Raw genomic sequence first — 144179 nt, 5'->3', positions numbered from 1 at the left:
TGACCCTGGACTCTGACCTCATAGGAAGCAATAAATATCCTAGTAAGAGCACCAGTGGAAGGGGAAGCCCTGGGTCCTGCTAAGACTGAACCCCCAGTGAACTAGATTGTTGGGGGGAGGGTGGCAATGGGGGGAGGATGGAGAGGGGAACACCCATAAAGAAGGGGAGGGGGAGGGATTAGGGGGATGTTTGCCCAGAAACCAGGAAAGGGAATAACACTCGAAATGTAAATAAGGAATACTCAAGTTAATAAAAAAAAATAAATGATACTCTTGCTGTCTGGAGAAAAACGGTATCTTCTGTAGTAGTATTATACATTTTGAACAAACAAAACAAAAACTCCTTTGACATTATGGTCCTGCAAGAGATGGAGAACTCAATATTTGAGCCACAACATGATCAAGAGGTCAGAAATTCTGAACATAAGCCAAGTTCCATTTGAACTAAACTCTTCAAGCCACATGGATCTAGCAACATCCAGAAAAACAAAAACAAAAACAAAAAACAAAGAACAAACAAACAAAAAACCCAAACTGGGAGTGGTAAATCTGGGACTAAATATAAATGCAGTTGAAATGAACATAAAGTCTAAGCAGGCAGTTGTGTTATTTTCTATGTTCCCCTTTTTTTGTTTGTGGGGGACTTAGTTCATACATGCAACTATAGAGAAGAGGAATAAGTTCACTAATGGATAACTGATTTTAAAAAGTCTAAATATAGTCTGTAGATAGGTTGGCTTGTTTTGTGGGTGTAAATTAAAAAAAATATTATGACACTTACACCTCAGAGATACTTGAGTCACTTCTGAAGAACAATAGTGAGGGAAAACCCTGGAAATCGAGACTCCTGCTCTTCTGATTATACAGGAACTCATTGGATAAATGGTTTAATCTATTGTTGCCTGGTTACTTAAATTTTTATGAGGAAGTGGAAAGCTGCATGTGTTCTACAACATTCATGTGGAGATCAGAGAAAATGTTCATGAGTTAGCTCTCCCACCATGTAGCTTCTTGGGATCAAGCTCAGGTTGTTGGGCTTGGTGTCAAGCTCTTTTACACAGTGACTAGCCCATCTCTCTTATTCCAACAATTGCTTAGCAGACTGGAGATGGGAAAGGGCGAAGGTTGGAGGCATGGGGGTGCAAAATATATGGGCAGACCGACAGTAGCAAGCACAGTGGTGAAGAAACTTGTGTTGCATGCCAACTTCTATCAGACTACAGAATGTCTGTGACTAAAGAAACATTAAGAGCAATGTAGCCCGAATAGCTCATCTGTTTAACCCTAAGTGACATTGGTTATTGGTTCTAGTAGCAGTGCCCAAAGAGTCTAAGAAATGAATAACAATGGTGGCACAAAGAAGAGGGGAGAGGAAGGAGGGAAAGGGTGTATGTACTCAACTGCATACGCAGTCACTAATCTCAGTGCAACTTGATCTACAATGACAACCAAATGCTGAAATGCTTGACCTTCAGAGGAGCCCAAAGCCACGTTTTTGAACTTATTTTGTCTTAATGAGCACTGACTTGTTTTTGATGGCCATCTGTCATGTATTTGAGCTATTGGGCTGATTGCCTTTCTTCCTCTCAAGTCTCCAGTCATACTGACAAGTGTTTGATCCAGTGGTGATATTCCATATAACAATACTTCCAGGGGCTTATTTTGTAACAAAGTAGGAGCAGCCATGAACACAGGACTAAAAGATCAGATCTGCTCACATACAATATTACCCAGAGTCAGACGTAGGAATAGAAGAGGGAACAGGGAAAAGCTGTTCATTAGGTTGGTGCTACCATGACCAATAACCCAGGTTTTTCATGCTTCTTTGATCATACATGATGTTGGCATGGGCAACAAGCTCAGAAAACATTACTTAATAAAAAGGTAAATTATTATCCTATAGGATCCAGGATATGTGCCAATCAAAGATACCTTTCTGGAGCTATATTTTAAGTAGTTCAGAATACTTGGGTCTTGGAACTTAGGGGTATAATTAGGCACTTGCCTGCCAATCATAGTTTGTACTTTCTCTATAACTTTGTTCTTCCCACATAGAGCTACTGACTCTCAGAAAGGGAAAAATGCAGTAATGTTTATCTGAAATGCTCAGTGGGACTCAAAGGAAGAAAGATTCTATTAAACAAGAATCTTGCCCTTTTACCTTGCTTTTTTCTGGGCAGTGGTTGTGGTGGTGGTGGTGGTTAGGTGTTGCTCTCCTTGCCAAGGCACCAGTAGATGAGAAATATTCAGCTTTATAGTAAAGATCATTGACCTAGATTATGAGGAGAAAGTTAGGGGTCATTACACAATGGAACAAGGAAACATTTATTTGGTACCTTGACGTGCACCTGGGTGCTTTTTTATACTCTAGTACCTGATGATTCTCATGGTAAATGGACAGCTATAACGTGAGAAAAGATTCACAGCCAGTGGCAGAGAGATCCTGAGAGGAGAACGCACACCATCAGATAAGGAACTGCATTTATTAGTGGCTCCAACTAAAGGTAGGCAGAAGGTAGAGTGGGCAGCAGGGTGGGGCATGACGAGTGTCACTCCCGAGACCAGTTGTGGGTCAGCTATCACTCAGCACCCAAATCTTCCCCTTTGACAGTTTTTCCTAAGACACAGAGATTACCAGAACTCCAGAGGGCTGCACTGGACAGGACCGCCAGTGCCCATACACAACTAAAGCATCTACTTCTCCAACAGTAGCAAAGATACCTGCCCAGAGGTCCTCCCATTCACATACGAGCTGTGAACTCAGGCAGCAAATATTAACAGGAGGAATTCTACTTTTAGAAACTAGACAACTGCTTAGATTCAACGTTTCAGCCAAGTCCTATGACAGAGCTTCATTAGTGACCGGTGAAATGCTGACCTTCTCTTGCTCTTCTTTTTTCTCTTTATTTTTGTGATGTGGTTCTCCTTCCACCCTTCCAGTTGCTGATCCAGCAACCTATTCTACCCCACAGCTCAAGCCTGTCTCCCAATTTATGTAAGTGTACTTTCTATTTTATGTGTGTGTTTTTCTTTTGAATTTCGAGATAGCTATATTTGAAAAAAGATACACAGGATAGATAATAAAAGAACTATTACCTCCAGTACAGATTACATGAACTCACTGTAAATGATGAAACAGGCAGAGAAAAGCAGGAGGATTAATTGCTTATTATTCTCATTAAAATTCATAAAATTCACAGAAGAGTGCATTTTTATCACTTTTGCACCTTACTCTAATGCCAGAAAATTATATTTTTATAGTATTAAAATGCTAAGTAAACACATTCTCTTTATGGTTCTTGTTTAAGGGCCAGTTTCAGGATCAGAAGCAAGGGTCTATTATTTTCAAAGCACATGAATATATAAGACTTTGTTCTCTACTTAAACCTTGTCTGAAGGCATCACTTACAAAACAGTCTGACGTCCTTTTAAGCATCCTTGAAGCAAGCTGATGCTAATGTCTTCATTTCAGTACTAATACCATATCGGGATAAGGTGAAGGGAGCTAGGTCATGTTTTAAGTTAAAACAAAACCTCACCTAGCAGAGTAAGATGTATAAGCATATGAGTGGGGGTGCCAAGGGAAAGTTCAGAACATTGGCGATGACTGTTGAAGAAATAGGAAACAGTGTATAGGGGAATAGAATGGGGATAGAGAGACTGACTCTCTATTTGTGCTATTGGGTATTTTTAAATATTTGTTTGTGTTTGATCTAAAAACTGAATTCATGGGTCATTATTGATGGTACAGTAGTTAAGACTACTTGTTACTCAGGCAGAAGACCCAGGTTCAGTTCCCAGCACTCACATTTTCTCATACTGTCTGTAACTCTAGTTCTAGGGGATCCAATTCATTGACCTCCATGGGCACCTGTACACATGTGGTGCTCATGCATACACTCAGGTAGATGTACACATATAAAATAAAAATCCAAATGTAAAAAGACAATTGATTTAATTCAAAGCTCATAACATAGCTTGATATCTATAGATCAGAAGGTAGTCAGAATAATTTGTAACTCTGAAAAAAAGCATAAATAATGTCTATGTTTGTGTTTTTGCATTTCTTCTGTTGGTAGCAAGTTTCACTGTTTTATACATTATTGATCTCCTTAACTCAGGTTCAGGACAATTTTCTCCCTAGCATCTTACTTTTAGATTCCAGTTCAATTTCTGTGCATTACAGAACCTTTCTGGTTCTCCATGGTTTATTTTGCCTTGTATTAAAGGCCGTCATATGGAAGATGAAGACTAAAATTTACAACTCCGAAATAAAATCTGCCTTTAAATTGTAGAATTCACACCCAGAAGGACTAATTTATTCCTCTGAGATGTTGGCGCTAAATCACTGTACTTGCTCTAGACATTTGTGGGGGCGAAGAGGGAGTAAAGAGGAAGCTTAATCAGAACCCGGATATGTGAAAAAGTCATATGGAGTCTTACTATTTTGTAAGCAAACTAAAAAATAAAGTATAATTAGAAAACAGATATTGAGGGCTGTACTGCTCTTGCATGGACACAAGTTCAATTCTCTGTGTCCTTCTTGGGCTACAATTATCTATAAACTCCAGCTCCAGGAAAGTCTGATAACCTGTTCTGGTCTCCATGAGTATTGCACTCAACATGACATGCATTCATGCAAGCACACATATATCTACAATTAAACACAACCTTTCAAAATACAAAAGAGTCTGAAGGGAAGTACCTGGAGTAGGTAGATAATGCTCCCTACCAACGTCATTGATAATTAACAGAAATCTCAGTGCCCGTGTGGGATACTTCCTTATGTAGCTGGTCAGGGAGGCACAAGACACACCTGGAAACAATACAGATTCTTCGCACCCCTCATGCTTTCCCATCAGAACTCAATAGCAATACTCTTTTGCTAAAGACATTGCATATTTTGGTTGAAGGACTTACATAAATCAAGCTGGGGCCGGACTGAAGCTTCCTCCTTAGCTGGTTAGTTTTATCGTCCCTGAAAGCTCTAGTCAGCAGACTGATGAAGAAAGCCATCATCAGTCTTGTCTGACCTGTCATGCCTGAGGGTGTGAGAGCAGTGTGGCAGCCCTGGGTACAGCGTTCTGGTGGTATTTCAGTCCACTTTAGCTCAGGATTCCAGAGGAGGAATACTGTAAACCTGATCAAAAGCCAGTGAATGGAGACGTGATGGATTCTAGGTAGGAATCGATCCTAAAACTTTAGGACACAGTTTTCATGTTCCCCTCCTCCTATTTGACCTCACTGATCTCTAGCAATTTCATTTGTTTATACAAATCACTTTTATTTCCTTGAAATTCCTCATTTGCCTTTAGCAGCATATAATTTGCAGTATAACCTTCTACATTTCTTGAAATTTCCATCCTTCTCAGTTCCCATTTAACTAATCCCAAGCCCATATTATTTGTTGTGAACTAAATTTTCATATTTTACAACACTTTTATAGCAGCCAAACCTCACCACAGTATAAATAACATGTTCTTAAATCTTGTGATATATTTAAAAAATATTCTTAGTCAAGAAAATGTAACTATTTGCTTTATAAAATGACTTAAGGATTTTATATTAATAATCTGTCAATGTTATTAGCCAATCGTTGGCAGAGTAGGTGAAAAGTATTTATTGTCGTAATGAGTCTTTATGCTTAATATCTAATAAATATGTAGATTTAACATTAAATAATGTTTAAAATTCATAAATGCATCATGACTAGCTAAACAAAATATTTTAAAGAAAATGTAAATAATTTAGTTTACTGCGGTACGAGGCGTGCTTTGCTGTTTTAGGTTTTTATTGCAGTGCTGATGATTGAACCTAGGGTCTCATATATGCAAAGTGAGATCTCTAAATTCTCTGACACAGAGTTATAGTGCCCGTGACAGCAGTACGTGCATGAATTTAAAAAAAAAAAACCTCATTAGAGGTGGAGAATAGAGAACTGGAGGTCCAACATTTTATTATGTTTCGGTGTTTAATTCAAGGCATGTGCTTCATCACATGAGGCACTTGGTTAACAGGCTCCACCATGCCTTATTTACGTTAAAAGCCAGTTGTAGTGGGTCATTGCATGGTTGTAGCGTCACAGAGCCATGCACGCAACGCTGCAATTCTGTCTTGCTTTTGTGCTTTCATAGTTTCTTTCAGTGAACTGCTCTTCTGTGGATGGACATAGCTACCAAGAGCAGGAGTGACTTGGCTGAGAGTTGGGTACAGCAGCACGGCCCTGCACGACAGACAGACTCCTCACCTTCTGGATCCACTTCAACGCTGTCCTTTCCTGTGATGAGATGCTTGCTCCCAGGATTTAGGCAAAGCCGCTTCTCTCGCCCTTTTCACCCTGAACACAGAATCAGGATGATGATTGTGTTAGTCCCATTCTTTTTAGAAAGCAGTGAAATCTAGTGATAGATTTTCCAGAAGTTATGAATTTGTCAAGCTCAATGTGCACGTCAATCACAATGTCCACTTCCTTCTGCACTTTTCTTTTTCTTTTTTTAAAATTGGATATTTTTTTTATTTACATTTCAAATGTTATCCCCTTTCCCGGTTTCCTGTTCACAACCCCCCTATCCCCTTCCCCTCCCCCTTCTTGTATAAAGGTGTTCCCCAACTCAACCATCCACCCCTTCCCACCTTCCCGCCCCAACATCCTCTACACTGGAGGGTCCAGCTTTGGCAGGACCAAGGGCTTCTCCTCCCATTGGTGGCCAACAAGGCCATCCTCTGCTACAAATGCAGCTGGAGCCATGGGGCTGTCCATGTGTACTCTTTGGATGGTGGTTTAGTCCCTGGGAGCTCTGGTTGGTTGGTATTGTTCTCTTTTCTTTCTTTCTTTCTTTCTTTCCTTCTTTCTTTCTTTCTTTCTTTCTTTCTTTCTTTCTTCCTTCCTTCCTTTCTTTCTTTCTTTCTTCCTTTTTCTATTAGATATATTTCTTTACTTACATTTCAAATGTTATTCCTTTTCCTAGTTTCCTGTCCATAAGCCCCCCATCCCCTCCCCCTCCCCCACATGCATATTCCTGCCATTCATCCATTGGCAGGACCAAGGGCTTCCTCTTCCACTGGTGCCCCAACAAGGCTATTCTCTGCTACATATGTAGTTGGAGCCCTGGGTCAGTCCATGCATATTGTTGTTCTTAAGGGATTACAAACCCCTTCTCTAAATCCTCCAATGGGGACCCAGTTCTCAGTTCAATGTTTTGCTGTGAGCATCCACCTCTGTGGAAGGCTCTGAATAGCCATTCCTTCAGTCTCTGCTCCAAAGTTTGTCTCCATATCTCTTCCTATGAATATTTTTCTTCCCCTTTTTAAGAAGGACTGAAGCATCTGCACTTTGGTTGTCCTTTTTCTTAAGCTTCATGTGGTCTGTGGAATGTATCTTGGGTAATTCAAGCTTTTGGGCTAATATCCACTTATCAGTGAATGCATACCATGCATGTTTTTGTGATTGGGTTACCTCACGTAGGATGATATTTTCTGCTTCCATCAATTTGCCTATGAATTTCATGAAGTCACTGTTTTTAATAGCTAAGTAGTACTCCATTGTGTAAATGTACCACATATTCTGTATCCATCCGTCAAAGAACTCAAGGAGTTAGACTCCAGGGAATCAAATAACCCTATTAAAAATGAGGTACAGAGCTAAACAAAGAAGTCTCAACTGAGGAATATAGAATGGCAGAGAAGTACCTAAAGAAATGTTCTACATCCGGGAAATACATCAGGGAAATACAAATCAAAACAACCCTGAGATTCCATCTCACATCAGTCAGAAAGACTAAGATCAAAAACTCAGGTAACAGCAGATGCTGGCGAGGATGTGGAGAAAGAGGAACACTCCTCCATTGTTGGTGGGATTGCAGACTGGTACAACCATTCTGGAAATCAGTCTGGAGGTTCCTCAGAAAATTGGACATTGAACTGCCTGAGGACCCAGCTATACCTCTCTTGGGCATATACCCAGATGATGCTCCAACATATAACCGGGACACGTGCTCCATTATGTTCATCGCAGCCTTATTTATAATAGCCAGAAGCTGGAAAGAATCCAGATACCATTCTGTGCTTTTCTTAATCCCTGAATCTTAATTCTCTAGGGCCTCATGTTTTCATGTAAATTACACAATATGGGCACTTGAAAATTTTCTAGTGACACTTTTAGGGAAAAGTCCTTCTGGTCAGTCCTTAAGCTGCATAGAATCCACTTCCGTGATAATCTTAGTTAACTGAAGTGGCCTTTGAAAGCTTATTCAGTAACACAATGCGGTTTCAGTTCCATTTACATGCAAAATGGCAAGTATGGAGAAGAGTGCTTTAATTTGAAGAGAAAAAAAAGAAACTCAAAATGCCTTTGCTTAGTCTAAACTGTGGAACGTCCCCAGTGTGCTATTGTTCAAGGTTAAAATGGCCAAATGACTGTGTATGAGATTTTATTCCAAATAAATTGTTCTTTCTTAGAATCAAACTAATCCTTGCTGTAGAAGCAGAAGGAAAAAAAAGAAAAATATATAGAGCATGATATACGACAGCTGGAAGAGCAAAACTCAAACAGGGCCAATGTAGTGAATTATTTACACATCTGCAAGTATTTTAGGTTAGCTCTGCGGGTGGAATCCAAACACCCCACACTGCTTTGCGTCACAGCAGAAGTGAAAGTAACGGTCTTCTAGGTGCTTGGATGTGGCAAGATAGGAATTGAACAGAAATAGAGTGTGCGAATATGGATGACATCATCAAAAATCTTCCAGACACAGAGGTAAATACTACCAGTCACCATCTCTTGCTATTCCCTTACCGCTCTGACAGAGGGTCTCACTCTACAGCCCTGGCTGGTCTGGAACTCATAGAGAACTGCTCGTTGCTATCTCCTAAGTTCTGGGAGTAAAGAGTAAGTCATCATGTTTAATCCACTTTTAATTCTCTAAAAGATATCTGAAGACACCCAGACAAGTAAAGGAAGAATTCATGTCTTATTTTGCTCTTTCTTCATTTGCTTGTATGTTGTTCAGTTATTATTTATGTGATTTGCCCCCTCTATTTCATTTTTACGACTTGTGCTTGGCTGAAGTGAGCAGCAATGAATGTGTTAGTTGATAAGTGAATGATTAAGTAAAATAGTCTACACTATAGAAAACTCTAAATAAAGCTAAATAAATCTGATTTTCTTGTTTCCCACAAAACCCTATGAGAGTTTTACTTAGCAATGGGGTGTTGGGAAACTAGGTTATTGCCTTCAGGGCATTTAATCATTAAATGACGTCTTGTCAGAACACCCTAAACACAAATCATAACATGCTGTTTTCAGATACCTTTGAGAAGAGTATCTTATCAGATCTCCCTCCCTGAAATGAAAAGTAAGGAAAGAAAGCCAACATCCCAGAACCTTTTGTAGTAGTCAATGCTGGAAGGCAAGTTTAGAAGTAGCATCTTATACATGGCTAGGTTAGAACCAAGGCTAGCATCCCCTAAGCATTCCTAATCTAAGGGAGGCCATGGAGTTCTGTTTTGTTTTCAGCAGGATGTGCTAAGCCTCAGGTTTGGGAATCAAAAGCAAAAGTGACTAGAGTCAGAGAAACAAATGTAGGGACAGTTCCAGAAAAGATCCCATGAGGGAATGCCTCTTTATTGTCTTTGCCTTCTGGAATTTTCCTGGAGGAACCAGCTACTGGAATTGGCCTTCTGGTCTTAGCATCGATTTGGATTAGAAAAATTAAAATGGTAAGAAGTAGAAGTTTCAGCCCCACCTCATACTCCTACATCAAAGGCTCCTAGGAATAGCCACGTGTGTGTGTGTGTGTGTGTGTGTGTGTGTGTGTGTGTGTGTGACAACTCCTGCATGTAAGACCGATTCTTCTCAGCTTTATTCAAGAAGTGACCTCAGTGATTGAAGTTTTGTCCATTATATTCTAAGACCATTCCTTTGATTTCATGCTTGCTCAAAGCCAAACATAACAGAAATCAACACTTTACTATTGAGCAAATTTGCATAAACATTCTCAGAAGGTCCATAGCCCTGAATCTTGTTAACATATAAAACAAAACAGATCAGTAGGTTTGACCTTCACAGGGTATATACACCGATGCAGAAGAGGAATGCAATGTTCTATATGTCTCAGAGATGAATTTGTCTTTTGTGCTCCCATTCTACCCAAAGGCAGCTTCCAGAGAAAAAGCATTGTTTCAGATTTAAAGATGTCAAATTCACAATGTGTCCCTCAGGCTTTCTTTTGGAGACTGAGAAGAAGGGGTTTAAAATGTCACCCTTGAGTACAGAAACTGGCCCTTTGTCATTGACGGTCTATTCTCCTGAGAGGGAAAATATCGTCAGGCCGAGCCATACTCCACACTGTTAACTTTGAAGACCCTCCTGTCCTCTGTGTATGGTTGTGTGTCCTACACTATTGCCACTGCCATAGCTCCTTGCTAAAATCCTGAGAGACTATATTGCTCCTTTTTCTACTTAGGTTTTTACTGTTTGGATGTTCTTCAAAAAGTCAGAAAGATTTATGTTTCTGCTACATCTGGCTTCTCACTCCTAGTATTCCAAATGTAAGAGTGGTTATATCTCATCTGATTTAGGAAACCCATGAACCAAAGGGCAGCATCCATTTTTCCATTGAAACTTAACAATTCAAGATGGAGTGGCAGGCCAGAGAATATATCAAGGGATCCTTCTTAGCAATTCACATTGCACTTTCTCTCTGGATCGTTTCTTCTTTGTCCACACCTCACGAGTTTACACACACACACACACACACACACACACACACACACACACATATTTTCAACATTCAGGAAAACCTGTGATTTATCATTTTTCCCAAATACGTGTTAAGAAAATATCTAAATTCTTTTGTACATAGTTTGTTTCTATCAATCTAAGAACTCATAGGGGCTAAACCACCAACCAAAGAGTACACATGGAGGGACCCAGGGCTCTAACCACATATGTAGCAGAGGATGGCATTGTTTGGCATCAATAGGAGAGGCCCTTGGTCCTGTGAAGGCTTGATTCCCCAGTGTAGGGGAATGCCAGGGCATTGAGGTGGGAGTGGGTGGGTGGGAAGGGGAGCATCCTCACAGAAGTAAGGGTAGGGGGAATGGGAGAGGGGGAAACTGGAAAAGGAGATAGCATTTGAAATGTAAATACATAAAATATCCAAGAAAAAAAAAGATAGGAACTCATGTTAGTAGCCTACTACAGTTAGCGTCAAATGTAATCCTCTGCCTCAGCTTCTCCAGTACTGAGATTGTAAGTATACACCACCTTCTGTGACCAGGTCTAAACTCTTTGTATGAACAGTTCTAGTATTTGTAAAAATGCATGAATAGCTGTCCCTTGCGAGGCTCTGCCAGAGCCTGACCAATACAGATGCAGATGATCACAGCCAACCATCAGTGAGCATGAGGACTCTAATGGAGGAGTTAGAGCAAGGACTGAAGGAGCTGAAGGAGTTTGCAATCCCATAGGAAGAACAACAATATCAACCAACCAGACCCTCCAGAGCTCTTAGGGACTAAACCACCAACCAAAAAGTATACATAGATGGACCCATGGCTCCAGCCACATATGTAGCAAAGGATGGGCTTTTTCAGGCATTGATGGGAGGAGAGGCCCTTGGTTCTGTGAAGGCTGGATGCCTCAGCATAGGGGGGTGCTAGGACACTGAGTTGGGAGTAGGTGGGTGGGTGATGGAGCACCCTCATAGAGGCAGGGGGAAGGAGGGATAGAATAGGGGGTTTGCAGAGGGGAACCCTGGAAGGGGGATGGCATTTAAAATGTAAACAAATAAAATAACCAATAAAAAAGAAAAAAGAAAATTTTCCCCAAAAAATGCATAAATACTGTATCTTGTAATATCATGTTTTATCATTTAATATTGTTTACAAATACCTTACTTGCTTTCTTGATATGTGATAATGTTTACATAAGATAAAGTCTATTGACAATAAAATAAAAATCAACATTTTATGAAAATTATAAGCTAAATAAAAATAAAGATAAAATGAAACTCTAATATTAAATAATACCCTCAATTGAAGTTTTCAAAGTACAAGCAACAGTCTACAATAGTCTAGCTGTAATTAGCTTATAGGCTGAACGCATGAAGTAAATTTCACATTCTATTGTGTAGCAGAAAACTCCTTCAGGTAGACTCAGGTCTCCTCACAGAGGTGAGAAGACAAATATTTGCTTTAGAGCAGTACATTTTATGTGGCTTCTTACATATCAATAATGATGAGACAGTAGAAATTTGTTAAATCATAATTACTCATCTGAATTAGAGTGTCATAAGAACTGGATAGAATTAATGCTATTGCAAGTGAGGAGTCTGCATGGGGAAGGAAGCAGTGGGCTCTTCGGAACATCGTAGGGTGATAAAACCAAATGGAATGTTTAGTAAGTTCAGAAAACCTTAATATGTGCATGGAACATTAACAAAATAATCCAGTATTGTTTTCTATTATGCTTTTGATACAGATTTCCAGCTCACCTCACATTGTTTTAAAGTAGTGATTCCTACAATTTTAACAGTATATTTTTCTTTTGTGTGTATGTGTTTATAAATGTGGAGTATATGTCAACATTTGCGTGTGAGTACACATACAGAACACAGTAGATCTTGTATAACCTGCTAATCATTCTCTGTGCTGTTCCTCTGAGATAGGGTCTGTTACTTAATCTGGAATTGGGTTGGTTGGCAGAAAGCCCCAATGTTCCAATGTTCTTTCTGTATATGCTATCATAACATTTAAGTTACAGGCACAAATGCAGCCACTCTTGCCTTTCTATGTTAGTGCTGGGGACCCAGACCTAGATTTTCATGGTCACACAGAAAGAGCTCTTACCAGTGAGCTACTTCTTCAAACACACACACACACACACACACACACACACACACACACACACACAGGTGTGTGCATCCATGTGTGGGTATAAAACATGCATATATAATTATAGTAATTATATTAAAACAATCCAACTACCAGAAACAAACTTCAAGGTGATGATCCCAACTTGGGTCAGCCACACATTTACATAATCTACTCAATTCGGTGTGGGTTGGATCTTCAAGACTTATTTCTAACCGAAAAATATAGCAAAAGTGGTTTGCTATTGTGGAGAAGAATTGTAGCTACAAGAGGGAGAAGGAGAGAGAATGAGCAAGAGGCAGGTGTAGGGAAAGAGAGTGGGGAAGAGACTGGTAGTCCTCAGTAAGTACCTGACACCAAGGACCATTCTCATTTATGTATTGCCTTTCCTTCTGTATTTCTAGCACTATTCTTTTTTTCTGAAGGAAGCAAACATAGGCTCTACAGTTGATCTCCAGATGAGAACAAAGCCAGAGAGACTCCCAATTGCAGCTTCATGGCAATGTTTACACCCTAAGCTGTATGTACATGTCTGACCCCCAGAATCTGAGGAAGTAAGTGGGTGTTGAAATAAGCCACTGGGTTTGTTTTGTGGAAGTTGTCATAGATGCTATAGATGGCTAACATGCAAATACTAAGATTTTTCAGCACAGACTCTGTCTTGGTCTGGCTGGGTTGCTTAGCAACAATGTCATAATCTAAGTACCTTGCAAACAAGACAAAGATTTTTCTAAGAGTGTGGGAGTCAGGAAAGTTTAAGATTGAACTGCTGATACATTTGGTTTCTGTTATTCAAAGATGGTAGCTTTTTGAATGCTTATGTAGTTAGTGGAAGGGAGAAGATAACTTCTTGGGACCTCATTGAGTCATATTCCTGAGAGTGCTGCTTCTAATAGAATTCTACTAGGAGTTGGGTGATAGTTATATTTTTGTTAGAACTTACAGTCATCTTCTGAAGCTTCATTTCTTCATCCTATTGAGGATTTGGGAGATGTTTAGTTATTTTTGTGAGTTAGAAACTTCTTACATATTCATTTAATTAATCAATATCTACTATATTGGAAAGATGGCTCAGCAGTTATGAGCACTTGCGTCCCTTCCAGAGGACCTAAGTTTGCTTCCAAGTACGAACATCTGGTGGTGTACAGCAGCCTATAATTATAGTTAAAGGGATTTGATGTCCTCTTCTGACCTACCTAGGTATTTTACAGTTTCTATTTTTATCCAAACCACCACATTCCACTCACTGGCCCTCATAGGCTTGTAGCTATACAATAATGCTATTCAGTCCATCAGTCCATCTCCAAAAGTCCCCACAGTCTGTAACATTCTCACCCTTGTTTAAAAGTCTAAAGTCTCTTCTGAGACTCATGCACTCTCTTGAGGTAATCCCATGTAAAACCAAACGGAAAGGCAGATCACAAGCTTCCGACATCCAATGGCACAGGATATACATTACCATTCCAAAAAGGTAGAAAGAGAGCACAGCGAGAAAGTACTGAACCAAAGCAAGACTGAAAACCAGTTGGGCAAACTCTAAACTCTTCATCTCTATGCCTGATGTCAAAGTGCTTTTGAGGTCTCCAACTCTTTTTAGGTTTGTTGACTGTAACATACTTCTTTCTCTTGGGCTGGTTTTACTCTCTGTAAACAGCTTTCCTCATGGGGTATTTAACAGCTCTGGGGTTCAAAGGCGATTCAAGCTTTACTTTCATAGCTTCACACAATGGCCTCTCTGGGCCTCCATACAGGGACACCTCTGCCACATACCAGGCTTTCCCACTAGCTTTCCTTAGTTACAGGGAGATTCTATAACCCCTGTCTTCTAACCTTGACTCTAAAGTCAAAACCATGTTCTGTTTGCTGAGGTTGGAACATGCCCTACCTCCTCACCCCCATTCAATGACATTCTTCACCAGCCTTCTGTTTTCAGTGGTTTCCTTCACTGCCTAAGCTTGGCTGTCCTGAAACTGGATCTACAGACCAGTTGGCTTTAAACTCAGAGATCTGCCTGTCTCTGCCTCTGGAGTGCTTGCATTAGCCATGTGCTCCATTGCACTGGGACCTAAATGTTTCTTTAATTTTTTTTTCACACGTTGGAAGCTTGGGTGGCGGGAATCTTGCCCCGAGGTCAGCACTCCATTTGTTCCATTAAGCATCAGGTTTTTCTTGAATCTGTTTATCTCTCTGAACACAGGAGTTAGTTCCATTCCACTTCCTGGTGCCCCTTTTCTCCTCAAATTGTACATTTTATATTTGTCTTTGCCTAGCTTCTTCCTTTTCATTATAAGTCTACATAGGAGAGGCCAATAATAGCCACATAACATAGTCAATACTAAGTTGTATGAAAATGTTCTCTGCCAAAACATAATCTATAACTCTTCAATTTAGCCTCAGGAAGATTTAGACAAGGGCAGAAAGTAGCCATATTCTTTACCGAAATATCAAAAATTTGGTCTCTAGGCCACATTCTAATACTCTCTTTTGAAACCTTTTAGCTAAAACCCCACAGTTCAAGTGACCCTCAGTATCAGTGTCTTCTATGCTTCTGCTAGTATTTTCCTTTAAGTCTCCCTTAAAAGATTCAGTTGCTTTTCTAGTACAAAGTCTCAAAGTCAGAAGCCTGCCGCTATTATGCACAACCATGTGATAGAAAGACAGACAAGAAAGAGAAGCAGAATGGTTTGAGTACCATGCAGTGGGGCAGAATTGGGTATTTGAGGGTGGTAAGGAACAGTCAGATGTGAGTAGCTTTTGATGCCATCTGAGGCCACAGTGAAGACCTCGCCTACGCTGCTGCTAAGGGTCATGTCTAGGTCTGTGGTCCTGTAACAGCAGGGGTCTATGTCACGATAACCCTGGCCCATGTTACCACCAAAGGCTACCCAGACATCCCTGGTCTGGGCTGAAGCTTGGGAGCATTTTGATATTCAAGGGCTGTACAGAGCTATCCATTCCCCTCACTGCCAGCAGCACTCAGGGGAACAGGCCCTACATCTTACCTGGGCAGCACAATAGAGCTGTCCCTCGTAGCAGGGGAGTGGGTGAGCATGCTGAAGATGTGAGAGGGGGAGAGCTAGACCTGTTCCTAGCTGGCAGCATCATTGGGCTAGCTATCTGGGACTGCACTAGAGAGCTGGTCCTGGGTGGTGTGGGTACAGGAGAGCTGATGGCTGACAAATTCAGCCACCACCCATGACTTTGAGTTGGTCCATCCCAACATCTATCCCATCTGTGAACTGCTGGAGCATGTGAAGGAGTCAGTCCTCGAAGATCCAAAGCTGTAGGATCCCCATGACACAAGGCAACAGAGGCTGTTAAAAGGGAGTCCCAGGTAATGATAGTGTAGTAGAAGCCAGAGGCCTCACACCAGATCAATGACTCATTGTAATGAATATTTGCAAGTAAAGATGCATGGACAAATGGGTATACTGTGGGATACACCATGACACACTGCAATTTTGTTTATTTTTCATTTTCTTTTGTGGGGTTGGAAGAGGTTGCAAGGCCAAGAGAGCAGATACAAAGAGATAGGGTGTGGGGAGATGGGTAGGATTGGGGTACATGATGTGAAATTGACAAAGAATCAATAAAAAGTTAGAAATAAAAGTCTCAAAGTCTACATTTTCCCAAACAAAATCATGGTCAGGTCTATTACAGCAACTTTTGTCTTAGTTAGAGTTTCTGTTGCTGAAGAGACACAATGACCATGGAAACTCTTTTGAAGGAAAACATTTAATTGGGACTGGCTTCCAGCGTCATAGGTTTAGTTCATCATTGTTACGGTAGGAAGTATGGCGGCACACAGGCCAGCATTATGCTGGAGAGATAGCAAGAGTTTTACATATGGATCTGCAGGTAGCAGAAAGAGTAGAGCTGTAGTTCCTCCAACATGGCCACACCTCTTAATACGCCACTTCTTATAGGCCTGTGGAGGCCATTTTTATTCAAAATACCATACCAGGTACTGCACTCATGAGGTGCACATACATACACTAAGATATCAAACAAAAGAAATCTTTTCAAAATCCACATTTAAAAATACCTCCAAAATTAAATTAGAATTGATAGAAAAACACTTTAAAATGTTTTTTTTTATAAATGAAACACTTTGTAGTAAAAGTTTTATACTTTTTAAAAAAACATAATTTAATTTTTTTGAACTTACTTTTGGCTTAAATTTTTACTTCCTTTTTTCCACTTATAATGTAAACACTGCCAAAGAAACAACTTTCCAGCTTGATTCACCAATGTTTTTGAGATGCATTTGCAGCTAGGAAAGCCACTCAAACCAAATACGTAAACTAAGCTCAAAATGCTTCAAACCCCTACATTATACCATATTAAATAAATATTAAGTAAGAAAAGAAGGAAGGATATTCAACAAATGTGCTATCATTAAACATACTGACAACCGAGTGGATATTCATGAAACTCGTGCTAATCATTAAAGGTTTTAAATACTAATCACCCCTTTTTGTTGAAGACATCTATATTATACATTTTATCTGAGGCTCATATTGTACACCATATTTGGATCTTAGAAAGTATCATTCATCTGTAAATAAATGCCATGATTATAAGATATGGCTTTTATTTAAGCCAGGAAGTATAAATTACAGCTATCAATGTAGGAAAAGGCAAAATAGGAGCAGTAGGGAGGGTATTTTTTCCCCCTTTGGCTTTTTACATGCACAAGCAAAATCTTTCGGACCCTCGTCATCCTTTAATCTTATGGCTGATTTAGGAACCCTGGCCACTCAGCTGTACTGTGATTTGTGCTTAATCTGGGTGAATCTAACGGATTAAGTGCTGTGGTTTTTCCAAAGCCATGCACTTCTGCTGTCACTGCTGAGTGCCAAGCTTCACTTAGCACTGCATGAGTCAGCACAACAGAGGTCTGCATTCCAAGGCTTCTTAGTGCTCCTTAGACACACAGCACCTCCACCAATCGTCTTTACTCTAAATGGCAAAAAAGATAGTCCCAAATGTGTCTAAATAACATAACACTCTCTGTGGGCATTTGTGGAAGAGAATGGACAAGAATTCTAATAATTCCTGGTGACTTTTGGTGTCTGCCTTTAAAAATTACTCAGCTATACAAATAATACAAATCACCTTGAGGAATCATTCCATAGATTACTTAAGTAAAAAATAAATACATATTTTTAGAAGTCAAATAATGGTGTTGGAACTAAGGTTTTGGGACCTGGAGTTCATTTTCTGTTCCTAGAGATTCTTATGACTCATTTCATTTGCCTTTATCCCCTTTTGCATTCTCAAGGTTTTCTTCATTGTCACCCACAACTCTCATGAGTAAGGACCCAAGTTGGAGTAGTGGGGCCACACATCACTTCTGCCCCTTGTGTCTGGGAGCTGTGTGTAGTGAGGATTTTTGATTTCTTTTAAAACCCAATTATGTTCTGTGAGTATGTTTTTGTTTTCATCCCAGGTGTGGGATATGGGGCTGCTTCAGATTGTCCGCAGCCACTATCTGTGATTTGTCTCATGCTCTAAGAGAGGCATGATTTTTGCCAGCTATAGATAGCTTATATTGGGAACTCTGGGACTTTTTTGAGAAGGTATAAAGGTGAGAGCTTCAGAGGGCCTGTGGTGATTGTTGCTCCCCCTGCTGCTGCCCTATGACTGCTGGTCGACTGCTGCTGATTGCTGCTGTTGTTTTTGCTATTGCTGTGACTGCTGGATTGATTGCTGGGGTGCTGGACTGCTGGGGTGATGGTTGCTGGTTGCAGATAATTTAAAGCTGAAGACAGGACTTGCTCCCGAGGAACTCAATACCCCTAATCAATAGAAAGTAGTCTAAAAAGGTCTATGCCACCTTTAACCTTCTTTCTCACCTACCTAGTGTTGGAGGTTTAGAAGGAACTGGGGTGGGGAAGAGTGGTAGAAATAAGAACCCAATAAAGTAGCACCGAAAATATACCTACAGCGGTGTGCTAAGACTTCCATTTTACTTTCCTTGATTTCTTTTGTTCTCATGCCATAGGCAGTCCATTAAACAGTATTCTTATCTATGGGATGGGAGATGCTGAAGGGAAAACTGGCCCATTCCAACTTGTTGAGTTAGCAATCAATTTGTGCTAGAAAGTATAACATCTAAGAGTTTTGATTTTATAGAAAAAAAAGGCTTAGAGTCTGGTGAGATGGGTTGGTGGGTAAAAGTGTTTTCTCTAGAAGAATGGGCTCCACATTCAAATCTCTGAATCCGGACAAGCCAGGTATGTGTGCCCATGGCTCCAGCACTGGGTATAGGACCAAGCTTATTTCCAGAGTCACTGGCCAGCTAATCCAGCAAGATGGCAAAGTCCCATTTAGCGAGAGATCCTAACTCAAGGTAATGAGGTGGAGGATGCTAGAGGAAGACACCTGGCTTCCTCCTCTGGCCTCTGCATGTGTGTACTCTTACAGACCCCATGTTTTAAAACTGTCAAGTAGTTGTGTGTGTGTGTGTGTGTGTGTGTGTGTGTGTGTGTGTGTACCTGCACATGCATGGAGACAGTTCAATGCTGCTCTTAAATCTATTGTCATGATTAAAGACAGATAGTCCAATGCCTTATTTATTGTAGGTTTTTGAGAGTAAAATTTGCTCTCAAAATTTCTATTTGAAAAAAATCTCACCCAAACCAAAAATCATTTAAATATTTTACAAAATAAAAAATTGTTAGCAAAGTAGAGTATTCACCGATGCTTTGGTTTAGAGCTTAGGACATTTACGGCAGTTTGCTTCTACAGCCAAAGGTCCACCACATCTAGTTTCTCCAACTACCTGACACAAGATTGCCTCTGTTTTTCTTCTGGAGTCTCTGCTCACAGTACTCCCACCCTTTGGCTTGCACTCAAAGGAGCAGCTGCTGAGTATGTGGAAGTTTCCAGGGCTCTGTTCATCTTTGAAAAGCTCAGTCCTTTGAATTCTATTCTTTGATTTCTGTACCCATTGCTGTACAGAGGCTTCACAGAAAACCGTGGCCTTTTATTTTGTCCTTCTTTCTCTCATTGTTGTCTTTATACAGGCTAACTGAAGCAGAAGGATTTCTTTCATATGTGGAAAAGCAATTTTATCACAAGAGTGTTGTGTGTTTACTTTTAGTCTATTTCCTGTTGATGGGAAGGAAATAGCAAATCAGAATGCATTAAAGAAGCAAGGTATCTCAATAGGACCCAGAGCTCATCAATGCAGGGCTCCAGCTTGCTCCAGCAGTCACAGCTGGTGCTGTGCCCTCCAAGCATTTACGTGGGTTCCGGGGATCCAGCATTTAGTCCTCAAGCTACAGTACCAAGTACTTGATTCACTGTCTCCCTGGGTAAATCTTTTGCTTTTGATGTAGATGCTTCGAGGATGTGATCAGTCTAAGTAAAATGTAAGGTTTTTTTTTTTTCTTTGAATTTTCTTTAAGAACACTTATTGTCTCCTGGCTATTGACACCATACAAACATTAACCAGTTTTTATAATCAAACTTTCGTTCACATTTTGAGGAAAACTCTTGGGTGTGCTGGCCTGACCTGATGAGTGAACCTAGCTAACATCCCAACAATCTAAAATGAAATCCAATCAGAAGCAATGTGGTGGGGAGGGAGCCTCATTCAAGCTCTCACTATAGGCTTCAGCCTAAACCTTAATTAACCCCAGTTCTTTGTCAGGTATCTCAGTCCATTTAATTTGTTTAAACAAAACAATAAGGTGATTTATACACAACAGAGATTTTCCTCTCTGGTGATTCCAAGGCTGGCAAATTTAAGCCCAAATTGCTGGCAAATTCTGAGTCTTATTTTCTTCTATATTCATTGGGACAAGCAAAAAAAAAAAAAAAACCTGTGGTAGTCAATGAAGGTGTCAATCCTTTGCCAGGGGGCTGGCTCCACTCTCATAACCTAATCATTTCCTGCACTCAACATGAATTGTATTCTAATCTACATCTTAATACCATCACCCTGGGGTCAGACTTTAACACAGGAAGCTTGCAAAGGTCACAAGCATTCTGCGTGTAGTCGCCATTTTTATCGATGAGATGAAGTGTTCAATTTATAGTAAATGCCTCAAGTTATTTACAGCTACTTTTATACACTGGGAATAAGAATTTAGAGGGTTGGGCTGTTGAGATGGCTCCGTGGATTAAGGCACTTGTCACCAAGCCTGACAACCTGAAGAGACCCAACTCTTATAAGTTGTCCTTTGATCTCTATGAGCTCACACACATGCACACAATCATGGATGTGCACACACAAACACTGGTCTTAAGGTATTTTTTAATCACTTGGTTCCATCTATAAAGTTAGCTGAATTTTATTACAAAAAATATTGTAAGTGGTGTGCTTGTATTTATTGCTGCTGGGAAGGTCAATGCTAATTTCAAGTATCAATGCAGAAGAATGTTTGTACACCGTTCTTTTCTCTACGTAGATGGAAACAGTAATGAATGAGAAGCAGTGAGTGGCTTGAGTATTATGGTTGTCATGGCAAAAATTGCATAGGACAAATAGGATAAAAGGAAAAGTAGGTATTTCTAAATGATACAGAAGCAGCGATGAACAGCCCCATCGAGAAGCTACAGAGGAACTGAGCTGTAAGGATGATTAACCATTCAAGAGTGGCCAGCGCTGAGGGCTGGCTATGGTAACAATGCAACAAATAGAGTTCAGCATGTTCTTTTCTCGGAACCAGGAGTAATGCAGTATGACCAGGGGAGGCTGTGAGCACTTAAAAGTGCTCCATCCTTCGTGCTGAGAACACCGACTCTATTTTCTATTGTTATAAAGTTATTAGAACTTTTGAAGCCGAATGACATGATCAAATTTTATGCCTTAGAAAAACTGTGCTCATCGCAGTGGCCACTCCTGCTGCCAAAGAGTTCAGCTAGAAGGCTGGTGCAGATACTTTTCGTTATTTAAATTCCAGTTTTCCCTTCCTCTTGAGCACACATTAGACGGTATCCTTACCTCTGAAGGGGAAGGTCAGGTCATAGGATTGAGTTTTAGTGGGAGGAAAGTGAACATCTGTTGCATGCTGCTTCCGGGTGTGCCACATGAAGACTGTCAAAATCCTGTGCCCTCATCGTCCTCGGGGAATAATACAACAGAGCATTAGAGAAGAACCTGCGTCATTGATTGGAATTTGAAGATGAACCACCCATGAAATTAGAATATCTATTTGGTCATTTCGTGAGGGAAAATAATTCTGTCAGTCCTTGAGATTTGGGGATCAGTTCGGTTATTTGTTAGTATATCTGCAATTTATTGCCATGCTTGAATATTGTATTGTCTTTTCTCTCATCTCAACTTGAAGTATAAAGGAAAAGCTTCCTAAGGGTTAGAGAGACTAGAGGCCTCAGGGAGTTTAGAGGTCTGGAGGAGTGGGTGGGGCGGGGAGATCCTAGTGGAGACCCTGGGGTGGGGGGTGTGGCGAGGAGGTATGGGATGTGAAACAGTAGGAGGGTGGACCAGGAGGTGAATAAAATCTTGAGTGTAAAAATAAAAAAAAATTAATGAAATTAAAAAAAAAAAGGAAAAGCTTCCACTTCCCCAGTCAGTATGGCGTTATCCGTAGGATGTCACACAGCATCGTCCCCAGTCAGGATAATGTTAGTTGTCGGAGGTGATGTCTAATGTGGTGAGGTACATTCCTTCTATGCTTCATTTCACAAGGCTTATTTGTATTATTTTTCTTTCATGAGCAGATCTCAAATCTTATCAAATGCTGGCACTTGCTGTACCTGCTGCAATGATCTCATGCTATTTTTCACTTGATTCTGCCGAAGGGGTGGATCCCATTTGCTGATTTGCATAGGTTGAACCATTCTTTAAGCCGAGGAGAAGCCTATGTGATGCCGACTGATCTTTTAAATTAACTAAATTCAGCTTGCTAGTATTTTGCAGAGTACAGTTTATATACGTCTTCATAGAGGATAATAGAATTTCATTTCCCCTTTGGGCTACATCTTTGTCTAGATTTTGGTATTAAAGTAATTCTTCCCTTACAGAATAAGCTTGGAAAAATTCCATCATCTCAATGAAAAATAAGCTATGTAAAGAATAAGTATCATATTTTCATTAAATATTTGATAGAATTTGACAGAAAGTCACAGGGCACTGTGTTGTCTGAAAGACTGCTTTAATCTCATTGCTCTTCGCTGCCCTCTTCGGACTTCCTATTTCTTTTATTTTTAATCTAATATTGATGACCAGTATGTTTCCATTAATGTGTTTACTGAACCTAAATTTTAGATGGAAGATTATTAAATTTGTTTATTTATTTCTTTGTTCTTTCTGCCATTTGATGTGCCTTAATGTGGCTAAAGTGTACTTTCTTGTCTTATTGATTTTCTGGTCAGAACTGTGATTTTCTGGGCTAATGAAAAGACAGCAGAGTTGGTACATGAGTCCCACACAGAGACCTTAAGGAAACTCACTCTCCATGATGCATCTATCTTAAACCAGGAAGCACTGAGACACAGAATTCACTTCTCCAATTGCAAAAAACATTGAAGCAATGTCAGGTCGGGCATATTGCATATGTAAGTGCAATGGTGCGAGATGCTCATCTAAAAAGCATTAGTTGAGGATACAGACTGCGTTCAGCCCACTGACACGTGATTACAATGTCTTCTAATTTCTGCATTCTACCAACTTTTCCTCCTGAAAAACCCTTGCCCTATTCAGTACTCTGGTTACAGAATCACAGATGCAGTTACATATACCTGAGGACCTGAACCCAGCACTTGTGTTTGCATAGCCATTTTCACAGATCCTTGGATAAATATTTTTATCTTTTATTGAAAATTGATTTTTTTTCGTATATTATATTTTGATTACATTTTTCCCTCTCTCTACTCCTCCAAGTTCTTTCTTACTTCCTTTCCTGTCTGTATCCATACCCTTTCTGTCTCTCTGTAGGGAGAAAATAGGCATTTAAGCCATAATAATAAAATAAAATAATAAAACAAACCAAGCAAATCAGAATATGGCAAAACAATGAAACAAGAAAAAGAACCAACAAATAAATGAATGAATAAATAAATAAATAAATAAATAAATAAATAAAGTCACAAGAAACATATAGAGAGGCAGAGACATACATTCCCACACACAGGATGCCCATGAAAAACCAACTAAACAAAAAGAATTCATAATACATCTGCAAGGGAGCTGTAAGAAAAAAAGTAATGCTCTGACTTAACATTGTGAGACAAAGAACCTCCAAAGTTGCGGCCGAGTTTGAATTGTGTTGGTCATCTATTGCTAGGCATCAGGCCCACCCTTTAGAATGGTCTGTTTCCCCAGAGGGATGCCTTGGGAGAAAACCAATTTTTACTTCACAAGTGGCTATCAATAGGAGATAGCTTCTGGACTATGACATGAGTTCAGTTTTCCTTTCAGCTCTATGATCCCTCTGGTGCAGACTCATGCAAGTCTTTTGCATGCCATCATAGTCTCTTACGTTCATAGGTGTTGGGTCTAGAAGGCCTTGATTCCTTGGTCTCCTACATTCCCTCAGTCTCTTATACTCTTTCTGCCTACTCTTCCATTCAGCTCCCTGAGCCCTGAAAGGAGGGATTTGAAGGAGACAACCTGTTTATGGTTGAGTATTCCAAGATCTCTCATTCTCTAAAGAACGCCTGGCTGTGAGTCTCTGTATTTGTCCCCATCTGTGGAGGAGGACGCTTCTCTGATGATGGCTGAGCAAAACACAAATGGCATTTATCATTATATATTATACAATTATTATATAATTATATAGCATAATTATTATAATTATATAATAATTGTTATATATTATTAATATATTATTAAATATTATTATATTTTTATACTACTTTTCTAATGGTTCTTAATTTTAACTCTTTTTCCCCATATTCCCTCCATTGTCTCCACCTCCTCTCCTCTTCTCCACTTGATGCTGCCATCCCAGTGCCCCACACCCATCCAACCATAATTATCTACTCTATTTCCCTTTCCTGGGGAATCTATCTGTCCTTCCGTACTCTCTTACTCTATATGCTTTTCTGTTGTTTTACAGTTTGCAGCTTAGTTGTTATTTAATTAACAGCTAAAATGCACATATAAGTGAATAGATACCGTATTTGTCATTCCGGGTCCGGGATACCTTGTAACAGGCCTCCAGACCTTAGCATGACTCCATGATGGAGGTGCCGCTCAGGCCATAAAACTTAGCACAGAGAAAGTACCATGTGCCCCCCCCAAAAAAAGGAAAAAAAGAAAAAGCAACAATAACCTTATATATCACAGTCCACAGCCGTGAGGAAGTCTCTAAATGTGCTAACCTTGCTTGCTGGCTTCTGTAGCTCTGCCTCTGACTGACTGTTAGTTGAAGTGTATTAACAGGGGTATGGTTTTTGTGCTTACACTCACCTTGAGAAAGACTTAGGGCTACGCTGGGATGCCTAATACAGGATATAGTCAATGCCTGTTTAAAAAAGATTTTCTGAGGCTTTAACCCATATCTAAGTAGTCTTTTCTGATGGACGACCCACAATATAACTCACTCAGGATGATTTTTTTTTTGCTAGTTTTTTTCATTTTCCTGCAAAACTCATGATTTCTTTCTTTTTTATTTTCTGAGTAATAATCTATAAAATATAAAATATGCCACATTGGTTTTATCTATTCTAATGTTGAAGAATATTAGTAGTTTCCAATTTCTGGCTATTATGAATAGAGCAGCAATGAATATGGTTAAGCAAGTGTCTCTGTGGTAGGTTAAAGTGTATATAGGGTATATATAGGGTATATATAGGGTTATGCCCAAAAGTGGTATACCTGGATCTTGAGATAGATCAATTCTCATCTTCCTGAGGGACTATGACATTGATTTCCATAGTGACTGTACACATTTCCATTCCCACCACCAATGGATGAATATTCCATTTGCTTCATGTCCTTCCCAGCCCGAGCTGTCATTTGTTGTATTGATATTAGACATTCTGACTCATATAAGATAAATCTCAAAGTAGTTTGATTTGTGTTTCTCTGACAACTAAGGATGTTGAACATTTCTTTTAGTGTTTCTCAGCCAACTGAGTTTTCTCTTTTGAAAATTCTCTGTTTATATCAGTACTACAATATTTAATTGGGTTGTTTGTTTTCTTGCTATCTAGGTTTTTAAAGTTCATTACACATTTTTGATATTAGATCTCTATTGAATGTGTGGTTGATAAAAAAATATTTTCCCACTCTGTAGGCTGCTGTTTTGTCTGAAGGATTGAGTTCTTTGCTTTGCAGAAGCTATAGTTTCATGAGGTCCCATTAATTAATTGTTGAACTCGGTGCCTGAGATAACCGTGTCCTGTTCCAATGGGTTTAGGGCTATTTCTCACTTTCTCTTCTGTCAAGTGCAGTGTATCTGGTTTCACATTAAGATTTAATCAAGTTTGAAAAGCACAATTTGTTAAAGATGCTGTCTTCTTTAAAAATAAAAACTCAAGTGTTCACAGTTGTGTAGTTGTATGGATTTATGTCTGTCTTCAGTTTGACTCCATTAACCATTGCGTCTGTTTTTGCAGTACTATATCCATCCATCCGTCCATCTGTCCATCTGTCTGTCCGTCTATCTATCTATCTATCTATCTATCTATCTATCTATCTATCTATCTATCTATCTATCTATCATCTATAATAGCTCTGTACTACAATTTAAATTCAGAGAGAGTGATACCTCCAGTTGTCCTTTTATTATTCATAATTATTTTAGCTATTTTTTTTGTCTGTGTCTCCATATAAAACTGATTTTTTTCCTTTCAGCATCTGGGAAGAAATGTTATGAAATTTTATTCGGGATTGCATTGAATCTGTAGATTGCTTTTGGTAGGATAGCAATATCAACTCTAAATAAAGGTTGTTTGACTTCTTCCTTTCCAATATATATATCCCTTTGATCTCCTTCAGGTGTCTTAATGATCTAGACTTCAAGTATTATATTGAATAGGTATCAAGATAGTAAACAACTGTCTTGTTCCTGATGGCATTATGCAGAATCTCAGAGTAGTTTTGATTTGCATTTCCTTTATGGCTGAGGCTGTTGTACTTTTCTTTAAGTGCTTCTCAGCCATGTGAGTTTCCTCTTTTGAGGATTCTCATGGATAAATATTTTTAAGACCATTCAATATGGCAATATGCCTGTTTGACAGAATTGTGAATTAAATTTATGTACTCTTCTTATTCAGTAGCGATTAAAATAAATAAACAAAGTGCTCTTCCAGAGCATAAATGAAATTGAGCTACTGTGTATGCAGTGCTCTTGATTTTTGCATTTTAGGAAGTACAGATTTGTCACATTTATGAACCACTTTCTTTAAGTATTTGCTGGATGAGATATTTTGTCTAACAATTTATGACCGTAAAGCACCTGCGATGTAGAATTCTTGTCATGTTGAACAGCTTTCAGAAAGCCAAGCAGAAAAGATTATTGGTATTTAATTTAGTGAACTGGAAAATGCAAGAAAGGCTTTTACAGTCCAGAGAGATAGTGTGAACATATCAATATAAATATTCCATATGTATATTCCTACTATGATACTACTCAAACACTGTATATGTCACTAAATATAGGCACAACAGAATAATCTCTAATGGACTCAGTGTGAATACAGTAATTATGAAATGAGCAGTATTTTTTAAGGGTAAACATAGGAGATAACCCAAGAAGCTTCATTATCATAGTTCTTACATGATATTCTAGGCTGAAGGTTTCTACCTAACTAATGAGCTGCTTCCCTTTAGGGATGACGACTTTGTTTTTTAAGTTTGACTAAAACTCATTCATTCCAGGATGGCTGAAGTAGTTCTGGGTGAATTTTGACTGAAGGCAGCCATTTCCTTAGTGAAGTAATTGCTTTGTGATGCCTTTCATTGGACACGAGTTGAGGAGCTTCAGTCAGGTTAATTGATGTTTCCTTTCCCCTTGGCATAATAGGGACTGGTAGTTCCATGATACTGATTTCCTGGTGCACAATTGATTAACTTGCACTTCTATTCCTACCGGGCTTATCTAAAGTCAATTGTATCAGCAATTAAACCTGCTTATGCTCTGGTTATTATAAGATTTCAACACAAACTTGCACATAATAGAAAATATTAAATATTGGGATAATAAATACTGAATACAATATTAAATAAATAAATGTTAGGAAAGTAAATGTGGGGTAAAATATTGAAAGGATGTGTAGAGATCGTAAAAATTAGAATTAATGTTTTGTTAAACAATGCATTTGTTGAAACACATAGGTGTCAGCTCTAAAATGATGGAAGAAAAGTTATGAAAAATCCAAACTCCAAAGACATTTCTTCAGTTAGGTCAGGTTTAGGAAGCTTCACGTTCTTGTTCCATTTTTAGGAGAACTCATAGATGATATGTTATAGGTGTGGTTTGTGTAAAATGATCTGAACAGTTTGCTCATGAATGCTCACCTAAAGAAAGCCATTTTCTCAGCAGTCTAAGGGCTGCACATGAATATACAGACAGTTGCTGGATGAAGACTGTATAAATATATACATATGTATGTATATATACACACACATGTGTATATGTGTGTGTGTGTTAAGAGGCATATACTTTTCTTCATGAACATGTGTGTTAAATAACCTCATTAAATAATCCATGTCATCATTCTGTCTCATTAGATACCAAGGCTTATTGGTATTGCTCCCACTTCAGGGAGTCTCATCTGTATGCTTTAGTACAGTATCTTTTCTAGTGATATTCTGTTTATGTGACCATACCTAGGTGGGTCTTTATCTGTTGCCAAGAATAATGAAGATCTATGTTCTAATGAGCATTTGTCTTATAAGATGAAGAGGCAGGGCTAGAGGAACATATGTGGCTATAACTGCCTAGGTCCTGGTTTGTAACAGTGTACATGTTAGTTAAAATAAATGTCCCAGCTAGCTACTTTATTGATAATAATTATCTCTTTAGAAGTATGTTTGTTTCTTTAATTTTCTTTCATGTCTTACATTATAGTACAATACAATTTTTTCTTCCTGAGGAGAGAGGTTTATACAGTAAGAGGAAGCAGAACTAGAGACAAATACCAGGGAAGCTGTTTTATCAAACTGCAAGGGATCATGTTATTTTCTATTTACCTGCAATTACACACAAACCTTATAAATATATATGTGTACATGCATACATACATACCTATATATACAAATGCACACATAATACTCATATGCATTCATACATATTAAATACATATGATGCATATAATTACATAATATAATATACATGCATATTATATATTGATTAATATGCATATATATTTATCTTATATTACATATTGTCTGTTATATATTATATGAAACTTAAGTCCTGTGGACCGCATTGCTCCTCATAAGAACAGACTAACAAAACCCCCAATACTAGGCATAAGAAACCTCCATTTGAAATGCATGCTTAGGGTAGTTCAAGAGACTCTCCAAACTATGGATTATCACTACAGCCTTCAGGGATTGAGATGGAGTTCTGTTGGACACCATAAACTTAGGAAACAGAACACCGATGATTGCAGATGTATCTGACCTGGAAACCTCTTTCCTTTAGTCTAGAGCCCAAAATTCAAGAAAGAATTACCCAAGCTGCTGAGAGAGAGAACCAATTAAATAGTCAGCTTCAACTCCTATGAGCCATGGCAATTCCAAGTATGGTAGGATAGCCATAAAGTTGCCAAAAATGCCACTCACCAGTTGTTGCCAATGAACAGCTGTGTAATTGGACCCACGTCCCACTCAAGAGTAAAGAAATCACTCCTGGTACTGGAAATTTAGCCAGAGTCCAAGAGCCAGTGAGGTTTAGCAAAGAATCTTCGACCACCACTTGCTAGACCAGAATAATTCCTTACCACATTGTAAATCTTGACATTCTACCCACAGTTAAGTGTGTCTACTACTCCTCATTAAAAAAACAAAATAAAACAAAACAAAACAACTCTCTTTACAGCAAATGGACCATCATAGAAAATCATGACTGAGCTCAATGTAGAAATCAACAGACTGTAGGAGTCTAGCTTGAATGTGTACATTTACGTTTAGCTCTATGGCCCAGAGAACATCACAGAAGAGGGGGTAGAGAGGTTGTAAAAGCCAGAACACTAGGAAGTCTGCTGTGCAACAGCCCTTCCTGGAAATGGCTGATAAAAGAAGACAGGAACAGCAGCAATATAAATGGATATGTTTTTTTTTTTTTTTTTTGGTTCTTTTTTTCGGAGCTGGGGACCGAACCCAGGGCCTTGCGCTTCCTAGGCAAGCGCTCTACCACTGAGCTAAATCCCCAACCCCATAAATGGATATGTTAATGTGGAAGGGGAAACTTTCGTGAGGTCCTACCCCTAGACAGAAGCCAACTACACACATCTAGTTGGAACTACAGGGATTTCTCCCAGAGATGAGCCTATTTATTGGTTGTCCAAAGCAGAAAGGCCAGTTTTGAAGCTATATATACACACACACGATCGACAAAAACCACACTCAGCATGTTGTTTATACACATGTATATGTATGTAACTATAATAGTAACAGTCATAAAGACTCTCAGCTTGAGAGTCAGGGGTTCATGGGAGTGGTTTGAGGGAAGATAGTGGGAGAGATTAGAGGAATGGGAAAAGTTATGGAATTCTATCTAAATTAAAAACATATTTTAATGTTTTCTTTGTTGTTAAGAATTAAACAAACATTGGCAAACTCTAGGCATTATTATCTATACATACAAATTACCTGAATGATCTATGCATGTCTTTGCAAGTAGTTATTATTGATTTTAAGATTCTAATTATAAACAAGTAAATGAAGACTCTTTTCAATAAGAGACTTAACATGAGAAGAGGCTTATGTCTCAAGCACAGAATCCTTCAGTAGTGTGACTTGAATGAATGGATTGTGTTTTATAAGACATGACCTCTCACTGGTCTGGAGCTCACTGAGTAAGATAGATTGTATGGCCAGCAAACCCCTTAGATCTTCCTGTCTCCACCTCCCTAGCATATGGAATACAAGCACATGATGTCACATCCGTGTTTTCACATGGATTCTACAGATGGAACTCATGCTTGCATGACAAACACTTTGGAAGCTTCCCAGTCCGAGGTGGCTATTTTGATTAAAAGCTAACTTTATTGAAACCTGGTACTGATAGTTTTTAAGGAATTTTAATATGCTTCTGTAGAACATGCCTATCTTTGCATTCTAGTTAAAGCATAACTTGAAGGAGAATCGTGTTCTTTTTCAACTGTAGATCCACACACATCAGTTCTTCCATGTCATCCACTTAGTCCCCTGTAAGAATGTTTTTGTTTATTTGTTTGTTTGTTTGTTTTTAACCAATTCAGCTCCCAAATTGGACTAAAATATTGGATAAAGGTCATGAGATTGGTTTCTATCCGTAACTAATATACCATTCCTTGGCACACAGTAATTAACCTATTTTTATTTCAATTTCATCAGCTGTTAAATTGACACAAAAATAGAATTAGGATGTTGGTAAAACAATTTTGCATGGACAAATGTGATTTCTTTTTAAAATTAAATAACATGAAATAGAAAAATGAGATAAATGAGGTAAGTGATACCACACGTAAATGGTGATTTCATAAATATTGTGTAGAGGCAGACATACCTGTAATAGATAGAATCAATATACGTTTTAAATATTCCCTATTCTTTATGGGAAACAGATGGGATAGTTATTTGGATAACTTTTACGATATTTTAAACAACATAAAGGCAAAGATTAAAGACATTCTTGTTTTTCATCCTACAAAACAAACCAAGAGTTGCAAAGATGCTGCTCCTTTGGGGAAAAGAATGAGCTCACATGTTTGATGAGCTACTCTTCCTGCAGAGCCAGGCTGATGTATCTAGTCCTTTCCCAGTACAATCTGCCCAAGTGGAAATCAGGGCCACTTTTCTCTCTGGAGTTCTTTCAAACTTTTGAAAAATTGACATTACTTCACCATTTTTCTTTCTGTTGGTTTTGTCCTTTCTCATCCCCGGAATAAAAGCAACCTTCAAAGAGAAACTCCTAGAAAATGGAAACCAGGTAAAGAATCTATTCTAGTTTCAATCTCTGTTGCTGTCATAAAATACCAGGACACAAAGCACCTTAGGGGAGAAAGGTTTATTTTAGCTTATGATTCTGGGTCCATTATTGCAAGACAGTCTAGGCAGCAGGAACCCAAACCAGCTAGTCACATCGCTCCCACAGTTAAGAGCAGAGGGAAAAGAGCACATGCATGCTCACTCACTTTATACTTAGCTTGATTTTCCACTCATACAATTCAGAACCCTCTCCTATGGGATGGTGCTACCCACAGGGGACTAGGTCTTCCCACTTAATTAAGACAATCTTCCATAGACATTCCCAGAAGTCAACCAACATAATGGTTGACATCCTTCCCTGGAATTCTTTCTAGATGATTACAGTTTGTGTCAAGTTGTCATTTAGAGCCAACTACTATAAGCATGTCTGGGAGGCAAGATTTTATAAGTCAGATGGCTTACAATTCTGTTAAAACTGGTATATTATGTGGGACTGTGAAAGGCACCCTGGTTCCTGGTTGAGGAGGTTGGAGATCCCGGTGACCCTGAAAGGATGGTAGGTATTTTGCCTGACTCCCAGGAAACCAGGCCAGTCACTAGCTCTCAGCTCCATAGATTTGTGGCCATCAGTCATGTTATGAGGGCAATGCCCCAAACCCCTCCACAGGTAGAGTTTGTGACTACAGGTCACATAGGCTCAAGACAGATCTCCATTATAATGAGGTACCCAAAGGCCTGGAGGCTTAGCCAATGACCTTTTCTTCCCAGACATTCCTCCCTGCAAAAGGTATTTAATCTCAGGTTCAATCTGAGACGTGGGAACAGTTTTAATCATACACTTTCCGCCGTGACAATAAATGTCTTAAAACCATGGACTGTCTCTTTTCATCAGGATCTGCCGTGGGGTGCCAAGAGAAGGCCTTCACCTGTAGAACCGCCGTCTAATCTCCTGAAGAAAGACTACCTGTGCTACCAGTGGTGACTGCCAAGCTCAAGCCCATGGGTGCAGTCCAGTCAAGGACTATTCCTTTGCGACCAGCAGGAGCACCCCTTCTTTCCCTTTGGCCCTGGGATAGATACAGCCCTGTGGGCCCCCACTCCATTCTCAACTCTTCTGTGGCATCCAGCGGTGCTTGAATGCCCCAGAGCCTGAGAAGCAGACGGCCCTGGCATCCTTGCAAGGCCAGAGACCCCTGAGCCAGCTCTGGCTGTGTTCCCCTCTCAGATGCAACTTCCCACAGCCTGAGGGTTGGGGGGCACAATCACTCTACAACTAGTGCCAATCATAAACCTACTATATTATAGGTACATTTTTTTTTTAACTGCTAACCAACATTGCAAAAGAGACACTAGGGGCTGTAGTGGATAGGAGACTGTAAAGAGGGTTTGGGTAGGAGTCCCTATGAAAGAAGATATCCCACAAATGGCTATGAGTTCAGCTCTGAGTGGACAGAGAAACAAGGATCACAGGTTGGCTGACCTCTAGTCTAGCTTTGGAAACCGAAGACCTGGGTTCAGGGAGAGACTTTGCTACAAAGGAAAAGGCAGAGAGTGATAGAGGGGAACAGCTGACACTCCCTTCTATTGCCCTTATAGGCACAGAGGCATGCCTTTCCCCAATATGTCCATATACTCACATAGACACATACATACATACATACATGCATACATACATACATACATACATACATACATACATACATACATACATACACAAATAAAGAAGCAAACAGATGGTAGAATAAATAGACAGATAAATACATTAAAAAAACTAATAAAAAAATAAAAAAGGAGGATACATTATTTGCAGCTCCTCTGGCTAAAATATCTGGATTAGGCCTAAATAATTTATAGTACATTTCGTTTCTATTTTAAATTGCTCCAAAAATATTACTCCTGTCAGACATCAGCCTATTTTTGTGATCTTGTGAGCACTTCCAGAGTATGTTTGTAGACAGAACAGTGTTTTGGCATTGCCTTTCTTTGCTCAGCCATTTTTAGTTCCCAAACTTTCAGAACCGATGTGGGTAAGTTGTATGTCATAGTTGAAAATGTCCAAATTAGTTCTGCGTCTCCAGAAGTCACTAAAACATTTTATTATTAGCACTATCTATTATCAGGCAATCATCTGAAGCTTGGCACTTTACCTTTAAAAAATTTGATAAGAATAATTCCTTTTGGGGCTGGGGATTTAGCTCAGTGGTAGAGCGCTTACCTAGGAAGCGCAAGGCCCTGGGTTCGGTCCCCAGCTCCAGAAAAAAAAAAAAAAAGAGTAATTCCTTTTGTGGGAATATAATTTTAAAAATTGACAAAAGAAATTCCATTTATTTGAAAAATTGAAATGTTAGCACCAATTCCATATATACCAAAAGGAGGAGAGACATTTTTCTGGAAGTGCAGAGTGGCAAAAGTTTTGTTCAAATGAAATATGTTAGGAGCGTAAATAAAATTAGAGGATGTTTCTCGTAACCCTTCCTCAATCTCCTTTTCCTGCTCTGTCATACACTCTTATGAGAAACAACATGGCTGATCCCTTGATTGGATCACTGGTGTTTCGATTCATTTGGTCTCAAATTCCACAATGTGCTGGACTGCAGAGGCATATATACCAATACACATGCACATACACACACACACACACACACACACACACACACAGAGAGAGAGAGAGAGAGAGAGAGAGAGAGAGAGAGAGAGAGAGAAGCACTCAATCCCAGTCAAAGTGGCAATGAGTGATATCTTAATGTTACCTAAAGCTATTTTTTCTTAATTTTGCTTATTTATTTACACATTGAAAGACCTCCGGAGAGGACCTTTCCCTCAGGAGGAGAACCAAGCACCCAATGACCGAGCCGAGTCTACTTGGATGCAATCAGCAAGAGGGTTTATTGGAAAACACAGGTACCTGCGGGCACACAGTCTCTTCGGAGGACTTGCGCACCCAGCAGCTCCAGCGTGGGGCTTTTATAGGGTTTGGGGAAGCAGAAGCGGGCATACAGAAGCAGATGCATAGTTACGGGGATTCAAATGAGGCACATAGACATGTTCACATATGATTGGCTATTTCACATGATGAGGTAATAAGGTATAGCTACACACATTGGCAGGTTTGGGGCGTCCTGAATGTCGGGGGCTGGGGGCTTATCTCTTCCTGCCAGGTGGCCTGTGAGTCAGATCCGGTACTCCTGGTCTGTTCTGCATTCCTTTCCTTTTATGGTCTGTTAGTTCTAGAGGCAGGGTGGGGCTGCCTGGACTTGCTTTTCACAGTGTTTAGCCCTGAGGTTGTGAATATTGAAACTTACTCTTTTAACTTCATATCTTTAAACCTTAAATCTGTATAATTTTCCTTTCATTCCCCTCTTCTTCTACTAAGTAATTCTAATCTTAGAATTTTGATATCAAGTCTCGTATTTGGTCTCACCAGTTGTCCTAACTGACTGGTACTGTTGTCTCAGAACCACCAACCGCACAGCACCCACTCGATTTTTAACAAAAGCAATTAACCTGTTTGTCACGCAGGGTCCAAAAACTAAAACCAAGAAAATTATTAGTAATGGCCCAGCCATATAGCAGAGAGTAGAGTAGTTATCCAGGGAGAACGAGTGAACCAAGACTCAAACCAACCTTGTTGAGCGTCTCTATCTTTTTGTAGGAGTCAAACCTATTAACTAGTTTCTCTAACACACATGGACCTATAATCAGAAGCAGAAGCAAAACTAAGAAGGGTCCCATAAGGGAAGATATCAGAGTAGTCATCCAAGGAGATCTACTAAACCAGCTCTCGAACCATCCCTGATGCGCTTCTCTGTCTGTCTTTTGTCTAACCTTTCTCTAAGTTTATTCATGGAGTCTTTAAATACTCCTGAATGGTCTGCAAAGAAGCAACATTCTTCTTTCAGTGTAGCACACAGACTCCTTCTTTAAGGAATATCAGGTCTAATCTTTTCCTATTTTGAAGGACTACCTCTGAGAGGGAGGTTAGGTATTCTTGGAGGTCAGCTAAAAAGTCTTTCACTCTTTTTATATCTGAGTCAATGGCAGTTCTGAATTCTCTATAAGCCTTGCATTGCAACAGCAGATGTCCTTGTGCTGCCCTTGCAGCACCTAGATAGCCTTAGCCCTAAGTAATTACCAACTCCTTTTTTGTGTCTTACTAAGTCTTTAGCATCAGGATTCCAATCTGGACACTATCTGAACCTATACACCAAGGTCATGACTGTCATTTAGAACTTCTAAACTTATACAGGTTGTGATCCCTGAGGCACAGTCCCAAGAAGTGTTAGGAGTACTAACATACGCAATGTTACATCATTTGCAATAGAAATCAAGCCTATTCCCACACCTATCCCGATGGAACCCAGGGCAAACATGAAATTCTTGTTTCTAAAGCACACTTCTCAAGTGAGCATTATAACAACCTCCCAGTCAGTCTCTGATGTATCCACTTATCTGATGTGCAAGTCTAGGGAGCTTTTTGAAGATCTGAGTGTCCCTCTAGGTCCCAGCTCTCAGCCCCAACAGCTAGTACGCGGCTGGTGAGGGCTGAGAGTTGATGGCTGTCAGGGTGGTCAGCAGCACCAGGTACGGTCCTTTCCATCGAGGCCCGAGTGTCTGGGCTCCATGTCATTGTATGTAGCTGCAGTCTCTGACCTGGAACTGATGAGATGTCTCAGGGGTCCCCGGGGCATAGGCTGCTGCCAGCTGTGAGCAAATTTCTTTCTGTATCACCTGTAGGTCTTTTAGCCTGGCATACAAATCATTATTACTATGACATGTTGGTTCAGTAACATCATCTAATACAGTCAGAGGAGCTGAGGCCCCATATAAGATCTCAAAGGGGGTAAGGCTGAATCTGGAAGGGGTATTTCTTGCTCTGAGGAGAGCAAGAGGGAAGGAGTGTCACCTAGTCTGCGCCAGTCTCCATGGTCAATTTAATTTGGTCAGGGTCTCTTTTAGAGTTTTATTTATTTACTCTACCTGTCCTGAACTTTGAGGTCTGTAGATACAATGTAATTTCCAATCGACCTCTAAATACTTGGCCACACCCTGGCTTACCTTGGCAACAAAAGTAGGGCCGTTGTCTGACCAGATTACCTTGGGCACTCCAGACTGGGAGAAGATTTCTTCCAGTATCTTCTTGATGACTATCAAGGCCGTCTCTTGCAGTTGTTGGCTTCACCAGGGCATCCAAGAGATGGTAAAGGCATCTGCAGTGCTGATGTGCTGGGGGGGGGTAGAAGTTCAGCGATCCCAGATGACATCGTGTTGTCCACCATGGCAGCACCAACTTATCTCTGACCTTCATTCATGAAGAGAACTGTTCCTGTCTATGGACAAGGTCCTCGGCTTTCAGCAGGGGTCAATCAGCCAGTCGCAGAGGTCTTTCCTCCACCCATGGGCTTCTGCCAGTACTTGACACTCCTGCTGTGGTGGCTCCAGGTCCGGACTGGGCAGCAAGGTGACCAGATTGCCCCCAACATGTGGAGAATCTAGTCCATGGCACCTGACCAGTGGTCCCATCTTTTGGGACACTCTATTCAAAGGCAAGACATCAGCCACTCTATCACAGTTTAAGTCCTGGATTGGGTGAAAATTGTGAATGCCCGCTGGCAGGAGTGATGTGTTCCAGACAGAAAAGCACTAAGCCACACATCTCCCAGCATCAGGTACTGGTGCACTGAGACAGGTCTTAAGCTCCACATACACAGTCTGCAGATATGCATACACATGGCCTCACCCAGCCATTTCAGCCCACGAAAGCCATTTTGGAGAGCAATTTTTTCATGAGCAAGGGATAGGGGCAGTCAGGGATGACCATGAACTAGTGGGTGGGTTACCCGGCCCATGCCAAGGTCCACTGTTCTTCGGGCAGTCATAAGTATTGTTCATTGCCAGTAACCCCTTGTACTCAAGGTCTTTGGATATTGGCCCACTGGGGGGCATAGAGCACAGAGCACTCTTCCCTTCTATCTCTGTACATAGCCAGCACTCTAGGACCAAGAAGCTCTCCAGTGGCCCCTCTTGTTCTTCTTGGGCAGTCCCTGACCCAGTGTCCTTTTTCTTCGTATTAGGCACACTGATCTTTAGCCAGGAATTCTCTTCTGTTGCCAGGTACTATCTTCCTAGGTTCCCTAACTACTGTGGCCAGTATATGTTCCTCTCTTGTCTTTTATCTCTCTTTAGCTCTCTAACTTCCTCTTCTTTTTGTCTCTTTTCTTCCCTAGCTTCCTGCTCTTTTTACCTCTTTCTTTTTCAACCTTACTTTCTCTGTAACTTATACTAACTCTCAGCAACTTAACTTAACCCTTTAAATTTCTGTAACTTTCTCTTCATATCCTTTCCTTATCTTAGCCAGATTGGTGGGGCATTTTCCAGCCCCTCAGAGACCCACCCCTGGAGCCTGGCTGCAGACCTGGCACTCCCTACCTTTAGGCGTATTGAATCCAACAGGCAGAAGTGAGGGCCTTCCATCCATGTCTGGAACATTCTTTCTGGCCTCCAGTAAGATTCTGTCTTTCCTCGGTGGTAAAGAAGACCTGTAACAGTTACTAACAAGCCTCTCCAATGGGATGGTGAGAAAACAAGAGAATCTTGAGAATAGAGGTCTACTGAAGAGGGCAAACAGCATTTAGTCACACAGCTAAACCAGGAGGCTCTCTTGGGACAAAAAGGCCATTGTACAAATAAGCACAAGCTTTGTCTATGAAACAGAAAGGCGAGCAGAGAGGCAGCAGATCTGTTATCGACTATCTCTCTAGAGTTAGATTTTCCCTCAAGGAGTATCTCTCTTCAGTGTCAGCTCCGTGGCTTTGCCTCTCAAGAGAACCAGCCTCCAAATGACACTAGGCTTCTAGTAACAACTAATAACAAAAGGATGGAGAGATGGTTAGAACCTGGGTGCTAGGTGCCAGGTGGCTGACAAAAGAATCGTAACCAGTTCACCTGGGGCTATCAGGACCTCAGTAGTAGCCCTTTACCAAACTGTCTCACTGGGTTTAAAGGCCCATGGGAAAGAAAATATTAATCCTGACCTTGGCCACCGCCAAAGCCTGAATTCTAAATCTTGACTGGCAAAGCAAAACAAAGTTCTTTACAGTTTGTTGTAGATTCTTTGAAACTATTTTAGGGGCTCTTTTTGTACCCCAACCTGGGGCATTTTGACCACAGGGGCAGGAACTGGCTGCTGTGGGAATAGGATCAAAGGCACTCTCCATGTTAATGATGAACAAGGAGAAAAGTAATTTAATGCTGGAGACTGACTCCTCCCTTGGAATAAGGCCAGCAGATAAGGCAGGCTTCCTTAAAGAACTTCTCTTAATGAGTGCTCTCCTTCTGTGAGCAAATGTCAGAAATTCCTTTCTTGTTCTTGTTTTCCTTAGAGTCCTCTCCCACCTCGCTCTCAGCCTTTTCAGATAGTTCCTCCTGTAGCATTTCTAATGTAGCCTGTCCCTTTAAGGTTCTTTGCTCCTAAGCAAAATTTAAATATTTCCCAGCTCATCACAGCTGGCTGCGAGCACAAGCACAGATAAAACACTATGTTTTAAAAATTAACTTTGGCTATCAACCAACACACCGCCACTAGAGTGGGGTCCACAAAATTAAGCTTCTTACTCACTAAGCGTTAAGGGGACCAAGTAAAACTCTTCGACGAACAAAGCAAATAGTTTCATGATTTTAAACACAGTCGTCAATCCAAGATTTTGAACACAGTCGTCAGTCCAAATTCAAAACGAAACAAAAGTCAAAAAGACACTCGACAATACCGCAGAAAACAAACCAGACAAGCAAGACTAAAAACAAAGCACGCTTGCCCAAACTGCAGCTTAACCTTAGCTGCTTCTGGGATACCAAACACAGAAACAGAACACAAACAACAGACACCAACAGGTCCAGAAAACTAGAGTCAGGTAACAAAAAGACAAACAATTCCAACAGTCAAACAAGTAACAGACAGACGCACCTCGCGGCTTCGGTACCAAACTGAAACCAAAAATTCAGACGGAGTCAGCGAGGGTCTTGGATCCTCTACTCCAATAAAATTCAGATGGAGTCATCAAGGGTGCAGATCCCTCCGAAAACGGACGGAGGTGCCACAGATCCAGATCTCCCTCTCCTCCAACCACCCTTGGAACGTCTTCCAGGGCTGCGGGGGAGAAGTCCGAGCTCGTCAGCTCCTTCTCTGGCCTGCCCAGATAGTCCCCAGATCTGAGCCTATTGATCGATCGTTCACAGGACAAGACACAACAGACAAGACAAATGCCCGCCGGCTTACCTCCCGGTGGGTGGTCGGTGATCTCTGGGTGGAGGATCTCCGAACCCTGAGCAAGCCCCCATAATGAAAGACCTCCGGAGAGGACCTTTCCCTCAGGAGGAGAACCAAGCACCCAATGACCGAGCCGAGTCCACTTGGATGCAATCAGCAAGAGGGTTTATTGGAAAACACAGGTACCTGCGGGCACACAGTCTCTTCGGAGGACTTGCGCACCCAGCAGCTCCAGCATGGGGCTTTTATAGGGTTTGGGGAAGCAGAAGCGGGCATACAGAAGCAGATGCATAGTTACGGGGATTGGTGGATTCAAACGAGGCACATAGACATGTTCACATATGATTGGCTATTTCACATGATGAGGTAATAAGGTATAGCTACACACATTGCAGGTTTGGGGTGTCCTGAATGTTGGGGGCTGGGGGCTTATCTCTTCCTGCCAGGTGGCCTGTGAGTCAGATCCGGTACTCCTGGTCTGTTCTGCATTCCTTTCCTTTTATGGTCTGTTAGTTCTAGAGGCAGGGTGGGGCTGCCTGGACTTGCTTTTCACAGTGTTTAGCCCTGAGGTTGTGAATTTTGAAACTTACTCTTTTAACTTCATATTTTTAAACCTTAAATCTGTATAATTTTCCTTTCAACATGTATGGATATTTTCCCTGCATGTATGACTGTGTACCATGTGTACAGTGTCTGAGGAGACCAGAAAAGTGTATCAGATACCCTGAGTGGAGTTACAGATGGTTGTGAGCTGTCATGTGGGTATGGGAATTGAGTCTGGGTTCTCTGAAAGAGCACCTGGTACTCTTAACCTCTGAGCTATGTTTTTCCACTCTCACACAGTGTTACTTTGTGAAGTAGAACTATATTGTTTTAAAACATTTCTTACTTATGTCCTTTCTCAGAGTCCCTCGTTTTTCATGTGATCTTTATAGATTAAATCTATTAATTATTTTGTCCAAGAAAGAAGGAGAGCATCCTCTTGGTTTGCAGTTGAACACCCCCTCCCCTGACATAATTCCCTAACTATTGTGTTAAACTCTGAATTAGAGGTTTGGAGAGGTCTGAAATCAAAGAGATGTCAATTGAATTTAGATGAAAATTTAAAAACAATGAAGAAAGCATACACTAGTAATGACAAAATTATAATAACTCATCTCACAAGCGCACCAATTGTTGTAAGACCCCGAAGTGGCCTTACCTCAGGAGCGCAACCCACAGATCACAAATTGACAAAGCGACTGCTGCAATACCAAGAGGTTTAATGATTCACATATGTAGGGTTGCTCATCCAGGCAGGGAGAGGCAACCCCGAACCCAAAAAACACACAACTCTTATTCCTTACAGAGGGCAGACTTCAGCAACAGGGTTAGCTGGTCTATTCTCATTGGTGGGTCACAGGACAAAAGATCTGGTCAGGTATTGGCTGGCCTGCTCAAGGGGCCGTTCTTGGCTCAGTTAGTCATTTTCCTTATCCAGCCCTATACCTGGCCTTGGAGAATCACTGGAAAAGGGCTAAGTTGGCAAGTCCATTAGAGTCAGGGAGGAACTGGGTGGTCGGGAAGGGTCAGGATGTTATCTTGTGGTTGTTCTCAGGATTTACCAAAGGGAGTGGTAGGGGGTCTTTCCAAGAACAGTTGTTTTTGTTTTGTCTTAACTTTAGTTCGGTCAGAATAGCCTGGTCTTCTGACTCAATATCTTGATCACCAAAACTTTGTCATAACATTAGGCAACCTGACATCAGATGTATTTCTCTAAACCTTATTTTTACAACTTTGTTTCTCATATCTATGAAACTATGAAACTTTATTTCTTCACAATAACTATATGAGTTTAATTCAAATAAAATATGTAGACTAGCTCTTTGCTCTTCTCTGCTCTCTTGCCCTCTTCACTTTATTCCTTCTCTCCCCATTCCCCTCTCCCCTTCCCTCCACGTGCTCATAGCCGGCCTTTGTTCCTCTGCTGTTCTACTCTTCTTCTCTCATTAAACCTCTCCATGTGGAAAACAAAACATGTAGACTAAATGAATATTATAAGGACAAAGATAAAAACTGAGATGCTATTTTAAAAAAAAAGGTGGACCTCCACTGAAGATGTTGTAGATTCTTCTGTCTTCATGATTGGGGGAACCAGAATGCAAAGCAAAAGTGAGCTGAGGCTATCTCCAGTCCCTCGATAAAGATTCATCAGCCATCTCTGTGTCTGACTTAACATGACTTCTAGACTTACTCTCTGTCTCTGTCTCTTTCCCCCTCCTCCTCCTCTTCCTCTTCTTCCTCCTCCTCCTCCTCCTCCTTCTCTCTCTCTCTCTCTCTCTCTCTCTCTCTCTCTCTCTCTCTCTGTGTGTCTTGAGTATGTGTTTAATTTCATTTAGTCATGACATTGTTATTGTCTATTATGGATCAGAGGCTGCTGTTCTTACCTACAAAATGCTTCTTCTTGTAATCCTAGCAAAGAAATTGTCAGAACAATGTAGTTGTAACTATCCCTTTGATAGTAAAGGAGGCTATTAGCATTCCCTTGTGTGAGAAGTGGGGAGGGGCTTTAATTGAATTTCTACCATTCCTACTGGAAAAAGCTTTAGGATGTGAAAATTAACTGAAAATGGGAGTCCATTAATTCGGCTTTCCTGAAGTCTTGGCAAGTGGGATTTTTCTGTTATGCAGTTTCTGACTCACCTAAACTCCTGTAAGTAATCCCTCATTCATGTTCCCGGAAATAAGCCCAATTAACTCATTGTCTCACAGGACTTGTGTACAGTTGTCTCTTTGCTCACCATTAGTTCAGTACCTGGTGTGAATGAACATTTGTTCATATCCACCCAAGGAAAGGAATGTAGCAGGAGTAATGTGTTTTCTAGAATGGAGGCAGTGGTGTGGTGGAAGGGAATGCATGAGTGGGCCTGTGTTGAAGCCTTCCCTCTGAGATACCAGCCCTAAGAGAGAGAGAGTTTATTGGGATCTGGGGGAGGGCATGGAGGCAGAGAAGGAAGGAGACAGGATGAAGGGAGGGGACAGAGAAGGACGGGGTGGGGGGAGGGTGGGGAGAGAAAGAAAGTGGAAATAGAGGCTGGCATGGGGATAAAAGAGAGAAGGAGATGAAGAGAGGGAGAGAGGAGGAGAGGAGAGGTGAGAGAGAGAGAGAGAGAGAGAGAGAGAGAGAGAGAGAGAGAGAGGATCCAGGCTATACCTGGCTGTTGCTAGGTAACTATTGGGCAGAGTCTAGAGGAAATACTAATAAGAAATAGGAGACAGGATTGAAATGGCAGGAAGAGACCAGAATACAGGACACCTTGATTTGTAGCTTGAGGTTTTTACATTTGAAGCACCATGGAAAGATTTCCACAGCAAGGGAAGAGATTAAAGCTTGTTTCACTAGAATCATGGGAGCCCATAGACAGCTATGGCTTGAAAGACATCCAAAGCAAGGGGATATGACGACCAGGATAAGAGGCCCAAATGATGGGCATGTCAGCAAAAATGGAAGTACAAAGAAGTAGGAGAAAATAATTATAAAGGACTGAGAGGAGTTGAAGATAATATCATGTCAGATCAGTGAATCAATTATTAACAAGAGCTAGGGGAGGAACCAGATAAAAGTTCAAGAATCTAATTTTGAGTCAGTTGCATTTGAGACAAAATGGTACCATACTTTGTGTTAAAACAGGGTTGCTGAAATGTGGCAGGCTTAATAGGGGTTCTAGTTTCATTAATATTGTCAAAGGAATGCTAAATCCTTGGGAATGCAAATGCCAGTTGAATACATAGGGTATTCAAAACTATCAAATTTGCTTACTGGGGGATTGCGACATCTATTTCTGATAATGAGACTCCATACATTATTAGAAGATACGATTAGAGTTTGATGGCATGTCAATTTGAAAGGTATTGTAACAAATATCCCAGCAAAATTCTGTTCAAAGTGGATAGAACTGGGAAGTAATCAGTTTGATAGTGTGGTATAGCTTTGTTAATTATCATAGCCATAGTTAAGGAGTCAGCTCTCCATTTGTGATACCTGTGACTCTGATATTCATGGCATGCACTTTTGATCCTCCCTAGATATACTTACTGAATGAGAACTTCTAAAAGGGGGCCCAGAATTCTATATGAGTCATTCTAACACCCATCGATGATTGTGAATCTTCAGTTCTTAATCTTGAAACTGGAGTGTGAAGGAAAAGGAATCAGATGCTGTGCCATGGTACTGGCAACACTTACATTTTGTGACAGTAATCTGTAGCAGGTTCTGTCCTTTCCTATCACATAGTACCTGCCTCAAGTGGAATGGGGATTTAATTGGCCCCTCAGTGACACTAATCCAGTATCGGCATTTGCCATAGACACTCAAATTCAAAAATGGTGATAAAAATAAAAACAGCCTTCATATTCTCTAGGGGCAGGCTGCCATTCTTCCTCCGTGTTGGTTTTGAATTATTTCACTTCCCAATATCGTTGAACTCTTAACATAAAAGTGTGTACATAAAAATGTGACATTCGGAAATAAAAGTTTTTATAAATGGAAACTACCATCATTAGAATATGTCTTAAAGCAACATGCCCTGTGTTTTTATAAAAATTTAAATAATTGTATGTAGGAATAGAATCATACACCTGGACATCTGGGGGATGGCACACAACATGAAGGTAGTCACTTGTTGTGATGCATTTGTAAGCCAAGAGTTGCTGACAACTTATCAGAAACTACAGGATGCTCAGAAAACTACTGTTCTAGAACCTTCAGGGAAGGGATAACTTGGTTTCAGAGTTCTAATTTCCAGAACAGATTCTACTTGCTGGAAGCTACACTTGGTTGGTACTTTGGTCGTAGGAAGCAAACTATTTCTCTGAGTGCGTCAGTGTGTGCAGGAGTTCCCCTGGTCACATCAGACACTATGTGTTATCTGATACAAGAATGAGAGGTCACCTACAAAGCCTGCATTCTAACACTGATGACACTGTGATAGGAGGGATATTCTTCAAGAGGTGATAGCTTCAGAGAGATCAGCCCAAACAGAAGCTTGGACAAGTGCATTAGCTTGATCAAGTGTGCATATAACAGACTTGCCGTCTTAGTTCCTCTTTCTGTTGTGGTGATACAATACCTTAACAAAAACAACTGGAGGAAAAAAAAGGTTTATTTTGGGCCCCAAGTTCTAGGACACAATCCATCATAGTGGGGAAATCCTTGCAGCAGAATCTTGATACAGTGGACCGACCACATTGCATTCACAGTCAAGAATCAGATAATGAGAAATGTTTGCTTGTGCTCAGTTTCTTTTCTTTTCTTTTGTACAGTTTAGGATTTCAACCTTAGGAAATGGTGTTAACCGAAATTAATTTAAAATGAAGTTAATTAAAAAAAATTCTCTCACAGTCATGCTCAGAGGCTAACCCAGATAATCCTTCACAGGTATGCTAGGAGGCTGGTCTAGAAGATTCTAGATCCTGTCGAACTGACAAAACTAATCATCACATATGCCTATTTTGAACACAGGCATTACTAAGTTATGCTTTGTATTACTTGAAAAAATATCCTAGCCATTTTAGAATAATATATCCCAAGATCACCTGTGTGCTTCTGGAGTGCACTATATCATACACCTCACAGCCACGAATGCAGAAGAAGATGCAGTGATAAGTGACCTACCAGTAGAGCTAGGCTGTTAGGAAGGCAAGCTAGTATTGTCATATTAGCCTTGGTTTTCTAATGCAGAAGAGTAGGAGAAAAGCAATCACAGGAAAACTGGGTTGAGTTGTTCCCATGTCTATTCCCTTGAGTTCGAGTTATAATAGAACATTTCACTACGAGCTATAAATTCAGTCTTCTCTCACCCACTCTAATGACATAAACGCTCATTAATTAAAAGGATAGGGCTTAAGAGCTACCAATAAAAGCATTAAATCCATAAATTATCTAAGACACACTCAAGTGGCAGTTTCTAGGCTAATTGAGAAAGACTGGTTTCTGCTAGGGACGATGAGCAGCGGCTGCAACCTTAAACCAGTTCTCAAGAGGACCGTTCCTATAAGCAGGAAGCAAAGCACTCTTCTAAAGGGATTAACTGTGGAACTCGGTGTGCCATTCAAATGGATAGTTTCTTCTTAGTTTAATGCAAGATGAAGAAATATTATGCATGAAGAAGTGAAAATTTCAGATATGCAGGGGAGAAAAGTGGTTTTCCTTTTCTTTTAATTAATTAATTTACTTTAGTAAAAAATCTATTAATGGTGTGTAGATTTTGCTAGGGCACAGTAGACCGTGGTGTGATGGTTAGTTTCAATTGTCAAGTTGACACAATTGAGAATCACATGGGAATGGGGTCTCAATGAGGGATTGTCTGGATTAAGCTGCATGTAGGTATGTTTTAGATGGATTATTTTGATTATTGGGAAGATCTATCTATTGGATGGTGCCATTTCTAGGACAGGGTGACTTGACTTGGTGGAGAGGGTGAGGTATACAGTCAATCCATTGCTCTTTGCTGAAGGTGGAATGTGTCTAGCTCTTTTGAGTTCTTGCTGCCTGGTGATGAACTATAACCTTGACTTGGGAGCCAAGTAAAGCCTTTCTTTTCTTAAGTTGCCTATGTTGAGATCTTTACTAGTACCAGAAATGGTGGTTATTGCTGTGACAAAGCTGATTATTAGGCTTTCTGCACGTAAGGCTTTCAGAATGTTTTGTGGGAGGAATGTGAAAGAGTTTGGAACATTGGGCCAGACATGTAGACTTAGATTTTTTTTACAACCTATTTTAATAAGAATTCTCAAACACTTTGATGCCCCCTACCGTTCTAGCCCACTATCCAAAGGTAGGGGAGAAAAGATGATAAAAGGGACAAGGGGATGTGGACCTGTTTAGAAGTGGTTCTTTGGGGGAATTCCAATCTCCGTTTGTCAGGATACCCGCAATCCAGTTGGCTGCCTGATGCAGCCGAAACTTTCAGGAATCAGTGGAGTAACAAGGAACAGCTCGAATGCCAGGAGTTCTCTCAATGGACTAAAGACCAGTGAAGATGTGAAATCAATGAAGAGTTGCACAGCTACGTATGCAAGTGTCCCATCACTGTCCGCTGAGTCCTATTTATACTGTCTCCAAATAGCATGTGTCCTCTCTCGCGTCTTGCCTCAGTAAAATAGCAGGAGTCTGCATCATATGACATAAACAGAAACTTCCATTTCATAGAAAAGCTACTGAATGTTGTAAGCACGACTTAATGGACTGGCTGTCCTAGTGGGCATTTAGAAGAAAGGATTTAGAGAGGGACATGAATAATCAAGTTCTGCTTATGAGGTTACAGAAAACCAAGAACTCTGTCAGTAACTGGGCTAAGGGCCGTTCACATGAGATTTGGTCCACAAATTGTTCATTTTTACCATGTCCCAGGAACTTGAGTGAATTCGCATTGAATAATAATGGACTGATTTGTAAGGAGAAGGGATGATGTGTGAAGAAGATGATCAAGTTTTGGACAAGGAAGGTATAAACAACAAAGAGCTGTGACAAAGAGATTACTGTCAATAAGAGAAGCTTGTTGCTTTTTACTGGGGCAATGGGAAAGCATTCCTGCGGGGCAGCTCACAGAAGTCATTGCAATGTGATCCCTGGTGCCAGGCTATATCTTCCACTGGTAAAAGGACTTCTTAACAGCATCTGCGGGACATTGGTTTTGAAGACATAGTAGATGAAGACAGGGGAGGAGGGTTATAGAGAAAAACTAAAGCAAGGTACTGTGTATTAGTACCGGAAGAGTTACAGGTAGCTCTGTTTGAGCCATTGTGTGAAGTTGTGAAGGTAAAGCTTAAGCCATAGGGGAAACCCCTGGATATTGGAGATGCCAAGCTCATTTGACATCTGCCTAGAAGACCTGCACATAAGGAGAGGATCCAATTCGAGAGAGAAGTTGCGTGTGTTAGAGGCAGCATAGCTAGGACAGTGGGGTTGCCCAAGCTTTCTCAATGCCAGTTCATAATACTAAAGGCCTTGAAGACTGGAAATGGAATGGTGGGATTTAATGTTCACACTCTTTGGTTTTGCTTTACTTTGCTGTGGTTGTTTCTAGCTATTCTCTTGTTTTACCTCTTTGGAATAAGGATGTTTAAAATCGTACCATTATATGACTGCAAGTATGTAACTTGTTTTTTATTGTATAGGAAGTCACGGTTATAAGTGTTTGAATTCTTAAAGTGCAAGGATTTTGTAAGACTATGGGGCCTTTAGAGGTTATACATGATTTTGTGGTATGAGATAAGCATGAGACTTTGAAGACTTTTAAACCACAGAGGTTGTGACTTTAAGTGGTATGTTCATGAGTCAAGTAGACAAGGGTAGAGTCATGGTGGTTAGTTGTAATTGTCAAGTTGATATGATCTGGTCACCTGGGAATGGGATCATCTAGAGTTGGTTGGCCAGTGAGCAAGTGTGTGGGTGGATGGATGATCTTGTTTCGTAGGAAGATCTACCTGCTCACTGTGCATGACGCGATTTCCCAGGCAGCAGGTCCCAGACTGTGTAGTAGCGGAGAGTGCTCTGAGTACGCATTAATCCATTGCTCTCTGTTCTTGGCTGTGGCTATAATACAACAAGCTGCCCAGGCTCCTGATGCTGTGATTTCCCTGCTGTGACGAACTTATGTGGAATTTTGATCCAAATAAACTCATTCTCCTTTAAGTTGCTTCTTAAATCAAATATTTTGTCACAGTAACAGGAGAACATGTGGCTATAGCAACTGATGAAAGCGAGGGGATAAAATCTCAGTTGAGATCAGCTTGCCTTCCATTCCTTCTCTTATGCCTTAAATCTGTCCCCATTTAGTGACATTAGGAAGACTGATGGATGGTCTAAGTAGACTGAAAGGACATTGTGTATTTCTAGAATAAAAATCACAAACCCACCATACTGAGGCAATTAGAGAAAACCGATGTGAACAGTTAGGAAATTCTGTCCCACAGAAAAGACATTGTGAATGTTGTCCCATCTCCACTTTTTGCTTCTTTTTATGGCATTAATCTCATTTAATGACCCTTTTATGGCCCCCAGAGTACAGAAGCTTTTCTAGCATATTAAAATATTCAAAAAACAACTCTTGTAGATGACAGAACTTTCATAGTTGGTTGTAACTTGGAGAACAATTTAAGTGTGTGTGTGTGTGTGTGTGTGTGTGTGTGTGTGTGTGTGGTATGGTGTGCTTTGTGGGGAAATATATATATACACACATATATATATGTACATATATATATATATATATATGTATTCATATGTCTGCATGTGTGTGAATGGAGGACAGAAAACAACCTCTAGAGTAGTTTCCCAGGCAGTACTGCCTACCTTGTTCTCTGAGATAGGGTCTCTCATTAGCTTAGGACTTCCTTGAATAGACCAGGCTGGCTGGCCACAACACCTCAAAGACCTGCCTGTCTCTACTCCCTAGTGTTGGAATTTCAAGCACAAGCCACCGCACCCAATTGTTTTATGTGGGTTGTGGAGATCAAACCCAGTCTTCATGCTTGGGGACAGCCCTTGCATTGTTTCTCATATGCTCTATTTATGAAGATGGAGATCTGTTGTCCTGTAATCACCAAGTGCCTCCGCTTTGTTCTTCCTTCCTCCAGTCACTGTTGACAAGTGAGATTGACCTTCACACTGTAGTACAGTTGGATCTAACACACTGAGCACACATTTCTTATCAATTCAGAGAGAGGGGCCAGACCTCATTAACACTGATTTACTGAAATCAAAGAAATGTGACATTTATATCTAAACAACTTGAATAGTTGTAAATTAATAGCTAGTATGTATTAATTATGGCAAAATTATGACCTGATGATAGAAAATATTTTGATAGAAGTATTGAAGTTTTTATGTTATTTTATATATTAGAAATAATTCAACAGTTCACTTATATTTTTCTCTAAAGGTTAGTTGAAATGAGAGTTGTATAAATAAGTATTTATTTAAGAATAAACAATTAATATAACATCTACAAATTTCTTCTACTTACTATTTATATCCAGTTTCTAAATTTCTTGAAAAACTAGGCAATGTATAAATGATTAGAAAGTACAGATGGAAATATGGTTTCCATATTTCATTTATTTTTATTTTACAATGCTGGGATTAAGTGTAGAGCCTTGTGTATGCTAGCCAAGTAATAGTGCTACACTTCCAGACCTTTAAAATAATAATAGTAATATTTATTTTACAACAATGATGTCAAAATTTCACATATTTTTTATAAAGATGAAAGCCACCATCCTGGAAAACAATGATAAAAAATAAGGAAGCAGCACTAACATGAACAGGCTGAAAAATTAGTATAAGTATATTATGATAAATTTAAATAATATTTTACCAGGTTATTTAACAATCCTTCAAGTCAAAGTTTATCACTACATTTATGCCAATGAAATTAAGTAGGAAGCTTTAATGACTTGTATCCATAAGGATTTCAATACATCTTTGTTGCCCTTTCTCTAGTATGCATAGGTATATGAATATGTGTATGTCTGTATTTGTGTATTTATGCATGTAGTAGCAGAGAAATTTTCAATAATAGTATCTATTGCTGATCTCATGTCAAGTAGTTCCCATTCTTCTGGTCATTCTTCTTGCTCGTTCCACTAAGGAAGGCAACTGGCTATCACCTATAGGCACCATTGAGTCCCAATACGAAAGACCATTTCCAAATTTGAATAAAAAGAATCACCTGCTCACCCTTCTGAGCCTCACAAGCCACTCTGCTTTGTAGTTGCAGTGATGGCCAGATAATTACAGCTGTGGACTTATGCCACCTGCCCTATTTTACCCCTTGTCTGACTTTCTTAATGGTCAATGGTTTTTTTTCTTGCTTTAGTCCGTTTCCAAGAGCATTTCAATACACAAGCACTCTGCAGTTGTATTGGGCACATATCCATGAAGTCAGCCCTGGTGCAATTTGTGAATTACATCACCTCTACCTGCGTCTGTCCATGACCTATCAAGATGACAACTTCATCCATTCAATGTTTCAAGAAAAATAACACTGTGTCATCTTGAATTTGTTCTCTTTGTCCTAATGATGGGGCTTATGAGCTTAGTTTGCTTATGACAAACTTATGTTTATTTTCTTGGCATAAAGATTAATAGAGTTCTCACTCATTTGCAAAGGGTTCCTGTTTGAGTAATGAATTATAAATTCATTCAGACCTTATTTCAGGTGGCGTTCTATGTAGTGTCTCAAAATTCCTATTGGCACTGCCTTCAAAATATGTGCAGTATCCATTCACTCTTCCCCACTTCTCATATACCATCACAGTCCACATTGTCTTTCAATCCATACAAACAGCCAGCCAACTGCTTTCCTGCTTTTGAACTGCTTCCTATAATCTAAGCCCATGTCACTCTCTTGTCACAATATTCTGCTGGTTTCCCCTTCTAGATTACATCTGAACATCTTGCCCTGACCTACAGAGCCAGAAGTAATCCTGCTTTTGTTTATATTTCTGTAATTATACACCTCTCTCTCTTTTTGGTTTTCTTCTTCAGCTGCATTATATTTCTGTAGGGAGCTGCCGTGCGCTGCGCCTTAAAGATGGCGCTGGTTTCCACCTTCCACCCTCCTGATGGTGAGCGCTCCTTGTAGTAAACAAGTCCTTATTTGGCTATGCCTGCCTGGCCTGCTAGCTTCCACATAGAGACAGCCCATCGGCATGACCCACGTGGCACATTGGGGTTGGTTGGCATTGGGTTCTTAAGCTGATGTAGGGCGTTCCTGGGGTAGTAGAAGATTGTATCAAGGTTCCTGAATAAACTGCTTGAAGAAGATCTCCTCTTGCTGGTCGAGGTTGGGCGAGACATATTTCTTGTTCTTTTCTAAGCACACTGAGCTCACTCACATCTCTGCAGTTTTTATTCTTCCTGCCTCACATTTTCTTCCTCAGCTTATGTAACTAAATCCTGGATTCTTCCCCAGGCATCTCTTCAATCAAAGGTTAGCTTGATCTGGGAGATTTTCTTGACAATCAGTTTCTGATCACATGCCTCAATTAAGTATAAGAAACAGGCGCATTTGTAGATATTTCAAACAGAAAGAAAATTAGAAGCTTATAAAATCACCAGGAAAAAAAAGAAAGAAAGAAAACCAGAGGATAACTCTGAGATTCGACCTGCAGGTCATGCTGTATGTTTACATCTTCTGCTTGACAAGTACAAGAAAATGGTTTTATGCATCTCACTGGGAGAATTTAAGCAATTCCTAGTGAAAAGGGATTCTGGGAAATATATTCTTTACTCTCTGTGAATGTTACTTGTGCTTAGCACTACTCCTAGGTTGGAGACCTCAAAGGTAGAATGAGAAATTCTCCCTTCCCTTCCCTTCTCCCTCTCCCTTTCCTTCCCCTCCACTCCGCTCCTCTCTACCTTCCCCCCTACCCTATCTCTTTTCTGGCTGTGATCAGATGACTGTTTGCTCCTCCCCATCCTTCCTACTAACCTGTTGTTCCTCATCACAGGCTCAACATCAACAGGGCCCACGTAATGGACTGAGTCCTCTGAATCTTCATGAGCTAAAATAAAAATCTCCTCCATTTTGACATTTTGCTAGGGATTTCTCAATATCAGTGGGAATGCTGACATATACTCTTTCAATACTTCTGTAACTAAAAAGACAACTAGAACCCAGACTGAGTAAAGACAGACAACAGGTTGAACATGATCACTGGACTCTGTAACACTCTTACCTTTACTCTGCTTCACTTTTCTCAACAGTACTCACTACCACACGAAACATTTCTTTGTTTTCATGTTAGAACTGATAGGGTTTGAAGTTTAACAGAGGGGCTAGAAAAGTGCATATAACTATATTCCATGTTGTGTAGAAAGTATTGTCAGAGAATTTTTCAAGTGAACAGGAAAAGGGAAGCCAGTATGCATTAAAATGATAAATTTCAGGAAACTCAATTTTAGGTCAGCAGGGTTATGTGGGAGAATAATCATTTAATTCTAATTCAATTAGAATTGGAGGTTATATTTATGTATCTCTGTGGTAGGATTTTCCCCTAATAAATAAACATTACAGGAAGCCCATCACTGGATGAGTAGACAGGACTTCTGGGTTGGGAAGAGGAAGAGACAAGGCAGGAGCAAGTGAGGCACACAGAATGTAGGATGCCAGAGGCTGTCAGTCTGAGTGGAGGATCTACCAGGATCTGCCACTCAAGGATTTATAACAGATTAGTTTACAAAATTAGAATGCTAGGTTCGGTACCCAGTGATTGTGTTACCTGTTAATTCTAAACAGATTTTGTGGTGTTTTCCTTTCTGAGGAGACTCAACTGGGTTTCAGAGAAAGGCATGGGGGCAGAGCGTGGTGTGCAAGAGTGTACCCCAGCCAGCCATAGGAATTTGGAAGCCCGGGGTGTGGGAAGCAACAGCCAGCCATGGGAACTTAGTGAGAACATGTCGGCCTGTCTGCTGGTGCCTAGTGGGTAATAGCATGAGATACCTTTTTAAATATTTCATGCTACGTATCTCATGAAAGAGAAGCAAATAGATTTCTGATTATTGGTGACTTCTCATTTTTACCATATCTCTCTACCTTCTATGAAATATAGAGCTGATAGGTGAGATGGTGGATTTGTGTGTGCTGGCACAGTCTTTCTTCTCTTCCTCACAGGACCTGACAGCTACTTGGTCAAATGCCAGAAGTCAACTGGACCAGCTCTGCCCTTGCACAGGCCTGTAAATGTCTGACTGATCTCTCTATGGCTGACGGTTCAACTTATGCTCAAAGAAATAGAAAGTGGTTTGGGCCTCAGAGATGAAGCTCTGTTCAATAATAAAGCAGGTTGTTTTTACATTTTAATTTTCTCTTGCATCTATAACACACAGGAGAAAGAACTGAGATGCACATTGGAAATACCCAAGAGTTTTCAGATATTCTGATGTGCAACTTCTACCTCCAGAGATGCTGTTTTAATTGTTCTGTGCTTCATGACTGTGAATTAGAATGTTTAAAAGCCCCTAGGTGATTCTCAGAAGCACCAAAGTTGCATTCTGTTGCCTGGGAGAAGAAACTGTTGGTTGGTGCCCTCAAAACCCAAAACAGGGGTCTGTGGAAATGGTTCAGTGGACCAAGCATTTGCCTCTCATTTGAGATTGAGAACCAGAACCCATGTAAAAGCTGAATGGGCATACTACTGTTCCTAGAATCCTGACACAGGATTAAAGCATGCTAATATATATATATATATATATATATATATATATATATATATATATATATATTTGTGGTGGGGATAAGGGATATACACTTGCTAATCAGCAAGTTTTATATTCAACTGGTAGACTCTCAGACAGGAAGCTGGAGAGCTCTAGAGGAAGACATCTGGAAACAAAATTGAGCTTCCATGTACAATGTAAACACATGCATCTTCATCCATAAATCAACATACATGAATCCACACCACACATTCATACACATGCAAAAAAAATACTCAAGAACTCTCAGTGCATTCACTAGCTGACCTTGCACTAGTTAATTGCTTCCCACAATACTCATACTACAAATCTTGTAGATGTTCAGACCATGAAGCTGTATGTCTCTGCACTTTCAATCTGGGGCTGGAGTCCTGAAAGATTTCCTGAGAGCTGGTGATCTTTAGTCTGTATTGGTACCCTGGAGTAGTTGGTTTTAGTACCAGTGAAGTAATGCCACAACAGGAAAGATTAATTTACCAGGAAGAACGAGGGCAATTAGGCAAACAACTAAATCCCCTTCCTTCCTGTTTTTGGGACTATCACCAGAAGAGGCCATCAAGATTTAGGATGAGTTTTCCTGCTTTAGATAATCTTATCAAGACTATTTCTCACAGGAAGGCCCAGCAAGATGAGTCTTAGTTGATTCCAGAGTTAATAAAAGTTGACAATCAAGATTAGCCATCACTGGGCCTTACCATCAGATTCTGCTGGCACCAAGAGCAATGGCAATAGCCTACATTGTGTGTGTGTGTGTGTGTGTGTGTGTGTGTGTGTGTGTGTGTGGTAGGGGTGGTGGTGTCTGTAGATCACCTGTTCCACACCTGGTTCTGGGTTTTTTGTTAATCTATGGCTTCCGGGGTGAGCAAAATCCCTTCTGCATGGTAACTCCAATTAAACTCCTTTGTATGAACGTAGATATATATTTTACACACAAATATGTAATGTATATATAATATAGAAGTGTAAAGTGAAGGATGTAAAATGCTAGGTCTCCATATGACTTTTCAAACATTCTTAGAGCTACAAACCCTCTACCTCTGCCCTATCCTCCAATCCCTGTCTACACTTAAACTACTTCCCACCATTCTACATTTCCCCTTTTTATTCCCCATGCTCTAATATTCTCCCCATAAAGTGCTCTCTCACTCACCAATGATTTCTTTCTAGTATCCTAGATTTCACATGTAGGAGTGCTAGTGATAGTCCCAAGGACAGGAAGGAAGGAGATTTAATTGTTTGCCTGATTGTCCTCATTCTTGCTGACAAATTCTTCTATCGTGTTGTGTATCTAACGTATCTAATACTGTTGCTTCACTGGTATTAGGTTCCACGCCCACTTCTAAGATCCAGTGTTAGCCTTTCCGGGTCTTGGTTATCTCTTTCAGTCTAAAGTTTTCCAGGATTATATGTTTACCTGGAACGTCATCATTTCATCTTCCTCTGAGCTGACATTGCATATAAATAAGTGCCGCATCTTCATACATCTATCAGAGGATGGACAAAGAGGCTGTTTACGTGTTACTGTGAATACAGTAGCTGTGAACATCAGTGAGTGAGGGAGTGTCTCTGAAGCTGGAAAGAATCTTTTGGGAAAATGCTCAGGGGTGCTAGAGCTCAGCCCCGTGGCAGACTCATTGCCGGTCTTTCAGGAACCATTCCATTGATGTCCATAATGGCTGCAACAGTCTGAATCCCACCAACAGTGTATGAATGGTCCCCATTCCTCATATGTTCACCGGCATTTCCAGCCTTAATACTAGCCCTTCTGACTGGGTAAGATGAAATCTCAAACTAGTTTCATTTGCATTTCTCTGATGGCTAAGGACAGTGAACTCATTTAAAAATATTTCTTAGCCATTTATATTTCTTTTGAGAAGTGTTTAGTTTCATAGACCACCTAAAATTATTTATGAATAGTTATGTGCATGGGTGTTTTGTCTGGATGTCTGTGCTCTACATGTATGTCTGATGTTCAAGGAGAACCTAAGAGGCATCAGATCCCCTGGGAGTGCCAGGAAAGCTGCACTACCATGTTTGGGTGCCAGGAATTCACCCGTGTTTTCTCAGAGAACAGCTTAGCTCTTAACTGCTTAGTCATCACTGTAACTGGATAGCCCATGTTTTAGTGGGATTTTTTTTTTTGTTTTCTTCATCTGTTGTTGTTTGAATTCCTTGTATATTTATCTTAACATGAACACTCAATTTTTAAGTTTTAAATTTTGTATTGGTTTTTCTTTTCTTTTTTAAAAATTTTTTATTATTTATTTCTTTACTTACATTTCAAAGGTTATTCCCCTTCCCAGTTTGTATTGGTTTTTCAAAAGCTGTGTTTCAACTCAGAATGAACTCTTCACTCCTGGATTGCACCAGGCCATTTCAAACTTTTCTGGAATACTTATTTGCTTTTGGTTTTTGCTTAATATTTTAGTTTCTTTATAAATAATGTAAATGATCAATTTTATTTTCACTAGGCAGCTGTAGTTTATATATATATATATGTATATATATATATTGCCTTCTGATTTGTTTTGCTAACTTTATAAAATACTGAATTCTCATGTGCTCACAATTTTCCTCCTCAATTCCGTTCTCTTCTTTATGGCTATTTTTCTGATATACCATTACAGCTAAAGACAGTGATAAAACTCTTGCACCTTTGAAAAATTTCTACAATTTTCTAAACTTGTTCCTTAGATTTATCCTAAAGTATATTTTAGGCATAGCCACAACTCTAAATATAACAGTTTTCCTGACTTTGCAGGTGCTCCTTATTAGGCAATGAGACAGCTATTTGTTTTGTAAATCCTCTTCCACTGAGTTTCTTTAACAAATCATTTTCTTAAGGAAAGAGCTGGGATAGGCTCAGTGCTAAACATGTATGAGGCCTCGAGTTTGGTTTCTTATGTTGCTAAGTAACAACAACAGTGGCCTTTAAAAATATGATGAAATTAAAAATACATAGTTTTACTATCAATAGTGAGGATAGGTTACTATTGTTGAAAATTGGTTTTCTTCGTTTATCCATTCGGTTAATTCCTAGATGATGTTAAATATTCTAATTAGCAATTAAGCTAGTACTTTAATGACATACTCATCACTTCCTTAAAAAATAATGATGGTATGTGTATTTTAACATTCAGGTCAATAACATTTGTATTATCCTATCCATTTTAAAATTATATTTACACTATGCCCTTTTCATTTTAGAGTTTTTTTTAAAATTGGGTATTTTATGTATTTACATTTCAAATGTTATCTCCTTTCCCAATTTCCCCTCTGGACCCCCCATCACACCTCTTTCCTCCTGCTTCTATGAGGGTGCTCCCCCTCCAACCCACCCACTCCCACCTTACCGCCCTGGCATTCCCTTACACTGGGGCATGAAGCTTTCACAGGACCAAGGGCCTTTCTGTTATTGATGTCAGACAATGCCATCCTCTGCTACATAGGCAGCTGGAGCTATGGGTCTTTCCATGTCTACTCTCTGATTGGTAGTTTAGTCTCTGGGAGCTCTGGCAGAGTCCATTTGGTTAATGTTGTTCTTTTTATGGGGTTGAAAATCCCCTCAGCAACTTCAGTCCTTTCTCTAACTCCTTCATTGGGGACTCTGTTCTCAGTCCAATGGTTGGCTGCAAGCATCTGTCTCTGTATTTGTCAGACTCTGGCAGAACCTCTCACGAGATAGCTATAACAGATTCCTGTCAGCAAGCACTTCTTAGCTTCTGCAATAGTGATTGGATTTGGTGTCTGTATATGGATGGATCCCTAGGAGGGGCAGTCTCTGGATGGCCTTTCCTTCAGTCTCAGCTCCGTACTTTGTCCCCGTACTTATTTTAGACCGGAGCCATTCAGGGTCAAAACTTTTGAGTTGAGTGGGTGGCCCCATCCCTCAACCATGGGCCTTGCCTCCCTCCCCTTTGTTGGGCATTTCAGCTGATCTCATCCCTGTTGGGATCTTCTGTATATCATTCCTGTCTCCTCCCAAACCTGATCCTCCTTTTCCCCACCTTCTTCCTCCATTCTTCAGTAATTCTCAACTGAGAAATATCAAGTGCCTGAGAAGCACCTAAAGAAATGTTCAACATCGTTAGTCATCAGGGAAATAAAAATCAAAACAACCCTGAGATGCCACCTCACACCAGTCAGAATGGTGAAGATCAAAAACTCAGGTGACAGCAGATGCTGGCAAGGATGAGGAGAAAGAGGAATAATCTTCCATTGCTGGTGGGATTGCAGACTGGTACAACCATTCTGGAAATCAGTCTGGAGGTTCCTCAGAAAATTGGACATTGCACTACCTGAGGACCCAGCTATACCACTCCTGGGCATACACTCAAAAGATGCTCCAACATACAACAAAGACACATGTTCCACTATGTTCATAGCAGCCTTATTTATAATAGCCAGAAGCTGGAAACAACCCAGAAGTCCTTCAACAGAGGAATGGATACAGAAAATGTGATAAATTTACACAAAGGAGTACTACTCAGCTATTAAAAACAAAGAAATTCTTAGGCAAATGGATGGAACTAGAAAAATATCATCCTGAGTGAGGTAACCCAGTCACAAAAAAACACACATTGATATGCACGCACTGATAAGTGGATAGAAGCCTCAAAGTTAAAAAATACCCAAGATACAGTTCACAGAGCATATAAAGCTCAAGAAGAAGGAAATATAAAAATGTGGATGCTTCAGTCCTTCTTAAAAGGTGGAACAAAATACTTACTCATTTTAGAGTTTTATAAGAAGTTGTTCGTTGAGTGTGACTTAAAGAAATGTCTCCAGAAAAGCTTAATGGATGAAACAAGTCACTGGGGTGAGCTAAAGGGTTCATACCCCCTCCCTACTTCCTGTTCTCTCTCTCTCTCTCTCTCTCTCTCTCTCTCTCTCTCTCTCTCTCTCTCTCTCTCTCTCTCGGTGGCTTCCTATAACAGGAGGAAAGTCTTTCTACTCCAAATACCATATGCGGCCTCTTCACCTCCTAGTTTCAATGGATTCACTCCCTCAGGAGCCATAAACCAAAATAAAGTCTTCCCTAAGGGTTTGTTTTGTTTGCTGTTTTTTTCTTTTGCCATGGTATTTTATCACAGCAACAGAAAAAGAACTAACCACTGAATTCTACCAAATGTCTTTTTATTGCAGTTGAAATTAAAAAAGATCAAAAGATTTTACCCAGATTCAACATGGACTTACAGGAAAGATGCACATTTTGAAATGAGTAAAACAATTGAGAACTCTGATAAAGAATTGTGAAGATCCAAATTGAGAGAAAACATTTGCTCCAAAGGACAAAAATGCCTATCCTCAGGTCTAGTTAGTAGAAGATAAAATAACATCTGCCAGCATCTGACAGAAGAAAACAAATGAAAAGATACACATAAGACTCATGTCTCTCTTAGGGCCAAGAGAATATATCTGAGGATTTGCAATATTTCACATTAGTGTCAGCCAAAAATGATATTCTGGGAATATTAAAAATAACTATGAAAGAAGTCTTTAAATAATTCACACCCAACTGCCCATTGTTTTCAGATAATAGTTGAGAAAATTTCTGAGTTGAAATTGACCAAAGAAAGGTGAACTGTGTCACTATGGTCTTAGATATGTCTTCTCCACAATCACCATTGGCTGAAGCAATATAGTGACTCACTGCCATCAGCTGATATGTCATTTATTTATGCTTGGACCCTTAGAACAACTAGAGGGAGAAGCATTGCTTTTTATTGATCCAGAAGAAATGAGAGTAATGAAAGCTCACTGACTAATAGTTTTTGGACATGTGTTTCCACATGTGTCTAATCTGATCTCCATGTCTGATCTGATCTCCATGAAGACTAGTGAGTTGGCCCAGTCCCCATGTGTCATTGTACAAATGAATGTTAAGAATATTAAGCCATTAGCTCAAGGGCACACTTGTAGTAAATGAGAGAACCTAATTTGAAGGCTAGAAATATGACTTCAAAAATCCATACCCATCCACATGTACACTGTTCTGGGTGCATATGTCCTGGCATAACACAATGAAAACTGGTCATAACTCTTCTTTTTCACTTACTAAATTAATAGAAATCTTATTAAAGAGTGAGAATGGATAATATTTGTTATTATATGTTGATTTTAATAGCAGAGCAAATCCTTGGCATTAAGAAGCCTTAGGGTCAGTTTGTATAATGTGCTGGCCTATTTTTCTGGATCCGTTGTTTGCATTATTTTAGCACACGTATGACTGAAATTCACTAGACTGGGATTGCTCGGGAAAGATCTGGTAGTTGTGGCCAGTCCACTGCCTGTTTTATAAATAAAACTGTGTTAGAACAGCTGTGCCTAGTGGTTCATGTGTTTTCTACAGTCACATTTGGGCAGTCTCAAGGATGAGCTATCCCGATAGAGACTGGGCTGCCTATAAACCCTCAAATGGTCATCTTGATTCTTTATGGAAAAAGCTTCCCAAACCTCACTCCCAGCTATTATATTCTGAAGTTTTCCTGGAGTCTCATTTCTGCAGCACCAACACTCAATAAGAGATCACGTTCCACAGAGCCTTTGTTCCCTACCCAGCGATCAGAAAACAAGTGCTCTGAAATATAATTTTATGAAAGGGTTGAAGATGGATACAGTTCTTATATGTTTTTTCTAAGGTAGAGCTCATTAATAATACTTCTGAAGACAAATGATGTGGAGAAAAGAAATCAATACCTCATTTTGTAATTTCAGAGTCCACAGCAAATTAGGAAAGATCTTTCTAGAGCCTTTCCAACATTGTTCCCCTCTATACTTTGACCATATTAACCAAGCACGTGGTTGCTTTGCTTTGTCTGATGTTTCCCTGGCACCTGGACACGTAAGTGCATTATTACCTTTTCTATTGGCTTATTGGCTCCAGTCTGGTTATCAGATGTCTGTAATCAGTGACAGCACAAAATGTGGAAAAGAGAGGTGGTATTATGGCATAGAGACATGGGACTGGTGGCGTATTCATTCAGGAAGAGGGCTTTATGAAAAGAGAGAGGGAAATTAGGAGATAAATATGACTTTGCAGAAAAATGAGAACTGTTGTAATTAAGTTTTATAGACACTGACCTTGAGTTGCATTTCTGTAGGGCTTGGGAGTTTATAAATCACCTTTCTACATATTTGTGAATAGCATCGTTTGTATCCCTATCTCACAAATGAGATACAGGCTCTGATACAGCAGTTCCAACATGACAGAAGCCGAAGAGATATATGCCCTTAGGCTTTACGCAGGATGTTTCCCATGTCCCGGGATTATTTTTATTGGCTAGAATAGAGGCAAGTGTGATAGACAGGAGTAAGGGACACTGCGGGGATGAAGAGAGGACAGAGAAAAGCAATTTTTTCCCTGAAGAGGAAGGCAATTTTCTATACTGCAAGGAAGGAAAAGGAAAGGAATTCTTTAGAAGTTTGGCATTTGTAGATCCTTCCATCCCACAAATACTTACCAAAGGCTAGAGCAGGAGATAGGATTCACCAGAGGAGCCTTGTCTTCATAGAGTTGCATATTTAGGGAGTCAGGAGCTAAAAACGGTTTACAAATGCATAGCATATTATTCAGAGATAAGTCCTAAGGAGGAAGAAGACAGTGGGGGCAGCATGGCTTGGATTGGAATCTGTGGAAAGAGTGGCCAGAAGAGTCCTCACCTAGAAGGCACCTAATAACAATGATATTATCTTGATAATTCATCTGACATGATGTCCTGTTCTCTTTTCACTTATGTAAAATATAATACCCATTCTCAACCTCAAAACTATAAATTAATTTTTCAGTGTGAGTAATTAATCATGTCTACTAACTAATAAAACTAATGGTGTTCTACCCATTAGAGTTAGCAGTTGTCAAAGAGCCTGGCATGCTATTTCTTTAGCACTGTTACTAGTAAGGTCTACTTTTAAAGCCCTTTTTGCTTAGTGGTGAATAATAAGCAGTGCCTAGCCTGTAAGCAAAATCCTGCAGTTCCCAGTACAGTCAGAGTGCCAGCTTGGATGACTGAATCAGCCCGCTGTTTTGAGCAACACTCTGAAGTATTGCTAGAAATACCAGAATCGGGTGGGATTTCTTCTTCTATGTCAAAAGAACAGAGAGAAGAGACTTAATATTCTAGTTCTCACTCTCAGTTGGTGGCCATCCATATGTATATTCTAAGATATTCAGGGAGCCTATGACTAAGTGATATCTACAGTTTCTTATGGGATTACAGAAGCAATTCATCTTTAAAAGGCAAATGTTGTCGTTTAAGTAGGGCTTAATAAAATGACAGCTCTTAGTTCTCCAAGTCTGACTTTGGAATTAAATGACATAGGAATAACAAATAAACATGTTAGTTTTATTTACTGAGAAAGTTATTCAAGTCTTTTTCTGTTTGTTCACCAATGGTACATAGCGAAGGAAATTTGCCAAAGCAAGTGAAATCCTCAGCAAGATTTGATAATTCTGTCTCTGTCAGTGTTTCCATATGAAGGCCGCTCTACTACAGAAAAACCAGGCCTCTTTTCAGTGGTAACCATCATGCAAAATTTAAATTTCCCAAGAGGAGTAAAGGGGATTAATTGCTTTCAAGGCTCCATGGGGCATATTTCACTCTCTCTGAAGCCTTCTACTGTGTGAAGATGTGTCTTTGTTGTGTTGTATTTAATTTCATTTGGTATCAGATGAGGACAATACACAACAGGGTAAATAATTCAATTTAAGCAGAAGAATTAATTGCATAGAAATTATCAGCAAAACCATGTTTGCATACACACAGGAGTAAGAGTGTGAGAGTCCAAATCCATTGGGTTCAGCCCCATCTTAGAGAATCTGACCTAAGGTTGAACTCAAGTTAACAGGCAGGAACCTAGCACCAGTTTCTAGGCTACCCCCAAACAAGACCTGTGTCTACCAGTTTCCAGGTTACCCTCCAACAAAACCTGCATCCAGCATCAGTTTCCAGGTTATTCCTGAACAATCTTTACCTCCAGGTTACAAACCTGCCCCTGGACTTTATTTTTTAACAACCACCAATCAGGAGGAAAGCAGAAGTTAAGTTTACGATTTGGTTCCCAGCACGAGCCAATTATGTTAAAGGCCATGATACACCCCAAATCAGATGTGTACAAGGGTAGATACTCCCTTTTTGAATCTATAAGTGTTTGCCTAAAACTAGGCTCAGGGTCCACCTTCCTGCTGTGTCAGGGTTGGCAGGGAGCCCAAGCTCAAGTAAAGACTCTAATGCGAGTGCATTGATTGCACTGGATTCAGTTCCTTGGTGGGCTTTTTGGGATCCATGAACGTTTTATGCCACAACACATGTACTTACACACACACACACACACACACACACACACACACACACACGTACTTATACACATATACACACATGTACTGACACATAGACACACATACACACACATGTACTTACACACACGTACTTATACACATATACACACATGTACTTACACACATACACACATACACACATGTACTTACACACATGTACTTATACACATGTACTTACACACATACACACACATACACACATGTACTTACACACACACACACACACACACACACACACACACACACACACACACACACACATTGTCCCAGGCTTAAATGCTGTTGCTTCAATAAACTGTAATATCTTCCTACTGCACTTGACCAAGAAGGCAGAAAAAATTCTTCCTGTCTGCAACTGCTGTATATTTTGTGAAATGGAAAAGAAAAGTTTTTCAGGAGATTGGAGTTTTTTCCACCTCTAAGCAAAAATAAGGCAGTTTTTTTCTTTCTTTCTCCTTCTTCTTTCTAGATTTTCCTTCTCTTTCTTTCTACCTTTTCCTTTCTTTCTTCCTCTCTCTCTCTCTCTCTCTCTCTCTCTCTCTCTCTCTCTCTCTCTCTCTCTTTCCTTTTAAAGAAAACATCATTAAAATGGTTACACTTGAAGGAATCATCCAGGAAGGGCTGGCTACAGAAAGGTTCCTACAGTGGTTGGTTCAGGTAGAAGGAACACTACAATACTGTCTTTGTGAGGAATCCCTTACTGATGTCACAAACTAGCTTGATGGCATCCCTGAGCCTGGATCCCAGGAAAAAACTTGCCTGTGTCCAGGCAAGTCAGACTCTATTCTTATCTGTAAACAAACTCAGTGCTTTCTGGAAGATGTTTGCGGAGGTAGAGGGGCTGTGAAATCCTTGCTTAATTTTGTATATAATTTTTATAAATAAATAATGGTCTTAGTTCATATTTTCTTCAGATCCATGTAGAGTCAATTTCCTAAAGCTTGTTAATGTTTTCAGAGACTATTTGTGGGATAGAATTTGACTCTTCATAGATTTTTATCTTATACTAGAGAAAAATTGTCCATGTTGTGTTTTGGGTTGGAGATCAAGGCAATGGATTTGGTTTAGGAAGACGTTTTAGTAACTCTTTTGATATAAGTACAAGGATGATTTAAAATTTAAAAAAAAGTTCTGCTTAATTGCTTAAAAATTAAGAGATTTTTGGGCGTTTGTGTTGATGAACTCCAGGAGATATTATTCCCAAATATGGCATTTTGGCATCATTTGCAAACGTATCCCTTCTTCCCCTTTTCCCTGAAGTAGACATAAGATCCTCCTGGGAGGACTTCAGTGTATGAATGTAGGTGCTTCCCTACACTCTAAGGAGTAAATCCAGAGATGCCAAAGGCCTTGGGTAACAATTTATTTCTAGAGCTTATAGCATGCAGCATCTCTTAGATACAAGTCTCATTTCTGATTGTGTTATTGGCTAACTTAAACAAACACCAGGCAAATCTTTGTCAGGAAAACACGCTTAAGTAAAAGCAATATATTACAAATGACGTCTTTACTTTGGAAGATGATCTTTCTCTTTGTGAAGTTACATAAATCTTATCTTGTATCCAGTGAGTCATCAAACATTATTGCTAATCACTGGCAAATTGGAATTTGAGTTTTATAGCTTGAAATAATGATGTTTGTTGCTCCAGTGTTGTGTGGGTGGCAGTCCATGCCTGTGGACCAGTGAGAGTGCCTGCCTTGAGCTCCACTGATGGGAGGTTAAATTACTCCTCTGCACTGGAAAATAAAGGATCTTTTCTGCCCCTGTAATGGATGAAATGTCAACCTGGAGCCAAGGATTTTTAAGGTCCCCAAATAAACCTGTGTGTTGTTTATGAATTATTCATGGCGGACTCTGGGCTTTCAGTGCTTGGCATAGCTGTCAAAAGAAAATGAAAGACATAGATCAACATAGCACTAACTTTGTTTTTGTATTTATAAAGTTGATCCCCTTTCAAATTCTTCCAGATTTCTTAACTGAGTTATGTGTCTATCATGAACATTCTTCCAAAGTCACGTTCTTTGGGGACATGATTACCTTTCTGAAAGAGCATCACAGCAGCATTGTCACAAATACCTGGGTACACTTTCCCAGGCTGAAACTCTTGGAGCTTTGTTTTCAGAGGACTTTGTCAGTGAGGTGCTATAAAAACAGAGCAGAATTTTTCTGTTAGGTTGATTCCCACAGGTTTTTAACCTGTACAGATAAAACTAATCTAGACTGCAACAAGAGCGCAGTGTGCTGTGTAGGATGTCCTAATTTTAACCTATCCTTTGAAAAAAAACTATTAATAACGTTTTATTTTCTTGTTATTTTCCGATGTAAATTTGTAGCTGGACTTTTAAAAACACTTCTGTGGATGAAACGACATTGACTACTTTTGATGTATGTAGAAGAGGAGAAAGAAGAGAATGAGGAAGGGTGAGGGAGGGGGAGGAAGAAGAGAAGAGGAGTGTTAAAGATTTATCTTTAATATAAATGTAAGCAGTGAACTAATCTGGTGGCTAAATTTCTTTACTTTATGCTAGTCCATAATAACCACACAGAGAAACCAGGATTTATTTAAAACTGTACCTGAATAGCTGAGTAGTTAAATGATCTACTGTTACCTCCTATGCTAACCTGGCTCCCTCTCAGACCCATCTCATGATGCTTGCATATCGTTATTGGTCTGCTTCTTTGTGCTTCAGCTGTGCTTTCATGATTTCTCTCCATATTCCTTCGTCATGGCTCTAATTCCTCTATCCTTCTGACTGATCAAATCTCTCTCTCTCTCCTCTGGCTGGCGGGCATCCCACCCGATTCTCTATTCTGCCCAGTCATTGTGTGATTAGCATTTACTGACAAAGCAGAGAATAAATGTTAAGAATTGTTTACACGAACTTGAGACAGGAGATTCTTGGTATAAGCATAACAATACCATGTCTGGAATGAATCAAGGTATGATGGCCGAGAAAGCAGCATTTGAATAACACAAGGGTAAACTTTCCACAGTATACAAAGACATTATGCCTGCAGAGGAGAAAAAAGATCAAACCAACCAATAATTCTGTCCAAGGTTGGGAGAGGGGCTCATGAAATTCCTTTTTCTATCTGAGAGCTATTAGTAATTCATGGTTGCTATGGGAGGGAGTCATTTTTCATTTTTCTTAATGATGTGGCCAGAGAAAGGCTACCCATGTTCATACAAATAGCACTAATTGGACTCAGTAGGTTACAGAAAAAAAATTAGAAATGGACCTGAAGGTAAGAAGAGCATGTATTGGAAGGTGATGCTGTTGGGGTATCTGGGTGTGGATATGATCAAGACATGATGTTAAGCCTGGTATGGTGCTATATAGCTGTAAGTCTAGCATTTGGGAGTCAGATCTCTGTGTGTTCAATGCCAACCTGGTCTTCATAGTTGTTCCAGGCCACTGAGACTTTCTGATAAAGTAATAGCAACAACAACAAAAACAAGATACATATAACAACCAAAGAACAAGACATATAATAATAAGGTTGTCAAAGAAGAGATAATGTTAAATTATTAAAGGCTGAATATCCCTTGTTCTCTTGCTATTGGATGAACTAAGATAAATTTGGGACCACAGAGTTAGAGGTGAAGAGAAAATGCTGAAGACAAAAAAGTAGATGTCCTAAAATTGTGTAGCCATTAGGATAAAGATATCATGGGCTTGGCCTTTCTCTAATGCCACTTCCTCTTTCCTGAATGTGGGCTTGGAAGTGAAATGCTGCAGTGAAAATAGCTTAGAAGTTGACCTTTCATAGTAGATATGAATATGTATATATTGATCACATATATGGTATTTATTACATATAATAATACTATATATTATTTATATAGTATGTATAATTATTTATTTATTGATTAGAATGTAGTCAGGCTAATCCAACAATGGATGGCTGTCCAAGAATACAGTAGTCGCTCAACTCAAAAGGCTGGATGTGCCAGCTGATCTTCAGATACACTAGGATCCAGAAATAGGCTTGAATGCCAGCGTAGGAAGAGCGAGCATGCAAGCAAAAGCTTCCTTCTTTCATCTCCTTATACAGGCTTCAAGTAGAAGGTATGACCCAGATTAAAGGTGTATCTTCCTACCCCAAGGACCAGATTAAACCATATTTTCTGGTTTGAAAGATCTGAATTGGAGGTCTGTGTCTTTCTAACTCAAAAATCCAGATTAAAGGGGGATCCCTTTAAATTAGGTAAAAAATCCCTCACAACTATACGATCCATTTGTGGGTTTTAGCTCTAGAAGAAATCAAGTTGACAACCAAGAATAGCCATCTTAGTAATATGTAAAATTAAAAAAAATTGTGAGAGTTATGTGATTATGGTCCTAGTAAGGGCTACTATTGCTGTGAAGAAATACCATGAACAAAGCAACTTGGGGAGGAAAACGTTTATTTCTGTTTACATCTCATCATTATTGGAAGAATTCCTAACTCCATGAGGGCAGGAACTTGAAGGCAGGAGCGAATGCAGCGGCCGTGGAGGAGTACTGCTTACTGGCTTTCTCCCCATGGCTTGCTCAACCTGCTTTCTTACAGAACCCATTACCACCAGACAAGAGATGGCACCATCCACTGTGCCTTCTTCATCAACTCTAATTTTAAAGATTCCTTACATTAGGGACTCATGGAGACATTTTACCAATTGAGGTTACCTTCTCTCAGGTTCCTCTGTGTCAAATATGAATATAAAAAGGACCTATATAATGGTATTTATTGTTCCCTACACGATCTGACACGGCTGGCTCAGTTGGTCCTAGTGCTGGGTGTCTCCTTTGCTGTATCACATTGATTATTTTGTTTCTCTCTTTGTTTTATAAGGCACCCAGTTTTCTTCAAACCTTGGTAATTTCAGTTTGAAGTTCTAAGAACCAGGAACTTATTGCTGGCTTTTAAATTTCTAATAATTACTGTGTCTGTGCCATATAATTAATAAAAGTAAGTATTTATTGAGTCTATTCATCAATTTTTCCTCTTCTTTTTTTCTGCCTAAGCTAAAGTTGTTTCTGTATCTTTCAAATAAGGATCTGAAAACTACCAACATTAGAAGTAGAGAAGTGGGATATTTTAATGGTTGGTCATAAAATGCAAAATGAGCTGAGCCTCACAGTAGGAGTGGACAGTGAGGTGAAAGCTTCATAGCTCCAGTCTGAAAGAAACGGTTTTGGAAAGTTGTTAGCGAAGGTCCTGTTTAGGTGGCTTCTAATTCTGTAGGAGACATACTAGCAAAATGTGAAGATATTGGAATTAGTTGGCTATTTTCACTCCCTGAAGTGCTGTGAGAAAGACAAATGACTGCAAAATCCAAACAGCTATATTGAAGTGGAAGAAAGAGAACCAAGCAAATACATTTCTGTTAACTTGTTTGAGATTTACCTGGAAATCTCAGACAAATAATCTTCAGGAAATTGCCTCTCCTCATTATGTCTACTTGGCTCCAATTAGGAACTATATGGTAATAAATTTTATCCTTAATTTACCCTCTAGACTTCAGATCTACATACAATATAATTCTCTTATAAGCTTGAGCTTAGAAAAGAGCTCAAATTGGAGAGCTCAAAACTGAACTTACGACTCTTGCCTTTTGCTTTCTGTTGTCTGACCTCCCTCTGTCTCACAAAATCATACCAGTTTCATTCAGATTACTCTATGTTGTTCCATTGAAGAAGATTACATCCATGTTCTGTGCCTCCCTTTTGCCTCCATATTAGTTTTCTCTTGACCCCCCAACGTTCTTAGTCACTTAAGGGAAAAGTACTTCATATCACAGTTCTTTACTTTAGAAATCTGCTACAGTGTGGCTGAATTGCTTGTTTCGTCTTGTGGACAAAACAGAAAGAAGGCATTAGTCAGGCTGCAGCTGTGGTTTGGGCCTTGGGTCTTTCTCAAACATATCCAAGCCATAGCACGTTTCCTTATCTTCCTGGGGCATTTTACACAAACCTCATCCTCTATTTTCTGCTGCATTTGGAATTTCTTCAATAATTACATTAGAATTTAAAAATAAAGCAAACAAAACATTAAATATTTTTTTGTTGCTAGTTCTTAATAGAATTGTAAAATCTATATACTTGAGTTTGGGCTAGTACTGTGACTCCTGGTTGGATCCTACATGCCTTTAGGATGGGAAGTGATTGCCAAGAGAAAAATCATGTGAGTAGAAGGTTGGGCCTTTTAAATGTGTACCTTCTACAGTCCCTTGACCTTGAAGGGGGACAGAAGGGCAGTAATACAATGGATTCCATTAAAACTCCTAAGTGTGTCTTGGAGAGTTTCCGGGTTGTTTGGCACATCAAAGTTTTTGGAGGTGACATGCAGAAGGAAGATGTCACAGATCTTCTCTTCCCAGCCATGTGGCTTCAGATTTATTTGTACTGTGATCATTTTACTGTGAAACCAGCTTGGACCACAGTGATGGAGACCTAATCCAAGGACTTGTGCATGCTAGTCGGGCAACAGATCACCGAGCTACTCTCCCAGCTTCTGTATCTAGGACACTTAATCCAGTGATCATACTTGCTTTTCTTCTGGGAGGAACACTTGTCCTAAGGGTAAGTCAGTTTCTATGGTTCTGAATACAATTCTAAGTGATCAGTAATTAGCTGGAGACATATTAACTGCAAACATGGGAAGTACAGAGAAAAACTGAACTGGAGAGGCATAGGAGGGAGAAGGGAACCTGGGGGCAGTGGAAATCAATCTGATTTAGAGCAGGGCGTAGAGAGTTTGTATGTATGAAATCTCTGAAGAGTTTCAGCTCTACCTGTATTTTAAAATATTACATCAGCACTTCCCTTGGCTTCTGAAAAGAACCTGGTATCCTCAGGGTAAATCTTGCTTTTCATCATTAATTACTTGCTAGAGTGAGAACTAATATTTATTCCTTTGTTCCTTTGACAAGCATTGTTGGAACTCTCAAATGCATCAATCACTTTGCTGTTGCCAAGGACAGGAATGTTTACCTTCAGAGGGACAAGCACGATGACAATAAAGCAAAGGTCACTTTAGGGATGGCGTGTAGGAGGCATTAATCTGCAGAATGCAGGGCGCATGGTCTGTATTTGTAGCTAATCAGAAATTGAAGGAGAAGCAATACTCCTGCTTTCTTATGTTTTATCTAATTAGAGGATGATTATTCTGATATTATGAGTTGGCATATGAAAGGAAAGGACATATCTAATTTGTATTACAGAGACAACAGTGAAAAACATGACCTGGGGCAATACATCATTAACAATGTGGTACTTTTCAACTAATGTTGAGCATCACTGAACAGCAGGTGCTAAGGAGAAAGGAGGAAGAGAAAGTTTAAGTGTCTGCAATCAATGAAGCTTACTGTAAGAAGAAAGGAAAAACTGGAAAATAGAATGCCTTCCTACCATACTCTAGTAGGTTTGGTTTTACTCTCTACACTATATATATATATATATGTATGTATATATATATGTATATATATGTATATATATATGTATGTATATATATATGTATATATATATGCCAGAGAGTAAGTGTTTATTCCAATAAAATCATTTTTAATGAGGTACATGCTTTGGTATTCATGATGGCTATTCTCGGTTGTTAATTTGACTACATCTGGAATTTACAAAAAAAACCCGAAATGGCTGGGCACATCTATTATGCCTGTGAGGGACTCCTGTTCTCTCTCTCTCTGTCTCTCTCTGTCTCTCTCTCTCTCTCTCCCTCCCACTCTCTCTCCCTCCCTCCCTCCCTCTCTCTCCCTCCCTCCCACTCTCTTTCCCTCCCTCCTTCCCTCCCTCTCTCTCTCTCTCCCCCTCTCTGTCCATCCCTCCCCTCCTCCTCCTCCTCCTCCTCCTCCTCATCCTCATCCTCCTCCTCCTCCTCCTCATCCTCCTCCTCCTCCTTCCACTTCACTCTGACCATATTTCTCTACCACCACTTTATTCCTGGCAGTCCCAACTCCCCTCTTCCTCAGATTCATTTCTCCTATTTCCCTTCAGAAAAGAGCAGGCCTCTCAGGGATATCAATTGAACATGGCTTAGCAAGATACAATAAAACTAGTCACAAACCCTCATATCAAGACTAGATGAGGCAACCCAGCAAGATGACAAAAAGGGTTCCAAGGGGAGTCAAAAGAGTGAGGGACACCCCACATTCCCACTGTTGGGAGTGCCACAAGAACACCAAAGCCAACACCACAGCATATATGTAAAGGACCTAGCACAGACCCTTGCAGGCTCTGTGATTGTCAGTTCAGTCTCTGTGCATCCCTTTGAGTCCTGCTTAGTTCATTCCGTGGACAGTGTTCTCCCAATGTTGTGCAGTGGGAAGATCAACTTCTAATCCTGATCTTGGAGGTGGGAAGACACATCTTTATTCCATATCTTTTGAGGTGAGAAGATATATCAGAAACACATGCTCCACTTGCCAGCCTTATGGATTTACTGGATTCTTGCACAGTCTGATAGAATACAGTCATTGTTGGGATAACTGGACTAACCCAATATTATTAATACATTATTTAGTACTAATTAGCCCAAATAATTACCCCACTATTTAGTACTAATAATGTACTAAAAGGCATGAAAGGCTTTTACATTTTTGGTGAGACTTAGTAATAAGACTAATAACTTTCCTTACAGTGCCCATGTCTTTTGGTCATGCTCTCTAGAAATTAACTTTAGAGGAAGCAAAAAGAATGGGTGATTACTGGGTCTGCTTTCCTGATTGATACAGCAGTGAGTGTCTTTGTTGAACCTTGGAGAGGCTCATATGGCATCTCTGAAAACACACTAATCAGATACTCGTCTTCAGACTTATTTGTATTATTTAACTCCATCATTTGCCAACCACTGTACTTTACTATGTAAAGATAGGATATAGATTACAGGCTCATCGAGATGACACCTAGGTGCATATATTTATTTGTGAGGAAGTAGTGATGTCAAGCTTTGCATGACTAGGACTATCTTGAGCATTCTCGTTTGGTTTCATCTATGCTTTATGAAGTTTTGCCTTCAACATTGGAAACAATGTTAGCTAGATGCATGCCACTTGCCTGATTTCAAGTTGGCCATATGGGCTGAAGAAAATTCATTCGTACACATTGAAAGTGAAGCTGCAAAACCCATTTGGACTGTGTGATAAGACGAAGGGCTGATGCATACTGTTGCTATGAGAAACAGCAAAACTATCGTGCTGTCAAGGATACCATTATCATAATATGCAGAAATTAAATAAGGCTTTAAAAAAGAAGCTCACATAAATTTCAATTTTAATTGTTTTATTAAATTGACCAATTAGAGGTTTATGAGAATTTAGTAATAACTACTTAAATTGATTGTTTTTAATGTGATGTGTCGATGAGTCACTGTTTAATAATAAATGACTACCTAATTGGCTTCATTCATTATTTTGCAGATACAGCTTTAGTCCCTCATAAATTTAACACTTGAGCATATGAAGTTCACTGCAGTTAAATTATCACTTTGTCCATGTTACGAATTGATTTACTTAATTTTCTAAATCAAAACTAATTAAATGGACAATGTGTTTAAATGTTTACTTTGACATTTTTCATTCATTCACTGAACATTCACTTCAAGACAGAACACCAAAACATATCCAAGAAATAAAAAATTAAAAATACTATTGTAGAATCAGTTATTTAGCTTAAAATAAATATTTCTCCTAATATGTGAATTAAAATGTGTCCACCATATTTGATATATCTATTATTACTGTCACTAAGACATTTCACTTTTCTCTTATAATTAGGGAGTCAAATATCATGATCAACCAAAAACATTCAGGAAAAGCAGACATAATATCAGTATAGAGTTTTCACAGTTTCTCATCGATATTTAAAATTTTTTATGAAGATTATATAATAAATAGGTTAAAAGTTATTTTGAGTATACTCTAATAATCTAAAATGACTGTGTACATTTTATTTCTCCAAGTCTTCATTAAGCATAAAAATGCTTAAAAGCATTTCCTATAAGTCTTCTAGGGTTAGGAGTGGGATTCGACATTGAGTAATGCAGATAGGGAACCCTATGATACCAGGACAGTGTGTTCTTGGAATTGATGACCTTATCATGAAGACTCCCTATTGTTCTATTCTGCTGTGCTCTTCTGTTACAGAATAATTTTTGTCTAATGTAACAGATGGTTTATACACTAATTCTATGTCCTTTCTTCTCTAACAACCTGTAAGCTTTAATACTGTTTCTCCAGAGTATTTCCAGGTCACAAATAGGAACTGAATATTATTGATTAGTAAATATAATTAGAACACCATTGAGGGTAGATGAGGGACATGGAGTATAAAGCTAAGCAGAGGTCAACCTTGTATTTACACATTATTTTTAAGCAAGGCTAGGACGTTATACATTTTTGATATTGATCTAATCCATACGGTATGGCAATAGGCCAGAGGAAGGAAAGTGAAAGTTTGGGAAGAAATGTATACTTTCCCAGGACCACTGACAAAATGATTTTTAGCAGAACAGTTACAGAGAGGCAGGCATGGATCTTTGGGTTATGGATGCTGTGGGTGTGATTGTTTGGGTGCTAAAAGTAATGTACTGAAAGACACCTTCCACATGTTGATAATTATTAATTATGCAGGAAGGTTTTAATATTTATTGAGGTTGGTGATTCACGCTATTAGACATTGATTTTTGTTTGTCTTCTGTACAAATTTAACACCAACAACAAGCAAAATCATAGGATCACATCTCTAACTGCTTCAAATCATACAGATAGAAGTCTTTTGTTGAGAAAAGCAAACACATAACTTGCTTACATTCCAGTGGTGATACAGCTATAATAATAACCAAAGAAGTGTGACTGTGACCTCGTGGTAACAATCTTTGTCCTGTTATAGAGAAGCAACAAAGGGAACACATTGTTAATTTTCTGACAATTTTTAATTCTCATTCTAGAAACTTGCTAGAAATTTGAGTACTATTTTTTTTAGGATGTCCTGATGATGAATCAAGAATTTATTTTTTGTGGAATTGCACGGCAGTTACCCTCAAGCAGAATCTGTGCTTCTCTCAACTGGGGGTAAAGCAATAGAATCAGCAATGTCTCTGATGATCTTCCACTTATTGGTTTCTACAGAAGTGATTTGAAAACCTGTCTCTTTTAAAGCTGTAAGTGGAGCAGAACAGGGCCTCATAGGTTGGCAAATTACAACAGCTGTTATGCAACTACAAATGATAGCTTAGGCGTTCTATTTCAGGGGCTAGAGAGATAGTTCAGTTAGCTATGAGCGTGCTGCTCAAGCATTATCATTTGAGTTTGGTTTCCAGAACCCACAAAAAAAAATACAAGTAATCCCAGACCTGGAGGCAAGAGATAAGTGGATCCCTAGGCTAGTTGGTCAGCCAGACTATCTCACTCCTGAACGTCCAGTGAGTAATAGGCTGGGTCTCAAAAACTGAGATGGACAGTGCCTGAGGAACAGCATGTGAGTTAGTCTTCTGACCAACACATACTCATGATATATATATATATATAATTTCATATAATATATTCCACATATATACATGTAATATATAATATATACTACATATAGACAAAAGGCACAATGATTATGTGAATGTATACACATATATGTGCGCACACAGAGTTCTATTTTATAGTCTAAAGTTTTATGAAGAAATATTAGTTAAAAGTATAAAATTTGAAATCAGTGTATGTAAAAGGCTTACAATCTTGAGAAAGGATGAGGCCACAGAGAGGACAAGTCTTGGGGTAAAGCCTATAATCCTGAGCACTTGAATACTTGAAGTATTCAACTTGAATAACTGAAGGCAGAAGTTTAACTGAAGAGGGAAAAATATGTTAGCAAGTGAGGTTCTGTAGGAAAGACACACGTGATGTGTTAGCAGAGGAGGTGAGGACCATTTCAGCAAGGAGATAGAAGCTGACTGTGCCCAGTGTGGTTAAGAGTTAGGACAACAATACCAACCAACCAGAGCTCCCGGGACTAAACCACATCCAACGAGTACACTCCAGCTGCATATGTAGCAGAGGATGGCCTTGTTGGCCACCGAAGGGAGAAGCCCTTAGTCCTGTCAAGGCTTGACCCCCCCAGTGTAGGGGAATGTCAGGGCAGGGAGGTGGGAAGGGTGGGTGGTTATGTGGAGGAAAGGGGATAACATTTGAAATGTGAATAAAAAATATCCAATAAAAAATTTTAAAGAAGAAATGTATTGTCAAAAATTGGAAATTCCAAAATTTATCCAATAATAAGTAAGCTCCAAAAAAAAAAAAAGAAAAAGAAAAGAAAAGATCCAGATGTAGGACATTTCCTATGGTGCAATCCCTGGCCTGGTGGTCCTGGGTTCTATCAGAAATCAGGCTGAGCAAGCCATGAAAAGCAAACCAGTAAGCAGCATCCTTCTATGGCCTCTGCATCAGCTCCTGCTTCCAGGGTTCTGTCCTGTTTGAGTACCTTTCCTGGTTTCTTTTAATGATGGACCACAATGTGGAAAAGTAAGCCAACAATAAACCCTTTCCTTCCCAAAGGGGAAAAAAGAGCTAGAAGACAAGAAAATAAAGATATCCACAGAAATGTTAAAAAGAAGGCCTTTCTTGTTTTCAGATTAGGAAAGATCATGATCTAGGCTTCATATATTACTGGAAAGCAGGATGACCTGTTGTGGGTAGCCTGTATGATTTGGAAAAAAGAAGGAATCTCAAAGAGATCTCACATTGCATATACTTGAGCATTACTGTGAATTTATGGAAAGAATCAGTTATTAAGAAGGACAGTTATGGAGATGTGGGAGGAAACCAAATGAAGGTTTAGTACATAGGAGAGAATGGATATGGAACTATAAAATAATAGCCTCACTTTAGAGATGCAAATAAGTACCACAGTGTTATTTTTTTTTCATTTTCTATTGGATATTTTCTTTATCTACATTTCAAATATTATCCCCTTTCCTGATTTCCCCTCTGGAAACCCCCTATCCCATTCCTGCACCCCCTGCCTCCATGAAGGTGCACCCCTACCCACCCACCCACTCCCTTCCACCTCCCTACCCAGGCATTCCCCTGTACTGAGGCACCAAACCTTGACAGGACCAAGGGCCTCTCCTCCCATTGATGCCCGACAAGGCCATCCTCTACTACATATGTGACTGGAGCTACAAGTCATTCCATGTGTACTCCTTGGTTGGGGGTTTTGTCCCTGGGAGCTCTGGGGGTTCTGGTCTGTTGATATTGTGTTTGCAAACCCCCTCAGTTATCTCAGTCCTTTGTCTAACTTCTCCATTAGGGATCCTGTTCTCAGTTCAATGGCTGGCTGCTAGCATCCCCCTATGTATTTGTCAGGCTCTGGGAGAGCCTCTCAGGAGTCAGCTGTATCAGGCTCCTATCAGCATGCACTTCTTGGCATCCCCAGTGGTGAATGGGGTTGCTGACTACATGTGGGATGGATCTTCATGCGTCACAGTCAGTAGATGGACTTTTCTTCAGTCTCTGCTCCACACTTTGTCTCTATATTTCCTCCTGTGAGTATTTTGTAGTATTTCTTATGTCCTTCATATTGGCTTCTTCATAATCTTATTTCCAGCTGTTTTGCCTTTTCCTCCTTTGACATGTTGTTTTGCCTTCTCAGGTTGCATGGTACCTGCCTCATATAGCCTAACTCTTTCTTGATTTTATGAAAGAAAATTCAAGTTAGTCTGGCTCTAGATGCCTGAAGATTTGATGGTTTGAGGATTCTCCCTATTGCAATAATTGGCACTCCATTTATCACAAAAATATTCATTTTAATAGTTTTTCTTACCTAAACAATATTTGACTTTTGTTAAACAGTACAAACAATGGATAAATAATTAAAGTGGATAAATATATAAGTGGATGAAATAATTGGTACCTAGACATAGAGTAGAATAGAGTTTCTGGTTTTTCTTTTCTTCTACTTCTATTTCTACGATTCCTCTTCTTCTTCCTCCTCCTCTCCCTCCCCTCCCCCTCCCCCTCCCCTTCCCCTCCTCCTTCTCCTCCTCCTCTTCTTCTTCTTCTGCTGCTTCTGCTTTTTCTTCTTCTGCCTCTTCTTTCTTTTATTTTGATTAGAAATAATCAACTGACTTTGAGAAGGTATGAGTGATGTTGATAGTTTGAGCAAAAAGGATCACATGTGAAATAGACAATTTTTGAGAAGGAAAGATCAATCTCATTAAAGACGTATGATAGCTGTCATAAGTATTCATCTGTAGTTTATGGTCATGGGTGTAAAGGCAATCAGATTATATAGGTATGATTTTCCCTGGTAACATTAAGTTTCTTGAATGCCAGTAGGAATCCAGATAACTTACTGCAAGTAAATATGGTTTGTTTTTTTAGAGATATTAACATTAGAGAGGAGGAAGTAAGAGAGAAGATGGAATTTTCATCCATAATGTTTGATAAAAATTCTTCAAAGAAGTAAGGTCAAGAGGGAGTTATGATTGATTACTGGAATAAATGTACTGGTGGTCAGATTTAGTTAAAGGTTGAATTGGAGAAATAGATCTATTATTTAGAACAGGAGGAGACATACAACTTTCACTGGTACGTTTAAAAAAAATTAGAGGTGGTTAATGTCTTGATAGCAATATTAACTATGATATAGTTGTACCAGAGAAGAAGAAACAGTTGGCAAGGTTAAAAAAGAAAAAGGCCGGTGGAATGATGACATTCTTCGGAATAGCTGTACTGTCTTGGTGAAAGTACTTTTGAACCCTTTTTCATTTGATTACACCGAGCTTTCTCGGCAGAGCTAGCATGGAGGTGGAGTGCTTCGAGGTGTTTCACCCATTGCTGTGCCTGGGCAGGGGGCTGGTATCCACAAGAAAATGGCACACACCATCGGCATCTCTGTGGACCCAAGGAGGCAAAACAAATCCACTGAGTCACTGCAGGCCAACGTGCAGCGCCTGAAGGAGTACCGCTCCAAGCTCATCCTTTTCCCCAGGAAGCCTTCTGCTCCGAAGAAGGGAGACAGTTCTGCTGAAGAACTTAAACTTGCCATGCAGCTAACAGGACCTGTGATGCCCATCTGGAATGTGTACAAAAAGCCATCACAGAAGAGGAGAAGAACTTTAAGGCTTTCGCCAGCCATCACATGGCCCAAGCCAATGCCCGGCTCTTTGGCATCCGAGCAAAGAGGGCGAAAGAAGCTGCAGATCAAGACGTTGAGAAGAAAAATAACGCGTGGTTGGAGAGTTGTAATACATTTTCCATAAAGCAAAAAAAAAAAGGCAGGAATAAAGAGCTGATATGGGAAGAGATAGAATAATCACTAATATTGGCTATGGGTGCTGGTAGGGAAGAGAGCAGCACACTAAACAATAAACTTCTAAAAGGTAGATTTAATTCCATCCTCCTGTTTCTCCTCCTTTCTTCCCTTTATTTTTCTTTATTCCTGTTTCAGAATGTAAAGTTAATTTGGCTTTGAGAACGTTAACTGAAATTGATACCATTTTTATTAATACATTAAAGTGGAGTAGGTAATATAATAACTACCTTGATAAATTACTTAAAACAACTCTTTTTAAAAACAGAAAGAATGCCTGATCTAAAAACATTGAAAATAAAAACAAGGATTAATTATGAATGAAATGGTTCATTACTAAACAAAATAATTATGGACAAGTATTTACTGCTAATTATTTGAGAGGGAGAAATAACAAGGACAATAAGTATAGTGAGTGTTCTGAAAATGGTGCAATTTCCAAGTTCTGAGTTTTCTATAAAATGAAGCAAGCAACTGATAAGCAATAGTATGAGATATTTTTTCCTTTTTTATTAAATTGGGTATTTATTTCAAATGGTATTCCCTTTCCCGGTTTCCAGGCCAACATCCCCCTAAACCCTCCCCCTCCCCTTCTATATGGGTGTTCCCCTCTCCATCCTCCCCCCATTACCGCCCTTCCCCCAACAATCACGTTCACTGGGGGTTCAGTCTTGGCAGAATTAAGGGTTCCCCCTTCCACTGGTGCTCTTACTATGCTATCATTGCTACCTGTGAGGTTGGAGCCCAGGGTCAGTGCATGTATAGTCTTTGGGTAGTGGCTTAGTCCCTGGAAGCTCTGGTTGGTTGGCATTGTTGTTCATATGGGGTCTCAAACCCCTTCAGCTCTTTCAATACTTTCTCTGATTCCTTCAACGGGGGTCCCGTTCTCAGTTCAGTGGTTTGTTGCTGGCATTCACCGATGTATTTGCTGTATTCTGGTTGTGTCTCTCAGGAGAGATCTACATCCGGTTCCTGTCAGCCTGTACTTCTTTGCTTCATCCATCTTATCTAGTTTGGTGGCTGTATATGTATGGGCCACATGGGGGGCAGGCTCTGAATGGGTGTTCCTTCTGCCTCTGTTCTAAACTTTGCCTCCCTATTCCCTACCAAGGGATTTCTTGTTCCCCTTGTAAAGAAGGAGTGAAGCATTCACCTTTTGGTTATCCTTCTTGAGTTTCATGTGTTCTGTGCATCTAGGGTTATTCAAGCATTTGGGCTAATAGCCACTTATCAATGAGTGCATACCATGTGTGTTTTTCTGTGATTGGGTTAGCTCACTCAGGATGATATTTTCCAGTTCCAACCATTTGCCTATGAATTTCATAAAGGCATTGTTTCTGATAGCTGAGTAATATTCCATTGTGTAGATGTACCACATTTATATGTGTTATATTAATATGTGTTTAACCAAACATCAGCTAAACTAGTGAAATTTAATGACATAAATACCTCTTTTAAACAATCAGGGAGGACCAATTTGATTTTAAATACTTACATTGAAAATAATTTTTTTGATTTTTCTTATTCTTATCCTTTTGTCTAGAAAATTTAAAGGGTGGTTGTGAACTATCAAGCGATGGGCACAATGTTTTTTCAGGTTCATAATTGGTGAAGTTATGTAGTCATTCAACAATGTACATTGGAATTGTGTATGCAAAACTAATGGGTTATAATTCATGCTTATATAGTCACCCTCCTAGATTCCAGGACTTATCATCTGTCCCATGTTGTTCTGGCACTGTATGTATGTATGTATGTATGTATGTATGTATGTATGTATGTATGTATTCATTTTTGTTTTGTTTGAGAATTTCATAATGTGTAAACTGTTTTGATAAAATTCACACCCATTCTCTTCCCTCCAATTCTTACCAGTCATCACAACTTTTCCTCTCAACTTCATGCCCCCACCCACCAAACTGCATTTACTTATTGGTGCCTGTATATGCTTGAGTGTATGTCCGTCTAATGAAACATAGATAGGCTTTGGAGGACCGATCCCTGAAGAAAACGTCCTTCCTTTCCCCTGCCCCAGAAGCCTTCAGTTGCCAAAAGTCTCTCAGTTATGGTGGGACATCATGAATGCCTTCACCTCCTGTCCATGTTATAATTATGATTGCCTTCATTGTTTTTGCTTCAAACCTTGGTGACAAGAGGGAATGCTTTATTTTTATTTCTATTAAATTATTCTTTTACATTCTATCAGTCTTTTATTCACAAGTGGAAATAATTGAAAGGGAGGAAATGCAAAGTAATCTCTTGGAATCTTTTATGCATCTGATAGAGTATGAAGCTTCATTAGCATAATGTCATCAAGGCTCATAGTCTAGGTTGACTGTTAGTCTTATTCACTTAAGAGTAATTAACTTCCGAGCAGAAGAGCTTCCAAACTATTCTTTATGATAAGATAAAGAGTCAATTTGTGGGTGAAAGTTATGCAGCTTTCATTTTGATTTTAATTAAAGACTGTAGAAGCCCAAAGGAATAGGCTGTTAACAATTTAAACAACTAAGCAGATCAGAATATCACTGAGATTTCAAAAACAGCCTCGACAATAGAAATGTAAATGTGAGATAGGGCTCTACACTTTTTTAAAATCATACATAAATTAGCAATTGTGTCATGCAGGAAAATTTGTTCACCGAGAAATAAAATTGAGCTTATACTTGATATTTATAATCAGTCTCCTATAGAACTATTAATTTTTAAATGATTAAAAACAAGGAAAGTAACTGTGATGAATTGTAATGCATTTTTTTAATTGCGACTGAACTAACCCTAGAAAACAATTACAATGCTTTAGATGATTTTAGGACATTTAAAATTTTTTATTATAGATATTTCTTCATGTAAAAGTATTTGATAGAAAATTAAGATTTTTACCAGCTTAAAAATTATTTCTAACAAAGTGAAAAAAAGACCCACTAATCAAACCTTTAATTCATTCTTCCACCATGAATTAGTCATCCTTAAAACTTGAAAGCTAAAGGACAGAATGAGAGTTAAAAATATACTTTTGCACAATTAAAAATATCATTTTTGAAGTGAATACCATAGAATTTGACAAGGCAGAAATATATTTTCTTGGAGCATAACAAACCATCAGTTAAAGAAAATATTAAAATTTCTACAACCCCAAACAAAATGTTTAAAAGGAAGAAAAGACTAGGAGTAAGGTGCTAGATGTAGAAGATTATCAAAGAAGAGAAATCATGTCCAGTTAGAGTGTTTGCAGATGCAAAGAAAGACTAACACTAACGAGATTTTCTAGAACCTCACAAGGCATTAAGTCTGTGCCTTCTAAAGGCCTGACATTTACCTGGTGAGATTGTCCTAGATGGTCAATTCTAATATGTAGACTAGAAATATTCTGAGTCCTCTGTGGCACCCCAGGATGCTCTAAGCATCCTGTTACCCTGTCGGGACCTCCATTCTTTTTGAAACTTTCTGTCCACTTTCATTGGACCTGCAGATCCTGAACCATACAGATCTGCAGATCCTGAACCATACAGACCTGCTGTGTGCAGAAACACACAGACCAAGGACACCCACCTGAGGCCCGCCACAACAGGAACATGAAGGTTAACCCCCTCTTCCTAATAACTATAAGGAATATCCAGAGACTAAAGCCATTTGATTGCTAAAGGTCCCCAAAAACACAGTCAATAAAAGTTAGGACAATATGATATCTCAGGGTACAGCTAACCTGTTACAGAAAGGCCTAGGTAACCTAACAAAACCATAGCACAAAAATAAAATGCAATCTTATCAGGATGAAAGAGACTTTTTTCCTTTTTTTTTTATTAACTTGAGTATTTCTTATATACATTTCGAGTGTTATTCCCTTTCCCAGTTTCCAGGCCAACATCCCCCTCCCCCTCCCCTTTTTTATGGGTGTTCCCCTCCCCATCCTCCCCCCATTGCCGCCCTCCCCCCAACAATCTAGTTCACTGGGGGTTCAGTCTTAGCTGGACCCAGGGCTTCCCCTTACACTGGTGCTCTTACTAGGATATTCATTGCTACCTATGAGGTCAGACTTTTAAAGAGAAAATTAATAAATCTTTTAAAGATAAACAAAAATATATAGAACAATAGTGATAAAAACTGCAAGGTATTGGTACAGAGACAGACAGGTTGCTCAAAGGAATAGAATTGAAGACCCAGAAATAAAACCACATACTTATGCACACTTGATCTTTGGCAAAGAAGCCAAAAATATACAGTGGAAAAAAACATCTTCAATAAATGGTGCTGTCTAACAGGCTGTCTGTATGTAGAAAAATTATAATAGACCTGTATTTGCCACCACGCACAAAGCTCAAATTCAAGTGGATCAAGGACCTTAACGTAAAACCAGATACACTCAGTCTAATGGAATACCCAAGATACAGTCCACAGAACTCACAAAGTTCAAGAAGCTCAAGGGCCCAAGAGAAGACACTTCAGTTCCACTTGGGAGGGAGAAGAAAGTAACCACAAAGGGGGAGGGAGGAAAAGACAGGGGAGAGAAAGGGTATGGGGGTGGCAGGAGAGGGGAACATGATCTGGTATTGGGTTGGGGAAAATGCTGAAGCCCTGAGGGCCAGCAGAAAGAATGGAGACAGGTGACCTTGGGAAGAAGGAAGTTAGGAGGACCCTCTAGAATATACCAGAAACCTTGGAACTGAGAAACTCTCATGACTCAAAGAAGGAGGACCCTAGATGAAAGGTCCTACAGTGGGGAGAGGGAACTTATTGAAATTCCATCTCCAGCAGAAAGACAGGGCATCATGTGAGGGATGGGGTTGCTATCCCATAATCAAAACTCTGATTCATAATTCTTCTTGTCTAAAAATGCAGGGTTGGAAATGGAAAAGAGCCTGAGGAAAAGAAGGGCCTGGGGCAGGCCCAAAGTGGGATCTAGCACAAGGGGAGGCCCCAAGACCTGACACTATTACTATTCACAAAAAGAGAACTACCATGACTGCTCTCCAAAAGATCCAATAAACAGCTGAAAGAGTCAGATGCAGATATGTGCATCCAACAGAAGCTGCTGACCACTCTGGTTGAAATAGGGAAAAGCTGGAGGAAGCTGAGGAGGATGGCAACACTCTAAGAGCACCAGCAGTCTCAATTAACTTGGATCCCTGAAATCTCTAAGACACTAGATCACCAACCAGGCAGCATACATCAGCTGAGATGAGGCCCCCAACACATATACAGCAGAGTACTGTAGGTTTGGGTTCAATCAGAGAAGATGCACCTAATCCTCAAGAGACTGGAGGCCCTAGGGAGTTTAGAGGTCTGGTGGAGGGGGGATGGGGATGTCTTCATAGAGACAAGGGGGTGGGAGTAAGGAGTAGGTATAGGATGTAAAGCAGTTGGAGGGTGGTCAGGGAGAGAAATAAAATCTGAAGTCTAAAAATAAGTAAAATATTTTAAAAAATATATACAATAAGATAAAATTAAAAGGGTGAAGGAAATAAATGAAACTGTGTAAGACCTGAAAGTAGAAATAGAAATAATTAAAAAAAATCACAAAATGAGAAAGTGCAGGTGGAAAACCTAGGGAAGAGAAAAGGAACAACAGATGTGAGCATCGCCAACAGAATACAGGAGATTGAAATAAAAATCAAGCATAGAAAATACAATAGAAGAAATTGATACATTAGTTAAATGTTAAATTAGAAAATGTTAAATCTAAGAAATTCCTGATACAAAATGTCCAGAAAATCTGGGATACCATGAAATGACCTACCTTCAGAATAATGGGAATAGATGAATGTGAAGAGTTGTAGCTCTTAGGCCTAGAATATATTTTCAAAAAAATCATCATCCAAAAAAAATCAGAAAAAAACTTTCCCAGTACATAATATTCAAAACACAAAATCTACAGAAAAATGAAAGAATATTAAAAATGGTAAGGGTAACATACAAAGTCAGACCTACTGAATTGCATCTGATTTCCCAACGGAGATTCTAAAAGCTAGACGCTCCTGAACAGATAGGTTGCAACCTCTGAAAACCAGAGATAACAACCAAAACTACTACACTCAGCAAAATTCTCAATTACCAGAGATGAAGAAAACAAGATATTTTAAGACAAATCCAAATGGAAACAATATCTATATTTGTTTGAATATAGTCCTACAGAGAAGATTCCAATTCAAGGAGGATCTAAGAAAACACAGGAAATAAGTAATTCCATAGCAGTGTTAAAAAACCCACCACTACCACCAACAAAGTTGTACACGACCCCCACCTCATGCATGTGCACGCACACACACACACACACACACACACACACACACACACAGACTAATACCACCAATATCAAAGTGACAGGAAGTAACAATCACTGGTCATTAATATCTCTCAACATCAATGGACCCAATTCCCCAATAAAAAGACATAGGCTAACAGAATGGATGCAAAAAAAGAATCCATCATTCTGCTGCATACAAGAAACACACCTTAGCAATATGGATAATCATTACCTCAGAGTAAAGGGCTGGTACACTGGGGGACATTTTAGACCCAACCCATAACACCCAGATATTTTGTCTAAACTGTGGAAAGGGGTTGGAGTGATCACTCAGTAGTTAAGATCACTTGTTGCTCTTGTAGAGGACCCAGGTTCTGCTTCTGACTCCAACACGGCAGCTGAAAACCATATGTAACTCCTGTTCCAGAGGATACAATGATCTATTCTGACATGAGTGCACCAGGCACCTACATAGTACAAATACATACACGTAGGCAAAACATTCAGGCACATAAATACATCTTTAGGAAAAAAGGGCTGCTGATACATATTTGAATTCAGCTATTCATGAGGCCAAGTAAGGCTCTCTTTGTAATGATAAAGACACAGTTTATTAATAAGAAGGGAAAGGGCTGCCTGGAAACTGAACAACGTGGGAGCTGCCTTCCCAAAACAAACAGGCTAGATTCTAATCCAAGACATGACATGGATAAATAAAATAAACTTACATTATAGCTGAACTATATGACTTTTCAGTAAACAAAATAATTCAATCAGCTACATTTTACAAGTGTAATTTTATGTTCTGGTTCAGTAATTAATAAGTGAGCAGTGGAAAAAAACTTTCACTCAATTACCCATGGGCATTTGTGTAAACTGATCCCATCTGGGATCTAAGACTTACAAATTCCAAGCTGTAGTAATAAATTAACATACACCAATTAAAACTTTGTAGAAGTGCAACTTTATTGCAGAATTAGAAACAGATAATCCATAAGATGTTCCTTCTATATGGAAATCAAAATAATATATAGCCTTATGGAATATGTAAGTAAAACTGAAATTAGAAAATTTATGTATTAAAAAGTTCAATACAACTAAAACAATGAGGAAATTATATAGTCTTAAATATATACTATTATGCTTTAAGTTGTTAATACACAACTCAAAATCCAAAAAATATGAAAGTAATTTTGGAAGATGTGGATAACCTTTTAGGAAAACTGAAACTAATCTCACCAGAGAAAAAATTCGGTCAGGTATGGTAAGATTGTCCAAAAATTCTAACATTCAAGAAACCAAGGTATAATGTGAGGCTACCCTGTATTATTTAGTGAATTCCAGGCAACCCTGGCAAAACTGATATATTCTGTCAGAAGCACAAAACTGTCCCCGAAAGTTCAAATGTCAGATTCAAAGGGAAAACCTACAGTATTTCCAGGAAAACTCATAGCTCTGAGTGCCTACAGAAAGAAACAGGAGAGAGCATATATCAGCAGCTTGACAGCATACCTCCAAGCTCTAGAACAAAAAGAAGCAAACAACCCAGGAGGAGTAGAATGCAGGCAATAATCAAACTCAGAGCTGAAATCAAACAAGTAGAAACAAAAAGCATTATACAGAGAATCAACAGAACCAAAAGCTGGTTCTTTGAGAAAATCAACAAGATAGATAAACCCTTAGCCAGACTAACCAGAGGACACAGAGAGTGTGTCCAAATTAACAAAATCAGAAATGGAAAGGGAGACATAACTACAGAATCAGAGGAAATTCAAAAAATCATCAGATCCTACTACAAAAGCCTATATTCAACAAAACTTGAAAATCTGGAGGAAATGGACAATTTTCTAGACAGATACCAGGTACTGAAGTTAAATCCAGAACAGATAAACCATTTAAACAACCCCATAACTCCTAAAGAAATAGAAGCAGTCATTAAAAGTCTCTGAAACCAAAAAGAGCCTAGGTCCAGATGGGTTCAGTGCAGAATTCTATCAGACATTCATAGAAGACCTCATACCATTACTATCCAAACTATTACACGAAATTGAAACAGATGGAGCGCTACGGAATTCCTTCTATGAAGCCACAATTACACTTATACCTAAACCACACAAAGACACAATTTCCCTTATAAATATCGATGCAAAAATACTGAATAAAATTCTTGCAAACCGAATCCAAGAACACATAAAAACAATCATCCACCATGATCAAGTAAGCCTCATACTAAGTATTCAGGGATGGTTTAATATATGGAAAACCATCAATGTAATCCATTATAAAAACAAACTGCAAGATAAAAACCACATGATCATTTCATTAGATGCTGAGAAAGCATTTGACAAAATTCAAGACCCCTTCATGATAAAATTCCTAGAAAGAACATGAATTCAAGGCCCATACCTAAACATAGTAAAAGCCATATACAGCAAACCAGTGGCTAACACTAAACTAAATGAAGAGAAACTTGAAGCAATCCCACTAAAATCAGGGACTAGACAAGGCTGCTCACTCTCTCCTACTTATTCAATATACTTCTTGAAGTTCTAGCCAGAGCAATCAGACAACAAAAGGAGATCAAAGGGATACATATTGGAAAGAAGAAGTGAAAATATCACTACTTGCAGATGATACGATAGTATATTTAAATGACCCCAAAAATTCCACTAGAGAACTACTAAACCTGATAAACACCTTCTGGAAAGTGGCTGGGCATAAAATTAACTCAAATAAATCAGTAGCCTTCCTCTGCACAAAAAAGAAACCAGCAGAAAAAGAAATTAGGGAAATGACACCCTTCATAATAGTCCCAAATAATATAAAATACATCATGTGACTTTAACGCAGCAAGTGAAAGATCTGTATGATAAGAACTTCAAGCCTCTGAAGAAAGAAATTGAAGAAGACCTCAGAAGATGGAAAGATCTCCCATGCTCATGGATTGGCAGGATTAATATAGTAAAAATGGCCATTTTACCAAAAGCAATCTACAGATTCAATGCAATCCCCATCAAAATTCCAATCCAATTCTTCATAAGTTAGACAGAACAATTTGCAAATTCATCTGGAATAACAAAAAACCCAGGATAGCTAAAACTATCCTCAACAATAAAAGGACTTCTGGGGGAATCACTATCCCTGAACTCAAGCAGTATTACAGAGCAATAGTGATAAAAACTGCATGGTATTGGTACAGAGACAGACAGATAGACCAGTGGAATAGAATTGAATACCCAGAAATGAACCCACACATCTATGGTCAATTGATTTTTGACAAAGGAGCCAAAACCAACCAATGGAAAAAAGATATCATTTCTCAACAAATGGTGCTGGTTCAACTGGAGGTCAGCATGTACAATGCAGATTGATCCATGCTTATCACCCTGTACAAAGTTTAAGTCCAAATGGATCAAGGACCTCCACATCAAACCACATACACTCAAACTAATAGAAGAAAAAGTGGGGAAGAGTCTTGAACACATGGGCACTGGAGAAAATTTCCTGAAGAAAACACCAATGGCTTATGCTCTAAGATCAACAATTGACAAATGGGATCTCATAAAACTACAAAGCTTCTGTAGGGCAAAGGACACTGTAGTTAGGATAAAACGGCAACCAATAGATTGTGAAAACATCTTTACCAATCCTACAACTGATAGAGGGCTTACATCCAAAATATACAAAGAACTCATGATATTAGACTGCACAAAGACAAATAACCCTATTAAAAAAATGGGCTTCAGAGCTAAACAAAGCTGAGGAATATCGAATGGCTGAGAAGAACCTAAAGAAATGTTCAACATCTTTACTCATAAGGGAAATGTAAATCAAAACAACCCTGAGATCCTACCTCACACCAGTCAGAATGGCTAAGATCAAAATCTCAGGTGGCAGCAGATGCTGGCGAGGATGCGGAGAAAGAGGAACACTCCTCCATTGTTGGTTGGATTGCAGACTGGTCAACCATTCTGGAAATCAGTCTGGAGATTCTCAGGAAATTGGACATTGCACTACCTGAGGACCTAGCTATACCTCTATTGGACATATACCCAAAAAGATGCTCCAACATATAACAAAGACACATGCTCCACTATGTTCATAGCAGCCTTATTTATAATAGCCAGAAGCTGGAAAGAACCCAGATGCCCTTCAACAGAGGAATGGATACAGAAAATGTGGTACATCTACACAATGGAATACTACTCAGCTATCAAAAACAATGACTTTATGAAATTCATAGGCAGATGGATGGAACTGGAAATTATTATCCTGATTGAGCTAACCCAATCACAGAAAAACACACATGGTATGCTCTCCTTGATAAGTGAATATTAGCTCAAATGCTTGCATTACCCTAGATGCACAGAACAACATGAAACTCAAGAAGGATGACCAAAATGCGAATGCTTCACCCCTTCTTTAAAAGGTTAAAGGGAGGGGATAGGGTGGCAAAGTTTAGAACAGAGAGTGAAGGAACGTCCATTCAGAGCCTGCCCCCCATGTTGCCCATACGTATACAGCACCAAACTAGATAAGATGGATGAGCAAAGAGATGCAGATTGACAGGAACCGGATGTAGATCTCTCCTGAGAGACACAACCAGAATATGGAAAATGTATAGGCAAATGCCAACAGCAAACCACTTAACTGAGAATGGGATCACCATTGAAGGAATCAGAGAAAGGACTGAAAGAGCTGAAGGGATTTGAGACCCCATATGAACAACAATGCCAACCAACCAGAGCTTCCAGGGACTAAGCCACTACCCAATGACTATACAGGCACTGACCCTGGGCTCCAGCCTCATAGGTAGCAATGGATATCCTAGTAAGAGCACCAGTGGAAGGGGAAGCCCTGGGTCCTGCTAAGACTGAACCCCCAGTGAACATGATTGTTGGGGGGAGGGTGGTAATGGGGGGAGGATGGGGAGGGGAAGCTCATATAGAAGGGGAGGGGGAGGGTTTAGGGGGATGTTGGCCTGGAAACCAGGAAAGGGAATACCATTTGAAATGTAAATAAGAAATACCCAATTTAATAAAGAGAAAAAAAAAGAAAAAAGAAAAAAAGAAAAAAAATAGCAGGAAAAGGTATGGACAGGTGCCAATGAATTAAAGAGTGCAGAAGGCTACTCTTGTCCTGGGCACTCATGGGTATTTTGTTCATAACAAAGAAAGACATAAAATCTCACATATAAATAGACTTTTAAGTAAGTTGTGTCAATGCTAAGGTAGCCATGTGGAGGAGAGGTAATAAGTGAGTCAGATATCCAGTTAGACCAGAGTCATTTGTTGAAGATACTCTCCCTTTTTCATCATATGGTTTTGGCTTCATTGTTAAAATAAAATGTCTATAGGTATGTAGATTTATTTCTGGGTCTTTGGTTTGATTCCATTGATCTACCTGTCTGTTTCCTTACCAGTACCATGCAGTTTTTTATTACTATTGCTCTGTAGTATAGTTTGAGGTTAGGGATAGTGATATCTCCAGAAGTTCTTTTATTGTTCAGGATTGTTTTAGCTATTCGGGTTTCTTGTTTTTCCGTATTTGTGGAGAATTGTTCTTTCAAGATCTATGAAGAATTTTGTTGGAATTTTGATGGGGATTACATTGAATCTGTAGATTGCTTTTGGTAAGATGGCCATTTTCAAAATGTTGATACTAACAATCCATGAGCAAGAGAGATCTTTCTACCTTCTGATATTAATTTCTATCTTCTGAGACTTGAAGTTCTTGTCATATAAGTCTCACTTTCTTGGTTAGAATTACAGCAAGGTATTTTACATTCTTTGGGGATATTGGGAAGGGTACTTTTTCCCTAACTTTTTTCTCACCCACTTTATTGCTTGTATATAGGAGGGCTCTGATTTCTTTGCATTAATTTTGTATCCAGCCACTTTGCTGAAGGTGTTTACCATTAGTAGGAATTCTCTGATAGAATTTTCAGGGTAATGTATGTATACAATAATATCATCTGTAAATAGTAATCCTTTGACTTCATCCATTCTAATCTATATCCGCTTGATCTCCTTTACTTGTCTTATTGCTCTAGCTAGAATTTCAAGTACTAGATTGGAGAGATATAGGAAAAATGGTCAGCCTTGTCTTGTCTCTGATTTTACTGGGAATGCTATGTTTCCCTCTAATTTGATGTTGGCTATTGACTTGCTTGCTGTGTACTATCTTTATTGTGTTTAGGTATGCCTCTTGTATCCCTGCTCTCTCCAGGGGTGTTGGATCCAATGAGATGATCATGTAGAGTTTTGTTTTTCACGTTATTTATAGTGTTGGATTATTGTTGATAGATTTTCATATACTGAACCACTCCAGCATGCCTGGGATGAAGCCTACTTGATATATTTCTATCTTAAGACCCAGCTATACCACTCCTGGGTGTATTTCAAAGGATACTCAACCATCCTACATGGATACTTCCTCAACTATGTTCATAGCAGCTTTATTTGTAATAGCCAGAGACTGGAAACAGCCTAGATGTCTATTAACTGAAGAATGGATACACAAAATGTGGTATATCTACACAATGGAATACGACTTAGCCATTAAAAACAATGACATCATGAATTTTTCAGACAAATAGATGGAACTAGAAAATATCCTGAGTGAGATAACCCAGTTCCCAAAGTATGTTTATAGTATGTACTCATTCATAAGTGGATATTACCCACAAAGTATAGGATAACAATGCTATTATCAACAGACCCAAAGAAGCCAAATAACAAGGAGAGCACAAGGTAGAATGGTTGAATCTTTGTCAGAAGGGGAAACAAAAGAGATATTGGAGGTCAATGGAAGGAAGGATTGGGTGGAAGAGGAAATGGAAGCAGAGGGGGAAATCACATGTAGGGAGAGCAGGGGAGAGAGAGAGGAGAGCATCTGGGGGCGATGGGGGCAATCTATGATATGCCAGAGTCCTGGGATGGGGTAAGCCCACAGAGGGTCTATGGGAATTGAGTCTAGCTGAGATTCCTAGCAGTGGGGATATGGATCTTGAAGTGGTCACTTCCTATATCCAGGCAGGACTCCCAATGGAAGAATAAGGACACCAATCCACCCACAAAGCCTCTGTCTATAAGATGTACAGGGACAAAGATCGAACAGAGTCGAACAAACCAATGCCTGCCCCAAATAGAGATACATCCAATAGGCAAGAACCAATCCCTGAGACTATTAATGATACTTAGTTGTCCTGGCAGACACGGGCCTAACATAACTGTCCTCTGAGAGTCTCTACCCATTAGCTAATGGATAGACATGCAGAGACACACCCAAACAGTGGATGGAGCCTGGGGAGTCTTACAGAAGAATTGGGAGAAACACTGTGGGATCAGAATGTGACAGATACTCCACAGGAAGATCAACAGAGGCAGCTAGTCTGAACCCTTCAGTGCTCACAGAGACTTAATCACCAGCCAAAGAGTGAGCATGGACTGACCCTAGGCCCTTTGCACATAAGTAGCAGATGAGCAGCTTAATCTTCATGTGGATTCCCCAAACAACTGGAGCAGGGGCTTCTTTGAACCTATTGACTACTTGCCTGCCTGTGGATCTGTACTGCTAAATGGACAAACTTGTCTGGCCTCAGTGGGAGAGGATGTGCCTAGTTCTGCAGCAACTTCATGTGCAGGGTTTGGGGGTGAGAGTGAGGAGTGTGTACTGTGGAGTGGGGAGTTCACATCCAGAAGGGGACTTCTCTTTCTAAGGGGAATGTAGGGAGTACTTAAGTGAGGGGTACTGAGTTGAGAAGATCTGGTATTGGATTGAAAAGTAAATGAATAAATATTTTTTAAAAAGTGAATCAGATCTATAACTCACATTCAAATAAGTTGCCATGAACCTAGATATGTGAAGGGACTTCCAAATAGCAACCAGAATGTCAGACAAGATTAGTAAATAAAACTATAAAGAATATGGGAACTGCTTGTTAGTCACACCAGTGAATGGAAAGAAGACAAAATCACCAGCAAAATAGAACTCAAATGACAAATAGAAAAAATTTGCAACTACCACCTTACCTCAAGATAGAGGGCTAATCTTAAAAAATAAAACACAACAACAACAACAGCAACAACAATAAAACCATGAAGAAAAAGAACATCAATGCCATTAACTGATCAATAGAAAATATGAACAGATAGATGATAAGAAAGATAGATAAATGTCTTTTATTCATGTGAAAAGAATCCCAGACTCATTCTCACAAGAAATACACAAACTCAAACTATACAGAGGTCATTTTTTATATGCAAGGTTGTCAACCAAAATTGCACAAGGCTTCATAAATTTGACAAATCTGAAAACTAAAATGATTCATAATAATATGGCAGTAATTATTATGCATTGAAAACCACAGAGAAATCCATTATTCTTCATTTCCAAAAGTACCAGCCATAAACAAGATTAATAAATTACCTTACAAGCTGAAGAGCCCTTGTATATCAAAACATTACAGTGGTGAAATGACAGGCTTTGGCCGGAAGACATTTGCTTTACATACAACTGGCAATGATTGGTGTCCCCAAACCTTGAAACTGTGAAGAGATGGAGAAATGATCTTCCTCACTGCTCTTGGGAGTTTAGTTTCTATTTTCCCATTCAGAAAACCATGACATTATATACAATGCAGTTTTTTTTTTGCCTCTTTCACTCGCTGAGACATTGTGCAATTTAAATCTATTAATTTGTATTAGTTACTTTTTTGTTTCTGTACCCTGACCAAAATAAACTTACAGGAGAGTTTATTTTGACTTAAAGTTCCAGACAAGGTACAGTTCATCTTGGAGACAAAGAAAGGCAAGGCCACAGGAACATGAGGTGGGCTGAGAGAGAGACAGAGACAGAGACAGAGACAGAGAGAAAGAGAGACAAAGAGACAGAGACAGAGATGGGGAGAGAGGGAGAGGGAAAAGAAGAGAAGGAAAGGAGAGAGGGTCCTAGGGGGAAGAGCTGGGGTGGGAGTGGAAAGAGGGAGAATATAAAGAAGGATGACATAGCAGTTCTCTTCTAACTGTGTCTAATTTTCACAACAACCTGAGAAGTAGATGTTGTTTTCCCAGGCCAGGATCTCAGCTTGTCGGGCATTTGCCTGGGAATTAACATTACCTGTACAGTCTGAAGCCTGGACGCTCTCCTCTCCACTGTGCCATTTTAAGTAGACAGCAAATGGACCATACCATTCTCTTGAGGAATTTAGAAAATCAAGAATATCTTCCTTCCTTCCTTCCTTCCTTCCTTCCTTCCTTCCTTCCTTCCTTCCTTCCTTCCTTCCTTTTCTTTCTTTCTTTCTTTCTTTCTTTCCCCATTTGTTGAGTTGAGTCAGTATGTACATGTGTTTTCTCTCTCTCTCTCTCTCTCTCTCTCTCTCTCTCTCTCTCTCTGTGTGTGTGTGTGTGTGTGTGTGTGTGTGTGTGTGTGTATGTGTTACATGAGACTGGTTTTCCTGATACAGTTAGAGGCCAACACTCTAAGGAATGATCCCATTAATCTGTATCAGAAGCCCATGGAATCAGAAGAGCTTTTAGGTTACAGTTTCTACCTATAACCATTGAAATGGCACTCTTTTGTTGTTCTACCCAGGGCTTAGTAAGATATTTTAAAGATCCCACTGAACAGCTTTGCTTGTCTTGACTTTATCAGGAACAAGACTTGGGGGATAGACATAGAGTCATCTTTAAAGATAAGTTGGCAGAGGAAGGGGGAAATCGATTTCTCTACTTTAAGAATAAAGAATTGGAAAAGACTGGGTATATGACAGAAAATGATAGCAAGCGGTCCAGGAGATGCCTACTTGAAAATATTTACAGTGCTATATTAATCAGGAAAAAGAAAACTCTGCAAAATTTCTTATATTTTCTGTTGTTTTTTTTTAAAGAAACATCTTTGTACATATTCACTATATGTTCCAGCTTTTGTCACTGACTTCTGCAGTAGTAAAGGTGGGGGCCATCCACGCTCTGAAGTCAAACATAGATGTTCAGATCTTATCAAGTAACCACTGTTGATCCCCAACTCAAATTTGCAGCTCAAATCATAACAGGATAGAGGGTTACTGCCTCTTCCTCTTCTCTTTCCCCTTATCTTCTACCTTCCTCCTGCCAGCCCTAGTATTCTCTTTTGAGGTATAATTTTAAAATAGGTATATCTGATCTAGATATGGAGGTCTATTCCTATAACCTCAGGACTCAGGAGGGTGGGGAAAGAGGATTGCCCATTGAGGGCAGCTTAGAGGACATAGGAAGACTCTAACTTAAAACATGCATGCCTCTGTGTGTGTGTGTGTGTGTGTGTGTGTGTGTGTGTGTGTGTATGTGTGTGTGTGCTATTATATATTTATTATATATAGTATATAAATCACATATAAAGTATACAATATAATGATTTAATTGTGTACCTTGAAGTGATTCCTATAATCCAACCAATAAATACATCTATCATTACATTTCAGTCCTTCCTTCCTTCCTTCCCTCCCTCCCTCCCTCCCTCCCTCCCTCCCTCCCTCCCTCCCTCCTTCCTTCCTTCCTTCCTTCCTTCCTTCCTTCCTTCCTTCCTTCCTTCCTTCCCTGTCTGTCTTCTTTCCTTCCTTTTGAATGTTTGAGTCTTTAAAGGGAATTCATTATGTAGAAACACTGTGGTGGTAGTTTCTTCCCTTTCTTATAGGGGAAAGAACGGGGTATTTTATTTTACCTTTTATGCTGAGATTATTGTCATATCTCATCAACTTTCTATCACTAACGCCTATTGTTCAAGATCCTGATACCTAGAAAACATCCAGTATTTTTAGTTGAAGGAGAATAAATGAGCTCCCAGTACACCCGAATTCTCATGGAAACTATAATTAATCTTTCATGACTTAGGGAAGAAGAACAACAAAAATATAAAGATATAGCTTCAGCCATTTGAGAAATGCGGCTCTCTAAGGCAGATTAAAACCAAATAAAGCAACACAGAATTAAAAGCAAAGCCGTAGTGGAGATACAATCACCGTAAGCTCTTCTCTCAGAAAAGTTCTAGGATGCATGCCGGACATACACTACTGTGTCTCAGACATAAGAAGGATTGGTAAGTAGCTAGAATTATTTTCTCTCAAGATAGCTGTATGTTAAATCTTAAATGTCTCTCCAAAGCCTGTAAGTGGAAGGTTTGTTGCCTCCCTTTGGTGATCCTGGGTGGGGGTGGAATTTTGGGGAGTCAAGGTCTAGTGAAAGCAATTTAGGTCTTTGGGGTAGTTACCTTAAAGGGGACATTGGGATTCTCGGGCTCTTTTCTTGTCTGTTGTGTGCCATCAGAGGAGAAGCCTGTCCAGTGTCCCTGCAATAAAACACAAGACCCAAAAGCAACAGGGGTAACTGGTCATTGATTGAAACGTCTGAAACTGTGAACCAAAATAGGCCTTTCCTCTTTTTATGTTTGCTCTCTTACACACTTTGTAAAGCAATGAAAGTGTCTTACTTTTGCATGGTTCCTCAAATTAATCTCAAGTGAAATATATTCCTCCAAGGAATTAAACTCCTGACTAAATGTGTTCTATATTTTCCTTTAGATTTTTTTTAAAATGTGAAATTGATTAAAAAGGGAAAGTAACTATATTTTCTATCAATTGGAATAATCCGGTATTTGAAGCAGAAGTATTTCTGGCTATATCATGAACACATCATATTAGAAGCCTTGGTTTAAGAAAAAGTAACTCAAGTTTGGGCAGATGGCAAAGTCGGTAAAAGCACTTGGCACTCAAGCTGATATCTGAGTGTCTGAGTTTGTTCCCTGGTAACCACGGTGGAAGGAGAGAACCAACTCCTGTAAGTTATCCTCTGACCTTCACATATATGCTATGGTACAACACACACACACACACACACACACACACACACACACACACACACACACAGAGGGTTAGAGAGAGAGAGAGAGAGAGAGAGAGAGAGAGAGAGAGATTTTAGAAATAAGACGTGACACTATGACGTGTTGATTTATCTAAGTCAGACTTCTGAATATAAAACAACTACTAATACATAGAAAGTTCTAGAAAGTAACATTAGAAGTGTCGATAACAAATGCTGGAAAGGGAGACAGTCAATAAGGGTTTCTAAGGATATAGTTGTCACAATGGTAGTAGCATTAGGCAAACAGAGAAGGTGCCACAAAGCCTCAGTGACACACAGGTTCTGAGTATGTTTCTGAAGCCTTGTGAGCTAATGTCTTGCACTCACAGGAAATGGTTAGGACTTTGTGATACCTTAAGATAAGTCCCTGGGTGCCCCCTCTGCATTGCAGAGTATGCCTTTAGAATTTACATAGCTACCTGTACTCGATGCAGATGCCGAAGGGGCTAGTTCATCCAGAGGATGGGACAAACTTGATTCTTAAAGTGAAAATTGGGTAGTGATATGTCTTCATGTTCACAGTGCTCTTTCTCTTGTGAAGATTATCTAAAGTTTCTTTGAGAAATAGCTAGGTCTCCTTTGAGACCTCTTGGATCTTTGAGAAATACTTAGTCCAGGATACTCAAGGATTTCCCTTTTAAAAGGCATTAGAGAGGCAGTTTAGTGATATACTAACAGCTCCAAATATAGCAGTCCATCTTACTGTCCAATATTATACTTGTATTCTTCCTCTAGGGATGTTGTTTATAGATTGCTAGTCCTCAGATGGGCTATTTTATTTGGACATTTAATGATGTCCAAATATTTTGACTCAATTTCCACATATACCCTGGAATCTGAAGCTCAATATTTATTGGATATTGCTTCTCAGTTGTTTCTTAACTTTGTTTCTACAGGCCAAATGATGGAACCACTTCTTCACTTTCTGTGTTCTAGAAAGAGCCCTTTGTTCTAAGTGAGCTATGACACTGGAGAATTCATCACTTCATTCATCCCTGGATGCTGTACTTGTAGTATTTAGTTAGTAAGAATGATTACTCTCACCCGTCATAAATATCTATCCCAGTTAGAGCAAGAATTTGCTCTTTCCAGGTCAAAAGAAAAACAAAGTAGTCAACTTAGCATCAGGTAACTCTTCTGTCTTTTTGAGAAAAGGTTCTCGGCTATCCTAGGATTGGTTTCTCTTTCTGACAAGTCGAACAGTTATTTGCAGCAATAGGGAAGGCATCTTTGGTCAGTAGAAGTCTGTAACATTACTCTCAGTTTTGGCCATTAAATTAATTAAGCTAGTCTGTCCATGATGTCCATCCTAGAATAGCTAATGGCAGGTCAGTGGAAGACAATTGCCCAAAATTTACTTGCTGTGTGGTAGACACTGTCATAAGCTTTAATATATAATACATAACACTTTCTTTTATGCATTTACATAAATCCATTCCCATGTTGCCTGCATATCAAATATTTTTATTCATGAAATTTTAAACTTCTTTATTCCAATCAAATCCAAACGTGTCTATTGAGGTACTCAGTGTTGCCCTGAGCTCTCTATATAGCCTCTCTCCTGTGTATGTAAAGTGTGTGCCAGATTTGTCATGTGGAGGGAAAGCCTTTTCTTTTCACTCTCCAGTCTTTCATGGCTCCTCTCAAGCGACACTGCTGTGAAGTTGCCACCATTTTCAGCTTAAACCTTTCATAACCTTGGAAAATAGTAGGATTTTTTTATTTGTTTCATTATGTTTTGTTTTTTAAATCCTCTGCTAACATGAACAGCAATGATGGGCATGGATCTAGTTTCCCTAGTAAAGTGCCTTCACATGTGGGCTATGGTGTGTTTTACATCTACTGTTTCTATCTTACAGTGGATTACTATTAGACTCACCTGACTTTATGATTTAGTGAGCCTGTCAAATCGGATCAAATGTTACAGATTCATGAATACCCCTGTTGCTCTATTTTTTACCACTATCCAGGAACATGTCAGGATTAGGTTCTCAAAGGTACATAGTTCTTCCCTAAAGACATAGTTTTACTCCAGAATTCCAGGTATTTGTCCTGTTGTCACCTCACTGAAGAGTCCCAGAGAACATATTGCATTTCTACTGGGAACTCTGGTATCACTTGGGCTCTAGATGATGTGGTGTAAGTGATGGGATTATCTTAACTGAAGTCTGGATCTACTGTAGAGGATTTTCTTTCTCTGGGACCCACTCAAAGATGGGAAAACGTCCCATCTTCCTGTGTGTAAAAAAAGCCTATTGGGCATTAGATTTTCTTGGTAGTGGAGTTACAAAGTGATATATGCATCCTCCAGTTATTCATGATGCTGTTTCCATCTCAGGATATTAGATCCCTGATTGCTTTACTGGTCTGTTATCTTGGTCCATGAACCAAGCTAGATAATTACCTCTTGCTTTATGGAGGCTGTGTCTTACTAGGGCCTCTAGTTTTTGAGCCAGCGTGTACAATTTAACCCAATTCACACAGTTATCAATGGCATGAATGACAGTGATGTTTGGTGGGATGTCAAGTCGGTCAAGATCTCTTAGTTTATATCATTGCATAGGGACTGTAAGTTAACAAAACCCTCAAAGAAAAAAAATGTAGATATCTAATTTTGCCCATTCCGTTCAAATGCCAACTATTTTTATTTTATCTAGTCCGAGTAGACAAGAAGACATTTACCAAATCTCTGAGCCAGCACTTGCAGACAAATTAATTTATGAAGAACAGCACCACATCTGGCATGACAGCTGCAGTGATTGGCAGGGTAGTCCAGTGTGTGTGGAAATCTGCAATCCACTTCAGATTCTGTCTATCTTCATAGAAGGCAGACTGGTAATTGATTTATGACACAGTGGAGATGTACAGTCCTTCTTCCTTTCCTTCAAAGGAATCACTTCCTTCAAAATAATAACTGAGTGATTATTAATTACTCAGATGAACAAATTGAACTGTTGTTTTGATGGTTTGTACTCAGCCTTCCTTGCTATGACACTACTTTGTCACAGGGGTTGAATGTCTGCTGTGAGGGTAACTGATTTCACTCTTAGGGACCTGGACAATGACTCCCAGTGAATCCACAGAAACTGCAGACCTATTACAAGCTAAATCTAGGTTCAAGAGCCAAGTATCTGGTTCTAAACCCCATTGCAATGGAGAATGAGGCAAGGTTTGGCATTGGGGATAGAATGCGCTGGTCCCTGAGTAGTTATTATAGCACAGAACTTGTTTCCAGTTGCTAGTATACTCTTTTCAAATAAGTTTATTAATCTAGTTTTTATCATTGCCTCTATCTATTTTGGTTGGACATAAAAGGGGCTTTGGTCTGAAATTTTCTCCATGTAGGTTTTACATTTATATGTTATGGTTGAACATTTGAATTTCAAGTAGGTTAAAAGTTTATCCTCACAATAACAATCTAGTTTCTCCATTTGTTATGTAATTTGTTGGTGGTTTGAGAGTCTGGGAAACTGCTAGAAATCTTGGAATGCATAATCAAGCTAAGTGTATTAGCATTAATATGCTTCTTAAAATTTTACTACATTTAAGAGATTTATATTATGAGGAAATCACATTTATAACATCCATTTTGATTTCATTTCATTAATAATTTGTGAAGTATGTGAAACACACAAGCATGTGTGAGTATATACACACCTATAAACACACACACACACACACACATCTAACTCTACAATTTGCAAAAGATTTAAGTATTTAAATTTGTGCCCGGGCATTAAAAATGGCTACTGATGATAACTAAGTAGGTTGTGCCATAATTGTAAATTTTATCTTTAAAATTCATACATATCAGGTGCAATCACATGGCCGATAGAATAAACCATTCAAGTCTTGTGAGATATAGGATTGAAATATTTTATCTATGATACTATCATCTTTTACTGACAGTTAACCTCTTTAGCTCTGCTGTTTTCCCATGAACAGACCATCTGAAGAGAGAAGTAAGTGAAGGAGAAACCATGCCTGGTTCTGGCAAACTCTGTCCCTCATTCCCAAAATGAGAAGGAAAGATTGAACTGCAAGAGGAAACACAGAATCCAAGCATTCAAGAGCTTAGCTTGAAGGAGGTAAAGACAGCAGGACCACGTCCTGGGGAAGCTGAAGAATAGGGCATTTCAACAGTGCAGCAGGGAGAGTGTTGGTTGTGGAGCTGCAGGTACGGCTCATATTCTGGTGTGCAAAAGGCAGGTCACCATCGCTGTAACGATTAGTCCCAATCTTTCTCTCCCCAGCCCTCTGTCATTCTCTCACCCATCACATGCTTCACTCTTAAAATATGCCAGCTTCTTTTACTTTTTTAAAAAATAACTCTTCATTCCACCTTTTATTTCCTATGGTTTAGCATCTCTGTTTCATTTCCTTCTGCTCTGCTCTATTGTATTCCTTACTTAATACCAATGGTGGCTGTGGTTTGTTCTTGCATCTGGTTCTTTAAGAAACACCATGAAGTCGTTCACATGAATACTGCATTTTTGATGCAAGTGATTATGAGTTTGCTGAGTTGGACGATGCTTCTGTCCAGCATGTCTCCATTTCGTTTGTCTCAAGAACATTTTAAAATTCTTTGTTGTTTTGTCTTCTGAAACATGTTTAATGTGTGCATCGTTCCATTTTCCAGGTTTTTTTCATGTTACTGGTTTCTAGTTCCATTGCCGTTGTCCTACAGGTGATTTATTTTTTAATTGCTTGTCTGTGTTTTTCAGCATAACATATGATAGAACGCATAGCTGAGAAATTTTATATTGTGTACCTAGTGGGCAGAGGATGGGTAATGAAAGTGTCTGGCATATTCATTTGGTCTAAAGAACAATTCAAATCCATCTTTCTTCATTGACTTTTCTGTCTGGATGATCTGCCAATGGCTAAAAGTAGTTGCTGTAATCCTCTGTCCTTACAGTTTGTTAATCTGTGTCTCTTTAAATCAATTTGTGTGCTTCCTGTACCTAGGTACTAAAATATTGTATATATATATATAAATGTACCATTGTTGCTACTTCCTGTTGTATTTCTCTCTTTATATTTCTCTCTTTACAGGAAGGCCATGCTTACTTGTTTTTAATAGCTTTTGCCTAGATGTCTATTTTATGCAGTAGGAATATAGTTAATTATATTTCTTTTTGGGTTCCCCAAGCTCATAATACCATATCTAGTGTGTCCACTTTCTCCTTATGTATTTGGTGAGTCTCTTGTAAGCAGCATACAGTTGTGTCTTATCTTTTTCCTTTGGTTTGCTTGGGGGTTTTCCTCGTGCTTTATTTTTCCAATTTGACACCATATTTCATGTAAGTGGAGAATTTAATCCACTTGAATTCAAGGCAGTTATGGAAAGGTGCAGACAACTGCTACTTTGTTACTGTTTCCTAGCTTATTTATAGACGCATCCCCATGTAACATGGATTACATTCCTTTCTGTTGTTGTAAAATTATATAAATGATTTTCTCTTACCCTGCTAGGTCTGGCACTGCAGTGCTCCAAGATATCTGCTAGAAATCTTGTCTGAAACACTCATCCCAAGTCCATGGTGGCCCAGTGTCTCTGCCGCCACTCATTCTCCCAACTTAAATCGCCGCAAGAAAGAACACACAACTCAATAACCTCTGATCCAATTAATAAGATATAATTGCCCACTTAAACATACAAAGCCCTGTACACATCCATACCTTAAGAATATTCACAACAACCTGTAAAAACACAGAGTGGGATCTTAACGTCAGCCTCTATGCTCTCTATCTGTGGCTTCTTTTCCAGTCTCCTCCTCCCTGAAACTGTTCTCCTGTCCATCCTTCCTTCTCATCCAATGACAGACCTCGTTCTATCCTGTACCCGCCCTCACCTGAATGACATCCTACACCTTTCCTTTAACACTTAAGTCCCACAACTTCTAATTTTAGGGTATCTATTCTTTTAGTGTGTCTCTTTTGAGATTGTGTTTCGTGGCTATTATGAAGCTAACTACAATGTCTTAGGGCTGCCACATTTTGCCTTTTTTTTATGTGTTATAGTTTATACATTTTCAATTCCCTAATCACTGGCACTAGCAAGGTTTTTTGTTTTTGTTTTTGTTTGTGTCTTTACAAAAATATAACATTCATATTTTGTGTGTGTTTGACATCCTATTCACGATATATGGTAGTCTGCGCTCCGTGATTATAATATTAACATTTTAAGACGCACAGTCCTGCCGCTCACTTTTCCCTGTGGACTGTCTCTCTTCCGATGCTTTCACATTAGAGCCGTTTTCTCTCAGCATGGTGAGCGTGCCTACATGGGGAGGGAGAGGAGTGCTGCTCTTCCTGTGAGCTCCTTCGCTTAGTCTGTCAATTAGGGGCTTTTCTCTGTTCTGTGAAACATAAAAGTGATTTTGCTTAAGTCTCATGTTTTCAAGATTCCATCTAGGTTGCTTTCGTGGATAGCCGCTGGCTACTCTGTATGCAAGTGTCCTGGGCATCTTGGTGGCATCTCTCTCAAGTTTCTAATTTTTATCCTCTTTGTGGTAGCAGTTTAGCCTTTATGCTAAAAATACTGGAGTAATTCAGGAAAGGGCAGGGTCATTGGAATTACATAAAACAGGAACCAGAGGCCTGATTGTCAGTATCTATTGACAGGTCTGACTTAACTACCACTTTCTCCATTTGTACCAAAGCATTCTGGCTTGATCAGAATCTGTCACAAGCCTTTCTTCCTGAACCTGTTACTGTGACCAAGAAGGTGAGGTCTTTAAGACTGATCTAAATTTGGTCAAATTATTCTCATTTGACCATTGCTTTGGCTCTGTTTATATAGAAGAATATGACATTTAAATTGGGCTTTGATGTGGAAGAAATTTCAAGAGGTTAATTATACATTAGAACTTAGGGGGTTGGGGATTTAACTCAGTGGTAGAGCGCTTGCCTAGGGAGCGCAAGGCCCTGGGTTCGGTCCCCAGCTCAGGAAAAAAAAAGAACTTAGTAGTTAGTTACAAGTGAAATTTTAGAAACTGAGATTACAAATGGCCCAAATATACTCATTCTCCAGGGCATAAAAACTAATTTCTGTAGTCTTGTATTGTTATAACAACACATTGGCAAAGAATGCTCAAAATTGTGAAAACACGTGTACATTTGTACTAGTTGCTGTGATAAGATACCATGACCAAGCCTCCTTACAGAAGAAAGAGCTTGCTGGAGGTTTACAGTTCCAGAAACTTACAGGTCAAGACCATCATAGCAGAGGGCATGACAGCAGGCAGGCAGGCATGATTCTGGAGCAGTAGCTGAAAGTTCAGATCTGGAGACATTATCAGAATGCAGAGAGAGAGAGAGAGAGAGAGAGAGAGAGAGAGAGAGAGAGAGAGAGAGAGAGAGAGAGAGAGAGAGAGAGAAAGAGAGAGAGAGAAAGTGTTAACTGGATATGTATGTATGGATATATATATGACTTTAAAATCCTCAAAGCTCCTCGACAGTGATGTACCTTCAACAAGGCCATGCCTCCTCTTCCTTCCTATTCAGGTCCAACAACTGTGGACCAAGTACTCAAATATATGAGCCTATGGGGGACATTCTCATAGAAACTGTCACAGTAATTTTATTTTAACAAGCTGTCATGTAGTTATCAGATGCTTAGGTTTTGTATTAGCATAATACAAGGGGGAGGCTTATGTACTTACTAACAGTCCATGGTAACCTCAGTAACACATTAAAGGTTAAGCATGATTTAAAAATTATGGAACTAAGACTCCTATAACTAGCCTAAAGTATAGAATATTTGGTGATTATGTAGAGCCATGAAAATATATTTATTAATTATTAAACCACTTATTAGTCAATAGCATAGAATGTTATCTGCTTGGTCTCTAAGGACTATTGACATTTAGAGCTTTGGAAATATTAACATTGCCAAATGCAATAAGAACATTGCCTCCTCTTTAAATTCATATCAGGAAACAATGATGTAGACCCGGATAGCATATAGGATCTAGTTAATAGATGATAGGGGAAAACAGTTAGCCAGGGAGATTTTTCATAAAGAAGTCACATTTGGAAAATATTGAATAGAATTCATAATAAGGAGTAGAAATGACATTTTTTCCAGCACTCTCCTAGTTGTGTGTCATCTACAGATCCAGAAATAAGCAGAGACACAGAGACTCTCCCAGTCTGCAGAGCCCAATTTGAATAATGAAGCATTTTCTAGCTTAACATCATATGACATGGTGTGACAGAAGCAGGTGAGTCAAGTAGATTCACCTTCAGCTAGATTTGAGGTCATTTGAACTGTGTGACAAATAAGTTCTACTGAGAAAACAAAGCCAGGAGAACTGTGAGAAATGAATTCCTAATGGATATAGAAGATCAATTCCAGGCACAGGCTTTTGAACAACACAATCTAATTCAGCAAAATAAGGTGAGAGCAGACTTAGGAAGATTTACAAAGGGGGGAGATGGGAAGCAAATTAGATAAGAAAAACATGCATTCTTTCACTCACACTGACTCTGTGATTGTCTACCAGAAGATCTTACTGTTGTTTCTCACTCACTATATAATTTTAATATAATATTATAAGTTGGGCTATGTATTAGTCATTAGTTACCTACTACTGAGTGCTGATGGACTCGTAAAACACTAGGAGATAGGTTTAGTTTATTTCATTTAATGTATATTGCTTATAATACTCTGCTAAGGAATTTAAAATTCACATCTGCTCCTAGTGGCTGCTGTTGTTATGTCTGCTCTGGAAATAGAGGAAGAGTCATATTTAGAAGATTCCTCATGTTAACTGAAGTAATTCCTCATGTAAAATGTCCTCCCCCTTTTTTTCTGAGGGTGAATGCTTTAAGATCCATTGTCTTAATAGGTATTTCAGGTAATACCTGAAAACATGATTAATAACAAATCTTTGTACAGTGTGGATTTTGTACACAACATATTTATGATGAAGATTAATTAGACATATTAAAACTGATTAATAGCTTAATAGATTTTTGCATTATAATTTTTTAACTTATGATTAATATCATCTCTTAAGAGATATCATAACTTAAGAGATAATATCATAACTTAAGAGATAATATCATCTCTTAAAGGAGGCACTGTGGCTCCTTTTCATCACACTTAAAGTGCTAGTATTATTACTGTTGTATTCTGGGGACATTTTTTACCTACTATAATGGTTAATTAACACAGTACTTTGATTTTTTTAAACTATTTTTTTCATCTTTATTAACTTGAGTATTTCTTATTTACATTTCGATTGTTATTCCCTTTCCTGGTTTCCAGGCCAACATCCTCCTAACCCCTCCTCCTCCCCTTCTATATGGGTGTTCCCTCCCCATCCTCCCTCTATTACTGCCCTCCCTCCAATAATCACGTTCACTGGGGGTTCAGTCTTGGCAGGACCAAGGGCTTCCCCTTCCACTGGTGCCCTTCTAGGCTATTCATTGCTACCTATGCAGTTGGAGCCCACAGTTAGTCCGTGTACAGTCTTTAGGTAGTGGCTTAGTCCCTGGAAGCTATGGTTGGTTGGCATTGTTGTTCATATGGGGTATCAAGCCCCTTCAAGCTCTTTCAGTCCTTTCTAAGATTCCTTCAACAAGGGTCCCATTCTCAGTTCAGTGGTTTAATGATGGCATTCAACTATGTATTTGCTGTACTCTGTCTGTGTCTCTCAGGAGAGATCTACATCCGGTTCCTGTTGGCCTGCACGTCTTTGCTTCATCCATCTTATCTAGTTTGGTGGCTGTATATGTATGGGCCACATGTGGGGCAGGCTCTGAATGGGTGTTCCTTCAGCCTCTGTTCTAATCTTTGCCTCCCTATTCCCTGCCAAGGGTATTCTTATTCCCCTTTTTAAAAAAGGAGTGAAGCAAGGTTTTGGGATTTAACTCAGTGGTAGAGTGCTTGCCTAGCAAGCACAAGACCCTGGGTTCGGTCCCCAGCTCCGAAAAAAAGGAAAAGGAAAAAAAAAAAGGAGTGAAGCATTCTCATTTTGGTCATCATTCTTGAGTTTCATGTGTTCATCTAGGGTAATTCGAGCATTTGGGCTAATATCCACTTATCAATGAGTGCAAACTATGTGTGTTTTTCTGTGATCGGGTTACCTCACTCAGGATGATATTTTCCACTTCCAACCATTTCCCTATGAATTTCAGAAAGTCATTGTTTTTCATAGCTGAGTAACATTCCATTGTGTAGATATACATCATTTTCTGTATCCATTCCTCTGTTACAGGGCATCTGGGTTCTTTCCAGCTTCTGGCTATTATAAATAAGGCTGCTATGAACATACTGGAGCACATATCTTTGTTATATGTTGGGGCATTTGGGTGTCTGCCCAAGAGGGGTATAGCAGACTCCTCAGGTAGTTCAATGTCCAATTTTCTGAGGAACCTCCAGACTGATTTCCAGAATGGTTGTACCAGTCTGCAATCCCACCAGCAATGGGGGAGTGTTCCTCTTTCTCCACATCCTTGCCAGCACTTGCTGTCCCCTGAGTTTTTGATCTTAGCCATTCTCACTGGTGTGAGGTGAAATCTCAGGGTTGTTTTGATTTGCATTTTCCTTATGACTACAGATGTTGAACATTTCTTTATGTGTTTCTCAGCCATTCGGCATTCTTCAGCTGTGAATTCTTTGTTTAACACTGAATCCCATATTTAATAGGGTTATTTGTCTGCTTGCAGTCTAACTACTTGAGTTCTTTGTATATTTTGATGTAAGTCCTCTATCAGTTGTAGGATTGGTAAAGATCTTTTCCCAATCTGTTGGTTGTCGTTTTGTCCTAACAACAGGGTCCTTTGCCTTACAGAAGCTTTGCAGTTTTATGAGATTCCATTTGTCAATTCTTGATCTTAGAGCAAAAGCCATTGGTGTGTTCAGGAAATTTTCTCCAGTGCCCATGTGTTTGAGATGCTTCCCCACTTTTTCTTCTATTAGTTTGAGTGTATGTGGTTTGATGTGGAGGTCCTTGATCCACTTGGACTTAAGCTTTGTACAGGCTGATAAGCATAGATCGATCTGCATTCTTCTACATGCTGACCTCTAGTTGAACCAGCACCATTTGCTGAACATGCTATCTTTTTTTTCCATTGGATGGTGTTGGCTCCTTTGTCAAAATTAAGTGACCATAGGTGTGTGGGTTCATTTCTGGGTCTTCAATTCTATTCCACTGGTCTATCTGTCTGACTCTGTACCAATACCATGCAGTTTTTATCACTATTGCTCTGTAATACTGCTTGAGTTCAGGGATAGGGATTCCCCCGGAAGTCTTTTTATTGTTGAGGATAGTTTTAGCTATCCTGGGATTTTTATTATTCCAGATGAATTTTCAAATTGTTCTATCTAACTCTCTGAAGAATTGGATTGGAATTTTGATGGGGATTGCATGGAATCTGTAGATAGCTTTTGGTAAAATGGTCATTTTTACTATATTAATCCTGCCAATCCATGAGCATGGGAGATCTCTCCATCTTCTCAGGTCTTCTTCAATTTCTTATCATACAGATCTTTCACTTGCTTAGTTAAAGTTGCACCAAGGTGTTTTGTATTATTTGGGACTATTATGAAGGGTGTTGTTTCCCTAATTTCTTTCTCAGCTTGTTTCTCTTATGTGTAGAGGAAGGCTAATGATTTATTTGAGTTAATTTTATACCCAGCCACTTTGCTGAAGTTGTTTATCAGCTTTAGTAGTTCTCTGGTGGAACTTTTGGGATCACTTAAATATACTATCATATCATCTGCAAATAGTGATATTTTGACTTCTTCTTTTCCAATCTGTATCCCTTTGATCTCCTTCTGTTGTCTGATTGCTCTGGCTAGAACTTCAAGAACTATATTGAATAAGTAGGGAGAGAGTGGGCAGCCTTGTCTAGTCCCTGATTTTACTGGGATTGCTTCAAGTCTCTCTCATTTAGTTTAATATTAGCGACTGGTTTGCTGTATATGGCTTTTACTATGTTTAGGTATGGGCCTTGAATTCCTATTCTTTCCTGGACTTTTATCATGAAGGGGTGTTGAATTTTGTCAAATGCTTTCTCAGCATCTAATGAAATGATCATGTGGTTTTTATCTTTCAGTTTGTGTATATAGTGGATTACATTGATGGTTTTCCATATATTAAACCATCCCTGCATGCCTGGAATGAAGCCTACTTGCTCATGATGGATGATTGTTTTGATGTGCTCTTGGATTCGGTTTGCCAGAATTTTATTGAATATTTTAGCGTCGATATTCATAAGGGAAATTGGTCTGAAGTTCTCTTTCTTTGTTTGGTCTATGTGTGGTTTAGGTATAAGTGTAATTGTGGATTCATAGAAGGAATTCAGTAGCACTCCATCCATTTCAATTTTGTGCAATAGTTTGGATAGTATTGGTATGAGGTCTTCTATGAAGGTCTGATAGAATTCTGCACTGAGCCCATCTGAATCTGGGCTCTTTTTGGTTGGGAGAACTTTAATGACTGCTTCTATTTCTTTAGGAGTTATGGGTTTTTTTTAATGGTTTATCTGTTCCTGATTTAATTTTGGTACCTGGTATCTGTCTAGGAAATTGTCCATTTCCTCCAGATTTTCAAGTTTTGTAGGATATGAGCTTTTGTAGTAGGATCTGATGATTTTTTGAATTTACCCTGATTCTGTAGTTATCTCTCCCTTTTCATTTCTGATTTTGTTAATTTGGAAACACTCTCTGTGTCCTCTGGTTAGTCTGGCTAAGGGTTTATCTCTCTTTTTGACTTTTGGTTCTGTTGATTCTTTCTATGGTCCTTTTTGTTTCTACTTGGCTGATTTCAGCTCTGAGTTTGATTATTTCCTGCCTTCTACTCCTCCTGGGTGTATTTGCTTCTTTTTGTTCTAGAGCTTTTAGGTGTGCTGTCAAGCTGCTGACATATGCTCTTTCCTGTTTCTTTCTGCAGTCACTCAGAGCTATGAGTTTTCCTCTTAGCACAGCTTTCATTGTGTTCCATAAATTTGGGTATGTTGTATCTTCATTTTCATTAAATTCTAAGAAGTCTTTAATTTTTTTCTTTATTTCTTCCTTGACCAGGTTATCGTTGAGTACAGCATTGTTCAACTTGCAAGTATATGTGGGCGTTCTTCCCTTATTGTTATTGAAGACCAGCTTTAGCCCGTGGTAGTGTGATAGGACACATGGGATTATTTTTATCTTTCTGTACCTGTTGAGGCCTGTTTTATCACTGATTATATAGTCAATTTTGGAGAAAGTACCATGAGGTGGTGAGTAGAAGTTATATCCTTTTGTTTTAGCATAGAATGTTCTACAAATGTCTGTTAAGTCCATTTGGTTCATGACTTCTCTTAATCTGTCTATGTCTCTGTTTAATTTCTGTTTCCATTGATGGGAGTGGGTGCTGAAATCTCCTACTATTATTGTGTGAGGTGCAATGTGTGCTTTGAGCTTTAGTAAGGTTTCTTTTATGTATGTAGTTGTCCTTGTATTTGGAGCATAAATAGTTAGGATTGAGAGTTCATCTTGCTGGATTTTTCCTTTGATGAATATGAAGTGTCCTTCCTTATCTTTTTTGATGACTTTTGGTTGAAAACCGATTTTATTCGATATTAGAATGGCTACTCCAGCTTGTTTTTTCAGACCATTTGCTTGGAAAGTTGTTTTCTAGTCTTTCACTCTGAGGTAGTGTCTGTCTTTGTCTCTGAGGTGTTTTTCTTTAAGGCAACAGAATGCAGGGTTCTCATCGCGTCTCCAGTTTGTTAATCTATGTCTTTTCATTGGGGAATTAATTCCATTGATGTTGAGTGTTATTAAGGAATAGTGACTGTTGCTTCCTGTTATATTTGTATTTGGATGTGAGATTATGTTTGTTTGCTTTTCTTTTCTTTGTTTTGTTGCCAAGACGATTAGTTTCTTGCTTTTTCTAGGGTGTAGCTTGCCTCCTTATGTTGGGCTTTACCATTTATTATCCTTTTTAGCACTGGATTTCTTGGAGGTTTTTTTTTTTTTTTAGCACTTGGAGTTCTCTCTGAATTTGTAAAATAAAGGCAAGAGCATGAGATTTGGGCAGAGGGAGGAGTCGGGAGCAAGAGAGGAAGATAGAAAAACTCAGGAGAGGTTCCTCAGAGGGGGATTAGATTCAGAGAATAGGGTTAGAGAAGACAGTTGGTGACAGTTGAGCCAGTAGAACCTGAGCGGGGGGGGGGGGGGAAGCATTGAACAGTTGTTATAGTTTGCAGCTGTGAGTAAAAAAAAAAAGTGGGAAAGGGACTGTTTAAGCACACGTTGGGGAACTGAGAGAGGATGAGTTGGGAGAAAAGTTAGAGGAGTCAGGGGAGGAGAAAGGAAAGGAGTGAGGAGAGAGTCGTCCTGGGAGAAGGAGAAGCTGGAGACCTGGCAAATAAAAGGTGCAAGGGATGAGGGATTTGGGAGCTAGGAATAGGACAGTATAGGGTGGATCTGCCCGATCTAGATGCTAGATTGTTTTCATATTGATTGAGTTGCGTTTTCTTTGTACGGGCCGATTCAGGTTGGAGAGGAAACTGCAACAGTGTAAATTTGGTTTTGTCATGGAATATCTTGTTTTCTCCATCTTTGTTAATTGAGAGTTTTGTAGGATACAGTAACTTGGGCTGGCATTTCTGTTCTCTTAGGGTCTGTATGACATCTGTCCAGGATCTTCTGGCTTTCATAGTCTCTGGTGAGAAGTCTTGTGTAATTCTGATAGGTCTGCTGTTGTATGTTACTTAATCTTTTTCCCTTACTGCTTTTAAGATTCTTTCTTTGTTTTGTGCATTTGTTGTTTTGACTATTATGTGACAGGAGGAGTTTCTTTTCTCGTCCAATCTATTTGGATTTCTGTAGGCTTCTTGTATGTTTATAAGCATCTCTTTCTTTACGTTAGGGAAATTTTCTTCTATGATTTTGGTGAAGATAATTACTGGTCCTTTGAGTTGGGAGTCTTCACTCTCTTCTATACCTCTTATCTTTAGGTTTGATCTTCTCATTGAGTCCTGGATTTCCTGTATGTTTTTTCCATTTTGCATTTCTTTGACAGTTGTGTCGATGATTTCTATGGAATCTTCTGCTCCTGTGATTCTCTCTTCTATCTCTTGTATTCTGTTGGTGATGCTTGTATCTACGGCTCCTTGTCTCTTCCTTTGGTTTTCTATGTCCAGGGTTGTCTTGCTTTGTGCTTTCTTTATTGATTCTATTTCCATTTTAAATTCCTTCACCTGTTTGATTGTTTTTTCCTGGAATTCTTTCAGGGGTTTTTGTGATTCTTCTCTGCAGGCTTCTACTTGTTTTTTTATGCTTTCCTGTGTTTCTCTAAGGGAGTTCTTTATGTCTTGCTTGAAGTCCTCCATCATCATGATCAAATGTGATTTAAAATCAAGATCTTGCTTTTCTGGTGTGTTTGGATATTCAGTGTTGGCTTTGGTGGCAGAATTGGGCTCCTTTGATGCCATGTAGTCTTGGTTTCTGTTGATTGGGTTCCTGTGCTTGCTTCTCGACATCAGGTTGTCTCTGGTGTTACCTTGTTCTGCTATTTCTGACAGTGGCTAAACCATCCTATAGGCCTGTGTGTCAGGAGTGCTTTAGACCTGTTTTCCTGTTTTCTTTCAGTCAGTTATGGGAACAGAGTGTTCTGCTTTCAGGAATGTAGTCTTTCCTGTCTACTTGTCTTCAGCTCTTCTGTGGGCCTGTGTCCTGAGTCCACCAGGCAGGTCACTTGGAGCAGAAAAGTTGGTCTTACCTTTGGTCCTGGGCCTGAAGTCACTCCATGGGGGCTGTATTGAGCTCTCTGTGAGGGCAGCAACCAGAAGGGCCTGCTCTGCCTTTTCCCTGGGCCCCTGTGCACAGGGGTCCCAGATGGCGTTAGGTGTTTTCCTCTTGATTCAGAAATTTGGGCAGAGTGTAGTCTCTTCTGGCTTCCCAGGAGTGTCTGCCCCTCTGAAGGTTTACTTCTCCCTTCCATGGTATTTGGGTGCAGGGAGCTGTTGACCGGGTCCCTTCAGATCCGGGCGGTGTCTGGACCGCAGGGGACCTGCTGCTTGAGTGCCCCTATCTTCCTGTTCCCAGAGGCCCTATACAGTTTCCTCTTGGGCCAGGGATGTGGGCAAGGGTGGGCAGTATTGTAGGTCTCTCCCACTCTGCAGTCTCAGGAGTGCCCACCTGTCTGGGCGGTGAGCTTTCTCTCCCATGGGGTTTGGGGGCAGTGAGCTGTGGGCCGGGATCAGCAAGGTTTTGATGCCAGCTAAAAACCAGAAGTGTTCCGTCCCAGAATTTTGCCTCTGTGTGTCCTGAGTCTACCAAGCAGGTCACTTGGAGGAGAAAAGTTGGTCTTACCTCTGGTCCCTGGGCTCCTGGGGAGACTGTGTTTGAGCTCTTGGTGAGGGTGGCAACCAGAAGGGCATACTTTGATATTATAATTTCACCTGTTACCTGTGAGAGCTTCTAAGTAATGAACTGCCAGGGAGACTATCTAGCTTGGACATGTTGAAGAAAGGAAGGATTCACATGCTAGTGGATGGGAAAGAACAACATTGCATTCAGTATGCTATTTGAAAATGGTTTGCAATTTTAAAGTTATGAATTATTTCTGGAATTTTCTATTTAATCTTCTGAAACACAATTGGTTGTCAATAGCATAGAATGTGCAGAAGGGAGAACTCCTTTATTAAGAAGACAAATTTAATCAAATTTGTTAAGTAATTAAAGAAAAAAATATTTGTTGTGCCATTCTTGAAATGCAGAAGATACCCTCATATCCAAGTAACATCTGTATTAGAATAATAAAGACTGCATCCTTGGTCTTGAGAGTATACTGGGGTCTAACTATTATTTTCATGCACATGCAGTTTGCCTCTAACAACTCTTAAAGTACCAACATTTCTCTACCATTAGATTAATCTTCATTTATGAGAATGTGCTTTTCTTCAGGTGAGAGTGGGAGATAAGACATGAAATATGGTCTCACATTTTCTAGGCTGGCTTTAGACCTTATATTTAGCAAGTGGTGGCCATGACCTCTTAATCCACCTGCTTTTATCTTCCATATGCTGGGGTTACAGGCATTTAGCCACAGGCCTGGTGAACAGGTGGCTTTGAGAGCAGCCATATTAAGGTCCCTCAAAAGAGCTTTCTGCACCATGCACACATTCATTTATGTGTTCTTTAGTTCTTTTACTACAATAAAAAAAGATCCATTTTAGATTACAGTGGCCTGAAAGGGAAAGGATGCGCTCACCAAATAGAAAGGCAACAAAAGGAATTAGCCTGAGGTAGGACGGTGAATAGGTTGCACAGCACGCTCTGTCCAAGTTATCTCATCTGTATTATGCCACTCTCCCCCCTCAGTTCTTTGAGGCAGATATTCCTATTGAGCTGGCTTTCTAAATAAGGAGAGGAAATGTTGTGTTATGTAAAAGAGCCAAAATCACTCACTGAAGATGAAGAACTAGGTCAGGTCAGCCCTAGAGATTACTTTCAATCACTCACACATTACAGTGGATCTGAAAAATATCATTGAGTTTGAGCTCTTAAGATCTATATCTCTCTGTCTCTCTGTCTCTCTGTCTCTGTCTCTGTCTTCCCCCTCCCCCTCTCTCTCTGGCAACAGCCAAGATCATCTTTTCTAGTTGATAGCTTCTGTAGGTTTCAACAATCCAATTTTGTTTGGTTTGGATACATTTTCAGTCTCTTTACTCTTCAAAGTGAAGACATTAAAACCTCACAGAGATGGTAAAAGAAAAGCATATTTATTTTTTTTTTTTATGTTTTTCTTTTCCCTTCTGCTGGCTCTTCTTCTGCTGGGACAATTTCGTCTTTCCTTGCTTTCTTGGATCATACTTTAAAAAAGGATCCTGGAAAATAAACCCCTAAGTTTTTCCTCACCTTTGAATGCATTTCTCTAACAATGTACTGCTTTGGGTAGACATTGAAGTAAAGTACTAATATGTAGGCCCTATTTAAGTTGATATTAACTAACTTCTTGCGTTTCTTTTTGTGTTGAAGATAATTCTTGCTGATTCGGGAGGCTCCACATGATCAGATAAAAATCAAAGTCTGTACTCAAGTGACTTGACAGAGCTCATACTTAAACTAACGATTAGTTTTATTTCATGGGCCTTCAGAACACTCTAGGCTTTAATGTCTGGCTCTGACTTGTGTTTGCTCTTTGACTTCATGCAACTCATCAAACCTTCCTAATCCATTCTCAACAATTCAGTGAATGAGAAACCATTTGACATTGTCCCTAACATATGGTATGGAAATTTTGCCCCTGCTTATGCCCATGGCCCCTAGGTTTTCATCACTTAGCTCCCCTTCAATTATCTTGATAATGTTCTGGCTTTCACTTGTTGCCCTTACCTCGATACCCTAACTACTATTTATTCTTCAGTCACTCAGAATAGAGTTCTTTATAAGCCTTGCTTCAACCTACCTCTTCCTCCTCCAAAACTCCTTAATAGACATTTCTCTTCTGAAACTTGTCCAGGTTCCTATGACTTTCACCTGGACCCAAAACAACAATGAGTTTTTGTTTAACTTGTACTACAAATAATCTTTAATAATATTACCCCTTGTAGAAATGCTATTTCTTGTGGGACTTCTGAATCAGCACCCTGTTTTTCATAGCAACCAAGGCATGAAAAAGGCATAGTAGCTACCATCGTTTTCTTTTAATGTAATAAATACTATTATGTCACCTTAAATGCAGTTGATTAGGCACTGTAGGGATCTCTCCTTGCTATCTATATTGTATTTCTTCATGGTTGAAGGTGTCATTCATGGAAGCAATGAAGTTTTATTAAGTGCTTTCTCTACAGGAGGATCAATGCCATGGAATGGAAAGATAACATAAGTCCCATGCCTTACTCCACAGGGTGTTTTCTTCAGTAAATGTACACAATGGCTAGAATACCTGTAAAACATGAGGGCCACTTTGCTGCAAGTTCTACCCAGTTCCACACTATGAAACAAGGCCTTGACCCCAAATCAGATAATGTGTGCAGAGATGTGGTCATAAGCGCACAGTGCTGCAGCACAGCTGGAGAGAATAGGCCAGTTAAACATCTGGCCCCTGAAGCAAATTGATAACAACAGGGCATAATGCTGCTACGGGCAGCAATTTCAAACTCCACAGGCAGTGCTATGCTTCATTTTAAGTGTTATTTATTTTCTGGAACATAATTCAGGGGAAATGGTTTTGCCATTGTAGATCCCACAATTTGGCTCCTATTAATTTATAAGCACTTCACTTTTTTATTGAATGAAAACCTTTCAGTCTCCCCATGGTGAGCTCTGATGTCTTATCTGCTGATGGAGGTTTTGTGTGGCGCTTGTATAATTACCGTCATAAACAGCAGGTGCGGCGGGGCTGTGTGGACTCTCAAACTAGGTGTCCTGAGAAAATGGCAATTATTTCATTGAACGCGGACAACTCAGCACTTGGAAGGCTCTCAAATTGTACCATTCTAATGAGTCTCTACAATCTGACTGCGATTCACTTTATTCCCATTCTTGAAATATTTTGAACCTCTTGGTGCTCTGAGCAAATTTTATGTCGAGAAACAAATCAATAACTTAAGATATTCTATCTGAAAGTTAACAGAACATTCTACTAGTTGGCAAATCATTTCAACTTTAGAGGACAGTTTAGTAATATCTGTCAATTTCCATTTAAATCCCTTCATTTTTTGCATATATAATTACTACTCCAACCCTTTGACTTTGGAAGAGGCTATCTTAACAACCTACATTAACCTCAAATCTTCTGAGAAGATTTCATTGAAGGGTTACTTCAATCTGATTGGCTTGGGAACGTATTTCTGGGGCATCATGTTGATTGTTAATTGATGAGAAAGAGCCCGCCCTGCTGTGGGTGGTGCAGTCCATAGGCAGGTGTCCCCAGGTTGCATAAAAAAAGCTTAGTAAGCACGAGCCTATAAGCAATCCAGCAAACAGTATTCCTACATTCCTTCCTTCATGTTCCTGTCTTGAGTGCCTGCCCTGATTTCCTTCAATAATGGACTAGGACCTGGAAGTGCAAGATGAAATAAACCCTTTTCATCTTATCTTAGTCACTGTTCTATTGCTGTGTAGAGACGTCATGAATAAAGCCATTCTTATGGGGGAAAGGCATTTAACTGGGGCCTGCTTACAATTTCAGAGGTATAGTTCATGTGGCCATGAAGAGCATGAACGTGGTGGTACACAGGCAATCATGGTGCTTGAGAAATAGCTTAGAGTTCTAAATCCAGACCTATAGGCAGGAGAGAAGTGGGGGATGGAAGGAGGGGGAAGGGGGAAGAGAGAGAGAGAGAGAGAGAGAGAGAGAGAGAGAGAGAGAGAGAGAGAGAGAGAGACTGGTTTTGGAATGGGCTTTTTGAAATCTCAAAGCTTATCCCAGTGACACACTTCCTCCAATGAGGCCACACCCTCTAATCCTTCCAATAGTCCTACCCACCCTGGTGACCGAGTATTCAAATACAAAAGACTGTGCGGGCTATTCTCAGTCAAACCACCACACTCTCTCAAGTGTCATGGTGTTTGTCAAAGCAACAGATGATAAACTAGAGGACATGTCCACATACATTTCTGACTGTCATTTGCCCAGAGACTACCAAGTTTAGAACCTTTTTGGAGAGTTTTAGAATTTAACATTAAATATATTTCATAATAACAAATAAGTAATAACAAAGTTATAGGATCTTTAATATTTTTGTTCCTAAGACAGAGAAAGAAACCAAATTGTTGGATAAAGTGGAGTTATACAGGGATCCCAGGGTAAGAAGAGGAGGGTGGAGATCCTTAAAATCCCTGGTTTTTCCACACTCCTTGGCCTGGTGACACAATAGTAAATCCTTTCCATGAAACTCAGCTCAATCTGGGTGGGTTTCTGTCGTCACGAGGCTTGACAACTATGGTGAAATTGATTTCCCCCACCCATTTGTATTCTTTATATATCTACTTCCATGCTCCATATGAGTAGATCACATATTTGTTTCTCCCCATATATGAAAAGAAATCAATTGCAAAGGTTAGAGCTGGTGATTTAGATTAAGTTTCATAAATTGGAAATAGATTTGTTAGAATCAGATGGCCATAACTGTTTTGTGTTTGCATTGTCCCAGCATCCTACACTATTCTTTTTTTCCTCCTAGCCCTTGGCAAGACTTTACCCATGTTAAAATAGTGATAAAAAGATTCCTTTATTTAGACCAAGGCAATATCAAATCAAGAATCATTTTATGGCAGGAATAAGTAAAGTCGGGCACTCCAGACAATATGTGCCAAAAGCACATTCCCCTTTAGGACTCTAGGAAAGCAGGTTGAACAGATGAAAACATCATTGATTTAAATGCTCATGTTCCCAGGGAGTGCAACCATGGTGAAAGCCATATGTCAGATTTCAGTTCTTCTAGAAGAAAAGGACGCATGTTATGCAAAAGAGTACTTCTAGGTCTACTAAAATTGTACCACCCTGTCATTCAGAACCAGATGTCTAACACTTGTGCTAATGTGCACATAAAACTAAAGAATGGGAATTTGGGGCCACCTTAAATATCCACAATATCTTTAATTTTCATCCAAGAAAAATGCACATGATGTTTGGAAAAGAATTCCTAAGTTGTTTCCCCCTAAGTGATGATTCTCCCTGTCTAAAATGGTAAGAAAAAATTGATTTTCACTCCCTTCCTCTTCTCTTGGTACCTCTCCTGTAGAGACAGTTTTTATACTTTCCACTAGAAATATTTTAGACAGACATTCTTTCTCTTTACTTGACTTTATATTCTGTAGGGAAGAATCTATCTTTGAATTCTAACACACTCAGCAAACTGGTGAATGATCTCTGGTCCATAAATGAAAACAGTTCACTATGTTATAGACTGAGCAAATAAAACAAGCACGAGTATGATCATGCGACACACATGGGGACCATGTGGATAAGACCTGCTTGGTGCTGTGGCTGACACAAAACAGAGTTTCATAAGTACTTGCTAACGTAATTAGCATGGGAGGAGGAAGTCAAAAGCTGGAGTGTTCTGTTTGCCAATGCAGAGATGCAACCAGGACCAAAAAAGGCAGCAGCAATGAAACATGTGGTTTTGTTTTCTATCTATTGACTCAGTGTTTCTTCTATTACCTTGATTAATTTTCTAAAATAATAATGATGATAATGATAATGATTATTATTATTATTATGATGATGATGATGATGATGTGCATGGGAAGTTATGTTCCTGTATTAACTGTGTATTAAAGTACAGAAACTCAGTAAACAAAGTAAGTTAGAAAACAATCTTTGGATTTAAACCTTCCAGATTTATAGCAATTTAAAACTTTAGATTTAAGTTTTCAACTTTGACAGTAGAATTATTTTTTAAACAATCTAAGAATAGTTTATTAACCAAAACTGATATGCCTTTCAAACTAGGTGATAGCATGTGAGGTTAAAAATAATGTAAGGCTCAACACAGTAAGTGTGATTTCCTTACACAGCTTTAAAATTACTCCAACAACTTGATTTCAAAAGAGAATGAGAAGGGATCTTGAATCCCTCCCTTTGGACTGGAGGCAGGTGGCTATAAGTATGCATTGCTTTCTCAGAAGGCTTGAATCCAGATCCCAGCAAGCCACATGGTTCCATGGTCTTTACCACAGCTTCAGGAGATATGACAACTTCTTCTGGCCTGGATAAGCACACACACGCTTGTGTATAAACACACCCTTAACCCGCTCCACCACCACAAATAAATAATTTTAAAAGCCTTAAAAGCTAATCGTCCTCTGCTGACAGAGTTTGTGTCTCAGTTTGCTGACTCAATCAAGTCAAATTGATCTGATTGGAGTATTGCAGTAAGTCATTCTTGGGTGTCTTTCTAGAATTCTCTTAGGCATGCCATTAGTTTTCTGTGCTGACCCTGGGGGCACAGAGAACCAGAAGCTGTTGCTGTCAACCTAGAGATGTTTACTTTCTAAGGATATCACAATGGCAAGATTCTCTGGTTTATCTTAAGGGTCAAGAATACAGGGACTGTGTCTTGGAAATATCTACTCCCCCTCCCCATTTGCCCAAATAGTAAAAGGCAAGCTTAATTCTAGTGTGATAAAGAATTCAGAGACTGAGACACCACATATCCTCTAAGACTGGTTTGTGTTGTACATAGAGAAAGACCTACAGAAACAACCCTAACTTGAATATAACTAATGTGGTTTGAAGCATGGTGGCTGTCTTGGTATGCTTCTCTTACGTGTGACCACAGGACTTGGTGCTCCCCTTCACAAAGTCATCTGACCATGAAAATGAGGATTAATTCCATTTAGTTCCCCAAATGAAAAAGGAAGTGATTTGTAGAGAGCTTTCATAGACTCTCCAGGTTAAAAGAAACTTAATGAGGATGTAGTTTACATCTAAAATGGAGGTGACTTGGTTATTGCACAGATCGGAACCAATTAGAATAATGTCAGTCATGATAGAGTCTCCTGTTTTCTGGCGCACATCATGATTTCTTCTATTCTGGGCTGCTTTTCCTTGTCTCTCTGTTCTCAAGCCCATTACTTTGTCCTCACTAACTAGCTTCTTCAGAAGAGTTAGTGTTTCTTTTAAGTTTTATTTTGGGAATTGACTTCTAGTTCCAGCTTTATCTGGTAATTAAATTCATTTTCCTATGGAAACACTTAGTCGACATTTAAATGTGGGTAAAGGGGTTTTATTCAGTGAAATTTTATGCTGAGCTGTGGATTATAATTAACCACAGATGAAATGGGAGAGGGTACATTTCAGGAGTGAAAACATTTCTGCCCAACATCTTAGGGAAGGTGGGCTGCAGCTCCTTTTGAAAGATAGAGTGGGCTGTGTGGATTAGTTTTAATATCAACCTGACATGATCAAGAGTAACTTCGGAAAGGGAGTCTAGGTGAGGAATCATCTATACTGCATTGACCTATGGAATTCTTGAAGGGAAAATCTACCCATATGTAAGTGGTATAATTTCATGGGTGGGGCCTTGGACTGAATGAAAAGGAAGGACTGCTGGGTGAGAGGGGATACACCTAACCCTTGAGAGACTTGGAGCCCTAGGGAGTGGGGAGGTCTGGTGAAGTAGGAGATGGAGTGGGGATGTTCTCTTGGAGATGGAGGGAGGAAGTGTGGGATGAGGAACAGTTGGAGGGTGGACCAGGAAGGTGATAAAAGTCTGGACCATAAAAAAAGATTAAAGAATACATATTTTGAAAAAAAGTAACATGGTAAAGGACTATGAAATTGACTGTGAGGTAAAATAGAAAAACAATCAACTAACTAACCAACCAACCAAACAAACAAAAACAAAAACAAAACAAAACAGAACAAAAAATGCAAAATGAAGCAAAGTAATAAAGTTTGATGCACAATCAGAAATTCATCGAATATTTGCTTTCTCCTATCAGTTGCTGTGTCCAAAGTGCTTTTCTATCTCAGGACATGTACCCTCTGGGACACTTAATTCCAGAGTATGTGAGAGACATCACCAAACATTAGAATTTTTATAAACTAATGTTGGGAACTCAGATAAGCTTTGAAGCATACTTTCAGACTGTGTAAGGAGTACAGATTGAGGCATCATCTTAGGTGAGCACTGACCTGAGGTTAACTAAAGCTATTTTCACATTCTCTGTCTTTATGTCTCACTGACAGACTAAATTACAACTGGTTCTAGCCAGTATATCTCACTCAATAACTGAAATGCCCAAGGGGCTTCATGAGTAAGAGAAGGCAACTTACTCTGCCACAGGGTTTTAATGGAATCCGTTAAATATGTGTCCCCTGTGCTTTCTTTAATTGTAAATTGATGTGTTTGGACCAAATAACCAAGAGAAAAACCCAATGTTCTTGAATTTCTTCCAAAGGAATAACTTTTTGGATCTAACACTTTGAATCTTTAGAAGGAAATGTCATAAAGACAAGAACAGTCATAAATGAGAAAAAATGCTCACACCATACTGGAGTGGTCCTGTGATGCAATTTATCCTTTTAGAAATTAAATTATACAAGCCATATTTTAGGAGAATATTAATAAATTAAAATTTCTTTGTAGAACAATCCTAAAAGTAGAGACATCTAAAATCTTTTCAGGATAATTTTGTTCTTTCTCTCATTCCATTGATCAGGCTACTATAGTATATATAATTCATTTTTGTCTAAAGTTTCAAGCAACAATAGAGTGTGAGCATTCGAAGCAAATGCATTTTTCTCTGCCATCTTGCCATATTCCAGATGTAACCACAGGTTTCTTTTTTTTTTTTCTTTGGTTCTTTTTTTCGGAGCTGGGGACCGAACCCAGGGCCTTGCGCTTCCTAGGTAAGCGCTCTGCCACTGAGCTAAATCCCCAACCAACCACAGGTTTCTTTATGTGCCTATAAAAATGATTTATGTATGAGAATGTATGTACACACACACACACACACACACCGTATTTTCTCTTTTCTCTATTCATTTATCTATATACCAGTGTACCTGCCAATCTAAATCATTCTCTGTTAACCAACTTCGGTATGAAGAGCACTGATATTTGGTACTATTGTTAACAAACCATTTAATTCCCAGACTGCTAAACTTTATTGGCAGCAGTAAAGTTTCCATAATAACCCTGAGACCTTTGTGGAATTCTTTACCTCTTCAATTTGACAGATTCCCAACACATCCACCCATACACAAACAAGAACAAGAACAACAACAATAACAACAACACTAAACTCAACCATTTGATAATTTTTGAAAGGCAATCAAATCCTGAAGTCCGTAGAGTCTGTGGTGGTTAAACATGGGGTCGTTACCATCATCTCCCACCTGCCTACCTTGCTACCTCAGTGATGGAGTAGCTCATGAAAAGCAGCAGGCTTGCAGCTAAGGGTGTTACCTCCTTAGACGTATATTAAATCCCCATGGCCAATGCAGTCAGTGAGCAGTTGGCAACAGCATTGAAACGTTCCTTTCCCAGGATGTTGTAGCTATTTGATTTGACTCAGAGCTCACACAGGGCATAAAATCCTATCCCTGGAGGATAGAAGTCTGAAAATAATAGCAATCTGCTGGAAACATCAATGCTGCCTCACACTGATTTTAGTTGGAGACACAAAACCTTGTCAAACATTTAAAAGGAAGTCATTTGGTAACCATAGGGAATCTGGAAAAAGTCTAATTATAGGCTTGGGATTGAAACCTGCAGTCATTATATATGTCTTTGTGTATGGTAGGGAAGACCAGGGAGAGGGAAATGTCCCAGTCTCTGACTGTGTCTAGACATACAACTCTCTTGGCATATTTTTTAAAAAAACTATTTTATTGTGTTCTTATACCTCTATCTCCCTTCTAACCCTTATTCTACCATGATCCCTTCCAAACCTCCACACTAGATAGGAGAAAAAGAAGGTTAGAGGGGAAAGGGGTACTTGGTTTTCTAAAGACTACTTCCTGCTGATCAGCAGCATTGGATTTTTTCAGGCAAGTCCAATCTTGGTCATCAGAATATCCAGCAGTTCAGCCAACCAGCAAAACAGCAGGCAAGCAAACCAGCTGTCTTAGTTATGGTTTCATTGCTGTGAAGAGATATCATGACTAAGGCAACTCTTACCAGAACATTCAATTGGGGCTAATTTATAATTTTAGAGGTTTGCTGGTTTGCTGCAAGAAGTTTAGTCCATTAACACCATGGCAAGAAGCATGGCAGTGTCTAGGCAGACAAAGCACTGGAGAAGGAGATGAGAGTTCTACATCTTAGTTGTACTGAAGCCAGGAGCGCTATCATCCAGGTGGCTTGGAGGAGGTTCTCAAAGCCCAACCTCATAGTGACACATTTCCTCCATCAAGGCCACACCTTGTAATAGTGCCACTCTTCCCGGGCTAAGCATATTCAAACCAACATAGAAGGAAACCATCAAACTAGCAAGCCAGCAAGCCAGCAAACAGCCAACAAACCAGCAAGCCAGCAAATGACCGGTAAACTGGCAAACTAGCAAATGCAACAGCAAATTCATTGTTTTGAAGATACCAGCAGCAAGGAGAGCATCAGTCACCACAGGCTCTTTCAGGGCTCTCCCATTTACACTCTTTCCAGAGTACCCAGAATTAAATTATCTGCAGCTGGCAAAGATCATGCCCCTGATAGTCTACAAGGCACATTATAGTTACCTGCTATGAAGTAACTACTTATCCCACACCAAGGATGAAAAACAAAATCATATTCATTGAACATAACTGGGTTTTTAAAGAAACCAAAACCTCATTATACCCCCTGAAAACAAGAAGTGAACGACAGGAATATCTTACAAGTGCCCTCAAACTTGAAATGGCACTCTTTCATGCTGGCTCCATTACCAAAGGTGATAGATCTTTTTACATAATCAGTTTCAAACGTCCTTTGAGTTATCCTTGAATTACTACAATACATAGGGAAGAGCCATAGGATGACAGATTTATAAGCAAAAGAACTTTAATGATTCTGGCAGGGAACTCAGTTGTCACTGCTGTAAAGAGTATAGAATCCACATAACTAGTCTATAATATATTATACAGGAAATATAACCTATAGAATTAGCCCAAGAAATCCATTAAATAAATAAGAAGCAATTATAAAGACAAGAGCAACCATAACAGAAGGATCTTTTTTCTCTCCAGATAGAAAAGTGATATGAACAGAGCTGTCCAAATATAATATTTAATATGTGCAGATTTAAACAAAAAAATGACCAGACAGACATGCATTACACATACATTAAAAAGGCAGTCAATATTAAGCATCCATGGAGAATTTTATAAAGCTGTATGTGGTTGACAGACCTTAAAGCAATTGTGTGTTCAGAAGTAAAAGATGCTATGACTACGGGTAAGTACAACCATTATTTTTCATCAAACATTAAATATCAATTAATAGAAATAATATCAATGAAACATAAAAAGAATAGAGTTGAAAGTACAATAAATTGAAATCCAAAATTCTCTAAAAGAGATTAATAATAATTTAGAGATAGTAAAATAGAATCTAACTTGAAAATGCACCAATGTAGATTTTTCTACTGTAAGGAAAAGGGAAAATGAAGAAAAATAAACAGTATTTGAAAATGGTGAGGTCCCAGAAAACATACTGTAACAGTGATCTCCGTGGAGAAAAGAATGGAATGGGGCAAGTTTTAATTGAAGAAATAATGTCTCCAAAATTTCCCCAAAGCACCGAAAAACTTAAATTTCCACATTCAAGGAGCTCCACGAACTCTGTGGCATAACTCATAGAGGCTCGTGTCTGAATACAGCATAGGTTGACAAGACAGAGACCATAACAAAGTCTCAAAGCAGCAAAAGGAAATGGTTTACCCTGTAATGCTGTACAAGGAACTCTCAACTCTGTTACTTCAGCAGTGAGGGAGGAAATAAGGCATGGTATGGTTTACGGTTGGAGACCCAGCTACAAGAAAAGATAATGGAAATTCTTTTCTTTCCTTTCATTTTGTGAGACAGGGTCTTGCTATGTAGCTTTGGTTGGCTTATCAAACACTGCAGTGCCCAGGTGCTTTTGAACTCATAGCAATCAGTGCTTCAGCCCCACCCCTACCTGCCTCCAGCCAAGTCCGGAGTCTCTAGGCGTGCACTACAATGTCTAACCATAGTACTTCTACACTTAGTTATTTGTGCTGAAGTGAACAGTTTACTTAAGTCTACAACGTGAAGGAAAGATGAGAGCTAAGGCAATAAAATGGGCAAATGTAAAACATACTATAAATAATTTGTCTATAAGCTGATCACTGTAATCCTCACTCACCACTGAGAAGATACATGCATATCAGTTATATGTTGACAGCAATCACATTTGGAAAAGTCTGGGTGCTCAGTGTGATAAAATGTGGCCTGGGCAGATGACCAGAGTTGATATTAAGAGGTGAAGTCATTTGCTATACAATGGATGCATGTGGAAATCTCTAGGGACTTTTTCTTATCAGACTTAAAGCGGCAATTTCTGGGAGATGAAGCTGCCAGACATCCCACTTCATGACGACCTGCTCCCAGGAAGGCACAGTAGTCTCACAGTAGTCCAGGGGAACTTTTGGCCATGAATAAGCATTAACAATTAGACCTGTAGCACATAAAGAAACATCATTACACACACCCATCTTTCCCATTGTTCTGTTATTCACTTGTTATTCCCAAAGGAACACATTTGTTTTTCATGTAGAAGCTTTTATTTCTGATATGCCTCCTGGCCCAACCAGGTTAAGGTTAACTAGGTTAAGGTTAACTAGGTTAACTTCTCTAACTTCAAGCTTTTTTTAATTGTATTTTTATTGGATATTTTATGTATTTACATTTCAAATGTTATCGCCTTTCCTTCCTCCCCTCCCCACTCCTCGCTCCCCTGCCTCTATGAAGATGCTCCCACTCCCACCTCAATGCCCTGACATTCCCTTATACTGGGGAAATGAGCCTTCACAGGACCAAGGGCTTCTTCTCCTATCGATGCCAGACAATGCCATCCTCTGCTACATATGAGGCTAGAACCGTGGGTCCCTCCATGTGTACTCATTGGTTGGTGGTTTAGTCACTGGGAGTTCCTGGGTGTGGAGGGGGCATCTGGTTGGTTGATACTGTTTTTTTCTTCCTATGGGGTTGCAAACCCTTTCAGCTCCTCCGGTCCTTTCTCTAATGCTTCCATTGGGGTCCCTGTGCTCAGTCCAACAGTAAACTGCAAGCATCCTCATCTGTATCAGTAAGCCTCTGGCAGAGCCTCTCAGGAGACAGCCAAATCAGGCTCCTGTCAGCAAGCACTTCTTGGCATCAGTGTTAATGACTGGCTTTGGTGGCTGCATATGGGATGGATCCCCAGGTGGGGCAGTCTCTGGATGAAAGTTTCTTTAGTCCCTGCTCCACTATTTTCCCCTTTATTTCCTTCCATGAGTATTTTGTCCTCCCTTCTAAGAAGGACTGATGTATCCATATTTTCGTTTTCCTTTTTCTTGAACTTCATAGGGTCTGAGAATTATTTTTTGGGTATTCTGAGCTTTTGGGCTAATATTCATTTATCAATGAGTGCATACCATGTGTGTTCTTTTGGGACTGGATTACCTCACTCAGGATGATATCTTCTAGTTCCATCCATTTGTCTAAGAATTACATGTAGTCATTATTTTTAATAGCTGAGTAGTACTTCGTTGTGTAAATGTATCACATTTTCTGTATCCATTCCTCTGCTGAAGGGCATCTTGGTTCTTTCCAGCTTCTGGCTATTATACTTAAGACTGCTATGAACATACTGGAGCATGTGTCTTTGTTGTATTTTGGAACATGATTTGGGAATACGCTCAGGAGAGGTATAGCTGGGTCCTCAGGTAGTTCAATGTCCAATTTTCTGAGGAACCTCCAGAGTGATTTCCAAAGTGGTTGTACCAGTTTGCAATCCCACCAACAATGGAGGAGTGTTCCTCTTTCTCCACATCCTCACCAGCATGTGCTGTCATCTGAGTTTTTAATCTTAGCCATTCTCGCTGGTGTGAGGTGGAATCTCAGGGTCATTTTGATTTTCATTTCCCTGATGACTAAGGATGTTGGACATTTCTTTAAATGCTTCTCAGTCATTTGGTATACTTCAATTGAGAATTCTTTGTTTAGCCCTGTACTCCATTTTCAATAGGATTATTTGGTTCTCTGGAGTCCAACTTCTTGAGTTCTTTGTATATATTAGCTATTCGCCCTCTAACAAATGTAGGATTGGTAAAGATCTTTTTCCAATCTGTTGGTTGCCATTTTGTCCTATTGACAGTATCTTAATGAGGAGGTTACTTCTTTTGGCAACTTTCATCTACATATGAATATTATTCTCCCTCTCCCATTAATCTGTTATTTTTCCAATTTAATACACATCCCTCTTACCTTGACACTGTATAGAGAAAAAAAATCTTCATGGATAATAACAAGGTTAGAACACTCCACATTGTCCCTGCACTCTTCTGGTTTGATTTTGTTTAGGCATTTTGAGACAGTCTTGCTATTGACTCCAGCCTGGCCTGAGATTTGTTATTCTGTTATCATTGCCCGTTGAGTGCTGGTTTTACAGATGTGATCAGCCAGCACACCTGGCTCAGTTCTATGTGTTTGCTTTCAGTGATGGATTCTCTAGTACAGATGGACCTCCTAATCATCTACCTAGTGCTCAATCACCTACCATACCTTCTAGAACATAGCTCTCCTCAAACTTTCTGTAAGAAGTGAAATGTTTTTTATCTTTGAGATTCTCCAGAATGGGAAGTCCACACAAGTATCGACATGCTTCTAAAATCTTTACCTCTCCTGGGATTTTTTTTCCTGCTCTCTAACAAGCTGTGTCTCTTTAGAGTCCTAATGGTGCTACTGATTGGGCCCCAGCTTTCCATACAACTGATTTTAATTATCATCCTTGTCAGCTTTGTAATCATTGAAATTGTATGGCTGATGCCAAATTTTCTATTTAATTCATGCTGTTCTGGGCTTATGATTTCTTTTACAACCTGTATTTAATAATATTTATAGATAACAAGACGGGTTATTAGGTGATCTTTTCATAGGAGGCATTTAGATTCATAGACCTTCTAAGAAAGGAAACAAACTGACAATGGATTTATTTATAGCTTGGCCAAAGGCTGTAGAGCAAGATTCCTCCCTTCACTTCACCTTTTCTGTGTAGGGTTAATTTTTTATAGGAAATATTAAACAAATCTGGGAAACATGCACACATTAACTTGTCAGTACAGCGTGACATTTCTTCCTTAGAGGCAAATTTCTTCTCTGGCTGTAGTCAAGGTTTCTCCCTTTCTTCTTCTGCCAGCATGGCTTCTTGGAAAATTTCTGAGATGCATTGTTTCAATAGTCTTAATAGCTAGATGAAAGGGCACAGGTGCCTGATTTAAAATGTCTCCTTAGCTGTCAAGATGGTTACACTCTGGATATTGAGCTCAATGTTTGATAAAGAGCTCGGGGTTCTTTTTGTGTCTTTATTATCATTTAAATCATCCTTAACATTTCCATTGTTATGCTAAGGTAGCCTGGGAAAAGCAACTCTAGGGAAAGAGTGATTATTTTGACTTATGGTTACTGAAGGATAGAGTCTTGGTAATAGGTAGAAAAGGTATGGTGGCTGGAACAGTTTGGCTGAACAGAGTATATTTGAGAGGAAAAGTATTTGCTCAAGATGCCTATGTTCAAATTCTCAGCATAAAGAAGATCTATTTACTCCCAAGGGACAGAGGGCAGGAGGGAATAAGAAACAAAGACAGGAGATAGAGGATGGAGGAGAACAGGAGTGAACAAGGGAAAGGAAGGAAGGGTGTCCCTGCAGTGGGACAAAGGACTGCTTCTGGATAGAGATGTGGCCTCTAGCAAAATGGTGGTTTATATAGATAAAAGGGGAAACCCTGTGTTAGAATGAGGTGTTTAATTTTAATGGGCATGTTAATTAGGTGAGCCAAAGAGGGCTTTTGATTATTTGATTTCAATACATTGATAGCTGGACCTTGATAGTCTCAAGAGGGGGCCAAATAAAGGAACAGACCTTGATGGTTAGCTTTAGGAATGTAATCTTAATGACTTTCAGCAAGGCAGAAGGAATGAGAAAAAAGGACCAGTCCTGCCAGAGTCATGCTCATTATTCTCAAGGTGGCCAGAAACCCTTCAATATTTACACTCAAGAGAACCAAATAATCCTATTTAAAAATGGGGTACAGAGCTAAATAAAGAATTCTCAACTGTGGAATACCAAATGGCTGAGAAGCACCTAAAGAAATGTTCAACATCCTTAGTCATCAGAGAAATGCAAATCAAAACAACCCTGAGATTCCACCTCACACCAGTCAGAATGACTAAGGTCAAAAACTCAAGTGAATGCTGGCGAGGATATGGAAAAAGAGGAACACTCCTCCATTGTTGGTGGGATTGCAGACTGGTACATCCATTCTGGAAATCAGTCTGGAGGCTCCTCAGAAAATTGGACATAGTACTACCTAAGGACCCAGGTATACCGCTCCTGGGCATATACCCAAAAGGTGCTCCAACATATAACAAGGTCATATATTCCACTATGTTCATAGCAGTCTTATTTACTATAGCCAGAAGCTGGAAACAACCCAAATGTCCCTCAACGGAGGAATGGATACAGAAAATGTGGTGCATTTACACAATGGAATACTACTCAGCTATTAAAAACAATGACTTCATGAAATTCTTAGGCAAATGGATGGAACTAGAAAATATCGTGAGTGAGGTAACCCAGTCACAAAAAGACACAAGTGGTATGCACTCACTGTTAAGTCAATATTAGCCAAAAAGAAGCTCAGAATATCCATGATACAACTTACAGACCATATGAAACCCAAGAAGAAAGAAGACCACAGCAAACTGTGGATGTTACAGTCCTACCCAGAATGGGGAAGAAAATAATCTCAGAAAGTAGAGGGAGAGAGGGATCTCTAAGGGAGGGAGGAGGGAGAGGGACAGTTGAGATACAAAAGGAGATGAGGAAGAAGTACAGAGGGTCAGGATTTTGAAAAGAGGCGTGTAGCCGTGTGGGGGTAGAGAGGCTGAGGGTAGCCAGTCGAAAGTCCCTGATGCCAGGAACCCAAGAGGTTCCCAGAACCTAACAAGCACGACATTAATTGAAATACCCTATAAAGGGAGTTAGAACCTTTTCCAATGGGTAGGCAGGGCCCCTGGTTGAGGGGTGGGCTAACCCACCCACCTCAAAATTATTAATCCAGAATTCCTCCTGTGAAATTGAAATGCAGGGACAAAGAGTGGAGCAGAGACTGAAGGAACGGTCAGCCAGAGATGGCCCCACCTGGGGATTCATCCCATCTGCAGACACCAAATCCAGATACTGTTGCTGATGCCAAGAAACACTTGCTGACAGGAGCCTGGTATAGCTGTCCCATGAGAGGCTCTACCAGATCCTGACCAATGCAGATGTGGATGCACACAACCAAACATTAGACTGAGCCTGGCACCCCAGTGGAGAAGTGAGGGCAAGGACTGAAGGAGGTGAAGGGGTTTGCAAAGAATATTAGCAGCTGGGGACCCAGTGGTCAAACACAAGAATGAGGGGGATTTTACATATTCAAGCTACAACACATGCACAAGCTAAATCTTAGGCAATTGGATTAAAGAACAAGATAGGGGATGAATAAATGACTTAACACTGATTTAAAAAACCCTACTATAAGCAAATAATTATGTAAAAATGAGTAAGTGCACATTTTGTTTCTATGATTTATGGTATTAAGTCAATCTTTACCAAACTATTTTAGGTATGTGCTACTATAATTACCATCTGAAAACTGTAAAACATGTACAGTATAAAACTTATGACTCTTTCCCCTTTTTAAAAATTGGATATTTTTTATTTACATTTCAAATGTTATTCCCTTTCCGGGTTTTCCAGTCCATAAGTCCCCTATCCCATCGCCCTCCCCTTCTTCTATAAGGGTATTCCCCCTCCCCAACCACTGCCCCTTCCCACCTCCCCACCCTGTCATTCCCCTACACTAAGGGGTTCAGCCTTGGCGGAACCAAGGGCTTCTCCTCCCATTGGTGCCCAACAAGGCCATCCTCTGCTACCTATGCAGCTGGAGACATGGGTCTGTCCATGCGTAGTCTTTGAATAGAGGTTTAGTCCCTGGGAGCTATGGTTGCTTGGTATTGTTGTTCTTATGGGGTTGCAGCTCCTTCAATCTTTTCTCTAAGTCCTCCAACGGGGACCCTGTTCTCAGTTCAATGGTTTGCTGCTATCATTCACTTCTGTATTTGTCATGTTCTGGCTGAGCCTCTCAGGAGACAGCTGTATCAGGCTCCTGTCAGCATGTATTTCTTGGCTTCATTAAAATTGTCTAGTTTTGCTTGCTGTATGTGTATGTGTGTGTGTGTGTGTGTGTGTGTGTGTGTGTGTGTGTGTGTGTGTGTGTATCTCCAGGTGGGGTAGACTCTGAATGGCCATTCCCATTCCTTCAGTCTCTGCTCCAAGCTCTGTCTCCATATCTCCTCCTGTGAATATTGTTTCACCCTTTTAAGAAGGACTGAAGCATCGGCACTTTAGTCCTCCTTCTTGAGCTTCCTGTGGTCTATGGATTGTATCTTGGGTTATTCAAGCTTTTGGGCTAATATCCACTTATGATTCTTCTAAGGTTACAAACGGTGTTCACAATGTAGCTAGTACTAAATTCTCACCAAACCAGTCTAAACTCTCTGCTTGCCAGTAGAGGTTGGTCATAATTTTTCCTATAACCACATATAGATAATTGCTTAAGTGTGATCAGCATTTATCTCCTGCTCATGTAAAGTCTGTAATGACTACTGCTGTGTTATAAGCAGCCTTTTCCCTCACGGTTATATTTATTTCTGATTCAGGATCACTGTGCACATGTGATTCATACTGTGATGGTCAGTGCTTCTGTGCTACTGAGTTGGGGGCAAGAGTTAAAAGCAATACAAAAGGCCCAAATGACCCTTAAATGTCCTAGCCTTTCATGACGCACCCTTCCTCTGCTCATATTTAATATGGAAACATTTGTGCATGGTCAGGTCTAACCTCAAGGGATGCTGTGAAATGCCATTGAGCTCTGTTTTAGGAAGAAGAAAAATAATCTTTGCTACCATCATCCCCTCAGCATTCTTATTTCTATTTTATACGTGACTGGAAATGGCAGGACTATATTAAGTCTATAGCTGAGAATTCTGTGTCGTGTGGATGAATGTGTAATTATGAAGTACTTTTATCTGATACCAGAAAGTACCTTTGGTTTTTACACTCAGAAGAAAAAAAGAGTTCATTAAGTCCTCAACCTTGACTCTTTGATATTTATCCAAATTTCCTAGAATATATTCTGTATTGTACAAAAAGGAAGATATTATGAAATCCTACTGTGGCCCCTGGAGTTAAGTTCTCTTGATTGGGAATCATGGCTAAGTTACTCCTATATGTGTGTTAGGAGCAGAAGCAATGTCCCTGTTTATCAGCAAAATATAAAACTGGTTCTTGCTCTAACACTGAGTGAACTATCTGATACACCATAAGATGTAAGGAAACCCTCCATGAACATTAACAATTACTGATTTGTTAATAGCAACAGCCCTTTGTCATAAGTAAAACTAAATTTTATGTAATGGTTCACAATCCATCCTTATACATGAATGTCAGATTTGCCTGGTTCTTCAAGACACAGTCTTCCAGAGAGTTGTGGTCATTACTTTGAAAAGACAAGAAAAAGTGGGAACACAAAATATTAGTAGCAGTTTTCTTGAATTCAAACTTTTATAACTATACTTTTGATAACTTTTTAATTCTAGCATTTTATATCTATATCAACAAAATATCAGTTATATAATACTGCATTATTATTCTCTAGTGAAGTTCCCAGTATACTGACAAGTAACCCTGTTGATTGCTAATTATAAGATCTATTGGTGAGTTTTTAGAACAAGATGGCAATTCAGGCAATGTATTAGTGTTTGCAAATGTGTGGTGCCTATACATAAAGACATGTATATCTAGATTGAGGATCCTCTCAAAGTTCTGGCATGACATTTTCCTCATTATTTCTATTGTATTAAACAAGCTCCAAGTTGTGGGAATACTTGTTTTAAAGAGGATGAAACAGACTTCATTGGTAGGAATTTATAAGAAGACCTGTTACACACAAAGGTTTAGTTCTGCTTTCTCTAGTTGTCCCTGTCCTAGAATAAAAACAATGCAATGCAAGTTCTACCTAATTTGCTTTGGATCTGTTCCTGTGGATCAGTAGAAAATGAAGGTCTGCAAGCACACAGAATGTCTGCCCTTGGATTTAAGCTCAGGCCCACAAGAGGCCCTTGGCAAAGGCACAAGGCTGTATTCGTATGTAGCCTGAATCAGAGGAGATAAGTGGTTTAGCCTTCACGATATATTTCACTATTCAAAGGCTAATTAAAATATTGAATAAAGGCCATTCCACTAGGAATTGATTTCAACATGAAGGGTTATTGGTTTCTATGAATACAAATAAGAAGTGTACGCTGGTTAAGCTGAACCCAGGACTTCCAGAGCCATTAATACTTGTTCATTAGAAAAGCAAAATAAACTAAAGCCAGGGACGCAGGTAGGCTGATTGCAGATCTTCACCCTTCCTTGAAATCCATTCCCCTAGTCCAATCCCCAGATCTGTGGCAGCCCAGCTGCTGTTGCTGTCCTTTCCTCCCTGTCCCTTCCTCCAGTGGATACACAGCTCTCCTCCAAACTTCCTTCCCCTAATCATCCATTTATTCCAGACCCCAACACCAGCAGGTTATCCTTGGCAACATGCAGGCTACTCCAGCCATGGGTGAAACTAAAGACCATCACCTCTCCTTCCTCTCCTCTAAACACAATCCCCCAAGTTTCATCCCCAGCTCTGTAGCAGACTACGTGTTGTGGCCTCTCCTCACTCTCTGCCCCTATTCTCAGGTAACTAAGTAGATCATTGTGGAAAACCCTGCTTTGTTCCTACATTTGGACTTCTTCAGTCATCCCCCAGAACATTTCCATTCCTAAGTATTAGTCTCCAAGACATAGAAATACATTTTACCGGGAAACTCCAGTGGCCATACCAAGTAGGACCTCAGAAGAATTTCCTGCCAGAAAAATAGTCAAAATGCTCTCCTAAGAAATAGAGAGGGAAGAAGAAACCAAGAAGAAAAACCCTACCTGCTCAACAAAGATAGACCAGAGATCAGCATATAAAATTACTGTCTTAAAAAAACAGATGTATAGACAAAATCACTAACAGTCAAGGACAGTATGTCTTCACTAGAGACCCACAAACTACTACAGTAGGCCACGAACATCACAATATAGCTGAATCACAAGACAAAGACTTTAAAATAGCATTAATGGACACCAAACAGGTTCTTCATAGAGGAAAGGAATAAATCTGTTTTTTTTAAATCTATGAACACACAGTGAAAAAAAGAAACATTGTTCAAGACCTGAAAGTAGACAGAAAATAAACACAGACAATGTAAACTGAGGTGTAGAAGAAACTTAGCCAAGCAGGCTCAGCCACAATGCTGGTACATGTGCCACTGATATTTCCTCCCTAAGATAATCTGCTGGCATGGCTAGAGAATGCTGACACTTGATAAGGTAATGGAACCAGTGAGAAACACGGCTGCACATCTGGCTACTTGATTGCCAACGAGATGCTGAGAGTTGAGTATAAAGGTTTGCTCAGTTCCTGCAATGAGTCTGCTTTTGTTACTTGCCTAACTCGTTGACTCTGTGTCTTCTTACCCTAACTCCCAAGGGTCTTGGTAGGGGTCATAAGCGACACTGAGGGAAATCTAGAAATAAAAACTTTAGTAATTTCAGAAGCAAAGTTCACAACCAGAATTTTGGAAGCTGGAAGAGGGAATCTCAGTCATTGAAAACACAATAGAAGAAATAGCTACCTAAAAAACTCCTGTTTTCTAAATATACAGGAAATCTGGGACCTTATAAAAAGATGAAAGGTAATAAAAATAGGAATAGAGCAAAGAGAAGAAGTCCAGGTCAAAGGCACAGAAAATATTTTCAACAAAGTCATAGAAGAAAATCTCCCTAACCTAAAAAAGGAAGTACCTATCAAGGTACAAGAAGTAAAAAGAACACCAAACAGACTAGGCTAGAAAAGAAATTCCCTGTAGCACAGAATAATCAAAACACTAAATGTACAGAAGAAAGAAAGAATATTCAAAGCTGTCAATCTGTGTACTGGAGGATATCTGGGGAGATCACTGGCCTGGCCTGGTGGGAGGGTTCAAATGAAGGGGAAAGGCCAGGAGCAGGGAGGAGGAAGTGCTTCAACCACATCTGCTGCCCCACCTCAGCCATGCTGCTGCCACCACTGCTCTGGTGTCACTGCCCCAGCAACTGTTGTTGCTCCTGGATGCTGCACTGGTTGTGCTAAACTGAACCAGGCTGAGCTGAGTTGGCACAGGGCTGGCTAGTGAGCAAGTGCAGTGCAGAGAATTTCTGGTGGTGAAACCTTCAGGAGAGCAGTCTCTTCCCAGGCACTATTACAGCTCTTGCGACAGTTGCTCTCAGATATAGTAATTCTTACACACCTTTATTCCTTCTGGATAGGATCTTATATACAGTTTTGGGGTGGGTTGGGTCTGACAGCAGGTGCTTCCTATTGTCTTGGCCTGAGATGCCTCATCTGTATAAGGAGGGACTTGTGGGCACTGAGCCTATGTAACTGATGAGCACAATTTTCTCTGGGGGTGGTTGGCTATGTGACAGGGGCCTGGAGTTGGAGCAGGTGAATCTCCTACTGTCCCTTCTGAGTCTCCAGGAGTTCAAGCCCTAGCTTGACATTATCAGGCTTCCTCTCACAATCCACATCTCCACAAAAAGCTTCAAAGGGAAAAGACTGAGTAATAAGTAGAAGCAGACTTATTATAATTCCCTCTGACTTCTCAATGGAGACTGTAAAGGTCAAAACAGATGGACAGACGTGCTACAGATTTTAAGACATCATAGATGTCAGTCCAGACTGCTATAGTAGCAAAATATTCAATCACAGTAGGTGGTAAAAATAAGACATTTTGTAACAAAATCAAATTTAAGCAAATACAGCCTTACAGAAGGTGCTAGAAAACTCCAACCTAAATACGTTAACCATACCGAAGAAAGCACAAACGTAAATAATCCTACATCAGAAAATCAAAAAATAGAAATACATACACACACACCACAATGATATGAAAATGAAAGTAATGAACAAACACTGCCCACTGATACCTTTCAGTATCAATGGTCCTAATTCCCCAATAAAGTATACAGCCTAACAGAATGAATGTAAAAAACAGTATCTATCCTTCTACTACACCCAGGAAACACACCTTAACATTAAGGCAAGATAGATATCACTTCCTGGTAAAAGGGTTGCTAAAGATATTCTAAGCAAATGAAATGGCAAAGCAAGCAGGTACAGCTATTTAAATATCTGATTGTTTATTTGCAGATGACATAGTAGTATATGCATAATTGCCTCTATAAGTTTTATCAAAGTAGCTGGATACAAGATTAACTCACAAAAATCAGTAGCTCCCCTATATACAAATGCTAAATGGACTAAGAAAGAACTCAATGAAATATCTTTCACAGAATTCTCAAATAGCATGAATATCTTGGGGTAAGTCAGGTGCTGCAAATAAAAGGCTTATATGATATAATATAGTTTTATTAAGATATCGAAGAACAAAACAAAAAGATATCAGAATATAGAAACATTTCCCATGCTCACAGATTGGTAGGATTAATATAGTAAAATTGGCCATCCTACCTATAGTGATTTACATATTCAATGCAATCCCCATCAAAATTCCATTATAATTCTTCTCAGACCTGGAAGGGATTTCAAATGGACACACACACACACACACACACACACACACACACACACACACAGAGAGAGAGAGAGAGACAAAAAAAATGAATTAAAACTAATCTGAGTTAAAAAAAAAAGAGTGTTACTGTGATGCTGACATTGATAACCAGCACCATCTGTCAAGTTTACCTGCAGCTCTCACACCTAACTTCTAAACCACAGGAATACTGGACACAAGAAACCTCTCCAGCATCAGATCTGGATCTATTTTTGAGCAGTTTATCACCTTCGTTACAGACATAGGTGATTTTAGGATGCGGCAGCAATCTCTGCCTTCATGCCGTTTCTTGGATGGACCTACATTTACTGATGGCATCTGAGCAAGGTCATGTCCTTTCCCTTGTGTTTGCTTGGGGGCATTTCCTGATCAATCACTGATGTTTATGTGGAAGTACAGTGCGGTGTATGTGTCTCTAGGGGAAAAGAAAACCCTTTCAGTGAAATATAGATCCAGGCCCTGGTCCAAAAAAAAAAAAAAAAAAAGAACCACTAGCGATAACAACATCTTGGATTTCAAGTTGCATTACAGAGCCATAATAATAAAAGAGCATGGTATTCTCAAAGAAACAGACATGTTTTCAATGAACTCCAACTGAAGATCCAGACATAAATCTATACACCAATGGATTTTTGTTAAAGAGGCCAGAAATACACACATAAAATCGGATAACTTCATCAACAAATGGTGCTGGTCAAAGTGGTTGTCTGCATCTCGAAAATCCAAATAAATACGTACTTGAGACCCCGCACAAAACTTAATTTCAAATGCACCAAAGAGTGTAACAAAAGCACATACACTGAGCAGACTGACTAGAAAACGGGGAGTATCCTGATCTTGTTTTATGAAAAGCCAGGTTGAATAGACCATCATTAGCCCAGGAACCAGTATCAACAATTAATAAATGGAACTCCACGAAGCTGAAAATCTCTGTATGGCAGAAGACAACATCATTAGGACAAAGCAGCAACCTATATGACTGGAAAAGATTTTCTTTACCAATCATCGGATAGAAAACTAATATTCAAAATATAAAGGAACCTAAAGTCTAGATATCAAGAAAACAAATTTTAAAATGGTATATAGATCTAAACAGAAAATTCTCCAAATGAGAAACTCAAATGGGTAAGAAATATTTAAAAGAAATGTTCAACATTAGTCATCAAGAAATGCAAAATAAAAGTTCTTTGAAGTTTTATCTTATACTATTCAGAATGGGTATGATCAATCAAACCAATGACAGTTCATGCTGACAAGAATTTAGAGCAAGATGAACACTCATTTGTTGCTGGTGGGAGTGCAAACTTTTATAACCACTATGGAAATCAGTGTGTGGTGTAGGTGACTCTGATGATGTCTTGTTCCACAACTGGTTCTTGATCTGTCAGAAAAGAAACCCTGAGCCAATGGCTGGGCTGAAGGAGTGGGCGGGACTTCTGGGTCCTTGGAGGAAAAAGACAGATGCAAGAGAAAAGAGACTTTTCCAGGCTTTGGAGCGAGAAAAGCCAAGAAGCCACATGAGGTCTCAGGAGGAGTGGTGGCATGTGACTGGTCCTACAGGCCCAGGTTAGGGAAGTTTAGCAGGGGCTAGATGTAAGTTAGCACTAAAATCGAGGACAGGATGGAGGTGCAGAGCTAAGAGTTTTGATTATGAGCATGCTGGCAATAGGAGTTTAACAATACCCAGCAACTGAAAATGAACAACTGTGTGTGTGTGTGTGTGTGTGTGTGTGTGTGTGTGTGTGTGTGTGTGTGTGTGTGATATCCATGAATTCAAAGGAAGCTGGGTGGGAGCGAGTAGCATGGCCTATTCCCAGAACTGGACGGGTAGCAAAAGGCTACGTGCAACAGTGTGGTAGTTCCTCTGGAATAGATCTACCTCAAGATCCAGCTAGACCACTCTTGGGCATGTATCCAAAGAATGCTTCTTTCTCTCACAGAGACACCTGCTCGCCCATGTTTTTTTCATTGGTTTTATTGATCTTAGCCATTCTGAATGGGAAAAGATAAAATCTCAAAGTACTTTTATTTTGTATTTCCTTGACGACTAATGTTGAACATTTAAGTATTTTTCAGCCGTTTGAATTTCTCATTGGAGAATTCTGTTTAGATCTACATACCATTTTAAAATTTGTTTTCTTGATACCTGGACTTTAAGTTCCTTATATATTTTGGACATTAGCTCTCTATCTGATGTGAAATTGGTAAAAATGTTTTTCCAGTTATATAGATTGCTGCTTTGCCCTAATAGACACTGCTGCTCTATTCATAATAGCCAGTTATTGGAAACAACCTAGATGTCCCTTAACAGAAAAATGGATACTGAAAATGATGTGCTACATTTACACATACAAACTTATTTTATAGATGTTGGTAATAAATGACAGTCCAAGTAGAAAGCTTAACAGACAGATGGTATAGTTTAGTCTACAGGACACTCAGATTCTCTTTAACATGGGCTTCACAGAAATTTTGGTTTAAAATCCTGATTTGACAAGTTGCCTGCTTCTTATTGACAGGTATTAATAGAAATGTGATTAAATCGTTTTTATGAATTTACCCCACTAATGCCATATGGCTCAACAATGCCAGCTAGTGAGGGTTTGTGTTTATTTTTAATATTTACCACAGCAGGGGACTCATTCTCTTAATGTGGGCTCCACAGGAATTTTGGGTTGAATTCCTGACATGACAGATTAGAGAAGCCTAAACAGGCTCATACAGTATTGTTTATTTTACTTAATTAATTTTAAATTGTTTTAATTTTCATAATGGGTGTGGTTTAAGTCTTGTGGCTATATTCTTTCTTAAGGAGAGAAAGGAAGATACAAGCTTTTCTAGTTACCAACTAAAGAACACACTTTTTTGGGAGAAAGGTTTTGTCTTGGTGTCTTTTAAAAGGGTGATTGGGCTCTGGACACCTTCCAGAGTTACATTGATCAGATTTGATAAAGGGAGACCTTCTGAAGTACTAGATTCAAAAGACTATAACAAACAACAACAACAACAACAACAAGAACAACAACAAGTAAAACCCCAAAGTTTTGTCCTAACCAGCCTGTACACCCTACACAGACTGATACAATCCATGCAGATATCTTGATGATACTAAAGTTTTGTTCTGAGATTTATATATTACAAAATATACAGCTTGGTTGAGGCTCATCCTCAGAATGCTGAACTGATCAGGAACTTTCAGCCTGGATCCAGTCAAGTCAGACAACAGAGACTATAATAATCATTGGTGTTACCTTCTTAAGGCCTAACCAACTCCCTCATTTTCCCTTCTCCCGATCAAGATATCTCAATGTCCATATACAACTTGAAAAAGTTATTGAAGAGTCATCATCCTGATTCCCTAAACTTTGGGAGGCTGGAGGTCATCACTCTAAGGCTGTCTTTCTGAGAATTTAGAAATGGTCATAATTAATAGGGAAGAATTATTCAAATTGATTGTACAGCCATAATCTCATTTGGTAGAAATCTTATATTTGCTACTAAGCTGAAGTTACAATCTTTTACATTGTCACAGAATTCATTTGATACAAGTTTAAGATTTTCATTGGTATAAATTTCTTATTAATTTAAAATTGAAATTAATATTGTTAATTACATATAGGCATTGTGCCTATACAGCATATTTAAAAATAGAAGAATACCCAGTCCTTTTCTGCTGTTAAAAAATTAATCTGAGATGATTAAACATATGAGTTAAGGGCTAGATAACAAATTCATGGCTCTAAGTTTACTGTTGAGTGTTTTCAAGATAATTTATTAAGATAGTTAATGGGCAACAGTCCAGATTACATAGATGTATGGTTTTCAAAAATGTCAGAAATCCACGAAATGTGACATTTAATATTATTTATTCTTTTGTTGTTGAGACATATCTGCTCCTAGCAACTCTCCTTTTGTGGATTCAAAGAAGAAATTGAGCATCTCTACCTCCAAGTGAGATAATACCTTCTGGCTAGGCAGCCACTGGATAGAAATTGCCTGTTTCATCTACAGACAAACACTGTCCAGAAAAAATGCACTTATAGAATAGTCAACTGATAATGTCTGCCCGGTCAGAATAATCAGTCCTTCAAAATTCTATGTTTTGATAAAGGTCTGTCAGATGATACTGGGCCAGAAGGTTAAAGATTGATGCTCTTAAATGTTACTGACAAGGGACTATACTGATAGATAGTTATCTCTTCAACTTGCCTCAGTTCAGGAAACTGTGTTAGGCTTCCTACATTTTCAGATAATATTGGTCATTCTCATATTTCTGATGGGGTTGAAAACTAGTTATAGTCTCATAGCCCACCCAGGCTATTTAACATTGAAAATACATATTTAATTAGATAGTTTTCATATCGTATTCAAGCTAGCCAAGATATAACATAGATATTTTAAGTCTTTCTTAAGCTAGGATAGATAACAAAATGTTCTATCTTATTGACAAAAATGATGGACTGGGTGTTAGGTATAGTTTATACTTTATAATTTTATACTTTATAAAATGATAATAGTTGGGCTTAGCTTCCCTTTGAGAGAAAAGTGGTTATTTTTTTTTATTAGGCAGAAAGGGTGAATTGTAGGTTGCTGTCTATATGGAGGTGAGGACTAGCACAAGTTAAGGTGAGGCCTCTAATTGGACAGTAAAATGTAAGGTGGGGACAAAGTTTTTGAAAGGGGAAGAGAAGAGGAGAAGGAGAAGAACCAAGATGGAGGCAGAGGACGACCCAGATTCATGTGGCCTCAAAAGGCCACAGGTAGTTGGCTATTTCTTAAGGGATGGATTTTTATAGGTCAATTATCTTATTTGAGTGGGTGGTTTATTTCATTATCAATTGGCTCTGAGTTTATTGTGTGCATATATTGTAGATTGAGAATTTAACATATAAATATGATTGCTAAATTATAAGCCTTTTGAGTTTTGATTTTAATGGGTTGCTGGGAGTTTGTACTATAATTATTAGGGGGCAGATGCTGGGAATATAAACAGAGCAGCAGCAGAGAGCTAAGAGATGGTAGCTACTGCTGGGATCAGTTGCTTGGAGTGTGGGCGGGGTACGTGGTAGGGAACTGGGATAGACCAGCTACTGCTGGGACCTCTAGAGTCACGATTTTACCTGGTTGCTGGGAACAAGAGTTCCCATCTAGCAAAGAGACAGCTGGGAGAGAGTGGCTAGCAATGGGGTTGGAGAGATGGCCTAGACCAGAGAGTAGTAGCTGGGGGTGTAGTATGGAGTGGTGCCCTAAAACTGGCCACCTTTGAGATGATTGTACCTACTAGTGCCATGTGGCCCTACAGTGCCGGCGAGCAAGGATTTTTTTTTAAATAATTACCATAACAGGTATTACATAAACAGAACAAAAACAATACAAATCATGAAATTCACAAGTTGTTGGATAGAAGTAGAGAAAAATCAACCTATGAGAGATAATTCAGACCCAAAAAAGGTAAGTATAATATATGATTATTGGCTGTTAAGTCAGTGCTAATCAAGCTACAATCTGTAGAACCACAGAGGTTATGTAGAGTGTAAGGGAGTAGTGGGAACAAATAAATCTCCCTAGAAAAGGGAAATAGAATAGATAATTATGAATGGATGGGCAAGGTGGGGATGGAAGGGAGATTCAAACAGGGGAGAGTGGAGAAGGAGGATCAGGATAAAGATATATATATATATATATATATATATATATATATATATATATATATGAAAGCTAAATGAAATAATCAAATAATGAGGGACAGAGAACCCAGGTTAGGCCTTTCTTTTCACAAGATGAAGCTCTCAGTACTGGGATTGAGTTACATGTTATTGCGTCATTGGCCAAAGTTTTCCCGTGGGAATTCCCAAACAACCTAGGCTTTGCCAAGATTAGAGTTTGATCTCCTCAAACCAACCAGACTCCATTGCTGAGGACAACACCTACACAATTCGTTGAACATGGAGAAGTTGAGCCTACTAATGCCTTCACCCTTGCACACTAGCCTCTTTGGTACAGGAAAGTACTCTGCACATTACCAAAGGAGAAATGTAAGCATCAAGCAAGGCACAAAGCCTGTGATCTACAATGGTGACCTGCTTGCATGATATATTAGTGCAGTGGTGATACGCACTTGTGGGAACAACAAAGCAAGAGCTGATATGATTGAAGGCACACTACAAGAGATGCAGCCCACACCCAACACCGCTTGGGTGACCACAAATCTCAGACTAGATAGGCTAAAACCATATACCGTTGCTCTAGATAACAAAAAGAAAGAATACAGTGACTCAATGGTTCTTATTCACGTTCTGTTATGGACTGGTTCTGCCCTGCTCAGCCATCATCAGAGAATCTTCCTTTTGCTGCAGTTGGGAACAAGTCCAGAGACCCTCAAACAGACATTATGCACAGAATGAGAGATGTTGGAACATTCTGCCCTAACTAGGATTTATCCACCAAATGACTCCTCTTAGGACTCAGGAAGCCTTGTGGTAAAGGAGGTAGAAAGAGTACAAGAGCCAGAGGGAATGAAAGACACCTATGCATCCATAGGGTTGATATACATGCGAACCCACAGAGACTGA

General features: G+C 39.4%; 1 non-coding gene across 1 annotated transcript; it reads left to right on the top strand.

Moving 5' to 3' along the window:
- Nucleotides 1-78463: 78463 nt before the first annotated feature.
- LOC120097582 (small nucleolar RNA MBII-202) lies at nucleotides 78464-78549 on the top strand. The gene has a single exon (XR_005495153.1). It is a non-coding gene; the product is annotated as a small nucleolar RNA MBII-202 (small nucleolar RNA).
- The last annotated feature ends 65630 nt before the right edge of the window (nucleotides 78550-144179 follow it).

The sequence above is a fragment of the Rattus norvegicus genome, chromosome 16 (assembly GCF_036323735.1).
Source record: "Rattus norvegicus strain BN/NHsdMcwi chromosome 16, GRCr8, whole genome shotgun sequence".
NCBI classification, from domain to species: domain Eukaryota; kingdom Metazoa; phylum Chordata; class Mammalia; order Rodentia; family Muridae; genus Rattus; species Rattus norvegicus.
This window is presented reverse-complemented; position numbering and strand designations above follow the sequence as displayed.